The sequence below is a fragment of the Saccopteryx bilineata genome, chromosome 3, assembly GCF_036850765.1.
Source record: "Saccopteryx bilineata isolate mSacBil1 chromosome 3, mSacBil1_pri_phased_curated, whole genome shotgun sequence".
Lineage (NCBI taxonomy): Eukaryota > Metazoa > Chordata > Mammalia > Chiroptera > Emballonuridae > Saccopteryx > Saccopteryx bilineata.
In genome coordinates this window covers 103,796,132-103,921,925 of record NC_089492.1, presented here as the reverse complement: position 1 = coordinate 103,921,925, position 125,794 = coordinate 103,796,132, and the positions used below count along the sequence as shown (strand labels likewise).

The following is a 125,794-nucleotide window of genomic DNA, read 5'->3' as shown; positions in this document are numbered from 1 at the left end:
GGCGTTTCCCAGAGACTTGGAAATTGCAATGATAAGGGGCATAGCTGGCCTTTCTCAGCCTATAGTTCACTTAGCACAGCATACTGGGCAGCAACTTCTAATGAAGGGAACCGAGGGTGGCCTGCTGGGAGGGGAGCACTGGGCCGCAGGAGCCCTGCACTGCTTCAGCTGTCAGATCTGAGGCTCCGACACATCTCTGAATTCAACCATCCTTTCTTTCACCAGCCATCATCCACCAGAATGCTTCTCATCCTTAACCAGGAATGTCTGAGTCTTCTCAGACAAGATTTTACTTTGTTGGTGTGGATGTTTTTTGTTCTTAACTCCCATTGATCAGTTCAACGCTTTCCCCTTTTCCAGAGCCTGAGGGTGCAGAGCGCAGCCCCTAGCTCCCCTCCTTCTCTGAATCAGGGCTCTGCCAGTTGCACACTTGGGGCACCAGGGCCTGCAGCACCAGGAACCCGAAGCATCCATCCTACAAATGTCAGAGATTTGGCTACAGAGCCCATGTTTTGGGGACACATCCCATTATAAACCCTATTTGGCTCCCACTGATATGTGAATTTGTTTCCTCTAAACACAGTGTGCTTTGGAGGTAGAGAAAGGCAGGAGGGAGGGGGAGCTGGTGGAATGGATAGATGGAAGCAATTTTAGGAGTCAAGTTCTGCTCTGGGTGATCCTCATATTGAGGGACAGTTTCCCCCAGACTCACCCTCTGCCACGCAGGGTTCACTGACCTTGAGGATGGCTGGATGCCCATCCTTTGGGGGTCTTGGACTATAAAGGAACAACATTCTTTCAGCTCATTTTTCTCATCTGAAGAAATGACAGTCCCAAGAGAAATGCCAAGAGTCTAGTCAGACATGGTATGACCCATATATATATATATATATATATATATATATATATATACACACACACACACACACACACACACACACACACATACAGCTTCTGACAGGAAGTCTTAGAAAAGCACTGGACACCTCACACCACCGTCTGCCCAAGAAGCATCAAAAACCATGAAATCTCCCTTCCTGGCAGTGGGGGAAGCATATGTGCCTGGAATACATACACATACACACACACACACACACACACACACACTATTAAAAGCCACGCTTGAAATGTCAGTTTCCCCTTTCCCCTTCCAATTTGTGGCAGAAGGAAAAAATGAACTGGGATCTGAGTGACCCTCCAGTTACTTTGGATAATTTCTAATTTGGGCTGAAATAGATTTTGTTGTTGTTGTTTTAATTTTTCCATTCATTTGAGAGAGAGAGAGAGAGAGAGAGAGAGAGAGAGAGAGAGAAGCATCTACTCATTGTTCCACTTAGCTATTCCACTTAGTTGTGTACTTATTGGTTGTTGCTCATATGTTCCCTAACTAGGGATCAAACCTGTGACCTTGGCATGTGGGGATAATGTTCTATTCATTGAGCCACGAGGCCAGGACCTGAAATAGGTTTTGCACACAAGGCCTAAGCTGGGAGTGATGCCAGTGAAGTGGGGCAGCCAGGTGAGAGGTCAGTGTTGCTACATCCTGAGGGCAGGCTTCCAGAGAGCCATACTTTCCAGGATCCACTGTGACTGTGAGTCGGGTCAGCTCCTGAGCACCAGGCCTGTGTTTGAGTGATGGCTGTGGTCACACCAAAGGGACTGCACACTCAGGAACACGTTCTCTAGGGCCAGGCCCTCTCACAGGATCTAGAAATAATGTGTCAGACTCATCCTTTTAAAAGAAGGAAAGATGAAAATGCATTCAATTAGAGGAGTCACCTAGGCAACAAGAAATCACTTGGGGATCTGAGCCATCCAGAGAGGGAAGTAGAGATTCCCAGGATAGAGGCATCTAGACCATGAGGTCTTAACAGCAGGCAAAATAGCAGCCCACCTAGAGGGAGTAAGCCCCAGGGGCAGCACAGGAAGTTTAATACCCAGCCATGCCTGACCAGGCGGTGGCGCAGTGGATAGAGCATCGGACTGGGATGCGGAAGACCCAGGTTTGAGACCCTGAGGTCGCCAGCTTGAGCGTGGGCTCATCTGGTTTGAGCAAAAATTTACCAGCTTGACCTGAGGTCGCTGGCTCAAGCAAGGGGTTACTTGGTCTGCTGAAGGCCCGCGGTCAAGGCACATATGAGAAAGCAATCAATGAACAACTAAGGTGTCGTAATGCACAACGAAAAACTAATGATTGATGCTTCTCATCTCTCCGTTCCTGTCTATCCCTCTCTCTGACTCTCTCTCTGTCTCTGTAAAATAATAAAAAAATAAATAATTAAAAAAAAAAAAACCCAGACACCAAGGCTTTGGGTTAGGCCAAAGAGGAGTCCAGGTGATCTCAGTGACCAGCACACAGGACTGCACAGAACTCCATTGCTACAGGAGAGAACAGAACTCGTTACCGGAGAAGAAAAACTCAAAATCTTCTTTGGCAGTCTTCTTTGTCAGCAACGCTTTCTCAAGTCCATGCAAAATGCTTATGCTGCAGCCTTAGCTGTTTTCACTTCTTTTCCTATGCTTTGCTTCTAGAAGGAAGCGATTGTGGGCAGCTTGGGCGAGTTTCTGAAGGAACCATAGTTGTGGTTCAAGGAGGCAGGAAAGGGCCTCTTTCCTCTCCACCGCCTCCCTGAGGAGCACCGGCCCTCCAGTGTACAATGGTTCTCAGGGTCCAGAGGCATGTATGTGTTTCTGCCCATGTTCTCCTGGTTCCTCCCCCATCACTGTCAGGCAAAAGGGCTCACTCAGTGCCCTAGATGCCAGGGAATGCTTCCTGAAAAAAGCTGGGCTCCCAAGTTCAGGGGGATTAAAGGAGCTAGACCACACCTAAAGGGCTTGACACCCTGCTTGAGGGTGAGCATTGAAAACCAGAGCTCCTTGACAAGCAGAGCTGGGGTCTTCTCATCATTTTAGAAACAGGGACATTGGCCCTGGCCCGTTGGCTCAGTGGTAGAGCCTCGGCCTGGCGTGCAGGAGTCCCAGGTTCGGTTCCCGGCCAGGGCACATAGGAGAAGCGCCCATCTGCTTCTCCACCCCTCCCCTTCTCCTTCCTCTCTGTCTCTCTCTTCCCCTCCCACAGCAGAGGCTCCATTGGAGCAAAAAGATGGCCCGGGTGCTGGGGATGGCTCCTTGGCCTCTGCCCCAGGCGCTAGAGTGGCTCTGGTCGCGACAGAGCCATGCCCCGGATGGGCAGAGCATCGCCCCCTGGTGGGCGTGCCGGGTGGATCCCGGTCGGGCGCATGAGGGAGTCTGTCTGACTGTCTCCCCGTTTCCAGCTTCAGAAAAATACAAAAAAAAAGAAAGAAAAGAAAAGAAACAGGGACATTGATGGGGACGTCCTTCTTTGGTGCAGGTCCTTCGGAACCCCTCCCACCATACAATGTCTACAGATTGACCCCAGCTGTCAGCTCTCTGCAGTCTCCAGCTCCCCCAGGACCAGGCATCACTTTCTAACATTAGACTCACACTCACCCCTCTGACGCTAGGGCTGTAGGGCTAAGATGCAGGGCTCTTATGAAGTCCTTGCCACCCGCTGTGACTGCACAGAGGCCAGGGCTTGGTGAAGAGCTGGTCCTTCTCAGAGTTGAGCATGCAGGTAAGAAAGCCACATGTGGGGTCGTTGCTTGCTCATAAGGCCAGGAGGTCAGGCCCCTGTGTTGTCCAACTAAAGCCAGAGACTCCTGGCCTGGTAAAGGAGGCAGAAGTCTACAGCAGTCTCGGGCACTCAGCTTGTGGAAAATGCCTGCCAGTCCTGGGCATTTGCCCGGAAGTATTACACACTTAGCAACACACACACACACACACACACACACACACACACGTCACAGCAACACTCACATATCACAGCAACACACACAAGCGCATGTGCACACATCAGCCTTACAAAGAGCAACTAGTCCCATTCCCCGAGGGAAAATCCCAGTCTGGACCACTTTAAGAAGAAAGATTTCCCACTTTTATTTCCCCAGAGATCTGCTAAAGCCTGGAAAATTCTTCTTTGCCAATTTCTTAGAAATTGGGCCAAGGCCAGTTTCTAAGAGCCAGGGCCATTCATGTACACTTTGCATGAATTTGTGTTTTACACAGAAGCCAGCATCCAAACCCAAGTCAAGCCTTGGCAAATAGCTGCTAACAGTCCCCAGGCTCCTGCATCTCAGTCAGGCCTCCTAGCAGATGCCCTCTTCCTGCGTGCTTTGCGGTGAGGGGTGACTGAGCCCTCACAGCCAAAGGAGAAGCTTCTGGGGGACCGCGGCAGATGGCAGCCCACCGAGGCAGAGACCTCAGGAGCTGTGGGCCATGTGGTTTCATCTTACTGTAACTTTTTACATTCTTAACCAACAAAAAGCACAATTCCACATGCACATTGTCTGGAAAGCACATCCAGACAGGTTGCTTAGGGCACTTCTGCTTCCAGAAGGGGCGCTCCGCCTTCTTTGTTGCAGTGATTATAAAACAGTCTCACTCCATTCTTTGGGTGGGAAGGGATGGAGGGCTGCTGGAACCATCCTGACCCCAGGACGGCTCATCAGCATGGACTCGGGGCCTGGACTCTTGTCCCTGGAGCAGCTCTGGCACCTTCAGGCATGCACAGCCCCGCACCCAGCCGGTCTCATCATGCACTGAGAAGCGATGAAAATTTCTGCACTGACCTGATCCACGGCCCCCCTTCCCCATTCTTCTAGCCTCTTCTCTTTCCCCTCCTCCCTAGGGAAACTCCCCTGGGCTTTACAAAATATTTTCTTTGCTACATGTTCTCTGAGGAGGGGTGGGTAGAGCATGCGGGGCAAGCCTGCAGTGTTTCTTAAATAGTACATCTATTTTTCTGAGCAGCACTCCAAAAGAGGGCTTGAAGGGTATCTGAATTAACAACAAATAAAATGCAGCCTGCCACCCCTTGAGCTGTTTGCTTTCTGTCTGTCAGAGCCACCTGCCTCCCCATCTCTCTGCTCATACCTCCTCTCAGGGGACCCCGGGGTACTTCAGCTTGGAGGACTGGACTTGGGTGGCAGCTCCCAGAGGACTTACTCTGCAAAACAACAGTGACATCCATCTGAGCTGGGGGCACCAATGAAGCGTGCAGGCAGCTTGGCCAGATTGGGCCAAGGCCAGTTTCTAAGAGCCAGGGCCAGAAAGAAGGCAGGGGTGCTGGGGAAACTGGAGCTGTGGGAGCTGGGAGATAGGTCCCAAATGTGGGCCCGGTTTCCAGCTCTGGCTGTGCACTCGTCTTTCCAAAGGCAGCTTTAAAGATACCGATGCCCAGCCCACCAGCCACACCCCCTCCACGCTGCAGATTCTGATTTCAATGGTCTGAGGAGGGGCGGAAGTTTTTGCAGGCTGCTGGATGATTCTAAATGGGCAGCCAAGGTCCTGAATCTACAGTCTAAACAGAGAGCACTCACATTGTGGGGTGGACAGAATGCCCCTTTAGAAGCTAGGAGGACTGAATTCTAGCCTTCATCTGGCAGCCATTCTGCTTCCTCAGATCCTCAGTTTCCCCATCTCTAATATAGGATAATTAGAGGAGTCTTAGGAAAAGTAATGAGAGGCTGGGAACTCTGAAAAGTATGAAATGCTTCATAAACACAAAGTGCCACCATTATAAGAGGCATTTCATAATAATAAGGAACTAGGCAGCTCCTAACATGTCTACAGGGGACCCTCTCTACAGGGCCAGAGGGGGAAGAAGATTCCATCCAGGTGATTACTTCTGCCCACAAAGCCTTTGCAAACACCTCCCTTTTTGACACCACCTTAACCACCATCATAATAGTGCAAACTCCGCTGAGACCCTCTCTCCCCCTACAGCTCCCTCCCCAGGTCATCCTTTTCCTTCAGGTTGCCCTAGAGATGAGAGGTAACTGGCAGTTCACTCAGTCCTGACCCTGCCCACCTCAATCGCAGAATCACTCTCTAGCCTCCCCAACCCAAAAAGTTTTATTCAACTGCGGTGACATCCATTCTGGTTTTTTGAATCCAGGTCAAAGACACTAAATTGATTTCATGATCTGCCTATGAATCACCCCCAGCAGTTTGAAAAACACTGGCCTACAGCCCTTCTGGCACGGGAAAACTTCCTGTTTCCCTGCTTCCAGCTAAGACCCATTAGCTAGCTGCAGCAGCTGGCCTGGGGGTCTGGGCCTGGTCACCGCCAGCCCTCCTCTCCCTTTGAGTCTCCTGCCCCAGCTGTGTAACCAGCTCAGGCAGGTGGTTCCGCTGCATGAGGTGGTGCTTCCCTTCCTTCCACGTTCTAAGGCCTGTGACTCCGATGACATTTTACACCCCCTGGATGGACTGCCAACACTCTTCCTTCCATGGTCAGTTACCTTTCTGTGAAAATAACTGTTTTCCTAATGGAAAGATTAGAAAAAGGAACTTACTGTAAGATGGTCAGCAATGGGGGAAGGTCACATGAGAAACCCAGATCCGGGAACTTTGGCTAGAACCGCCCACACTCATGCGTGCCAAAAGAAACTTCCCAGGAGTCCCTTGGGAAAAGGGCGACTGTCTGCCAGCCAGTGAGATTTCACCACGTCATATTAGCTCCACCACCCTAGAGACCCTTTAAATATCTCCCACACGGGTCACCCCTTGCGACTTCTCTGGCCTCTGTTTCCTGGACCAGAGAACCTCATTGGGCGGGATGTGCTGTACTAAATAAAGCTTTTATTATTCCACACTTCATGGCTATGCCCTTCCTTCTTCCTCGGTGGGGCGGGGGGGGGGGGGGGGATACCTTACACTTACCAGTCAGGCTCTTGGACAAGAGATTTGCATATTTATCTCACTGTCCCCTATCAAAGGAATTTGGTACTTTTCTCCCATTTTCTCCTGGGTCAGAGAGGCTGATTAACTTGTCTAAGTTTGGGGCCAGGCAACCTGTGTTAGAGGCTGGAGAGACAAGGTGACAAAGACAGCACAGTCCTCAGTGTCCCTGAACTCCAGGCTCATGAGAGGCTGACAGGACACCGAGTGTGGCTGGACAAAGTCTCCATGTCACGGGGCCATCTGGGCTGCCAGGGGCGCCCAGGGACAGGCAGTCAGGCAGTCAGGGGGGCTCTCAGTGGCAGGCTGTCCACTCTGAGCCCGAGAGAGCAGCCCCAGCGAGCCTGCAGGAGGGCCAGGCAGTGTACTAGCAGATGGAGCAGGACTGGAGTCTGGGCAGAGAAAAATCACATTCCTGGCCCCTTCGTACTCCATGTTGAAGGGAAAAGTTCACAGGAGGGAAGTTGGTGGAATCTCTAAGAAAGGCTTAATCATAAGCAACGAACACTCAGAAACGAGAGTTTCTTGCACTCACTTTGGGACTAGGGGCAGATCTCTCCTCACAGAGGCTCCTTCCCACTGTCAGCAAAATGAAGGGCTGGCCTTTTGACTCTCATGCTGAGGCTAGGTGGGGAAGGGAGGGGAAATGTAAGCATTCCATGAGATTCCTATGAAGAATCACCCTTACTTAGCAAATACCTGCCAAGTGCCTGACCCAACGTGGACAATTTGTGCCAGTTCTTTCTCCACGGATGGAGCTGAGCAGGACCCACCATCTGGATGAAGGATGGAAGGACGTGTCCCCCCCCTGAGGACTGGCCAGCGTCCTGCTGAACCCTGCGGCTTCAAAACACACTCTGAACCCTGGGAGAACCTTCATGAGCTCCAGGTCTCTACTGCCATGGGCTCCGCTTCCTCCAGAGCAAATAAAGTCCGTTCTCCACAGCTGTGCTGTCCAATGCAGCAGCTATTTAATTTTAAATGAATTTAAATTGAAAAGTTAGCTCTTCAGTTGCACTAACCACACTTCAAATGCTCAGACAATTAACACCAGAATTTATAGACCTCTTTTTAACCCACACTCTATCCTCTCTGCTCCTCCACCTAAAATTGCTCCGGATCAGGTTTTTTTGTTTGTTTGTTTGTTTGCTTTACAGAGACGGGGGGGATAGATAGGAACAGACAGACAGAAATGGAGAGAGATGAGAAGCATCAATCATTGGTTTTTCGTTGCAACACTTTTCGTTGTTCATTGATTGCTTTCTTGTATGTGCCTTGACCGTGGGCCCCCAGCAGACCGAGTAACCCCTTGCTCGAGCCAGCAACCTTGGGTCCAAGCTGGTGAGCTTTGCTCAAACTAGATGAGCCCGCCCTTAAGCTGGCGACCTCAGGTCTCGAACCTGGGTCCTCTGCATCCCAGTCCGACGCTCTACCCACTGCGCCACCGCCTGGTCAGGCTCTGGATCAGGTTTGTAAAGTCCATCTTCCCATACCCAGGGCACAGGACTGCTCTGCCAGGTGGAGCATCTGCCTGCAGGAGCTGGGCCAGCCTGAGCCCAGCTGTGCCCACTAGGCCTGGCACCTGCAGCTCTTCCTCCAAAAGCCTCCTCAGCTTTCTTCCTAACACTGTGAGCCAGTAATTTCCACCTTTGCCAAAGAGCTGAGTTAGGTTACCTTGCAACTGAAAAAAAATTGGAGGCTAACACTGATTCTTTACCAAAAATAAACTTTCTTATTCCTTGAGGGCTGAAATGCCTTGTACTGCAATAGCAGCTTTCATGGGGAAGTTCAGTCCGGGAATGCAGACATCTCTGGGAGAGAGCACAGCAACATATTCACACTAACGTGTAAATGACTGACAGCAAAGCCCTGGCAGTTTGGATCAGTGGTAGAGCGTCAGCCTGGCATGTAGATGTCCTGGGTTCGATTTCCAGTCAGGGCACACAAGAGAAGTGCCCATCTGTTTCTTCACCCCTCCCCCTCTTGCCTCTCTCTCTCTTTCTTTCTCTCTCTCTCTTCCTCTCCTGCACCCATGGCTTGATTGGAGCGAGTTTGCCCTGTTCACTGAGGATGGATCATGGCCTTTGCCTCAGATGCTAAGAAAAGCTTGGTTGCTGAGCAATGGAGCAATGCCCCAGGTGGGCAGAGCATCGCCCCCTAGAGGGCTTGCTGGGTGGATCCCAGTCAGGGCACATGAGGGAGTCTGTCTCTCTGTCTCCCTTCCTCTCGCTGAATTTTTTTTAAAAATGACTGACAGTGGAGTTTCTCCCGAGACCAGTTTCTGATGGAGCAGAAGGGAAAAGCCTTGGCTTCTGGTTAAGGGAGACAGGAACCATACTAATGAGGTAAAGGCCACAAAGACCATTTGAGGCCGTGATAGATCAACCTTGCTGACTTCTGGCTTCAGAGAGCTGAAGCTGAATGTAAGCTCTAACATTCCTTTAAAAAGTAAATTTCTACCCTGACCAGGTGGTGGTGCAGTGGATAGAGCGTCAGACTGGGACCTTAAAACCCCTGAGGTCGTCGGCCTGAGTGCGGGCTAACTAGCTTGAGCGCAGGATTGTAGACATGACCCCATGGTCGCTGACTTGAGCAAGGGGTCACTTGCTCTGCTCTAGCCACCCTATCAAGGCACATATGAGAAAGCAATCAATGAACAACTAAGGTGTCGCAACAAAGAATTGATGCTTCTCATCTCTCACTTCCTGCCTGTCTGTCCCTATCTGTCCCTCTCTCTGTCTCTATCACCAAAAAAAAAAAAAAATAGATAGATAGATAGATAGATAGATAGATAGATAGATAGATAGATAGATAGATCTAGCCATTGCCTGATACAGTTCTAACAAATGCTTAATATTTGTTGATTTAATATTTATGTGACAGGGTCTCTCCTTGCCTCCCAGCTTCTAATACTATTAACCAAACCCCAACATTCGCAGGAGTCTCTCAGTCTGTCTGCCTCTTTCATGGTTCAACTTCCCTCGATTCTCTTGGGGCAATCCAGAGCCAGAGGGCGGGAGGTAGATTCCCACTGGCCAGAGAGCCAGCGAGCATCTCTGTTCCAGAACCTTGGAACGTTTGCCCCTCCCAGCCCGCCTATCCTCACCCACCCTCCCTAGTAAGGGATTTCCATTTCCACTGGTTAAAAATAAAAATAATAAAAATGAGGGAAATTATTATTCTGGCAATTTTTTTCATCCTAAAGTAGTCAACGAGAATGTTGCAAAAGCACTGAAGGCAGAATCAAGCTTTGGGGCCCCGAAGTGTCTTAAGGTGCAGCTTTCTCTGAATTTTGCAGCCTCCCCCTCAACTCTTTCCCTGAAGGCATTAATATCCCCTCTTTCTTGAAGCCTCATATGAGCCCCCCACCCCCAGTCCAGCTCCTTTCTGCATTGTGACTGTGGGGCCCACCTATGGGATCCAGGCTGGGCTCACGGCTGGCTACACCACCACCGATGCACTTTAGGGCTTCACTCCTGCTGCAGAAACTCAGAGAGATTTCCTGCCATGTCCCAGAGCCCACGTAGAGACAGTGGAAAAATAAGCCATTGGGCCCAGAAGGAGTCAGCCAAGCATCACCAGCCTTTCATTCCCTGTTTAGGCTCACCCTCTGGGGAAGCTGCTCAGAACCACACAGGACAAGACCTGTGGACAAGGCCAGATTCCAGACTGGATTGGCCACTCTCTCCTGGAAGGGTGATGCCTGCACAGGCCACGCTGAGCCATGGTTTACTCTGATCCCCCTGCGTTACAGATGAGGAGCCTGGGTAGAGAAGAGAAGCAACTTGCCCAGCCTCCTGGGTGAATGTGGGGAAAGCCCGGACTAGAAGCAGATCTGCTGGCCCCCTGGCAGAGAGACTCTGCTTCTTCTGCACCAGCCAGAGCCAGGAGATCGTGGCCTTGGCCCCCACCCGCAAGGGGATGCTACACTCCACTGTTAGTGGGCTACCTCTCTCCTAACATTTCTTCTCCATTACTCACTTCGAGGCCTTCAATGTCTAACCGCAGGTGGCCCCAGTCCACCTGGCTCGCAAACCCCTCTGTCCATTGGCTCTACACAGTGTCATATCCAAAAGTACCTTCCCCCACAGAATTCCAAGGTCCAATGCAAGTGCCTTAGGTCTTTGCAACCTCACAGGGAGTGTCCTCTCTACCTTGTCAATTCCCTGCTGGACAGGAGGGGGAGAGCTCTTTCTTCCATCTTGGGGATGAGTTCCAGGTACCCAGCACCCACTCCAGGGGCCACAGGGAACCCTGAGGGTCCCTGTACAAATATGCACCTGTACTGCCTGGGCCTGCCAGAGTCTCCAGGTAAGCAAATAAGCACCCCCCAGGGGTTCAAGTAAAACAGGGTAATAATAATCTATGCCCCAAAGATGATATACGTGTAATAATATTGTCGACTATTGACGGCCATGTGAAGAGAAACCAGGAGGACTACTATTCTTTTGCTGACAGAAACATTTTTTCTCCACAATATGAGCTGGAATGTTAATACCCAAGAAGAAAGGAGACATTGTGGTACCCACTTACACTACCATGCAAATAAATGACTGGTGACAGAACCCCGAGGAGGGCTGTTTCTGGCAGAGCTAAAGGCAGAGATGACAGGCCTCGCTGGTTCCTCAAGAGCTGGGTGAAGGGGACCAGGAGCGAGGGGTAGGGTGGGCGTGAAGGCTAAACAGTTCCATGGTTTGTCAGAGGCTCACAGGCCTGGCCTCAAACAGGACACAGCAGTCATGGCAACTCATTTCTTCAGGGGTGGCTCTGACGGAAGCCTCAACCCACATGTCACCCAGTCAGGGCTTCTGTGAGGGGACAGGCTTTGGAACCAGATGCTCCAGCAGGGCAGAGCACAGTCATACCGGCAGTCACACCAAGGACTCAGTCTCCAACACCAGACCCACAGCCTGGACTCCCAAACCTTCTGCCTGTTGCCTGCCAGCCCTGTCTCCTCTGATGGTGGCATCAGCTGGAGCCACCAGCTCCCACATGAGACATCCCCCCCTCCAGGCCTGCCTACTCAGGTGTCACCTCCTCTCAGCTCTTACACTCTGGAATAAGCATTTGGAAGCAGGGAGTTCTCTGCCTGTGGGGAAGGCATGACTGGAAGGCATGGAAGGGGAGATAGCCCAAGATAGGCAGGGCCGGATACCATGGCCTGGGCTCCAGCGTCCCAGCACACAGCATTCTAGGACAGGCCTTTTGAGAACGTGGCCGCAGCTGTCCTCAGATTCCTCTCACACCAAGGACAGGAACAGTCTTCTGAGGCTGACACTTGAGCGACCAGGTCTTGGGGAGGCCAGCTTTTCCCTCAGCCCTGCTGCAGACCTTCAGTCTCACCCAAGCCTGCTCCACTTTAAGTCACTTTAATCCAACATCCACAAGCTTTATGAGTAAACATCATCAAAATCAACTTTTGGTGTTGACTTGGTTCTGGGTTGACTTTTAGAGTGTGGTGGGTTTTTTCATTCAGCCTGACCTAGATGAGGGTCCCATTAAGCAAATTCTTTAAGCTCTCTGAGCATCATTTTCAATATCTTGAAATGGGAAAACAAACCTACCCTACTGTATTAGTGTGAGAATAAACTGAAATGACGGTTATAAAGTGCCAGACACTGTCTAGCATAGACGTTCAAATGAGTGTCTCTCCTCCCCTTATCGGTCCACAAATTCTATTTTTCTGGTGTCACTATGACTATCAGGGCCATCCACCCATCCTTGCATCCATCTACCCATCTATCCCTGCCTTTATATGATATCATTTATTGAGCACCTTCTATGTAAAAGCTGTTGTCCATAAAGATAATAAAACATACAATCTAGAAGCAAAAATTAAAAATTAAGATCAGGATAGCCTGACCTGTGGTGGCGCAGTGGATAAAGCAACGACCTGAGGTCGCTGGTTCGAAAACTTGGGCTTGCCTGGTCAAGGTGAGAAGCAACTACTATGAGTTGGTGCTTCCCACTCCACCCCTTCTCTCTCTCTCTCTCTCTTGCTCAAATCAATAAACAAAATCTTAAAAAAAAAAAAAAAAGACCAGGATATAAGTAACTTGGCAGAAAGTTAAAAGCATCATCTGGAAGGTACAGAGAAAGTGTTGTGAGATTAAATACTCCTAGGCCTCTCTTCAAGTTCAAACAGAAGAAAACTGCCAGAATTACATTTTCTTTGATAGAACATTCATCTTCCTCTAATAGAGACCACCAGGACAGCCCCCTGCCCCTTACACAGGGAAAAGCTTCAGATCCTCATCACTCTCGCCTGGGCAGTGGCTTTTGTCCTGCCTTTCACTTCACTGTGTTCAGAAATTAGCTACTCCACTGAGGACCATGCACAGAGCCCCAATTCCTTCCAAGATTTTAATTGGACCATCCATGAGGGATTTCAAAGCCAACAAAATGAACTAAATGAGGAGATGATGGATACATTAAAGACAGCTGCCTCCGGCCTGACGTTCCCCACTCAACAGTGTGCAGGTGAGTCAGGAAAGTGAGGGCTTGGCAGCATCAGCAGCTGCTCTCCCAACATTCCACCCCTTTAGGGTTGCTCATCTCACAATCTATGCGACAGGTGTCTTCTGCAGTGGTCTTATGTGAAGAGTGAGGTACATTACAGAAACAAACAGATTATAGCAATAGTACAAGTTATACAATAATTGCAATAATTACAAAGGTGCCCTTCACAAAGTCTCCTTGAGCATTCTGCCCAAGGAGTTAACTGGAGGCCCACTTCTAGCCCCTGGCCCCACAGTAGGTGGTAGTGCCTGTATAGTCCAGGGCCATGTCCACTGAAGAAAGTGTTCTTGGTGTATCCCTGCAACTGGATGGGAACAGCTTTCCAGTGCAGGAGGGCCTCCACAGGTGCTGCTCCCCGCCCAATCAAGGTCTCTTATAGTACTGTCCACAAGCAGCATGTCCATCCAGCAAGAGAGCCATGCTCCCCTCTGGTCACAGTCCAATAGTCTGTTACACCACTCAATGATCAGTTCATGATAGACAGCCCAGCTGTCTGTGCAAATCACCAAGGTAAAGGTCTATTACAGGCAGCTAGCCATAAAGCTCTTAATTAATGGACCTCAGCACCTTTCTATAGCACTCTGTTTGTTGCCACAAGCCTCATCCAAACCCCTTAGGTCCAAGCTCACAGGGCCTGGTGGAGTCAAAAACATTAAAGACCTGTGCTGCTTTGACACTTCTCTTAGCTGTTGCTGCTACTGCTGCTGCTGCAAAAAAAGCACTTATTATTTTCAAAGGCCAACATCTGCTGCATATTAGATCAATTCCATAGGGGGCCACTGCCCCCCATCAGTCCCTGTTAGACAGATTCTTTGACCTTTCTCCTATTCAAACTGGGACAATGGGTCTTGGGGGTCCTCCTCTCCCTCAGCTGTCTCCATCAAGTAATCCTGAAACCATGAAACCCAAATGCCAGCCTTTTTCTTGGCAGCTGCTAGGGTTGCCTGCTTCCTCAGCATTCTACCAGACTGTACAAATGGCAGCCATCACCCATTCTAATAGGGCATGGTTTCCTGGGTTGTCATGGCAGTTCTGAAGATGCTGCCTCAAGGAGGAGTGTGGGTTATGATGGCAAATTTCTCCATCTCTGTTCTGGAGAGCATAATGTCATCCATCCCCCTATATCCCACAACCACAACAACCAGGCGCCAAGGGCTCAGTGCATTTCTGTTTGAATTGCGCTCCCAACAGTATCAGCGCTAACTGGGTGTAGGGCCAGACCACAGAGTGCTCCACTACCTGTGGAGGGGGTTGTGCCTGCCCGAGTCACTCTTGGCTGCTGGGTTTTTACCTTATCAGTGACCACCGGCAGGGCTCTGAGTCTGCGGAGGGCAGTTTCAGCCCAAACCTCCTCCTTAGCAGAAGAGTTGGAAACATCTGCTCCCACTGACTCAGAGCCACTCTGTTGGCATGAATGCAGCTCCTTCTTCAGCACCCACTTCGGCTCCAATGGCTGCTGGCTCTCAGCCTGAAGCCGAGACTTGAGCTCTTGAACCTGAAGTTGTTTCTCCAACAGCTGTCACTGCCAATGTTCAACTTCTAGGGAAAGTTGCAATTTGTGAATCCATAATACCTTCTCCAGAGACTGTTCCAGTTCCAGGTGCTGTTAGTGCTCAACCTGCATCTCACACTGCAGCTCTTGAACCTGGTTAGCCTCCTTTTCCAGTGCTCTTTTCAGTTCATACCACCACTGGTTCTCAGCCTGTAGCCTGACCTACAGTTCTCTGATCTGCAACTCTTTCTCCAGTGACTGTTCCAGCTCATGCCTCTGTTGGCACTTGGGTCTGCAACTTATCCTGGAGCTTTTGACCTGGTGCAGCCTCTCACACAGAGCTCTTGTTTTTTTCTTACAGGGCTTCAAAAAACACTCAGCCCATGGTCCCCAAAAGGACAGCCATGGGGAGCCTGACCAGGCAGTGGTGCAGTGGATAGAGTGTCAGACTGGGATGCAGAGGACCCAGGTTCAAAACCCTGAGGTCGCCGGCTTGAGCGCAGGCTCATTTGGCTTGAGCGTGGGCTCACCAGCTTGAGTGCAGGGTCACTGGCTTGAGCAAGGGGTCACTCTGTCTGCCGTAGCCCACCGGTCAAGGCACATATAAGAAAGCAATCAATGAATAAGCAATCAACAAACAACTAAGATGCTGCAATGAAGAACTGATGCTTCTCATCTCTCTCCCTCTTGTCTGTCTGTCCCTATCTGTACCTCTCTCTGACTCTGTCTCTGTAAAAAAAAAAAAAAAAAAAAAAAGGACAGCCATGGGGAACCATATGCTGGAGAACAACGACCACTCCTCTACCTTCAAGGGTGTTGGTGGCTCCATACCAATCTGATCCAAATCTTTCCCACTACACCAAATGTAATGCTGGTGGCTGAAGCCAGGCTGGTCCATATTGAATTTGGGAAGACGGTAGAAAAACTGCGGAGCTGGAAAGCATTGGGCCATTCTGTTTAATAGATTCTTTTTTTTTTTTTTTTTTTTTAATTTATTTATTTATTTATTTATTTATTTATTTATTTATTTATTTTTACAAGGACAGAGAGAGGGATAGATAGGGACAGACAGGAACAGAGAGAGATGAGAAGCATCAATCATCAGTTTTTCATTGCAAGACCTTAGTTGTTCATTGATTGCTTTCTCATATGTGCCTTCAACAGACGGAGTAACTCCTTGCTCGAGCCAGTGACCCTGGGTCCAAGCTGATCAGCTTCTTTTTTTTTTTTTTGTTCAAGCCAGATGAGCCTGCGCTCAAGCTGGCAACCTCGGGGTATCGAACCTGGGTCCTTCCGCATCCCAGTCTGACGCTCTATCCACTGCGCCACTGCCTGGTCAGGCTGTTTAATAGATTCTTGCAATGGTGGATGAGCAATCAGGCAGGGGAAACCTCTTCTTATGGCAGCAAGTGAACAAACAGCAAAAACGACCTCTCATAGTTGTGGGCAGGCAATCCACAATCTACCATCCACCAACCAGAGAGCAAGCACCCATAGCCTTACATAAACTATCCACCTGTGGTGCTGCCCTGTGCTTACACACTAATTAAGCAAAGTGCTTGCAGTTGGTAAACCAGTGAGCAAGCCTAACACAGTTCTTTCCCCACACAAGAGAATGGTGCTGATGCTTCCAGTTGAGTTGTTCGGTGTTGTGGATTTAGAGACAGAAGACTGAGCTCTGCCACTTACCAGCCATGTGTGTGTTCGGGCAGGTCCTTCAGCTCTGAATCTCCACTCACTAGTTCACAGGTAAGTGGGAGAATCACCTGCCTCCCCCACATTAGCTGGCTTATTTGACTGTGACCATGCTCCCAGAAAGCACAGGAGGGAAGCCAGTCCTCCCATCTTTCATTAGCTCAGTGACCATGATCAAGTGACTTCCCTTTTCTGAGCCTTCATGTCTGTATAGATTATGGATTTGTGTGTGGATTAAATGAGACTGTGCACAGAAGGAATGGAGCAAACCAGGCTGCGCTTTGCTAGAGCTTTGCTGTCCACACTCAGCTGAGTTTCCCTGGGTCCAGGACAGGAGGTACAGAGTCTCCCTGGGTCCCCAAGCTAAGGCCACATCCCTGCTCCTGCTCCTTCTAATTCCTCCCCCTCCTCCCCTCCTCCCTCACCACCACCACCGCCACGACAGCAGCAGCTGACACTTGCTGAGGACTTGCTAGGAACCAGAAACCGCTCAGCTTCCCCATGCCATATCTGTTCTAATCCTCTCATCTCCTATAAAGGATGTGTAGACATGGCTGTTTTCCCCCTCCCAGAACCCCTTCTTCACATCTTTGGATCATGGTACTCCCCATTTCCCCCGGGGCATCTCTCCACCCCACTCCGCATGGTTCTTGCTTTCCTGGTAGCCTTTGCCTCAGGTCAGGGTGACTGGAATCCTTCTTGGGACTTTAAACATGGACCCTAGAGAGGCCCTCTTCCTCTAGATTGAGTTGGAAGGGTTTAACCCTGTTGCCATCTGTTGGTGGCCATGTCCCTGGCACAAGAAGGACCCCAAGGACAAGGCAGACTCTCACAGAGGCCAGGATGACAGAGGGAGAGAGGGAGGGCAAGGCCCCGCTGCCACTGCGCCAGAGTCTGGACACAGGTCGGCCTGAGAGCGGCAGCCCCCACCCCACATGGCTCTTTTTGTATAAGTTAATATGGGATGTTTCTCTCACCTGGAAGCAAAAAAGTTCTCATTATTAGTGGATAGACAAGTAAATTAGACAGCATCCATTATTATCCTCATTTTACAGATGTAGACCTAGTGTCTGAGGTCCAGAAGCAGAGCAGAGACTGTTACGTGACTGTATTTCATTCTCCTTGAGTGTCCAGTGTGGCCACAAGCTGGATGCTGTACAAAAGGAACAGTGTAGAAGTGGCTATTTTTCTTTTAGAAGTAACAATCTAGAAAAGAAGTCCAGTCACATGTTACTGACAAAACCCCATTTTGATCACACCCACGTATGTAACGCCATATTCATGTTTTGCACGATGCTGCAGAACAACTCACGTCACAGTTGTCTCACATTAGTGGATATCCTTGGTGCATTTGGAATCTGAATAATTCTCAGGAGTATGAGTCTCAGATTCTCTTTTGAGGTCCATTAGGAGTCGGTGGACATTAGTTTTCCTTCTGGCTCACTTAGTGGACCCTTTGGTCACAAGCAACGGAAGCCGAGAGGGAATTGGTTGGCTTGGTGACCCAGAAACCCCAGGAACTCCAGTTATCTTGGCCAGGTCACTTTTGCACCTTACCCCCACCGCTAATGCTCTCCCCTCTCTATGTACTAACTCAATTTGTTCTCCACTGCTGATGTGTCTCTGTGATGGCTGGGTGGGGTGGGGGAAAGTGAAGGAGGGTGAGGGGTACGACCACAGACAGCTCCAGGCAAGCAGCAACCCAAGTTAACAGTCTTGGAGGAAGGATCGCCTATGAACTCGTGGCACAGCTTGGTCACTGGCACATCTCTGTGGCCAGGACAATAAGACCCTGTGACAGGCAGCCCCTTCAGATCTGCATTGAGGGGCTTTACCAAGAGATGTGGGGAGGAGATAGTGAACAGACAAAATATCACTGTCAACACAGCTTAGAGTTTAAGGAATGCTTAATGGAGGTCATCTATCCCAAACTCCCCAGACACAGAAAGATGGGGGCACATAGGTGCTTACCATCTTCATTCTTGGCAGTCTCACCTCTTTCCGCCTGTGTGGCCTTGGGTCCTTGGCTTCCTCACACCTAGTCAAGTATTTGAATTTGATAGTGTTGTCTGAAGACCCTCCAACTCTGATCATCCAAGGACTGTAACAGTTACAAGAAATGAAGCCTGCTTGGGTTTGAGCCCCAACCTGTGCAAGCGCTAGTGCTAAAGTAACTCAAGTGGGGGATGGCCAAAGGCAGTCAGGGGAAAGGCCTGAAGCCAGGACGGGAGGAGACCAGCCCACACAGAGTGAAGATCGGGAAGGCGCTGGGCCTGGGCATAACTGGAAGATCAAATTGCTTGTGAATGAGAAAGAACTGACGTCAGACCTTTCAACATGGTCAGGGTATTCCAGGAACTTGGTCCTTAGGCTGTCTGGCCTGGGGGGAAGATTACAGGGCCAGCATGGCACAGATTTGGAACCAGAGGAGGTAAAAGCTACATATGGAGTGTAAGCAACTCAGCTTTAAGTGAAGGAGGTCGGGCCTTTCCTTCCTTGGCTGTTGGGCTGCCGTGGGCAACATTTACAAGAGACCATCTTAAAGCTAGAAGAGGCTGGGTCCCCAGGGCTCCCAGGGGATGCTGCCACTCTGGAGCTGTCACCTAGGACCCCTAATGACCATGGAATCTGGGCAGGAGTCACCATGGGACTAGCTCTGAGAGAAACCGTGATGCCTCCACAAGCTTACCAAGTGTCAGTAGCCATGTAGATGGAATTAATAACCTCCAAGAGACTTGAAGGAAGGGCTCCCTGTGAAACCCGTGAGGCCAGTTGAGGACAAACAGGAGTCTATCTTACATAAGGAGGAGCCAAGAAACAGCCATGGATTGATTCCAAGCGGTCTGAGAAATAATGTTATTAAGAGAGCCACAAATATCTACTGAGAAAACTCAAAAGAAAGCTGAAATGGTCTAAAAAAAAACAACCCTATGAGGTAACTCTGAGACTGTCAGCAGGATTCTGGGAATAAAGGAACTTGGCCAAAGACCATATAGTAAGTCCTGAACTTGCCCTCTTCCCCCAGGTCGCTCTCCAGTGAGGTGTCCTTGAAGCATGACTTCTTCACAAAGGAAGGACAGTACTTACGGTGCTACCCTTCAGAAATATGACACAACTTCTAGAAAAGATACACTTTTCTTACTTCCAGCTCCTTTATTTTCTGGCTTGTCAGTTCTCACACCAAGGGAAAAGTTGGTGGAAGAATGGATGAGAGAAGAGGACCATCTTAATAAGTATTATGGTCTTCTGAAAGTCTGTAAACAAGGTACTAGCTCAGTAATTATGTAGATCTGGTGCTCAAAACCTCAGTTCAGGTTCATTATTTCCAGCTAAATTAATCCCATGAGGAGAGGAGGAGAGAAACAATTTCCAAATACATAAAGATTTATTACCAATATCTTTTTAAATAATTTTTGTTGAATTTATTGGGTTGACATTAGTTAATAAAATTATATAGGTTTCACCTAACCAGGTGGTGGCACAGTGGATAGAGCATCAGACTGGGATGTGAAGGACCCAGGTTTGAGACCCCGAGGTCGCCAGCTTGAGCACGAGCTTATCTGGTTTGAGCAAGGCTTGCCAGCTTGAGCCCAAGGTCGCTGGCTCGAGCAAGGGGTCACTCGGTCTGCTGTAGCCCCCCCCCCCCCCCGTCAAGGCACATATGAGAAAGCAATCAATGAACTAAGGTGCCACAATGAAGAACTGATGTTTCTCATCTCTCTCCCTTCCTCCTGTCTGTCTGTCCCTAGCTGTCCCTCTCTCTGACTCTGTCTCTCCCACAAATAAATAAATACAAATTTAAAAAAATATATAGGTTTCAGAGGTACACTTCTATAATACACCATCTGTATTGTGTGTTCACCAAAGTAAAGTCTCCTTCCATCACCATTTCTCTCTCCTTTACCCTCTCTACCTCCCCCCACCAAAGGGGCCCTCTGGAAATCACCATACTGTTGTCTGTGTCTATGAGTTGTTAGGTTTTGTTTTGTTTTTAGCTTAATCCCTTCACCTTTTTCACCCAGTCCTACCCCCTGCCCCCCATCAGAGGGAAAGGTATATACCTTGGAGCATATCAGAGTCCATGCTCAAAGTGTCAATAATCCAGGTCCACAGGGAGCTGACTGTTTCCTGAGAAGGGACTCCATGTCTGCCGTGCTCAGAACTGTGGGCAAGACAGACAAGGTCTTGAGTTTTTAGATTAGTTGGACCCAGGGGAAACAGTGATCACAGAACAGAGTGGAGTCCAAAGAAGTTCATTACAAAAAAAAGGAAAGGAAAGAAGCCAAATGAGGCCTTGAAGGGAAAGAGATTAAGTGGGGATGCGAAGGAAACGTCATCCCAAAGCATTTACTGAGCGACATATTAAAAATCCCTTGTCATTCCCAAAGCATAGTCTTCAAAATGAGTTTTGGTCAATTGTCTCTACAGAGAAAAGCCTCATTTCCTGGGCTCTCTCCGTGTGGGCATGCAACTCAATTCTGGCCAAGAAGATGCAAGTGGAAGCAACGTGTACAACTTTCATGTTTTCTTAAAGATAGGAAAGAACATCCCTGTACCTCTCTCCTTTCTGCTGCCTAAAATGCGGATGCATTGGCTGGAACCCCAGCAGTTGTTTTGGGCTATGAGGAGTCCTTGGGAAGAGAAACTATGCACAGAGGATCTAGGATCCCCAGTGCTCATGGAGTCACCTTACCTATACCTCCTACCCCCAGACTTCTTTTACATGAAAGAAAAGTAACTACATCATGAATGATTTTAGGCAAGTAACTTTACTTCTTCTCTACCTCCTAATATCCTCATTTGTAAAATAGAATAATAGTATCTACCTATTAGGTTGTTGAGAATAAACTGAGTGCCAGACACATAGCATGATAAAAGTGTTGGCTATTGTTTCGTGTTATTTAAACTACTATTTTTAAGTTTTATTGAGATATAATTTATATACCATATAGTTTGCCCATTTAAAGGGTACAATTCAGTTGTTTCTAGCATATTTACAGAGTTTTCTAATTATTACCATAATTAATTTTAGAACATTTTTATCATTCTTCAAAGAAGCCTGTACCTATTAGCAGTTATTCCTCATTTCCCCCTCCTTCCTCTCCAGCCCTCGGTATGATTTTGTTTGTTTTTATATATAGTAAATTCTCTTTAACCAGTTTTAAGGACACTTGAAGATATATATATATATATATATATATATATATATATTTTTTTTTTTTTTTTTTTTTTTTTTTACAGAGGCAGAGAGAGACAGGGACAGACAGACAGGAATGGAGAGAGATGAGAAGCATCAATTATCAGTTTCTCGTTGCGCGTTGCAACTTCTTAGTTGTTCATTGATTGCTTTCTCACATGTGCCTTGACCGCGGGCCTTCAGCAGACCGAGTAACCCCTTGCTGGAGCCAGCGACCTTGGGTCTAAGCTGGTGAGCTCTTTGCTCAAGCCAGATGAGCCCGCGCTCAAGCTAGCGACCTCGGGGTCTCGAACCTGGGTCCTTCTGCATCCCAGTCCGACGCTCTATCCACTGCGCCACCACCTGGTCAGGCGAAGATATATTTTTTAAAATTTTATTTGTTGAGAGAGAGAAACATTGATTTGTTGTTCCACTTATGTTGATTCTTGTAAGTGCCCTGACCAGGATTCGAACCTACAACCTTGGCATAGTGGGACCACACTCTAACCAATTGAGCTACCCAGACAGGGTACTTGAACATATCTTTTAACATTAGATACTCTTGATTTAAGATATATTTTTCCTATCAATTTAGATCGTCTCCAAGAGAAGGACCTGAATTATGCACTAATGCAAACACGATTGACATGTGTTTGTTGGATTTTTCTTTAAACGTTAACATGCAAAGTAAGGTCACTATTTAAATACACCTTTAGACAGTTTTATTTCTGTGTTCATTTTCAGTTTAACTTTGGAATTTATGACAGTAATACACATAATTTTTAAAGATCTAATTGTAGCATTGTGAGGTTTATAATGAAAAAGTGTCTCCCTTTTCAATGCTGTTCCATTAATAGCCACTTTCAGCTCTCAGAATCCTCTAACATTATTTCCACATTTTAAAATAACATGCCTATACTGCCATTTCCTAATTTCTAATTTTAGACATAATCTTACACAGAGTGGCAGATTTATTCTTACACCATTCCCATCCCAATATATGTAGTTGTTTACTATTTTTCTTAAATCACTTGTTGGTGTTTAAATTAAAACTAAATGAGTAAGTCCACAGTTTACTATCATGATTTACTTTTTTAAAATAACGTTTTGATATTTCTGGAGTTAATCCCACGCACCCTCCTTTCTCACCCAGTTGCCGTTTCTTTGCAGCTGTTACTAACCCCCAGCTCCTCTCACCGCCCTCGAGCACAGCAGGTCCAGCTGTGACTTGTGCCCATCCTTCCAGGGACTCCTGTCCTCCAGCTGCCTGCTGCCTACATTTGTTTCAAGCTGCTTTTTCTCAATTTTAAAGATGATTTGTGTCATATCTGATTCTGAAGGATACAGCCCGCTTTATCTCCTCGCCCATATTAGGATGGGCTCACCCCAAAACTTACACCTAAGCTCCGTGGAGCTGAAGGAGGCTTAGAAGTGCTGCTTTGCCCTAACCAGCTTGCCTTGCCTCTCACAGGTCCTCCCTCCTTCTTTCTGCTTGGAACTCATTGGGCCTTTTTTCTCTATGGCTGATTCTAGTGAAGGGGGTCACCAAAAGGGTTTCAGGGAAAAGCATTATCAATGGATACTTCCAAGGCCTCAACATAAAGCAGCAAAGTGCTCTGCTGCTGATTAGAGAATTGGGAGTTAGAATCAACATGGCACTTAAAAGGGGAGGGATGGGGTTGGAGACTACCCTGGGGTGGGGTGGCTATTTGGACGCCGGCACAGACTAATTGCAAAAAAGGCTTAAACTTTCTTAAAATGTATGGTATAATCATGAAGTATTAACCAATCCAGAGAACACAAGCTGGTGGCACTTGCACAAAATCAGAACTGCAGACTATTTTCTTGGCCAGCAGTGTTTTTAAATTTTTGAATGCTTTCAGGTTAGGGTATTCACCTTAATCCCACCATCCTCTGTACCTTGCACCTGCCTCACCCTGGAAGTGTGGCAATTAAGAACTCTAATAATCCAACCCCTTTAAATTACAGAAGAGGGGGAAAAATCCAAGAGGTAATTTCAAGACACCAGCTAAGTGGCTAAGCAAAAGCTAACCTAACTCAAACAGCTTAGCTGATACACCAATTGCTGTTCACACTAACTCCGTGTGTCCAGGCCTGTGCAAGCTCACTAAGCATGCAGTCAGAGCAGGGTGATGGAGAACCCCCAGGGTTATTCCCATAGGCTGGATAAAACATCCCTGGCTCAAGACAGAACAGAGCATAACCTCCAAGTCAAGCAACCAGATTTGTGTTCCAACTTAATGTCATGCTCCAGAAACTGCTGACATTTCATTCTTTTCTTTTTAAAATTCAATTTATTGAGGTGACACTGGTTAATCTAATTATACAGGTTTCAAGTGCCCAATTCTAAAATGCATTTCTGAATAGTATATTGTGTTCACCCTCCCAAGTCACCAGGTGATGCCTTTTGCAGGGTCCATGACAGTCAAGAGACAAGCCTTCCACAGGAGTGCCGGCAGAATTGGAAATACACCTCCTTTATTTTCCTCAATAATTCCTGTTGCATGTCCCACACCATTCATTTCAACTTATTTATCACATCTGTACATCTCAGATTCCTAACTGTATTTTAAGGGGGGGGGAGCTCTTGGAGACATATTGCTGGGGTTCAAATCCCAGCTCTGCCCCTTGGTGGCTGTGTGACTTGGGCAAGTTAGTGAACCCGAGCCTAGGGGTTCTCCTCTATGGAGCCCCGACAATATAAGGATGTGGCTACCTCTTAGTATGAAGAGGAGGAGCCTTTCCAGGAGCCCAGCACACTACATTGCCCTTTTCAGAAGCAGCATTAAAGATTCAATGTATAAAGTCATTTTTGTAATTGATTTGGCTGAACCAATGTTTATCAATTAAACATCACATTGATAATATGAAGTTACTGATCATCATGTGAAGAAAAATGGATAAAAGACACCTTGATGGGTGGACAATGCATATTACATTTTCAGATCAGCCCTGGATGGGTAGCTCAGTTGGTTAGAAGGTCGTCTGGGTATGCCAGGGTTGCAGGTTTGATCCCTGGTCAGGGCACATACAAGAATCACCCAATCAGGCCCTGGCCGGTTGGTTCTGAGGAAGAGTGTCAACACAACGTGTGGAAGTCCCAGGTTTGATTCCCAGACAGGGCACATAGGAGAAGCACCCATCTGCTTCTCCACCCTTCCCTCTCTCCTTCTTCTCTCTCTTCCCCTCCCACAGCCAGGGCTCCATTGAAGCAAAGTTGACCCGGGCGCTGAGGATGGCTCCATGGCCTCCGCCTCAGGCGCTAGAATGGCTCTGGTTGCAGCAGGGCAACGCCCCTGGTGGGCATGCCGGGTGGATCATGGTCAAGGGCATGTGGGAGTCTGTCTCTCTGCTTCCCTGCTTCTCACTTCAGAAAAAAAATTAAAAAAAAATCAATCAATGCACAAATAAGTGGTACAAGTTAATGTTTCTCTCTCCCTCTCTAAAATCAATAAATAGTTTTTAAAAATTTCAGGCCCTGTGCCTGACCAGGCGGTAGCGCAGTGGATAGATAGAGCATCGAACTGGGATGTGGAGGACCCAGGTTTGAGACGCCGAGGTCGCCAGCTTGAGCGCGGGCTCATCTGGTTTAAGCAAAGCTCCCCAGCTTGGACCCAAGGTCGCTGGCTCGAGCAAGGGGTTACTCAGTCTGCTGTAGCCCCACAGTCAAGGCACATATGAGAAAGCAATCAATGAACAACTAAGGTGTCGCAATTAAAAATGATTGATGCTTCTCATCTCTCTCCATTCCTGTCTGTCTGTCCCTATCTATCCCTGTGTCTGTGTAAAAAAAAAAAAAAAAAATCAGGCCCTGGCCAGATAGTTCACTGGATAAATCACCCCAGCACATTGAGGTTGTGCGTTTGGTCCCCAGTCAGGGAACACATGAGAAGCAATCAATGAGTGCACAACCAAATAGAACTTAGGTGGAACAGCAAACTGATGTTGCACTCTTCCCCTCTTTCCTCTCTTGCAAATCAATGGAAAAATTAAAAAAAAAGTTTTGCAGTCGCAGAACTGACCATAGTTGTATTCAAATTAACTATACTTAATTTGGTTTTAAAGTATCTCCATTCAATATTATTCATATTAAACTGATAATTATAACTGATAAGTGTCAATAAAATTCTAGGGAATAAACACAATAGTAACAATGTAATAATACAGGTTAATAGCTATGGTTGTATTTACTGGTTGATAAAAACAAAGAATTCATTGCCATTGTTCTTTTGTTAGAGTAAGAAATTGTCCAGGCAGAATTTTCCTGCCTTCTAAATTTAACCATTTAAGGGAGTTTACAATTTCTCTTTACCTCTTTGAGATGACCCAAAGGCAGCAGCTATGTAGTTTAGTCACCAAGTCTAGAAATAAGAGGATGGTCCAGTGAAGGCCGCCAACATCCCATACTGTCCGTGTCACTGCAGAAATTCCCATACAGCTGGATGAAAGATGTGTGGGGGCACTTCTACTTGACAAACACATGCCAAAGCAAAAACATGTTCACTAAATCTGAACCATGTACTGTGTTGCCCAACACCATGGACACTAGGCTTCCAGGGACGTGGGGAAGCTGCCGTGGAAAGGCCGGGTGAGAGCTCCCATAAACTCCTTAGAGAATAGGAGGTATACCTATGGGCAATGAGATATTTTCTGCCTTAGCACTGTTACCAGGATGTTCAGACATCTGAAAACTGGCAAAACAAATTCTAAAGCAGCAAAACCAGAGAAAGCAGCAGCTCTATATAACAAGGAGAGTAGGGAGAGATCAGGCAGAAAACTATTATTTCAAGTTGGGCTCCACTTCCAGTTTTAGTCTAGAAGTGTGTATCATCCTGGGCATTTACATCATCTTCCCTGGCCACACCCATCTCAACCCAAACACACTAGGAAGACAGTAAGAAGTTTCTTTTGTACATGAAAGTTCTCTTTGTTTGGTCTTCCCTGTAAGCTGATTAACATTGTTTAATTTATTTCAGACCAGGGACTGGTTTTTCTTCTGACTGGTCTGCACATCATTTTCTCCTGCACAGCATTTAATCAACAGAATGGAACTAACAAGCTTCAAGAGCCACACAATACTGAATCAGCAGATCACACCATATGCTGTGGGTAAAAACATACTTCCCAAAAAAGCTAAATGCAGAAAGACCAAGGATAGAAGATGCATTTAATACTCAAGAAGTCTAACAGGATGTGCTTAGTATGTGGAACATTGAGATTTTAAGGAGAAAAAGTTATTTTTTAAATATATCTATCCTAAACATCTTTCTTCTGTTCTGTTACAAAAAGTATTTTAAGGAAAAAGAAATCAAATAAATTACAAAAACAACTGTATCTTGGATGTATTTGTAGTGTGAACTTTTAAAAATGCAGATTATGTATATTCTCAGAAGCATGGTTACATAGCCAAAAAATTTCATGATCAAATATGATTGAGTTTGATCTTAAATATTTAAATATTCAGCTTTATTCTGGTATTTTCAAAGTTTACATTGAATTGAAGAAAAAAGAAACCATGTTACAATTAAAACTTTAAAATCAACCTTTTGACAGATCAGAAATCAGTACATCTTTTGCTTTATTATAAATACATCACTCCAAAAAGGAGATTATAATTGAAGACTCAGTTGATTCATTAGCATATTCATATAATAAGCACAGTGTACATCAGAAACATCTTAAACAGGTTTATTGTGTATTCTCATTCACAAAAACATCTTAGAACTAAAAGTCTTTTAGAGAAATAAATGAAACCTGATTTATCAGAACCTGATAGAATAGACCACATTTCTCAGAATACCCTACACCTCCAATTCTTATAGCCCTCAATCAAGACCATGGACTGATTACCATTTTATACATGCTTCTGGCAGCAATCTAAAAACACTCCTTCACAGCTAACCAGGCGATGAAACTCCACTGAAATTCTGAAGTTGTTTTTAAAAATTATATTAAAAAGTCTTTCACTAATAAGTAACTAAACAATATTATAAACCAATCAAAATGTCTTACTTTTAAATTTTTCCTCTAAGTTCCCCCCCCCCAAGTTTTTGGTATCCAGAAAAGAAAAACTGATGTAACCTACTCTAAATGATGACTTAAAAGAAAAAAAAAAGCAGCACGATAAATTAAAATAAGCATTTTAAAGGGCCCACTGGTTTTAAATTTTCATTTGTTGTCATACCGAATTTTAAGTGCTTAAAACATCATTTACAATTTAACAATAATTATAAAGCAAGCACCTGCAAAACCATCACTTGGGTCAAAAAACAGAATGTCATAGTGCTCCTGAAGCCCTCTAGAATCTCCTCCCCATCAGCACCCAGTCCCCCTCAGCAGACAACCCACTCATAAGAATGGGACAAACTGTATTATAACTTATCTGTCATTTGCTTAGTTCTTAAAACTATCATCTGTTCTTTTACGTAGCTGTAGTTAGCCTTCATAGCTGGACTGCTTCCAGTTTGGGTCTATCACATTCTTGCATATATATCATAGCACAGTTGTGTACAGCACCTCTAGAGTATGACCTAAGAGCAGGCTTGCTGGATCATACACATATTCTCAACTTCACTAGATAACCATTCCCACCAGCAGAGCTGTCCCGCATCCTCACCAACAGTTGGTACTGTCATACTATTTAAATGACTGTCAATCTGGGGAGAATTTCCTGAGGGGGTAACCAGACACGGTTTTCACTCTGACTGGTGATTTATTAAAGACCTTTTCATGTGTATGGACCATTTATCAATAGATTTCCTCCTACGTGAATTACCTGACCTTATTGAAAAACAAGCTTTGAGATGTAATTCACATAACCATACAATAACCATATACCAAGTGAAAGATTCAATGGCTTTTAGTACATGTACAAACATGGTATGTGCAAACACCATCAATTTTAGAACATTTTCATCTCAAAAAGAAACCGCATTCCCTTTAGCTATCACCTCCCTGGCCACTCATTCCTTGCCTGCCAGCCCTGTGCAACTGCTTCTGTACACTCACATGAATGGAATACGTAGACCAGGGGTCCCCAAACTACAGCCCCTGGGCCACATGCGGCCCCCTGAGGCCATTTATCCGGCCCCCGCCGCACTTCCGGAAGGGGCACCTCTTTCATTGGTGGTGAGAGGAGCATAGTTCCCATTGAAATACTGGTCAGTTGATTGATTTAAATTTACTTGTTCTTTATTTTAAATATTGTATTTGTTCCCGTTTTTTCTTTTACTTTAAAATAAGATGTGCAGTGTGCATAGGGATTTGTTCATAGTTTTTTTTATAGTCTGGCCCTCCAATGGTCTGAGGGACAGTGAACTGGCCCTGTGTAAAAAGTTTGGGGACCCCTGACGTAGACTGTGACTGACTTATTCATTTTTTCGCAGGTTCATCCAAGTTGTAGCATGGATCAGTACTTCATGCCTATTATCCATGTATTGTATGGATAGCCCACATTTTGTATATCCAGACACCCATTGATACACATTTGGGTTAGTTCCACTTTTTTTATTATAATACTGTTAATAAACATTTGTGTACAAATTTTTGTGTACACAAGACATGATTTCTCTTGATATATACCTAGAAATGGAAATGTTGGGTCATATGGTAAACTGAGGAAATGCCAAACTTTTCCCAAAGCAACCGCACCATTGTATATTTACAGTGTATGAGAGTTCCAATCTCTCCACAAACTCCAATACTGGTTCTGCCTTTTGATTTTAGATACTGTAAAGGGTATGCAGTGATAGCTCACTCTAGTTTTAACTTCCAGTTCCTTGACTTTATGTGCTTATTAGCCATTTGTATATCTTCCTTGTAAAAGTATATTCAGATCCTTTGCCTTTTAACTGGGTTGACTTTTTGTTATTGAGTTGTATTGTGACTCAAAAATTTTTTGCCTGAACAGGCGGTAGTGCAATGGATAGAGCGTCAGCCTGGGACACAGAGGACTCAGGTTCAAAACCTCCGAGGACACCGGCTTGAGAGTGGGCTCATTGGCTTGAGCATGGGGTCATAGACATGACCCTATGGTTCTTGGTTGAGCAAGGGGTCACAGGCTCGGCTGGAGCCCCTCCATCAAGGCATATATGAGAAAGCAATCAATGAACAACTATGGTATCATAACAAAGAACTGATGCTTCTCAACTCTCTCCCTTCCTGTCTGTCTCTATCTGTCCCTCTCACTAAAGACTCAAAAAAATTTTAGGCCCTGGCTGGTTGGCTCAGTGGTAGAGCATCGGCCTGGCGTGCAGGAGTCCCGGGTTCGATTCCCGGCCAAGGCACACAGGAGCACCCATCTGCTTCTCCACTCCTCCCTTTCTTTCTTCCCCTCCCGCAGCCAAGGCTCCATTGGAGCAAAGATGGCCCCGGCACTGAGGATGGCTCTACAGCCTCTGCCTCAGGCACTAGAATGGCTCTGGTTGCAACAGAGCAACACCCCAGATGGGCAGAGCATCGCCCCCTGGTGGGCATGCCAGGTGGATCCCGGTCAGGTGCATGCGGGAGTCTGTCTGACTGCCTCCCCGTTTCCAACTGCAGAAAAATACAAAAATTAAAATTATAAAAAAATTTAAAGACTCTTAAATGTCCATTTTCTTAGTGATTTTATAGTTGTTTATATAGTCTGAATATAAATTCTTTGATATTTTATGTGGTACCAGTATGTTCTCCCATTATGGATCTAGGCTTTTCACTTTGAGATGCCTTTGACTGAAAAGGAGTTCTTAATTTCAATATAGTTAAGTGTGTCAAATTTTATGGATGGTGTTTTTGACTTTCCCAAGTTGAGGTCATAAACGGTTCCCTCTATTATTTTCTATAGAACTATAAAACTAAACAATAAAAGCTTGGTAGTTTTGCCTTGTATATCTAGGTAAAAAATTCACTGGAGTTAATTTTTATGCATGATACGGAGTAGGGATCCAATTTCATTTTATTTCGATATGAATAAGCCATCACCCCATCACCAGTCATTCAAAGACTGCCCTTTCCCCCATATTCAGCAAGGAAAGGCACTAACCTCTTTCCTGTAAAAGAAGAGAAGTAGACTAAGTCAGGGTTCCCAATATGAAAGGTTTTGTTAAAATCCAGAGTTTTAAGTCTCTCCAGGGAGTGGAATGGGAAAATGGCAAATAGGGTAGGTTCACACTAGGATTCTGGATTATATTAAGTTCCTTAGCTAATGTATATGCAGCCAACCTGGCTCCTGCCCACAGATGGACACTCTAGGATAATCAATGGTTTCTTCCAGCTTTAAGATCCTTTACTTTTAAAAGTCTCTGTGCTAGTTACTTCACCCATTTAGGAATAAATGTGTAGAAGTCCTGCTATAAAGAAATACAATGCATATCAAATTCCACAAACTATATGATTTTATTTATAAAATAAAACGTATTGCTCACTATTTATTGCCCATGTCTATTTAAGCATTCCTCAGTTACAGCTTTATTTTTCAAAATAAAGATCTTTGACAATGTACTATGGTAGAGCAAATTATTACTAAATATTAAGTTGATGTCCCATGGGTATCAATTGCCATCTCTATGAAAAAAGCATTAATATAAAACAATACAAAAGTATTAGATAGTAGCTTATCAATATTCTTCTTCATTCCATTAGTGAGGTTAATCTCACTTAGTAACCTTTATTCGTGAAATGACTTCATTTACAAACCCATTATTCTTCGCTATCACTTCAGCTTTCAGCTGTTTCAACTTGACTGTGATGTCTTCTTCTGACATTTCCGTAAAGGGCATCTGCTTCACTTTCAATAAAAATTCTTGAATAATTCTTTCACCTTGCTGAAAAACATGTGAACATTCCATTAGTCTTTAAAATGTCTTTTCAAAATAATAGTGAATTGTTTCCTTAAATTCCTATCTACAGCCTGACCAGGCGGTGGCGCAGTGGATAGAGCGTCGGACTGGGATGCGGAGGACCCAGGTTCGAGACTCCGAGGTCGCCAGCTTGAGTGCGGGCTCATCTGGTTTGAGGAAAAAGCCTACCAGCTTGAACCCAAGGTCGCTGGCTCCAGCAAGGGGTTACTCGGTCTGCTGAAGGCCCGCGGTCAAGGCACATATGAGAAAGCAATCAATGAACAACTAAGGTGTTGCAACGCGCAATGAAAAACTAATGATTGATGCTTCTCATCTCTCTCCGTTCCTGTCTGTCTGTCCCTGTCTGTCCCTCTCTCTGACTCACTCTGTCTCTGTAAAAAAAAACAAAACAAAACAAAAATTCCTATCTACACATGCCACTCAACATTTTTTTTATGTATTTATTTTATTTATTTATTTATTTTTTACAGAGACAGAGAGTGAGTCAGAGAGAGGGACAGACAGACAGGAACGGAGAGAGATGAGAAGCATCAATCATTAGTTTTTCATTGCGCGTTGCAACACCTTAGTTGTTCATTGATTGCTTCCTCATATGTGCCTTGACCGCGGGCCTTCAGCAGACTGAGTAACCCCTTGCTGGAGCCAGCGACCTTGGGTTCAAGCTGGTAGGCTTTTTCCTCAAACCAGGTGAGCCCGCACTCAAGCTGGCGACCTCAGGGTCTTGAACCCGGGTCCTCTGCATCCCAGTCTGACGCTCTATCCACTGCGCCACTGCCTGGTCAGGCGCCACTCAACATTTAAAGGATATACTAGAAATTTTAAGTGTGAACTGTCTAGAGCAGGGGTAGTCAACCTTTTTATACCTACCGCCCACTTTTTATCTCTGTTAGTAGTAAAATTTTCTAACCACCCACCGGTTCCACAGTAATGGTGATTTATAAAGTAGGGAAGTAACTTTACTTTATAACATTTATAAAGCAGAGTTACAGCAAATTAAAGCATATAATAATAATTACTTACCAAGTACTTTATGTGGGATTTTCACTAAGTTTGGCAGAATAAATCTTTATAAAAGAACTCACTATAGTTAAATCTTTTTATTTATACTTTGGTTGCTCCGCTACCGCCCACCATGAAAGCTGGAACGCCCACTAGTGGGCGGCAGGGATCAGGTTGACTACCACTGGAATTGACTCTTGAACAAAACCAAGGTCAGAGTCACTTACCTCCCTGGGCAGTTGCAAGTCTGTGAATAACGTTTTTTTGAGATTTTATGTATTGATTTTAGAGAGGGTGGGGGGAGTAAGAAGCATCAACTTGTAGTAGTTGCTTCTCCTATGTGCCTTGACCAGACAAACCCAGGGTTTCAAACCAGCGACCTAGGCATTCCAGATGGATGCTTCATCCACTGCGCCACCACAGGTCAGGCTGTGTATAACTTCTGACTCTCCAAAACTTTAACTAATAGCCTACTGGTTGACTGGAAGCCTTACCTTAACACTAACAGTCATTTAACATATTTTGTATGTTATACATATTATATGTTGTACTCGTAAAGTTAGCTAAAGAAAATATTACTAAGAAAATCCTGAAAAGATACATTTAAAGTATTTATTGAAAAAATCCACATATAGCCTGACCAAGTGGTGGGGCAGTGGATAGAGCAGGGGTCTCAAACTCGAACAATTTTGTGAGGCCCGCAGACTAATCCACGAAGTTCAAAATATTTTGGATAAAATTAAGTAAGCCTACGGGCCTACTTGTATTTTTCATTTCTCTAGCATCTTGCTCTGCGGCCCACATGCTGAGTTGAGTTTGAGACCCCTGGGATAGAGCGTCGAACTGGGATGTGGAGGACCCAGGTTTGAAACCCTGAGGTCACTGGCTTGAGGGCAGACTCATCCAGCCTGAGCATGGCTTACCAGTTTGAGCGCAGGGTTGCTTGCCTGAGCATGGGATCATAGACATAACCCAAAGGTCACTGGCTTTGCTGTAGGCCCCTGGTCAAGGCACATATAAGAAAGCAATCAATGGCCTGACCTGTGGTGGCGCAGTGGATAAAGCATCGACCTGGAAATGCTGAGGTCGCCAGTTCGAAACCCTGGGCTTGCCTGGTCAAGGCATATATGGGAGTTGATGCTTCCTGCTCCTCCCCCCTTCTCTCTCTCTCTCTCTCCTTTCTAAAATGAATAAAAAAAATTTAAAAAAAAAAAAAAAAAAAAGAAAGCAATCAATGAACAACTTAGGAGCCACAACGAAGAACTGATGCTTCTCATCTCTCTCCCTTCCTGTCTGTCTATCCCTATCTGTCCCTCTTTCTGATTCTCTGTCTCTGTCAAAAAAAAAAAAAAAAAGAAAGAAAAAATGCACATATAAGTGTGCTCACACATAATTCAAACCCCTGTTGTTCAACAGCAAAGCCCTTAGTTGACCATATTTCTTTATAACAAGATATTAAAAAAATATTGATAAATATATATTTAGCTACTAATGAAAAAGAAGTTGAATACTTTAGTAGTTCCTAAATTTGGTTTTATAATTGATAAATATAAACTTAGTCTTCTGGGAGAAAAAGAATTGAAGGTTTAAAAAAGTACCATAAGGCATAAACAGTAACTTAAAATGTAATACTCATACAGAGGATATTTCTTTTTAAATGTATTTTTGCTGCCCAGTTATTAACTGTTCTAAAGAATGCTTATTACTTGCCAGGTGACTCTTTCTTCCTTCGTCTCTTTCTTTCCTTTCTTTCTCTCTCTCTCTCTCTCTCTCTCTCTGAGAGAGAGAAAAGAGAGGCATCAACTTGTAGCTCGCAGCTGTGGCACTTTAGTCGTTCACTGCTTCTCATACATGCCTTGATGGGGGGTAGGAAGGCACTCCAGCCAAGCCGGCGACCTTTGAGCTCAAGCCAATGACCTAGCGCTCAAGCTGGTGAGCCCTCACTCAAGCCAGCAGTCTCAGGGTTTTGGACTTGGGACCTCAGTGTCCCAGGGTTGACATCTATCCACTGTGCCACCACCTGTTGGACAGTGTGGGCAAATTCTTTACCCACATTCCTCATCCATAAAACGAGGATAATACTACTACTACCAACCTCACAGGGCTGTTCTAAGAATTAAAGAGTTAATATGTGTGAAGTACAGTGCCTGGCAAAGGATAAGCACTATGTAAATACTTATTACTGTATGTGATGAAGCAGGTCTCCTTTTCACACAGGGAGCTAACTGGTAATAAGTACCTTAAAGGTGAAAGAAAGGTACATATTGAAATGATAAGATAAAGGAAAACATACTTCTTTATTAAAAAGTGCACTCTTATCTCCCTTAGCTTAAAAAATGTTCAAAATACACTGTAATTAACATTATCAAAAGTAGGCCCTGGCTAGTTGGCTTGGTGGTAGGTAAAGCATCAGCCCAGTATGTGGATGTCCCAGGTTTGATTCCATGTCAGGGCACACAGGAAGAGTGACCATCTGCTTCTCCCCCTATCCCTTCCCCATGGCTCTCTCCTCCCTCTCTCTTCCCCTCCTGCAGCCATTTCTCAATCAGTTTAGGCGTATCAGCCCCTGGCACCAAGGAGCGCTCAGCAAAGCCTCCCCTCAGGTGCTAAAAATAGCTTGTTTACGAGCATAGCCCCAGATGGGCAGAACATCAGCCCTAGATGGGTTGCTGGGTGGATCCCGGTCAGGGTGCATGCGGGAGTCTGTCTATCTCTCCTCCTCTCACTTGAAAAAAGAAGAAAAAAAATATATTATGAAAAGTTCATGACTTGTGTTCCAATTGGAAACACGTGATTACATAGAAGAGCCTACCTAATCCCATCATCGAGGGCTGTGGTGCTGTTACCAAGACCATTTCATATTCAGGATGACAATCTTCTATGCTCAAAGCTATTAACAAGTTATAACACATTTCTCCCTCTTACACAGGTACAACAGATAAAATCAAGACTTTTAAACTCAAAAACTATGTAAATCATCATGAATTATTATAACAATCAGCCAACAAAAAATTCACTGGGTCAAATCTAAAAACGTGACAGGTAAAAATTTGTCACAATGCATCCACAGTAAATGCTGCCAGGAACCAGCAGTGAATTATGGTTCTTTTTTTTTTTTTTTCTTTTTTTTTTCTTTTTTCATTTTTCTGAAGCTGGAAACAGGGAGAGACAGTCAGACAGACTCCCGCATGCGCCCAACCGGGATCCACCCGGCACGCCCACCAGGGGCGACGCTCTGCCCACCAGGGGGCGATGCTCTGCCCATCCTGGGCGTCGCCATGTTGCGACCAGAGCCACTCTAGCGCCTGGGGCAGAGGCCACAGAGCCATCCCCAGCGCCCGGGCCATCTTTGCTCCAATGGAGCCTTGGCTGCGGGAGGGGAAGAGAGAGACAGAGAGGAAAGCGCGGCGGAGGGGTGGAGAAGCAAATGGGCGCTTCTCCTGTGTGCCCTGGCCGGGAATCGAACCCGGGTCCTCCGCACGCTAGGAATTATAGTTCTTTTATTTTCATTATTACAGAGAAATAATAATCCTTTAATTTTCAAAAAGTACACTGGGTACAGACTTGTACCTTTCTATGTGAACCTGTAAATTTCACCTATTGTTTAGAGATGGCCCATTTCTCCCATGAGAACTGAAACATCCTGACGGCAAAGCGCTTTTCTGGGTAAACATTTGTCATATGCCACTTTATTCTCTACAACTATAACATATTCATTATTTTTATCTCTCCAACTATATTCTAAACAACTGGAGGACAGGAACCATTTTTATTTCTTTGGTATCATCTTAAGCAACTTAGTTGGACTTCATCATCTATTAATTCATGAAGTAATCAAAGGTCTGCTTAGACGCCTAGTACCTCCTTTGAATTACTTATTTTAAACTTAGACTAATTGTCCTATACTCCTACTTTTTAAATCTGGTACTTGAAATGTTATCTTTTGATCATGCAGATGTATATATAGCGCAGAAATCAAAATGACACAGATGAATTCTTTGCCATGCAAAGAAATGTTAAGAGAGATCAATAGATACATCACAAAGCCTATAGGAAAAAAACAACATCTTGGTGAGGTGATATATGCAACAATACAGAGGATAAATAACTACAGAATCAACCTGACAAACCTCTCTTTCCAGATAACACCTCTTTGCTGCTGGTTCCATTTCATCATTTTCTTGTGATCCTCCGATATTCTGAAACTCCTCTAGTTCCAGGGCTTTTTGTTTAGCACACTCTATGACATGCCTAGGAAAATTAGCAAGCTCTGCAACGTGAATCCCAAAACTTTGATCACAGACACCTATAAGAAACAAGGGGGGCAGAGTAAGAGGTGAAGGGCAGGGGAGGAAGAGAGCAGTTTATGTAAATGGAACTTATCCTTCTTACCTTGTCATTAGAAAACTCAATTTTGCATTACTTCAAATACATTAGCCAAATGTTCCAGAGTCACTGAGATAAAGGAATTTTAATTAAACCTCCAGTGAAAAGTGATTAGGACTTGGCACAGTGCTATATTTTATCCTTGACAAATGTAGTAGAAAAATAAAAATAAAGAAAGGCTTAACAAATAATCCTCAAAGGGCCTAGACAAATACCTGACTCTGAAGAAAAATTAATAAATGCTATCTCTCTGAGGTTTTCTTATTTCATAAGGGAGGAATTAAAGTACTAAAAATTAATAAATAAATGTAAAGGTGTCACTAATTAAGAGGAGCATTTAATTCAAAATATGCTAACACATTATTAGTGAATGGTCTCTGAATCTGCCTACACCGTTTTCTAGAAATGGTGACTGTGGAAAACTTGGCTGGATAAATAAGTTTAAATATTTACAATACTTTCCTTAGAAAAGTTACTTAATTCTCACTCAGAGCTTAAACTACTACAAAAAAAGACAGAACTTTTTGACTCAAATCACTAGTAAATTTATATACTAGGTAGATGATCATCTCCATTTGCAGAAAATAAACTAACTTAAGACATTCCTTCCAGCCTGACCTGTGGTGACACAGTGGATAAGGCCTCAACCTGGAATGCTAAGGTTGCCAGTTCAAAGCCCCAGGCTTGCTCAGTCAAGAAACATACGAGAAACAACTATGAGTTGATGCTTCCTGCTTCTCTCCCCACCCCTTTGCCTTTTACTCTTTCCCTCCTCTCTCTAAATCAATAAATAAAATCTCTTTTTTTTTTTTTTAAACAGAGACAGAGAGTCAGAAAGAGGGATAGCCAGACAAGAATGGAGAGAGATGAGAAGCATTAATCATCAGTTTTTTGTTGCGACACCTTAGTTGTTCACTGATTGCTTTCTCATATGTGCCTTGACTGTGGGTCTTCAGCAGACTGAGTAATCCCTTGCTCAAGCCAGCAACCTTGGGTCTAAGCTGGTGAGCTTTGCTCAAACCAGATGAGCCTGAGCTCAAGCTGGCGACCTCGGGGTCTCGAACCTGGGTCCTCTGCATCCCAGTCCGATGCTCTATCCACTGCGCCACCACCTGGTCAGGCTCAATAAATAAAATCTTAAGGAAAAAAAAAATCCCTTCCAGATGTTTAATACAAAGGATGCTCGTGGTTATTATAAAGCTTCCATTTTTGCCTCAATTATATTATCACCTGTAAATTATGGGAGGGCCTAGTTATATATTCCATGCATTCTTGACCTGGATATTTGCACAACTAAGAGAAACTAAAAACAATTAGGAGCATATATTTGATAAATATCCACAGTGAAGGACAAACATATTTCTATCTTCTCTGCACTTCATCTGATTTTTTTTGTTTCCTGAACCCATTTCTATATCAAATAAAACAGAGTAATTTAAAAGCAAAACCTCAATGTTATGCTAAATACCAGGTCCAGATAAATAAAAGTATCTATAGTTATGTCAAAAATAATGCAAACACAGTAACTCAAAAAAAATAAAAGAACCAAAAATAGTATCTCATTTATGTGCAACCAAATGATGCAGAAAAATGTGTTTATGGAAAATAAGCCGTTTGAACAAGTTATTCTAATTGGTAAAATGTTTATGTAATAAAAGCTTTACAGCATGTTAATCTCATCAACTCAGAAACCTGATCAGCTGCCAGCCCACAAATGAACACTTTTCTGAAAGGATGAAATGCCAACAAATATGTCATTTCTTATGGGATAACTACTAACAATTTCAGGATTTCTGGAAACCCTATTTTAAATGAACCTGTCTATATAATATACCCTTAACATAATCAGATTGTTATATTAGTTTATTAAGCAATAACAGCTAGAGCCTTGAACTTCAGAGTTTACTGTTACTATCTAATAACTAATTTGACATGAAAACATACTGTCATGGGAAGAAGCATAAAACTCCTCTGAGGTGCCTGACCAGGCAGTGGCACAGTGGACAGAGTCCAACTGGGATGCAGAGGACCCAGGTTCGAAACCCTGAGGTTGCAGGCTTGAGTGCGAGCTCATCTGGTTTGAGCAAGGGGTCACTCACTCTGCTGTAAACCCCCCCACCCCGCCCCGGGCAAGGCACATATGAAAAAGCAATCAATGAACTAAGGTGCTGCAATGAAGAATTGATGCTTCTCAACTCTCTCCCTTCCTGTCTGTCTGTCTCTATCTGTCCCTCTCTCTCTGTGACACACACACACACACACCTCTCCTCTGAGATGATGTTCAGGAGTATAAATTATTTTGTGATGATCTTAGAACAAGTGGTCCTACTATAAGACACAGAGAGACAATGTACCATGTCCCTGCTCCCAGACTGTGAATTAAGAGATGTATTCTATAAAAACATCAGTAAGTCATACTACAATAGAATTAAGCAGTGGCTGATGATTTCAAGGGTAGGATGTTTCCAACTGTTACACTCTGAATTCACAATATACCACTTGTATATACTCACCTTTCTTCACCTGATAAAGCATAGTTAAGGTTTCTTCAGTAGTTAGTGCTGTGACATGTAGATTATTAACAGTTGGTATCTGCTTGGCCAAGGCAGTAAGTTCATGAAAATGAGTTGCAAACATGCAAAAAGCACCAATTTTTGTTGCAATGTACTCTGATATAGCCCATGCTAACCCGAATCCATCATAGGTAGAAGTTCCTCTTCCCAATTCATCTATAATTATTAAAGAATCTTTGGTTGCAGACCTGAAACACAAAAAACATGAAAACTTCCCAAAAGATAATGATGCAAGAAATAAAATTAAGTCAATAAAAAAGATGTGCCACAAACATAATTTTAATATGTTAAAATTTTCAACAAAGTCAATAAAAACACTAAAACTTCAGGTGAAAAAATGGGCACACACACATGAACAATTGCTGGAAGAGAAGCCAAATGGTGAATAAATCTAATCAGCCAAGATTAAAAAAATAATACCACATGAAGATGGAACCACGGGTATAATGTTATGAACACCACACTACATGGCTGGTGGTCATAAAACTCTGTGTACCTGCCACAATATTTAACCAAATGTAGGGAGGAGAAATATTTTTTTAATTAGCAAATTTAAAGTTCATGTAATTATTGTCATTTCTTTTTCTGTGAATTGACATCTTCTGCTTATTTCTTTAACCTTTTAAGTTATGACATGTTGACTAATTACTATAGTGAACAAACAATAATCAACCCATAGTTTACGAAGGACACCAAAACCCAAAAGGTATATAGCCTTTGTGCTTTCAAAGAAGTTCCTAAACACTGAAGTAAGAGATTTCAGTAACCTCTAAAATAAAAAACCTAATGCATTTTAGACACAGCAGTGAGTTCAGCAAAGAAACACCCACAACCTTAGGTTCATGTGACAAAAATAAAAATCTCTGGAGAAGTAGAACCTCTGTCATTAGACCCGTAAAGATTGGAAAGGACTCAGGTGAAAGGCAAGAAAGGACCATTCCAGGTAGTGAGAACAGTGTAGGCAAGAGCGTGGTAGTGGGGGAACAGAGGGGAACAGAATGACCAGAAGCCTTAAGACAACTTTAAAAATCAATGTTTCGGCCCTGGCCAGTTGGCTCAGCGGTAGAGCGTCGGCCTGGCGTGCAGGGGACCCGGGTTCGATTCCTGGCCAGGGCACACAGGAGAAGCGCCCATTTGCTTCTCCACCCCTCCCCCCCTCCTTCCTCTCTGTCTCTCTCTTCCCCTCCCGCAGCCAAGGCTCCATTGGAGCAAAGATGGCCCGGGCGCTGGGGATGGCTCCTTGGCCTCTGCCCCAGGCGCTAGAGTGGCTCTGGTCGTGGCAGAGCGACCCGCCCCCCGGAGGGGCAGAGCGTCGCCCCCTGGTGGGCAGAGCATTGCCTCTGGTGGGTGTGCCGGGTGGATCCTGGTCGGGCGCATGTGGGAGTCTGTCTGACTGTCTCTCCCCGTTTCCAGCTTCAGAAAAATACAATAAATAAATAAATAAATAAATAAATAAATAAATAAATAAATAAAGGTTTAAAAAAAAAAATCAATGTTTCCACAACTATCACCAATCACTCAAAAGATAATATAAAGTATATAGGTTCACAGAAAAATTATTATACTAGGTAAAAGGTCTCAAGTGTTTTATAGGCAAATCTGCAAATGTACTTCTCACAGGAGAATTTCATTTCCATTTTCAGGGGACTGGGAAATGCACTCACTCACCTGAGAATAGAAGCAGTTTCTAACATTTCAGCCATGAAGGTGGAGACTCCTTTCAGCTGACTATCACCAGCGCCTACCCGAGCCAAGATACAGTCCACAATGGTCACTTCTGCCGACTCACATGGCACAAAGCACCCAATTTGGGCCATGAGAACTATCACCCCAGTTTGGCGAATATATGTTGATTTACCTCCCATATTGGGGCCTATAAGACAAATTTATCAAAAAGCAAAATTATTAATTTATTTCTGCTAATAAATTGTTAGTCCTAAATTACACATTGGTGACTAATCACCTAGATAATGACATAAAAGAAGCTGCCCAGCCTGACCAGCCAGTGGCGCAATGGATAGAATTGGACTGGGACACAGAGGGCCCGGGTTTGAAACCCTGAGGTCGCCGGCTTGAGCGTGGGATCAGAGACATGACCCCATAGTCGCTGGCTTGAGCAAGGGTTCACTTGGTCTGCTGTAGCCCCCCCCACCCCCAGTCAAGGCACATATGAGAAAGCCATCAGTGAACAACTAAGGTGCCGCAACAAAGAACTGATGCTTCTTATCTCTCTCCTTTCTTGCTTGTCTGTCCCTCTCTCTGTCTCTGAACACACACACACAAAAAGAAGCTACCCAAAGACATGCTGTTGATACTACTCCCTGAAGTAATGCAATTGTCTCTTCAGATAAACCTATAGTGCTCCCTTCGTGGAGAGGACCCATAAAAAATATACCTTACCTATAATTTGACTATGGCCTAGAAAGATCACACAGACATTTTCCCATAGCTCAGAGATGGCTGCAGAATAATTTTAACACATCCAAAAAAGAAGTACAGGCCTGATGAAATACAGTTTCTCATTAATAAATGGGCTATTAGTGAATGGATCAAGAGGTCAAATCCTTCAAACCACTTAAAATCCATCCTAATCCTCTAAGACATGACCCAACTTTTAGAAAATGTACAATTTACATGTCTGGGCTAGATTATATAAACAACTTGAAAATCCATTTGGGGAAATAGATTTGCCCAAAGACTCCAAACTTCTTCCCGTTTTTTGGAATCTGGTTAAGATCTCTCAAAAACACTTAGTTTTAGACATACTACATTAATCTAAAAGCATGTCTACTTTTTAAAGTTTCACATGAATAGAATATCATGTCTTTAAAAGAACAACTACCCTAAACTGAGGTCATTCCAGCAGCCAATTCTGCTTGATCCTAAATGACCTCAATATCGAAAGGTCTGGCTCAGATTTGTAAGCTTTGAAGAAGGAATGTTCATTTTTAAATGCCCTGAACTCCTGGAACCACAAGTTTCATATAAATATAGTATTCTCTCCTAAGCCTTCCCCACCCTCTTCCAAATCTTCCCTCTAATCCAAATGTGAATACATTACTCATTAGTATGAATCACATGTTCTTTTTCTACTGTCAAGAACTAGAATTTTTTTCATCAATTTTAAGTATATTTCCACTCCAACATTAAAAAAGGAAACATTACCAAAAATATCCCATACAGCAGGGTTTTTTTACCAGTAATGATGTGGAACATCTGTTTATCTTTTTCAAAGTGAACATCATTGGGAATAAATGCAACTTCATCTTGAACTTCAACACAAGCATGTCTGGATCCTTTCAAAATAATTCTTCCTTGTCCTTTCTCCAAAATGACCGGTCGTACATATGGAACAGGTGCTCCATTCGACACGTAAGCAAAGCTGACAACAGCATCTAGCTGAGCTAACACATCATTGAGTGTCTGCATTGGTTCTACATAGCCTATTTAAAAACAGAAAATGTGCATAGGAGTATTGAATAATAAAAAAATACATATAAGCAGCTGTAAGAATAAATTTAACTTCCTCATTTGGGAATTCAAATTCCATTTCCAAATTTACATAATTTCTAAAAAATTATAGAAGTTTGCCACAACTAAACGTGAAAGTAACACCTAACACTCAACATGTTAAAATGTGTTGCTACATCTTCCTCCACTATGAAGTTTTAAAAAATACAAGGAGTATGATACCCCTCCCTAACCAAAATCCCATTAAAATATAAAAGCATACAGATTCTTAAAGAAATAAGGTAAATTTAAAAAAAAAAACCTAATAAGGGAAAGCTGTCGTAATTTATTGATAAGAAAGCAGAGTACAGCTACCTGAGGCATACCTGCAATTTTATGACACGCCTTTTTACAAAATCTAAGAATCTGAAACCAGAATGGCATTGCACAATTATTATAAGAAACATGAAAACACCAGGTAAGGAGATGATGTGATCATCCAGGCCTGTGCGTGTAAGACCTGACCATCAGACTTTTACTTCGGCGTTCTCCCCCATCAGTATCACATGCAATTGATTTTAGCATAAATTTAGATCCACAATTGTCACTTAATACTTACAACAAGATTCTACTCTGCTAGAGTAGGTATCACCAGGTGAAAATGTAATCTTTACGAATCTCATTCATCTCAAAACTAATATATAAAGTGTACTAAAACCTTTAAGATTTATGTTTCTGATTTACTATGAAAATTCATAATAGTAAAAACAATTTACAGAATTATACATGCACATAGTTTTTAAATGTTTTACCCCTTAAATAATTAAGTGTGCATACCCTGAGAGTAAGAACATCCTCCTACTTAACCATAATACACATTCAAGAAATGTAACACTGACACTGCATTGTCTCATATTATACTTTGCCAATTTGTCAAAAACAGTGTACCTTATAGCTAGCTATCCCCCAAACTCTAACCCAAGGGTCCCCAAACTTTTTACACAGGGAGCCAGTTCACTGTCCCTCAGACAGTTGGAGGGCCGGACTATAAAAAAACTATGAACGAATCCCTATGCACACTGCACAGATCTTATTTTAAAGTAAAAAAACAAAATGGGAACAAATACAGTATTGAAAATAAAGAATAAGTAAATTTAAATCAACAATCTGACCAGTATTTCAACGGGAACTATGCTCCTCTCACTGACCACCAATGAAAGAGGTGCCTCTTCTGGAAATGCGACGGGGGCCGGATAAATGGCCTCAGGGGGCCGCAGTTTGGGGACCCCTGCTCTAACCCTTAATCCTTGATCCAGTCAAGGATTGTCCACTGTGTTAGACTATCCCGTCTCTTTAAGTCTCCTTTAATCTAGAACAGATCCTGCCCATTCTGTTGTTTCCATGACACTGACATTTTAAAATAGTTTGGGCCTTAAAAAAAAAAAGTCCCACGTCTAAATTTACCTGATGTTTTTCTTCTTATTTATCATCAGGTTAAATGCTTTTGTCAAGAATATTATAGCCCTGGCCAGTTGACTCAGTGGTAGAGCATCAGCCCAGCATGTGGACGTCCTGGGTTTGATTACTGGTCAGGGCACACAGGAGAAGTGACCATCTGCTTCTCCACCCCTTCCCCTGCCCCCCCTTCTTCTCCCTCAGCCATGGCTCCATTGGTTTGAGTCAGTTAGCCCCAGGTGCTGAGGATAGCTCAGGGGCCTCCACCTCAGGCACTATTTAAAAAAAAGGGCTCAGATGCTAAGCAACAGAGCAAGGGCCCCAGATGGACAGAGCATTGCCCCTAGCAGGCTTGCAGCATGGATCCTGATGGGGCAAGTACAGAAGTCTGTCTCTCTGCCTCTCCTCCTCTCACCTGAAAAAAGAATATTATATAGGCCCTAGCAGGATAGCTCAGTGGGTTAGAACATTGCCCCTATATGCAAAGGTTGCAGGTTCAACCCTCCAGGTAGGGCACATACAGGAACAGACTGATGTTTTTGTTTATCTGTCTATCTCTGTCTCTCCCTCCTCCCTCTCTCTATAAAATCAATAAATTATTTTTAGAAGGTTAAAAATAACACCTGGGCCCTGGCCGGTTGGCTCAGCGGTAGAGCGTCAGCCTGGCGTGCGGGGGACCCGGGTTTGATTCCCGGCCAGGGCACATAGGAGAAGCGCCCATTTGCTTCTCCACCCCCCTCCCCTCCTTCCTCTCTGTCTCTCTCTTCCTCTCCCGCAGCCAAGGCTCCATTGGAGCAAAGATGGCCCGGGCGCTGGGGATGGCTCCTTGGCCTCTGCCCCAGGCACTAGAGTGGCTCTGGTTGCCGCAGAGCGATGCCCCGGAGGGGCAGAGCATCGCCCCCTGGTGGGCAGAGCGTAGCCCCTGGTGGGCGTGCCAGGTGGATCCTGGTCGGGCGCATGCAGGAGTCTGTCTGACTGTCTCTCCCCGTTTCCAGCTTCAGAAAAATAAAACAAAAACAAACAAACAAAAAAACACCTGTTCTTAAAAAATAAAAAAGTAATATTACATAGGTGTTATTGTGTCCTTCCCTCTGCTTCATATCAGGAAGCATAATGACATCTGTCCCATTACTGGTGACGTCAACTTTCATCAGTTGGTTAAAGTATTTCTTTGGTATATTTTTGCAAGGTACAATAAAGGTTACAATCAATATACACAGGATGATAGGCAAAGCCTTCCAACTTAATACTTTCCCACCTATCCTATGCTAAACATAGATTCATTCCATGCGAAGGTCAATACCACAATACCAAGACATACAGTCCCTTTAATTATAAAACAATCACCTCAGACCAATACCTCTAGAATGGACTCAAAATCTACAAAAGGCATATAGAACTTAAAAGGGCTTGCTTGCCTCATATATAATTTCTATTTGCTTTTCACTAATATTTATTTCCCTAAACTAGAGCAGGAGCCCATAAGTAATAGTCCTTGTTTCTCTCCCTTCTAACAACTCCAGTAAGCTTTGTGCTTCTTTGTATATCTTTGTTTTTCAGGGTAATCCCATTCCTTAGCTCGCACTAGTTTATCTTCCTATGAACCAGGGTAATTTCCAGTTACGGTACTTTTCCTACCCAATACAGCATGCATTATTTGGTAGGTAGCTTAATTATAATTAACAGTATAACAGCTTTTTAAAAGATCACTCTTCAAACATACTGATGTTTTTCTATTATCAAAAAACAGGTCACATTCAGAATGTATTTGATCATTAAACTTACCTGAAGAAATATTGACAATTTCTTTAACAATGGCATCCTGGGCTTCTTCATACTCAGTTTTATTTTTGGTATACTCTCCATTAAGAGAAGTCAAAGAACTGCAAATCAAGATAATATTTTAAAAATGAAAACATCTGCTAAAGGTAAGGTACACTACATAAAATATATCCAGAGTAGCTATCCTATAAAGCAGGGGTCTCAAACTCAACTCAGCATGTGGGCCGCAGAGCAAGATCACAGCGGCGGGCCGCACTAGGTCTACAAAAGGCAACTGTTACGCAACACTTTTCGCACTGTAGTTGAAAACAAAAAAAAATCAGTACAACAAGCACAATCGTACATGCAGTTTACTCAGTGTCACAAAACGACCAGAAACTGTAGTTCGCATCTCACAACTGCTGTTAACTAAGCTAATATCTAGCTAGGATGCTAGAGAAATGAAAAATACAAGTAGGCCCCTAGGCTTACTTAATTTTATCAAAAATATTTTGAACTTTGTGGATTAGTCTGCGGGCCGCATGCGGCCCGCGAGTTTGAGACCCCTGCTATAAAGCATCAAAACAGAAATATCAGTAGAAAATAAGCAACTCAGGGAAAGATATGGTTGGAATTCAATGTATTTAACCTTTTAACTGTTTACAATAGCCTACTAACATAATTCTTCCTATCCCAATTATTCCATTGGGTAAAATTCTGACCTGTGACCTTTTCTAAAACATCTGAATGAAATAAATCTTCATCCTTAATTAGGATACAGGCTATTCCGCCTCTTAAAATACATACACACAAAAGGAGTTTCTCTCAATACTGTAGTAAAACTATATTTTGAAACTAAGAGTTGTCAAAGGAAAGTGTTTTTTTTTTTTAGACTTTATACAAGGGGAGCAAGGGAGATGTTGAGGGGAATACGAGGGAGGGGCAACACTAGAATCTATGTAAACACAATAAATTAAAATCAATAAAAAAAGAAATTTTATTTATACATTTTTAGAGAGGAGAGAGAGAAGAGGAGGAGCAGGAAGCATCAATTCCCACATGTGCCTTGACCAGGTAAGCCCAGGGTCTCAAACCGGCAACCTCAGCATTCTAGGTCAACACTTTATCCACTGCGCCACCACAGTTCAGGTAAAGCAAAGTGTTTTAAAAACTAAATCTTATTGAGGAATTTAGAAAGAAAGTAAAATTAAAGGTTGAAATAACGCAGAAGACGAGGATCAAGTGAAGAAAAAATATCTGTTCACTGGTATCAAAGGAAAGGACTGAAATTAAAAACAAAAAGACAAGTTGAGGTGGCACAGAAAAGAAGTGGGGAAGGACTTATCAGAAGAAAGGCATGACTAAACCGAGACAGCAATTGTGAACTTAATGAATTAGCCAATGGCATAACACACACAGAGCTCATGAACAGTACAGGAAAGCAGCAGCACAAAAAAACTGCTATGAAACACACAAATGAAAAGAATTACAGAAAGAAAAGCAAGAGGCAAAGCTATTATAAAAGTGAGAGCTGTAAGAGATAAAAGCAGAAAGCGGAGGGCAGGGACCAGATTATATAGGTCACATAATAAACATTTCAGAGTTTTCGGAAAGACAGACACTGGAAAATTTTAAGAAAGAAAAGTATACGATCAGAGTCAGATGCAAAGCAAGCATTCAATCTGTTGGAAGAAAAACAAACAAAAGTGGAGCACTCTTCCTCTGGAAGCACACCTGCCCCTTTCCCCTCTCCTCCCCTCCCCTCCCCTCCCTCCAGGCATGTTTCCCTCTTTTTCCTAAACCACCCTTTCTTTGGCCTCTGTAACTAGTTTCCTAAAGCCCATTTCTTCGACCATTGTGACTTTCTAAATAAACTTTCTCTTATATTTGCGGGGGAGAAATCAATGAATTAATTTTTCACAACTTTTGGAATCACTGTGGTCACAAATGGGTGATATGAAGATCATTTATTTATTTATTTATTTATTTATATATATATATTTTTTTCCCTGAAGCTGGAAACGGGGAGAGACAGTCAGACAGACTCCCACATGCGCCCGACTGGGATCCACCTGGCACGCCCACCAGGGGCGATGCTCTGCCCACCAGGGGGTGATGCTCTGCTCCTCCAGGGCATCGCTCCGCTGGGACCAGAGCCACCCTAGCGCCTGGAGCAGAGGCCAAGGAGCCATCCCCAGCGCCCGGGCCATCTTTGCTCCAATGGAGCCTTGGCTGCGGGAGGGGAAGAGAGAGACAGAGAGGAAGGAGGGGCGAGGGGTGGAGAAGCAGATGGGCACTTCTCCTGTGTACCCTGGCCAGAATCGAACCCGGGACTTCTGCATGCCAGGCCGACGCTCTACCACTGAGCCAACCGGCCAGGGCTGAAGATCATTTATAATACCCCAAAAGTTCTATCTTATCTAAGCCAAAATATATGTATTTCTTAAATCAGGTATATAGCATGGAAGAAAAACAATAACTACTAAATTTGGCAACAGAAGATCTAGGTTAGAGTATCTAGCATTACTAGCTGTCCATCCTGGGGAACTGGGAATTTCAGCTTCATCTAAAATGAGCGAAATAATATACCCAATCTCATTATTTCAGAGAACTGGTATGAGGAACAAACTAAACAGACTATTTTCATCACCAGGCTGTCTGAACACCTAAAATAATACCTGCATATTACAGACACTCAAAATACTTGTTAAATAAATGAATAAAGTAGGATCATATATCCCAAAGTAAAAAGGAATATTCAGGATTGGTGGAAGTGAGGCCAGTGATGAATTCTAGTACAAAGGAAAAAGGCTAAATGCTGTACCCCAGCACAGCAGATTAATTTTAAAATGTTTTTCTTCACCTATGGATAATTTGCCTCAGGAACTCCCTAACATCAATCAGCAAGGAAGAAAGCAGAACAAAACAAAACAGGTAATATATTTTTCAACACAGAACATGACATTTTTAAAAGCTATAGTGGGCCTCATTAAAGCGGGTAGGCATCTCCCTAAAAACCTTTTATGCCTGACCAGGTGGTGGCACAGTGGATAGCACATCAGACTGGGATGCAGAGGACCCAGGTTCAAAAACTCGAGGTCGCTGGCTTGAGCATGGGCTCCTCTGGTTTGAGCACAGCTCACCAGCTTGAAACCATGGTCACTAGCTTGAGCAAGGAAGGGTCACTTGGTCTGCTGTAGTGCCCCCCAACCCCCATCAAGGCACAAATGAGAAAGCAATCAGTGAACAACTAAGGTGCTGCAACAAAAAGTTGATGCTTCTCATCTCTCTCCCTTCCTGTCTATCCCTATCTGTCCCTCTCTCACACACACACAAAAAAGCAGACACAAAGTGCCACTTCAGTTAATGAGGAAAAGGGGGATTATTTAATAAGTGGTGTTGGGACACCTGACTAGCCTCTTGTAAGAAAATAAAGCTTCAATCTTACCTTATGCCTGATCTCAATTAAAGCTTCCTTATCACAGAACATTCACATTTCATCAGGCAATAATTTAGTTTTATGAAACTACTGAAGGCTAAACAATATAATACAGGCTTACAAACCTATTGGTAAATTTAACACCATTCTTCTGGATATCTACCGTACTGAAGTTCTTATTGTTACGAAGGACTTTCTCTTCCTTACATGTTACACGAAAATAATATCCAAACTGTGAATTGGAATCCAGTTTAATCTGTTTGCTAGGATCCAAACCTTAATGATCAAGAAAAAAAGAAAAAGTCTGTCATAGACATAACCAGCCATTTTTCCATGTACTGTAAATGTTTAAAATAATTATATCTAAAGAGTAAAAAACATACTTTTATTAAAAGATAGCATACTGAATATTATTAATATCATCTGCTCACAAAAATTAGGGGATATTTTGTTGCTTCATATTTATTTTGAAAAATCCCCTAATTTTTGTGAGCAGTATATCTAGCTAGGAAAGATACAAATCCTGCTTTATTTCACTCAAAAACTACATGAATTAAGGATGTCTATAAAACCCTTAAATTCCTTATTAACATTAGTTTCTGCTGTGGAAGCACTTTCTGTGCAAACCCGAGGCCGCAGAGCACCAGCAGCGCGCAGTACACAGTTCTAGATGCTGGGGACATGAGGATGAGTAGGATACAGCCCCTGCTCTTCAGGAGTTCTGCAAGAGGGTTCTTTAGTTAACCAAACCATTTCTTTCCAAACAAAAACTTGAAACTGTGACAATGAAACTCTACCCAAACTAGGACAAATATTTTTTGTTAAGTGTACTTCACAAAACAAGCAATAATAGATCAGCTAGCCTTGATGCAACAGATTTTTTGTTTTCCTAAGTCTGTCCTTTCCTCATAACCTCATTCATCAATGTGATCTTTATACCACAAACCAGAAGACAGAGATAGTATCTATAAATTTATTTGCTGAAGCATGGCTAGCAAATGTTAGCAGCAAAAAACTAAACTGAGACCTCACCTGATTGGGAGACAAAGGGACAGTAGACGGCTGACACAAGGAGGGTCAATTTCAGTATCCAAAGGCAGATTCTACAATCTGGGATCCAGTCCATACATGGACTCTCCAGGAAAAGTATGTGCACATTTTTTAATATGAAGATTTGGGCATAGTTCTGAAAGGATGATCCGTAACTTTCCTCAGATTCCCCAAAAGTATAAAAACTACTGCTCTGAGGTCTCCTAGTTTGAATGCTAAGATTCATTTATTTGTTCAGCAAAAATGCTGAGAGGTGCTCAGAACAGAATTTACAAATTTCGAACAAAACAATGTGAATAGTGAGACATTAATTAGTGACTTAATCTAGCATAACAGACAGATATTTTTAAAATTGGTATTCATGAAGTGCTCAGGAACCCCAAAGCCAAATAAATGAATTATTTGTAGTAGAATTAGGCTTACAGAGGAGGTAACTTTTTTTTTTTCTTTTGAGAATATGATATTTAAAACAGATCTTATTTAAGAGACATGATGCAAGGGCCTGTTGGGTGATTAGTTTGGCAGGAATGTGGAGTCACCCTGGGGCTTAGGGGGATAGTAAGAAATGAGTCTGGAAGAGCAGGCAAGGCTTTGAATGTAAAGTTCTCTGTGTGTCAACTGGAAGTATCTGTCATTTAATTCTATACAAAAAAGGGCTGGCATTTTAACAAAGAAGTTGGCACAATCAACCTTATCTCTAGGAAAGTAACTGAACCAGTTTGAATACTACATAGATAAAAGAATTATTCAAATTTCCAACAGACCATTCTTACCTAGATCTCTAGCTGCACTTATTAATGTTGATTGCATTTTCTTTTCTAAGTCATCCATTATTTCTCTTAATTCACTAAGATTAGGATCAAATGAAGGTTTTACAAGGAATTCATGATTTTCCACCTATAGACAGAACAGACTAGTTATATTTTATAAACAATGGGTAAATATGGAAAATATGGAAGTATTTTCTTTTTTTTTTTTGTGGCAGAGACAGAGAGAGGGACAGATAGGGACAGACAGACAGGGAGAGAGATGAGAAACATCAATTCTTCATTGCGGCTCCTTAGTTGTTCATTGATTGATTTCTCATATGTGCCTTGACCATGAGCCTTCAGCAGACCGAGTGACCCCTTGCTCAAGAAAGTGACCCTGGGTTCAAGCTGGTGAGCTTTGTTCAAACCAGATGAGCCCGTGCTCAAGCTGGCGGGTGACCTCGGGTCTCGAACCTGGGTCCTCTGCATCCCAGTTTGCAGCTTTATCCACTGCACCACCGCCTGGTCAGGCTGGAAGTATTTTCTTTTACTTACTTTAATTTTCCTAATGTTTTGAGTTAAATGATTCACTACCCATTAAGTTGCTCGGTCACAACTATAAGCTTCTGTTTATTAACAGATGTAAAGCTGTTTCTCAGTTTAGAGCTCTAGATAATTACTGATACTTAACAGACATACTACTATTGATGCATATGTCACCAGCAGTATTTTTTTATTTACATTTCTCCTAAACAATGTTCAAAACATTCTCCTTACATGTTACTAAACAATGTTCAATGTTCAAAACCTGTAACAGAATGTTTAGTTTTTGCTCAAACCAAGGTTCCACCTTAGGAATCTCAAAGATCAGCTCTTAAGAAAAAAATTACAAAATTTTATTTCTTCTAACTGAAAGTCCATCAAAATCTCATGATTTAAAAACATACTCTTGCCTGACCAGATGCTGACAGAGTGGATAGAGCACTGACCTGGGACGCCAAGGACCCAAGTTCAAAACCCTGAGGTTGCTGGCTTGAGCACGGGCTCACCAGCTTGAGTGTGGGATCATAAACATGACCCCATGGTAGCTGGCTTGAAGCTCAAGGTTGCTGGCTCAACTGCCCCATTCTCATCAAGGCACATATGAAAAAGCAATCAATAAATTAAAGTGTCACAAGGACAAGTTGATGATGCATCTCATCTCTCTCCCTTTCTGTCTGTCTCTCTCACACACACAAAAAAGTATACTGCATACCTGATCCATATCTAAAGTTGTTTCTATCATTTCTTGAAACTTGGAGAAATCAGAACGAAGATCAATAAGAGGAGTCACAAAAACTGCCAACAACAACATTTGATGTTTTCCTGAAAATAAATGAAGTTCTATTTTTAAAAATACAAGACACTAGATCACAAAAATTTGACTGAGATAATGAGCATCATGTAATACAACAGAAGCACAAATAGCACTGCAGGTCTCCAGTGTACTGTCCACTCATGTATTCAAATGTGCTCAGTACTTATTTATAGAAAGGGCAATGATCTGGCACCCACAGCTTCCTACTAATAAAACCCTGCCTCTCCCATCTGTCTTCCTCATGAGCAGTACTAGAGATGCAGAGATATGACATTAATTATAACTAAATAAACCATGTTTCTTTTTAGATTTAATAACTCAAAAGTCATTAAAGTAAAATACCTCCAACATACCTTGTATCTCCGATTTCCATTCCAATATCCATTGGAATACTAAAGAGCTCCAATTAACAGAGATTAAAGCAAGCCAAATATTTACACTGGAACTTTGCTTTCTGCTATTTAAAAGTACATGCTGGGAAATTACGTGAGGTGTAAGTGAAGTAACAAAATCTACAGTGTGAAAAGCATGAGTCTCCTAGGTGCCAATCCCAGCTCTGCTACCTACTGGCTTTATGATCTGAAGCATGTTACTGAGCCTCCTTTTCCTTTATCTATTACAGTGGGAGTAATAACAATAGCTACCTAGAAGATGAATAAATGAAATAACTATATACAATAGTTAGAAGCCCAACAGTTACTGTGTCATACTATCATTATACCACAACGATTTTTTTCCTGATCTCCAATAAAGTCCCTTAGAAGAATTCTGCAAGTGACCTCTAGCACACTATATTTCACTCCTAAGCAGTTGTTTTCAATCTCTTCCAGAAATATCAGTAACTTTTGACTGAGAAAATGAAAAACTACTATGAAGTCAACAAAATTATTTTAAGAATTCATTTTATTAGTAATCACAACAGTACACATATTTAGAAAACAGTACATATGTGTGAAACATTTCTATAAATGACACTTTGCCCACATGTCTGTGCTACAGTGCCTGGTTCTTTATTCTGAAATAACTCATATGTTCTTGGTAAATAGTGAAGTGAGGCAGCATTTGTTCTTGAATTATTTTTCCCCAACCCACTGTTTTGCAGCGATCATGAGCCATCTTTCACACAATTAGAGTAAGCTTAGCAATATATGAAGACCTCAGAGTAGTTGGTTTAATGACCATTATATAGTATACTTCCCAATATGTTGAAACACAGTGTTAAGATAAAGGATGCAAAAAAATTTGTAATTTTTTTTCCACTGAATTCCATACTGTGGTTCAGATTTTTAACTTTTATGAAACTCTTATTAGAAGCAAATGCCGTAAAGGGCATCTCAAAGGAGGAAACAAGAGCCCCAGACTTAAAGGTTGCATGGAATCATCTGACACTGGTACTGCATGCAAATGAATGGAGATTAGTCCAGGCTGTCATTTATCTTAGTTTGTTAATGCTTTTGTTAGTGATTGTTTTTGAAATGTCATATATTTTGGGCCCTGGCTGGTTGGCTCAGTGGTAGAGCGTCGGCCTGGCATGTGGGGGACCCGGGTTCGATTCCTGGCCAGGGCACATAGGAGAAGCGCCCATCTGCTTCTCCACCCCCCCCTCCTTCCTCTCTGTCTCTCTCTTCCCCTCCCGCAGCCAAGGCTCCATTGGAGCAAAGATGGCCCGGGCGCTGGGGATGGCTCCTTGGCCTCTGCCCCAGGCGCTAGAGTGGCTCTGGTGGTGGCAGAGTGATGCCCCGGAGGGGCAGAGCATCGCCCCTGGTGGGCGTGCCGGATGGATCCCAGTCGGGCGCATGCAGGAGTCTGTCTGACTGTCTCTCCCCGTTTTCAGCTTCAGAAAAAAATACAAAAAAAAAAAAAAGTCATATATTTTGGCCTGACCAGGCAGTGGCACAGTGGATAGAGCGTCGGACTGGGATGCGAAGGACCAAGGTTCAAAACCCTGCGGTCTCCAGATGAAGTGTGGGTTCATCTGGCTTGAGCAAAGCGCACCAGCTTGAGCCCAAAGTCACTGGCTTGAGCAAGGGATTGCTCGGTCTCCTGGACACTCTGGGTCAGGGTATATATGAGAAAGCAATCAATGAATAACTAAAATGCCACAATGAAGAATTGATGCTTCTCATCTCTCTCTCTTCCTGTCTGTCCCTATCTGAATCTCCTCTCTCTGTCTCTGTCAAATAAAAAAGATTAAAAAAAAAAAGTCTCATATATTTTGAGATCTATCTTACCCTATTTTTTATAAGTTCTGCTATGTTTCTAGCATGCCTTTTTTTTTTTTTTTTTTTTTTTTCTTTTTTCTGAAGCTGGAAACAGGGAGAGACAGTCAGACAGACTCCCGCATGCGCCCGACCGGGATCCACCCGGCACGCCCACCAGGGGCGGCGCTCTGCCCCCCAGGGGGCGATGCTCTGCCCATCCTGGGCGTCGCCATATTGCGACCAGAGCCACTCCAGCGCCTGAGGCAGAGGCCACAGAGCCATGCCCAGCGCCCGGGCCATCCCTGCTCCAATGGAGCCTTGGCTGCGGGAGGGGAAGAGAGAGACAGAGAGGAAAGCGCGGCGGAGGGGTGGAGAAGCAAACGGGCGCTTCTCCTATGTGCCCTGGCCGGGAATCGAACCCGGGTCCTCCGCACGCTAGGCCGACGCTCTACCGCTGAGCCAACCGGCCAGGGCCTCTAGCATGCCTTTAAAGGTAAGGTTTTCCAAGAATACACACAGGATATTATTATAAACCACTTGTATACACTTCGGAACTTGTCATCCTCAATGTGTCCTCTGGCCCCTCAAACATAATGGCCCATCTTACAACAGAACAGCTCTTCTCAGATTCAGTAACGCCCCCTCCCTTCTGCACTACTCTGCTCCTTATCCTGCAAGCTTTCACTAGCACCTTAAATTCTTTCCCTATTTGTAATATATAATGAGCCCCAGCTGCCAATTACCAACTTGGGTTTTTTCAACTGATTATGGTTTTTCAATTAAAAACAACACATTTACAGCCCTGGCCAGATGGCTCAGTTGGTTAGTGGAGATTGCTGGTTTGTTCCCGGGTCAGGGCACATATAGGAAGAGATCAATGTTCCTGTCTCCCTCTCTCTCCCTACCTTTCTCTAAAATCAATTTTTAAAAAAGTTTAACTTTTTGTCAGACATCTTAGTGAGGCTGCAGTGGTAGGAGCTGCTTTCCAACCTTTGCTATGCCATCTGTAGGGCCAGTAGTCGCAGCCGTCGTGGCCATGCACGTGGTTCTCACTGAATTCGGGCAGACTGGAAAGAAACAGTGGAGCCAAAAAATGGTGGGCCATTCCTTTATTAAAGTCTCGCACCGGCCAATGAGCAAACACACAGGGAAAACATTTCCCTTTCACTCCTTCAGAGCTCCCAAACCGCTGACACATTCTCTGGTTCCAAAACCAGGAGAATCTTCTCCAGTTCCTCCTACAATCAAAGGCCCCACCAGTCTCAGGGGAGCTCGCAAAGTCCCTCGCCTCTGGTTCCCCATCTGCACACCTTCTCTTCCTCAGCACTCTGCATTCTCTCTGCTCTCACTGTCTTTTCTCCTTCTCTCTCTTTTCAAAACTTTCTGCCAGGAAAACCTCTCCTCTAGCAAACATTAGCAAAACAATGGCCCTTCCAAGCAGGAAGGTAATTTGCAATTTCACAGACCACATATACTTGGTGCTGCCCAAGCCCCAATACAAACTATATGTGAACAAACATAAAAATCGTATTTTACAAACTTAGTTGACCAACACCATCCAAGGACAACAAAAAGATGCCAAAAAATAGGTCAAGAAAGACAAAGTCCCAGGAAACAAATCTGGGGGCATGGCCAAAAAGAAGTGGTCTGAAGGCAAAGTTTGAAACAAGGTCAATAATCTAGTCTGGTCTGACAAAGCAACATAAGTAAGTTCACAACTATAAACTTATAACCCCCATGGTTGTCTCTGAGAGACAGAAGATCTGCAGTTCCTTGACCAGGGCAGTCCTTTAGTAGTTCCTTAGAAAAAGAACATACCAAACTAGTTTAAAAGCACAGAACACAAGATGAATAAACAAGTCCCACTAGCTGTACATTTAAAAAAATAAAATATGAAGTTTTTAAAAAGGCTTTATGGGCTATAATTCACATATCAAAAAATTCTCCACTTTAAAGTGTACAATTCAATGGTTTGAAATATAGTCACAGATTTATGCAACCATTGCAACAATCTATTTTATTAGATCACTGTAATCGTTCCTAAAACAAACAAGAGACCCTGTACCTATGAGCAGTACAGTTTCACCTAAGAGAAAAAATCCTTGACTACCAGACCCAGTGTCTTCCTGGCCTCTACCCAGTCACTATATCACATCAATATATTCCACTTTCTTTACTGTACTTATTACTATTTGAGATTCTTGTTCATTCTTTTTTGTCTGCATCTCCCTACCCTTCCACTATTACAAAACCTGCATAAGAACAGGGATCTTGTACATCATATCTACCACTGTCCCTCCTAGAACAATGCCTAGCGCAACGCAGGAAATTGATAACTATTTGTTGAGTAAGGGACTGATGAAACAATCAATCACTCACTGGTCATTAATTAACTCTGATACACACAACACTCATCCAGCAAGAATACCGAAGATAACACAAGGAAATAACTTAGCTTCTTAAAGGCATTAAAATGTGAAAGGCCAAGTAAGTACTCTAGTCATGACTCCAGATTCCTGTCAGCCACTTGAATGTTTCATTTTAGGAAGGCTGCTGTGTGCCTCACCCAATAGCTGCAATGTTGAGGTCAATAAGCCTAAGTACTCACATTTCCATAATAACCTAAAGCATAATTAATCACTGTTAAACATTTCATCATCATTTACTATGATACAAATTATAACAGGTTTCAAGATCACTGAAAGCCCAGAAGTCTACTGAGAGTAAATGGTTCATTAAAATATACTCCTGGAATGCTGCCCAGACCAGCTTCTAAATCTAAACAAACCTTAAGTGTATCAACACTAATTCTGGGATTTCTTTTTTCCATCTACCTATGTTCATGTCTTATATAGACTGAGAAATCTTAACAAAACCACCTTTAGAAAATTCAGAAAGGTTAATTTGCAAGTGGCAAACCACCAATGAAAACTGCTTTGGCCAGAAAAAAACAAGAACTACATGATTCCATACATTGGTGGAACATAAAATTGAGACTAAGAGACATGGACAAGAGTGTGGTGGTTACCAAGGGTGGGGGGGGAGGGAGGACATGGGAGGGAGGGAGGGAGAGTTAGGGGGAGGGGGAGGGGCACAGAGAACTAGATAGAGGGTGGCGGAGGACAATCTGACTTTGGGCGAGGGGTTTGCAACATAATTTGATGACAAAATAACCTAGACATGTTTTCTTTGAATATATGTACCCTGATTTATTAATGTCATCCCATTACCATTAATAAAAATTTATTAAAAAAAAAAAAAAAAAAAAAAAAAAGAAAACTGCTTTGGCATATGCATTACCAAGAAATAAAATGTTACTCTTTCTTGATATACCACTTCAGAATTTTATTTTTATAACATATCAAAATTAGATTTTTTGGAAGATGCAATGAAAGTTGCTGACAGTAAATCTTAAATGTTCTCATGACAAGAAAAATAAATTGAAACTCAGTATGGTGATAGATGTTAACAAGACTATTGTAATTACTTCACAATATGTACAAATATCATGTCATTATGTTGTATACCTGAAACTAATGTTATGTCAACTATAACTCAATTTTTAAATTCTATTTTTGTGTAATTACTTATTTAATTTCTGTTTCCCTTGCTGTTGACAGGCAAACATAAAACTGTTTTTATACCCTATTACAGTCTCAGCAACTAGCAGTGTCAGCAACATGGTATGTCAGTGTTTGCTGACCTTCTTGATGTGTCTGATTCTATATTCTTATCTTCTGTAATAGTCTCTGGATACTATTCCTTGGCTATGATGTAAACATGGAATTGATGTTTGCTTTTATCAGTACAGAGAAAATAAAACTTAGCGTGTCTTTAGGAACAAAAATTAATATAAGATACTGTCTTGCTTAACCAGGCAGTGGCGCAGTGGATAGAGCGTCAGACTGGGATGTGGAGGAACCAGATTCGAAACTCCGAGGTCACCGGCTTGAGTGCAGGCTCATCTGGTTTGAGCAAGGCTCACTCGGTCTGCTGTAGCCCCCAGTCAAGGTACATTATGAGAAATCAATCAATGAACAACAAAGGAACCGCAATGAAGAACTGATGTTTCTCATCTCTCTCCCTTCCTGTCTTGTCTGTCTGTCCCTATCTGTCCCTCTCTCTGACTCTCTCTGTCTCTGCCACACAAAAGAAAAAAGAAAAATAGATACTGTCTTATTTTGGGGGAAACAGGGAATAAATAAATATATATATGGGGGCTTTTTTTTTTTTTTTTTACAGAGACAGAGTCAGAGAGAGGGATAAATAGGTACAGACAGACAGGAACAGAGAGATGAGAAGCATCAATCATTAGTTTTCTGTTGCGACACCTTAGTTGTTCATTTATTACTTTCTCATATGTGCCTTGACTGTGGGGCTACAGCAGACCGAGTAACCCCTTGCTTGAGCCAGCGACCTTGGGTCCAAGCTGGTGAGCTTTGCTCAAACCAGATGAGTCCACACTTAAGCTGGCAACCTCGGGGTCTCAAACCTGGGTCCTCTGCATCCCAGTCTGACGCTTTATCCACTGAGCCACCGCCTAGTCAGGCTGTATTTTTTTTTTTTGAGAATTAAAAGTTTACTATATTATCAACACAGCTATTGGAAAATGCATCTAGTATGAGTAGGCAGTGGTGCAGTGGATAGAGCATCAGCCTGGAACACTGAGGACCTGGGTTTGAAACCCTGAGATCGCCAGCTTGAGCGTGGGATCATAAACATGACCCCATGGTCGCTGGCTTGAGCAAAGTGATTGGCTCGGCTGGAGCTCCCCCCACCCCAAAGGCACATATGTATGGGAAAGCAACCAATGAACAACTACGGTGCTGCAACAAAGAACTGATGCTTTCTCATCTCTCCCTTCCAGTCAGTCTGTCCCTGTCACACACACACACACACAAAAAAAGGAAATGCATCTACATTGGGGAACAAAAACCTGGATTTTTTAAAAGGCAGATTACTTATTAACACAACATTCTGTGAATGAAGATTTCTTTTTGTTTCCGGCTTGGAACTACCTGTCAATCAATGGTAGCTGGCACCAATTCAACACCAAAAGAAATCTCCAATTTGGGGTGCGATGAAGGAAACTTTTTTCAGTGCATACAGCTCAAGTGATACTGCACAGCTGTGGAACAGCTCAATGGTGTTACAGTTCAACTGTGAAGCAGCATGGCTGTGGAACAGCACTTTTCAAGGTATCTCTGGGGCCAAACGACCCAGGGGCAAGGGTGTTTAAAGCCAGGCCTCTCTGGATAAACTGATCTGCTCCACCCTGCTCTGGCAAGACATCTTCAGTGTCTTGAGACATTTTTGAGTTTCATTTTTGGTGTTTCAGCTCCAGCCAGGGAATCTTAATCTTCAAGTGGAAATGGAAAGTGCTCTCTCCCATCCAGAGGGGAGCTGGCTTGTATATACAGACCCAATCCTCATGCTGGTCCCTGACTGGTCTGTCCTCATGCAAATAAGGACTCCAAATCCTCAGTTCGGTCCAAAACCACTGTCCTGACTGGTTAGAATGAAGCCTCTCTGATTGGTCCGTGAAAATGCTGGGGCTATAGCTGCACAGCTAATTGGTCAGGGAAAGCCTCAGTCCTATTGGTTGAAACGCTGCTATTTCGAGAACTACTTTATAAAGGCTGTTTTAGGTGGCAGAAACAAAGTACAGGCAGGCAGCTGAGTGCAGGCTTCTCCCTGAAGTGTGGTTTGCGTGAGAGGCCCTTGTTCAAAAAGGCTGCTAGGCTCTGTTATTTCTTTTATCTTTTTTTTAAAAGATTTTATTTATTGATTTTAGAGAGAGGAGAGAGAGAGAGAAAGGCAGGGGGAAGAATGGGAAGCATCAACTTGTAATTGCCTCTCACATGTGCCTTGCCTGGGATTTGAACCAGTGACTTCAGCATTCCAGGCCAATGCTTTATCCACTGTGCTACCACAGGTTAGGCTGCTAAGCTCTGCCTTTAAATTTGCGGCCAGTTGGCCACCATGAGTCCTTCTTGGTAGGTACTGTATTTCCCCATGTATAAGATGCTTCCAGTATAAGACATTCCCATGTATAAGATGCACCTTAATTTTGGAGCCCAAAATTTGAAGAAAAAAAATGTATTACATAAAGTTATTGAACTCAAGTTTTATTCATCATAAAATTCATACAACTCTTCATCACTGTCAAAACTCTCATCCATTAGCTTTTACTCATCATGTGTCTGATGACAAATCACAGTCTTCAGCAATGAGTGCAAAAACACAAGCGCAAAAAAGCGGGAAATGCAAGTAAAAAAAATCTACAACCACTGTATAAGACGCACCCAGTTTTTAGACCCCAAATTTTTCGGAAAAATGTGTTTTACACTTGGGAAAATACAGTATCTTCTTTCTCAATGTCCACATACTCTAGAGGCACTATCTATAGCAAATCACTTTAATCCATTCGTAATAATTTGAAGACAAATTTCAATCACCATGTTTGTTGGTTTGTTTTTATTTGTCCCTTACTTACATGGTTTAGTCCTTAGGATACCAAACCAAAAGGCTATTTAATAAGGTATGTTCATTTCAATGGGTTCTAATGAAAATTTACTTCTTTTTCTTTTTAAAAAGATTTTATTGCCTGACCAGGCAGTGGCGCAGTAGATAGAGCATCAGACTGGGATGCAGAGGACCCAGGTTCGAGACCCCGAGGTCTCAAGCTTGAGCGCGGGCTGATCTGCTTTGAGCAAAAGCCCACCAGCTTGAACCCAAGGTCGCTGGCTCCAGCAAGGGGTTACTCGGTCTGCTGAAGGCCCGCGGTCAAGGCACATACGAGAAAGCAATCAATGAACTAAGGTGTTGCAACGCGCAATGAAAAACAAATGATTGATGCTTCTCATCTCTCTCCGTCCCTGTCTATCCCTCTCTCTGACTCACTCTCTGTCTCTGTAAAAAATAAATAAATTTTTTTAAAAATTAAAAAAAAAATACTTCCTAAATAATGTTTAAAAAAAAAAGATTTTATTTATTCATTTCAGAGAGGAGAGGAGAGAGAGAGAGAGAGAGAAGGGGAAAGAGCAGGAAGAATCAACTCCCACATGTGCCTTCACCAGGTAAGCCTGGGATTTCAAACCAGTGACCTCAGCATTCCAGGTTGACACTCTATCCACTGTGCCACCACAGGTCAGGCTGAAAATTTATTTCTTATAGTGAGCTGTAGTTTTAAAAAAAAAATCAAAGACCAGCAATGAGTACTAGAAGGGAAAGGATTGAGAAGTAACAATTTATGAGGGGCCTTTTAAACTAGTTTAGACTTTAATTCTAAAGTCAGTTAAAAAAAAAACAAACTTCTAGAGAGTTTTAAGCAAATTAATGATGTTTATATTTATATTTGAGAAAGACAGTTGGAGCAAAGACAATGAGTTAGAGAGAGCCAAGACAATGGACTGCAACAGCAATAAGAGGCTGACAGAAATTCAAATAAGAAATGATTACAGCCTGCACTGAGAGTTGGCAGTGGGGATGGAAAGTGTCCACATAAGGAATATTTATGATGTGGTATCAAAATAACTTGGTAATTGAGTGAATGCAACAAGGGAGAGAAAAGGAGTCAAAGCTGATTCATAAGGCTTAGGAAACTGGGTAGATGACAGGGCCATTTACTAGATAAAGAACTCTAAAAAGAGTTTAGAGATGAATTCAGATTAGACACTGAAACATGGAACCATCCGGGAAATCCTTGGTCAGAATTCCCATACAAGAATAATTAGATGGCCTGACCTGTGGTGGTGTAGTGGATGGGGCGTCATCAACTTGGAACACTGAGGTCACCAGTTCAAAACCCTGGGCTTGCCCAGTCATGGCACACATGAGAAGCAACTACTATGAATTAATGCTTCCCACTCTTCCCTCCCCCTTCTATCCTCTATCTAAAATCAATAAGTAAAATCTTAACAACCCTCCCCCCAAAAAACAGTAATTACATGGTCTAACCAGCAGCAATCCATTTTAATCAGACCAGGAGTCCCTAGTTCATTTCAATAGTACCCCGCCGTTCTGTTTTGTTTATGTGTAACCTGATGGGCTCCTTTAGGCATCTGTGCTTGCATGCCTGGTCTTATTCAATAGGCAGCCACCAACTATACCACAGGCCCCCAACGTTACACCTCAGAGAAGCCTTTCCTAGACCTGTGTCTGGCAAAGTTGAGGCTGCTACATAAACTGGATGTAACTGCACTTAAATTATTGGTAAATGTCCTTTCTCTCAAATAATTTACATTTAATGTAAAATCACTGAGAAGTAATAGGAAATGACTGGTAAAATAACTAAGAAAAAGACAAGACTTTCTAATCAAGTTAAATGAGCAAGTTAACACTAAAAATAAACTACAGAATAGTTCTGGATAGCAAATATGAGGCACCTCTTATTGATCTGTTAAATCTGACTTTCCAAATAGTCTATATATGACTGAGAAAATCAAGCTAACATCTAACTTAGCTATACAATTAATATCAACATTTTTTATTCTATTGATTGGTAATAAAAGGACATGAGTTTCAATTACCAAAGACTTAAACCAGTGTTAGTCAACCTGGTCCCTACCGCCCACTAGTGGGCGTTCCAGTTTTCATGGTGGGCGGTAGCGAAGCAACCAAAGTATAAATAAAAAGATAGATTAAACTATAGTAAGTTGTTTTATAAACATTTATTCTGCCAAACAGCGAAAATCCCACATAAAGTCCTTGGTAAGTAATTATTATTATATGCTTTAACTTGCTGTAACTCTGCTTTATAAATGTTATAAAGTAAAGTTACTTCCCTACTTTATAAATCACCATTACTGTGGAACCGGTGGACGGTTAGAAAATTTTACTAACAGAGATACAAAAGTGGGCAGTAGGTATAAAAAGTTGACTACCCCTGACTTAAACAATTTATTCTATGCCCACATTCCCATAATTTTATATAAATTCTTTGTAATATGAATTCTAACCTACATGTTCTATTAAATATGATTTAACTTTATCTGACCCTTTTAATATATTTATAAAATGGATTTTAAAATCCATGTAAGCGGGAAGAAGGATGGTAAGATACCGCTAATTAAAAGTTTACATATTCACATAAATATGAAGCTGGATCCAATAATAGATGTGCAGGTGAATCATAATTAAAAGATCAAAATAATTCAATAACTCTCCTTAATGACCTTCAGCACAAGACCATCAGTGTTCTCCCTTTGCTACCACTCGGAATTAGTCTGCTATCCTTCCTTATCGCCCCTGCTCTCTCTCTGCCTTTATTCTTCTCTTTTCAGATTCTCTGGTCACATCATCCCTTTTATTATTAAGCACAGCCACCCAACCTAGTTTCCCCCATTTGCAAGTAATACTTTGTGTAATACTTTTTTCCTTTTTTTGCTATTGTCATTCTGACAAAATAGTCCCTTTCTTTTCCACACACTTTACTTCTGATTCCAGTAACTATTTCTGAGTATCATTTTACACTTCTGTTAGTCCTAACTTCGTAAGATCATTTTTCCTCTCTCTCACCCATCCCTTCTTATGCAATGTTCTCATCTCACTTTTTTTTTTTTTCTGAAGTTGGAAACAGGGAGGCAGTCAGACAAACTCCCCGCATGCACCCGACCAGGATCCACCCGGCATGCCCATCAGGTGGCGATGCTCTGCCCATCTGGGGCGTTGATCTGTTGAAACCAGAGCCATTCTAGCACCTGAGGAAGAAGCCAAGGAGCCATCCTCAGTGCCCGAGCCAAATTTGCTCCAATGGAGCCTTGGCTGTGGGAGGGGAAGAGAGAGACAGAGAGGAAGGATAGGGGAGGGGTGGAGAAGCAGATGGGCGCTTCTCCTGTGTGCCCTGTCCGGAAATCGAACCCGGGACAACTGCACGCCAGGCCGATGCTCTACCACTGAGCCAACCAACCAGGGCTCATCTCACTTTTTGATAGAGCATAATTTGAATGTCTTTCCTTTCCTCCCATTAGGACTTAGAACATGACCTACACTATCATCAATCTTCATCTTCAATGATAAAAGCTTTCACATTACAATTATATACTTGGGCTAATAGTCATGTTATTTCTGTGCCTCTGTCACTTCATTCAAATAACCTTGAACCCAGATCCCACTAAACATTTCCAACAAAAGGTCTTACTAACTAATCACCATAACAAAAGCAAAACAGTCAATTTTGGTGAGGATGTAAGAAAATTTTCCTGTAAACTATATAGACTAGAACTACAAATTAATACAACCTTCCTGAAAAAGTAGTTTGTCAAGATACAATTATTTGCCACTAAAATGCAAACCAGAAGGAAACAGTCCAAAAGGATAAAAAAAATTCAACAGTGGTTACTCTTTCTAGAGTTAAACTGGGCATTGACATTTGTATATTATTACTTTTATTATTAAAAGAAAATCTATATAGCATAGCCAAGAAATTCTAGTTTTAAAAATGTATCAACAGGGCCCTGGCCGGTTGGCTCAGCGGTAGAGCGTCGGCCTAGCGTGCGGAGGACCCAGGTTCGATTCCCGGCCAGGGCACATAGGAGAAGCGCCCATTTGCTTCTCCACCCCTCCGCCGCGCCTTCCTCTCTGTCTCTCTCTTCCCCTCCCGCAGCCAAGGCTCCATTGGAGCAAAGATGGCCCGGGCGCTGGGGATGGCTCTGTGGCCTCTGCCCCAGGCGCTACAGTGGCTCTGGTCGCAACATGGCGACACCCAGGAGGGTCGCAACATGGCGACGCCCAGGATGGGCAGAGCATCGCCCCCTGGTGGGCAGAGCGTCGCCCCCTGGTGGGCGTGCCGGGTGGATCCCGGTCGGGCGCATGCGGGAGTCTGACTGTCTCTCCCTGTTTCCAGCTTCAGAAAAATGCAAAAAAAAAAAAAAAAAAAAAAAAAAAAAAAAATGTATCAACAGGAAAAAAAAATTAAAATGCTAGATAAATACACAAATGCTTTAAAGAAGTTTCTGGAAAAAAAAAAGACGTTTCTGCATAGTATCTTCCCATAACTTTAAAATAAAAATGTTAGTTAAATATGAATTATAAAGAACAAATAATTTGTAGTATCTAAAATATCAAACAGAAGTTTGTAAAGCCAGTAGCCACAGCCATCATCACAGCCACCTGTCCCATGCAGGTTCGCATTGGATTCGGACAGTCGGTAAAGAAACAACAGAGCCAAAAACTGGTGGGCCATCATCTTTAATCCTGGCTTGTACCTGGCGGGCAAGTAAAAACACACACTGGGCTCCAAAACCCGCTCACAAAGCTACTGACTTAACCGAGATTCCTAGAATCAAAAGTTTCTAGCTCACCAGATTTATTCACCTCTGTTCCCCATCTCCTTCCTTCTCCCTGCACAAACTCTGCACTAACTGGCTTCTCACTCAACACTCCACCACCTTGGCTGCTTCTCCTGGCCTCTTCCACGTGGCCTTTCTCTGCTCTCTCCTCTCTGCTCTCCTCTCTAATGCTAATAATCCCAGGAACCCAGAGAGAGAGCAAGGTCCTAGTCTGCTCCACTTTCTAGTGTAGATTCAAAACCTTTAATCCAATATACAAAATAGAAAAGTCTTTAATACAAAGTCACTTATCTGAGGCATGGTGGGATTGTACCACCCCACATCAAAAAGGGTGGGAAAAGCTTAATCCTAAAACCAAGCCCCAGGCTACAAGGATCCTGCCTGCCCACAGCCCGCCCCCAACACACATTAATATCACCTGGGCGACAGGCTTCCATGTGGGCAGTGCCATCTTTAACAAAGTGAGCATAATATATTTTATCTGTCCAATAAATTTAAATTATGGCAACTGACAATACTATATACATGTATATTCTATTACACTTCTGTATACAGCCAGTTGTTGTAATGCAACATTTGCATCCTTAAAAACCACAGCATTATGCAAAATTATGCAATAAAAGCCAGTTTATGAGAAAATGAGGATAGGGCACAATACTCAAAAACCTCATCAGTGCCTGACAAGGCTATGGTGCAGTGGATCTAGCATCAACCTGGGACGCTGAGGACCCAGGTTCGAACCCTGAGGTTGCTGGCTTGAGCACGGGCTCACCACCTTGAGCACAGGGTTGTGGGCTTGACTGTGGGACCATAGACATGACCCCATAAGCAAGGGGTCACTGGCTCAGCTGGAACCCCCAGGCAAGGCACATATGAGAAAGCAATTAATGAACAACTAAAGTGCCGCAACTGTAAGTTGATGCTTCTCATCTATCTTTCTGTCTGGCCCTGTCTGTACCTCACTCTCTTTCACTAAAAGAAAAAAAAACTTTATCAGTGACACGTAAAAAAGAAAAAAAAAAGGAACGCAATAGAAACAATCACAGTTTTACATATGTTAAACAAAATGGTTAACAAATACATAAATACTGTACTTTACCTTCTGAAAAACCTGAGATTTGCTTGTGGAGGTGGACTCCTGAAGGACTGCAGGTTGTGAGCTATTGTGAAATGGTGAATTGTCTAATATAAGGTGCAGGCCCTGGCAGGTTGGCTCAGTGGTAGAGCGTCGGCCTGGTGTGCAGGAGTCCCGGGTTCGATTCCCAGCCAGGGCACACAGGAGAAGCGCCCATCTGCTTCTCCACCCCTCCCTTTCTCTCTGTCTCTCTCTTCCCCTCCAGCAGCCAAGGCTCCATTGGAGCAAAGTTGGCCTGGGTGCTGAGGATGGCTCTGTGGCCTCTGCCTCAGGCACTAGAATGGCTCTGGTTGCGGCAGAGCAACAACCCAGATGGGCAGAGCATTGCCCCCTGGTGGGCATGCCGGGTGGATCCTGGTCGGGCGCATGCGGGAGTCTGTCTGACTGCCTCCCCATTTCCAGCTTCGGAGAAATGCAAAGAAAAAAACAATAAAAAAATAAAATAAAATAGGGTGCAAAGTTATGACACCAGAAATGAATGAAGGCAGCTCAAAACACACTGTGTATGTACAAAGGCCACTAGATGTTTGAGGTGCATGTGCTTGTGTGTCTCTATGTTGTCTAGTCCTGCACTGCTCAGCTCAGCTAGGTCCAATTTTCTGCTTTCACCTCTATTTAACCTCTACTGTCGTCTGTTTCCTACAGACAAAATTGTGCATAAGTAATGCAAAATTCATATTATGCTCAAATTGATTCGTAATATAATCAACGACACTGGGACAAATCTGCCTTTTTTTTTTTTTTTTTTACAGGGACAGAGTGTGTCAGAGAGAGAGGGATAGATTGGAACAGACAGGAACGAAGAGAGATGAGAAGCATCAATCATCAGTTTTTCATTTGTGACACCTTAGTTGTTCATTGATTGCTTTCTCATATGTGCCTTGACCGCGGGCCTTCAGCAGACCGAGTAACCCCTTGCTCGAGCCAGCGACCTTGGGTCCAAGCTGGTGAGCTTTTGCTCAAACCAGATGAGCCCGCACTCAAGCTGGCGACCTCGGGGTCTCGAACCTGGGTCCTCTGCATCCCAGTCTGACGCTCTATCCACTACACCACCGCCTGGTCAGGCCAAATCTATGCTTTTAAAACAAGAATTATAGCAGAATTGACTATATATAATTTTGTTTAAAAACATATACCAAAACATATATATTAATGATGATTATCTCTGGATAGTATGACAATGACCCACAAAGATTTTATGTTACTTCTATAAACTGATATATATGAAATTTAAAGAAAATATCTCCAAAATACAAAATCCAACCAAGTCTTAAATAGTGGTTTCATAGGCTCAAGTATAAAAATCACTAAACTAGTAAAGCAGAATCCTTTCCGAAAATGCCAAAATAAATTGCTTTTATATTTTTATCTTCCATTTAGAAGGAAACTCAACAATCAAGAAAAAATTGGGGCCTGACCAGGCGGTGGCGCAGTGGATAGAGCGTCGGACTGGGATGCGGAAGTACCCAGGTTCGAGACCCCAGAGGTCGCACGCGGGCTCATCTGACTTGAGCAAAGAGCTCGCCAGCTTGGACCCAAGGTCGCTGGCTCCAGCAGGGGGTTACTCGGTCTGCTGAAGGCCCGCGGTCAAGGCACGTGTGAGAAAGCAATCAATGAACAACTAAGAAGTCGCAACGCGCAACGAGAAACTGATGATTGATGCTTCTCATCTCTCTCTGTTCCTGTCTGTCTGTCCCTGTCTATCTCTGCCTCTGTAAAAAAAAAAAAAAAGAAAAAGAAAAAATTGGGTTATTTATTAGATTAACTTACTATGTTATACAGGGTTTAAAAAGCAATAAAATGTCAACCTGGAATACTGAGGTCAGGCTTGCCTGGTCAAGGTACATGTGAAGCAACTACTACAAGTAGATGCTTCCTGATCCTTCCGCCTCCCCTTTCTCTCTCATCAATCGATAAATAAAATCTTTAAAAAAAAAGTAATGGAGATAAGTACACAAGGTGCTATGGAAACCACAGAAAGAAGCTTCCAGCTCTGTATGAAAAGGTCAGAGAAGGCTTTATAGACAAGATGACATATGAGCTCAATCTTGAAAATATTAGTAGGGATTCATCATGTGCACAAGGCAGTAAAGGACATTTAGGAGGAGAAAAACATGCACAGAAGCATAAAAGGGCATGCACAGCACGTGTGGAGACTGAAACTACTGCACTGAGGCAGAGAGTGCAAGTGAGGAAGTGCAGAGGAGGCTACCAGGAAGCAGCGGCCAGGCTGTGTGAATGAACAGAAAGTTTTTCCTATGGGATATGGAAAACAAAGTGCTCTGAACTGAAGGGGGAAATAACACGATCAGATGTGCTAATAAGTAAGACAGCTATGAGTTCATGGGGTAGGATGCAGAAACCAGGGAAAAGAAAGTAGCAAACGTGAGGTATTTAAGAAGCATATTAAACAGTAAAGATGATTTAGAGGGCCCTGGCCAGTTGGCTCAGCGGTGGAGCGTCGGTCTGGCTTGCAAGGACCCGGGTTCGATTCCCAGCCAGGGCACACAGCAGAAGCGCCCATCTGCTTCCCCCCCCCCTTCCTCTCTGTCTCTCTCTTCCCCTCCCGCAGCCAAGGCTCCATTGGAGCAAGGATGGCCCGGGCGCTGGGGATGGCTCCTTTATCACTCAATGCAAATGGACTTTCTTTTTTTTTCTTTCTGTATTTTTCTGAAGCTGGAAACAGGGATAGACAGTCGAACAGACTCCCGCATGTGCCCGACCGGGATCCACCCGGCACGCCCACCAGGGCACCAGGGGCAGCTCTGCCCACCAGAGGGCGATGCTCTACCCCTCCGGGGCGTCGCTCTGCCGCGACCAGAGCCACTCCAGCGCCTGGGGCAGAGGCCAAGGAGCCATTCCCAGCGCCTGGCCATCCTTGCTCCAATGGAGCCTCGCTGGGGGAGGGAAAGAGAGAAATAGAGAGGATGGAGAGGGAGAGGGGTGGAGAAGCATATGGGCACTTCTCCTGTGTGCACTGGCTGGGAATCGAACCCGGGACTTCTGCACGCCAGGCCAACACTCTACCACTGAGCCAACCGGCCAGGGCCTGCAAATGAACTTTCTACACTGTTGCTGCCCTCTGCTATCTCTGAATTTATCTTTTTTTCCAGGAATAACATTAAGATATCACTAAATCTAGAGTTAACCAACAACCAAAAACATCACAAGCTATCAGGAAGACATACTCAATTTCTAGCAATATACTAACATATTTTTAAAAAATTTTAAGTCATGACTCTGCTTTTAAAGATAGTGCATTTGTTTTCATAAATTAGCCCTACTTTTTTTTTTTAGAGGGGGGGGTTAGAGAGAGAGGGAGAGAGAGGAGACAGAGAGAGAGAAGGGGGGGAGGAGCTGGAAGCATCAACTCCCATATGTGCCTTGACCAGGCAAGCCCAGGGTTTCGAACCGGCAACCTCAGCATTTCCAGGTCGATGCTTTATCCACTGCGCCAACACAGGTCAGGCAAATTAGCCCTACTTTTGGTTTTCTCCATGGAATCAGTAGGTGAAGGAATTATGTTGGATTCTGCAAAATGCCATTCTGTTGTTTTTTAAAAAACTCAAGATTCCCAATGACTAGGGTACACCTAGTATCTCTAATGTTCCATATAGAAAGAAAAGAACAGAGCTCTCAGCACAACACCTACAAGTCTTTCTCCTCTAATATTTTCTAGGCTGAGTGACTTCAAATACCTTAACTAGACATCACAGCTGCCCAACTAGCAATGCAAAACCATTTGATTTAGATAATGTTATGAGCTCTCATAGATCTATACTGCTCACAAAATTTAGATATTTCAAAATGAGTATGAAGCAATAAAATATCCCCTAATTTCTGTGAGCAGTATATATGACATAATTATTACACCAAAAATGTAGGAAAGAACTGCTGTGTTGCAAAACTCTCATCAAACACATATAGAGGAGCTCAGGAAGAGAGCCAAGCTACCCTCAACCCAATTAGGAACTTTCATGTTTCTTCAAGGAAATGATAAAATTACCCAAGAAATACATAGAGCAGAATTTCTTATCCCCCCTTTTTTAAGGGGTGGAGAGACTCACCTAAGAAGGCAAAAATAGAAAAATATGATCCACTTCTAGAAGAACACAAAAACAGCCAAGAAATGTAAACAATCTAAGTGTCCATTGATAAATGAATGGATAAAGAACATGTGGGCCTGACTAGGCAGTGGTGCAGTGGATAGAGCATCGGACTGGGATGCAGAGGACCCAAGTTCAAGACCCCAAGGTCGCCAGCTTGAGAGCGGGTTCATCTGGTTTGAGCAAAGCTCACCAGCTTGGATCCAAGGTTGCTGGCCTGAGCAAGGGGTTACTCGGTCTGCTGAAGGCCCCAGTCAAGGCACATATGAGAAACCAATCAATGAACAACTAAAGTGTCACAACAAAAAACTGATGATTGATGCTTCTCATCTCTCGCCATTCCTATCTGTCTGTCCCTATCTATCCCCCTCTCTCTCTGTCTCTGTAAAAAACAAACAAACACGTGATGTTTGTCTATATGCAATGGACTATTACTCAGCCATAAAAAAGGAAAATCCTATCATTTCTGACAACATAGTTATGGACCTTGAGAACCCTTTTTTTTTTTTTTTTTTGAGAACCTTTTTTTCTAATTTATTGATTTCGCCTGACCAGGCGGTGGCGCAGTGGATAGAGCGTCGAACTGGGATGTGGAGGACCCAGGTTTGAGACCCAGAGGTCGTCAGCTTGAGTGCGGGTTCATCCGGTTTCAGCAAAGCTCACCAGCTTGGACCCAAGGTCACTGGCTTAAACAAGGGGTCACTCGGTCTGCTGTAGCCCCACGGTCAAGACACATATCAGAGGGCAATCAATTAACATCTAAGGTGTCGCAATGAAAAACTAATGATTGATGCTTCTCATCTCTCTCCGTTCCTGTCTGTCTGTCCCTATCTATCCCTCTTTCTGACTCTCACTCTGTCTCCGTAAAAAAAAAAAAAAAAATTATTTCAAAGAGAGAGGAGGGGGGCGGGGGGGAGAGAGAGAGAGAGAGAGAGAGAGAGAGAGAACATCGATCTGTTTCTATATGTGCACTGACTAGGATAGAACCAGCAACCTCTTAACTTTGGAGCAATGCTCTAAATCTGGCCAGGCTGGACTTTGAGGACTTTATGCTAAGTGAAATAAGTCAGACAAAAAGACAAATACTGCATGATCTCACTTGTTTGTGTTATCTAATGAAACCAAACTCATAGAAACAGAACAGACTGGTGGTTGCCAGATGCAGGGGGTGGGAGAATTGGGTGGAGGTGATCAAAAGGCATGAACTTCTAGTTACAAGATAAATAACTTCTGGGAATATAATATACATCATGGTGACTAGTTTTGAAACACTGTACTGAAATACAGTACTGAAATATTTGAAAGCTGCTAAGAGAGTAAATCTCATCACGAGATTAACAAAAATTATAATTATGTGTTGTGGTCATCATTATGTGCCTAAGCCACACTACAGTGTGGAAACAGAAAAAAGACACATTTTTAAACTTCCACTTTCGTGGAACTAAATGCAAAGGCATTTAAGTCTAATAAGGAGCCTTGACTAGAATGGAAATAGTAGTTATACACTGGTAGTTTGAGAAGGTAAGAACTTAAGTTATCTTTTTTACCTATTTATCTATCTATCTTTTAGTTATCTTTTTATACTTTGCTAAATAGGAGAAAGGTTATCATAAACCTTTTTTTAATTTTGAGAGGAGGGGAGATAGAGACAGACTCCCGCATGCACCTCAGCTGGGATCCACACAGCAACCCCCGTCTGGGGACAATGCTCAAATCAACTGAACTGTCCTCAGCACCTGAGGCTGACACTCAGACTTAAAAGAGCTATCTATCCTTAGTGCCCGGGCCGACGCTGTAACCAATTGAGCCACTGGCTGAGAGAGGGAAAGAGAGAAAGAAGGGGGAGAAGGAGAGAGAGAAGGGGGAGAGGGAGGGAAAGAGAAGTAGATGGTTACTTCTCATGTGTGCCCTGACTGTAGATTGAACCTGGGACATCTACATAGCAGGTTGACTTTTTATCCACTGAACCAAGCAGCCAGGGCCTTAATTTTTATTTATTGATTTTAGCAAGAAAGGAAGAAAGAAAGAGAAAGAGACAGGAACATAGCTCTATTCTTGTATATGCCCTGACCAGGATCAAACCGGCAACCTCTGTGCTTTGGGATGACGCTCTAACCAACCGAGCTATCTGGCCAGGGCATTAATTTATTGATTCTAGAGAGATAAAGAGAGAAACATTGATTTGTTGTTCCACTTATTTATGCATTTACTAGTTGATTCTTGAATGTGCCCTGACCAGGGATTGAACCTGTAACCTTGGGGTATCAGAATGATGCTCCAACCAACTGACCTACCCAGCCACAGCTACCATAAAGTTTAAACTAAATCTATGCTTATATTGCATCGTGTTATCATAAAACTGTTACTTTAATTAAATCTGCAAAAGAAGAATAAAGGTTCCTCATAATATTAAAAGGTTTGTTTTAATAGTTCTAAGGCAGGGGTCTCAAACTCAACTCAGCATGTGGGCCGCAGAGCAAGATCACAGCTGTTCGGCAGGCCGCACTAGGTCTACAAAAGGCAACTGTTACGCAACACTTTTCTCACTGCAGTTGAAAACAAAAAAAAATCAGTACAACAAGCACAATCGTACATGCAGTTTACTCAGTGTCACAAAACGACCAGAAACTGTAGTTCGCATCACAACTGCTGTTAACTAAGCTAAATCTAGCTAGGATGCTAGAGAAATGAAAAATACAAGTAGGCCCCTAGGCTTACTTAATTTTATCCAAAATATTTTGAACTTCGTGGATTAGTCTGCGGGCCACACAAAATTGTTCGGCGGGCCGCGAGTTTGAGACCCCTGTTCTAAGGGATGTTGATTTTTTAACTCTGAAACTTAAAATGCTTTATGTATTAGACATAAGACTATAATTACTAAAATATTTGCCATAGAAACTTATAATCACTTAAAATCTACACTGGGCAGAGCAAGTTGATTTTACCCAATACTATCATTATTTTAAAATATGTGACTGCTCACTTTATTCTGGTAACTCCACTTTGCCTTCACCTGGTTAGAAAGCAAAAGACCCTTCGTTAATTTTCTTACATAGTTGTGCTGGAAAGGATGCTTCCAAGCAGTCTGTAATTCACCTGTACTGCTTGCTTAAAGTTCATGGCTAATAAACCCCTGGTCAAGGCATGAAACATACTAATTGGGTTGTTTTGTAATCATTAGTCAAAGGACATTCAGGGTGGCTCATTCAGCTTGACAGCATTGTTTACTGTGACTGATGACTTGCATGCATCTAGTGCCCCTGAGAACCCCAGAGGGCTCTGCTGAGGAAGCTAGCTATAGGACAGGAATGTGACCATGAGACCAATAAAATAAATATTAAAAATTCCAGCCTAGCCTAACCAAGCAGTGGCACAGTGGATGGAGTGTTGGACTGGGAAGCGGAGGACCCAGGTTCGAAACCCCAAGGTCGCCAGCTTGAGCACAGGCTCATCTGGTTTGAGCAAGGCTCACCAACTTGAGCCCAAAGTCGTTAAGCAAGGGGTGACTCAGTCTGCTGTGGTCCCCCAGTCAAGGCACATATGAGAAAGCATTCAAAGAACTAAGGTGCCACAACGAAGAACTGATGCTTCTCATCTCTTTCCCTTCCTGTGTATCTGTCCCTCTCGTTTAAAAAAAAGAAAAAAATCCAGCCTACACTCCATTTTAGGCTCTCTGGTTTCAAGGTGCCCTGCACACACTGGTGGTCTCTGATCTGAGGAAGAAAATGTACCTTACACCACAGACCTTTCAAGGAAGGACATAAGGAGCCTGCATGTGACCTCTCTGGCCTCCTTGCTGTGAAGGCCTTAGGCTTTAATGCATACCTTTACTTTAGTGTTGCTGTTAGATTGTATCATTTTCCGATAGCAAATTGTAGATTTGTAAGCACTTTCATTTTGGGTCTTAGGAGTCTTCTTTAGCAATTGAACCCTATTTGACTGCCTGTTAGCACAATAAGGTCTATTAATAAACCCGGTAACCCTAACATTCATTTCTGAAAAGCAAAAATTCTAAGTTGTCCCATAAATCCTGTGACAACCTACAGGTCAATACAAACCTGTTATTAGAAAAACAGTGTGAGTCTCCAAGCCACATTTGCTATATAAATAAGGATAGCACATTTGCTAAGTGTATCAACAGTAAAGAGAAACAAAAAAATAATTTTGTTACCTTCGTATTTTTCCAGAGCCTGTATAACATTAGGGAGTTGGTTTATACCCTGATAGAGTCGGTAACAATCTTGTAAATTTGCTGCTTGTCTTTGAAATTTCTTGGCAAGCCGGTTAAGATCTGGGAATCTACGAAGTAAATCTTCTTGTAAACTCTGTCTCAATTCTGCATCTTCTACAAAAGCTTCCACTAAATTTAACCTGAAATAATTACACTAGAATTAATCTTAAATATTTTAGTATAGATTTAAAATCTGTAAACTAGGCACCTAAGTCTCAACTAAATGAACTAAAAAATTCCATGTAAACCAAATTAATATTTAGTTGAATAGCATAAGATAAAAAAATATACCTAGTTCTGTTTAACTTTCATCAAACTGGTATTTCTTATATAGAAGAATTTCATTATTGGGACATTATTGTTACTGACACATACTGTACATGTAAACAATCTTTAATTAAAGATAATTACAATTCACAAAGGTTGCCAAATCAAATATTTACATAGTTAGATCTTATACATTTTCAAAATGCATTCTAAAATTACTTGACAATACAAAGCCAAAAATTTCTAATTAAGAAATTGAAGTAAGTTTGTTGCTTCTCAAAGTCAATAAATAAAATCTTAGCTTGTTTCAAGAACTATATATAAAGCATGCAGTTCATATTGCTTTCCTGAGTTTATTGGAATCACTGGCTTTCCATTTGGTTCACTATAATCCACAGGAAGGACAGTTTCTACATCATGACCCAGCACATTTTGTAGAGATCAGAATATGCCATCTCAAATATGCCACTTTGGCATAAGAACTATTTTGAACTGAAAACTTAGAAGCAGAAAAAAAGAAAAGCTGCCTTCTATTTGCAAAAAAGCAGGACAGACATTTATAAAGGTTTCGCCGCCCTTCTTAACCAGGAGACAAAAGTTAATCACCCTAGACAACTTTAGACCCTTAGCCTAGAGGTGGTACCAGAAGAACCCATGTAACAGACTTTACTAACCAGTTTCCCAAATATTTGCCTTCTCACAATCTCACAATCTGTAGTCCTGGAAACTCAGTCTTGTCACTTCTTTAAAAATTTGCTCTTGGCCCTGGCCAGGTAGCTCAATGGATAAAAAGCATTGACCTGGCATGTCTGACTCCTGGTCAAGGCACATATGAGAAGTAATCAACGAGTACACAACTAAATGAAACTAAGTGAGACGACAAGTTGATTTTCTCTCTCTTCTCCCCCCCCCATCTCTCTAAAATCAATAAATTAAAAAAAAAAGTTGTAGATGTTATTGAAGTTAATAACTGAAAAGGAAATGTTAACAATCAAAGGTAGAAAAAATGGCCATGGGCACAGCAAAGGATCCAAGGTCAGAAGGCTATCAGATGAGCAACCTTTTCCTTGTATTTGTAGACCATATGAGCAGTAAATTAACCCACAGAGGGTTATACAGGGACAGTGTATGGAAACAAATTAACTTTTAAATCTCTTAACTATTTACTAGTCTCCCATTAGCATTTACAATTCCTACATTATCAAAATGTTCATCTAATACATTATGAGATAAAAATATGCTGTTCCTACATAGTAATCACATAATGACTGTATATATTTAAAGCAGGATTTCTCAACCTTGCAATATAGACATTCTTTGTTAGAGGCTGTTCTGCAATGTTCAATAGTATCCCTGGCTTCTGAAACACTACTCTACAGTGTGACAACCAAAAATGTCTCTAGAAACTGCCAAATGTCCCCTGAAGGAAAAAATTACCCTAGGACCACTGGTTTTAAAGGAACTTAAATAAAAATTCACTTCTTAAAAAAAATGTTTAGCCTGACCTGTGGTGGCGCAGTGGATAAAGCGTCGACCTGGAAATGCTGAGGTTGTCGGTTCAAAACCCTGGGCTTGCCTGGTCAAGGCACATATGGGAGTTGATGCTTCCTGCTCCTCCCCCTTTCTCTCTCTCTCTCTCTTCCTCTCTCTCTCTCTCCCCTCTCTCTCTAATAAAAGTAAATAAATAAAATCTAAAAAAAGTAAATAAGTAAAAAAAATTAAAAAAAAAAAAATGTTCATTTCATTGATATTACAGAGTAAGGGTGAAACAGAAGACAGGAACATCAATTCATTCTCGCATGTGCCTTGACCAGGAATCAAACCAGCAATCTCTGTGATTTGGGACAATGCCCTAACCAACTGAGCTATCTGGCCAGGGTAAAAAATTCACTTTTTAAAAGATGAAAATAAAGAGAAAAATAACTAAAACTATATATAATGTCAAGATAGTATCTAGGCAATGGCAGCAGATATATCCATTGCGGCAAATACAAAATGAGAATGAAAATAATCTGCTACCAAACTTGTATTATATGCCAGTCACTGGGGCTATAAATAAACGGTGGAGAGAATTCAGGCATTTACTGCACCAAAAAAAATTTCTGCAGCATGTACTCTAGATTAAAAAAAGAACAACAGAAGATGCAGCCAGGTCACAAAATCCAATAAAACAAACGTGGACCTTCCTGGCTAAGCCTATAGCTCTACTTGGGCTTTTTCAAGTTTGGTCCAAGATCATGAGCATCAAAGACAGATCTGAGCTGTGGTGGCACAGTGGATAAAGCACTGACCTACAGTGCTGAAGGTGTCGGTTCAAGGCGCCTGGCTTCCCTGCTCAAAGCCCATACAGCACATAGGAGATGCAACTAACTACAAGTTGATGCTTCCCACCCCACCCCCACCTTCCTCTCTCTCAAATCAATAAATAATATCTTTTTAAAAAATCACTTGGAGTTGGATAAAACTACAGAATCCCTGGGGAAGGGTGGGGAGAGATGAGGTGCAGTTATGAAATTTCAATGAGCTTCTCCAGACATTCCTATGTACACAACCCTGTGAAAAAGTCTGAGTTGTAGCAATCATGAGAAGTTCCTGAGTTCTCATGATAGAGGGAAGAGGTATAAGGGGTAAAGAAAGGATGAAACCTGATGCTGTCTGAACTACCCCTTCATCTTTCTTTTTTCTCTTCTTCCCTAAAATCCCAAATTCTTAGGCCACTCTCAGGTCAATGGTAAGAACACAAAGAGAAGATACCTCTGATCAGACTCTTCCTATGCTTTTTCCCTATTCCAAGTACTTATCACTGTTTCCTCTAAGCTGATTAGAGTATGAATCATAAGTAATCAACATTGTTCAATAACATCGAGTTCCAGCATGACCAGGCAGTAGCGCAGTGGATAGAGCATCTAACTGGGATGCTGAGGACCCAAGTTTGAAACCAGAAGGTCACTAGCTTGAGCGCGGGCTCACCTGGCTTGAGCACCCCATGGTCTCTGGCTTGAGCCCATAGGTTGCTGGTTTGAACAAGGGGTCACTGGCTCAGCCACAGCCCCCAGGTCAAGGCATATATGAAAAAGCAATCAATGAACAACTAAAGTGTCACAACTACCAATATAAATGCTTCTCATCTCTCTTCCTGTCTGTCTCTCTCACAGAAAAACAAAAACATAAAGTTCCAATAAAAGTATTAAGAAGTAGAGCCTGGCCTGACCAGGCAGTGGCGCAATGGTTAGAGCATCGGACTGGGATGCAGAGGACCCAGGTTCGAGACCCTGAGATCGCCAGCTTGAGCGCAGACTCATCTGGTTTGAGCAAAGCTCACCAGCTTGGACCCAAAGTCGCTGGCTCGAGCAAGGGGTTACTTGGTCTGCTGAAGGCCCGCAGTCAAGGCACATATGAGAAAGCAATCAATGAACAATTACAGTGTCACAACAAAAAACTGATGATTGATGCTTCTCATCTCTCTCCGTTCCTGTCCGTCTGTCCCTGTCTATCCATCTCTCTGACTCTGTCCCTGTAAAAAAAAAAAAAAAAATTAAAAAAAAATTTTTTAAATAGTAGAGCCTGACCAGGCGGTGGCGCAGTGGATAGAGCGTTGGACTGAAATGCAGAGGACCCAGGTTTGAGACTTCAAGGTCGCCAGCTTGAGCACGGGCTCATCTGGTTTGAGCAAAGCTCACCAGCTTGAGCCCAAGGTCGCTGGCTCATGTAAGGGGTCAGTCTACTGTCAAGGCACTTATGAGAAAACAATTAATGAACAACTAAGGTGCTGCAACGAAGAATTGATGCTTCCTATCTCTCTCCCTTCCTGTCTGTCTGTCCCTATCTGTCCTCTTTCTGACTCTAATAAAAAATAAAATAAGGCCTGACCTGTGGTGGCGCAGTGGATAAAGTGTCGACCTGGAAATGCTGAGGTCGCCGATTTGAAACCCTGGGCTTGCCTGGTCAAGGCACATATAGGAGTTGATGCTTCCAGCTCCCCCCCTTCTCTCTGTCTCTCCCTCTCCTCTCTAAAATGAATAAATAAATAAATAAGTTTAAAAAATTGTTTCTTAAAAATAAAATAAAAATAAGAAAAAAAAAGCAGAACATCAAGGGAAAAAAAGTGTATTTAGAACACTTCTAAAATACAGTGTAAGGTCCCTCATCTTTAATATCATTAAAAGCCTAATAGATCACTTATTTCAGAAGTCTATTCAGTATGCCATTTCAAAATTAACTACTGTGTCAGTTTATATTCTGGCTAATAGACATGTTAAAAAAATGACTGCTCTGCTAAATGCTTCTATGACAATGCAATTTTTACATCACAACTTTAGAAATACCAAAGTTACTGTCGGCCCAATATAAGTATAACTATACCTGTCAACCCTGCTCAATAAAATTATTCATCTGTATATAACTGGATACATTAATTTTCTGAAATTAATTGACCAGAATACAAGATAATGTTTTAGAGTCAGTTAATCTCTGAAATTCCAATATATTAAAAAATAAAATTTCTGTTATTTTAAAAATCAACATTCTGCCTGACCAGGTGGTGGCGCAGTGGATAGAGCGTCAGACTAGGATGCGGAAGGACCCAGGTTCGAGACCCCGGGATTGCCAGCTTGAGCGCGGGCTCATCTGGCTTGAGAAAAAAGAAAAAGCTCACTAGCATGGACCCAAGGTCACTGGCTCGAGCAAGGGGTTACTCAGTCTGCTGAAGGCCTGCGGTCATGGCACATATGAGAAAGCAATGAACAACTACGGTGTCGCAACAAAAAACTGATGATTGATGCTTCTCATCTCTCTCCGTTCCAGTCTATCTGTCCCTATCTATCCCTCTGACTCTCTTTCTGTCCCTGTAAAAAAAAAAAACAAAACAACAACATTGTGTCCTTTCTTTATAATTAGCATTTCTGATCTCTTGTAATAACAGATTGGAATTTCATAACTGCATTATTTACCTGGCTAAGAACAAATCTGGTACCTAAAACACAGCAATTGTAAGTTTTGAATCTCTTCTTTTACGGGTTCTTCACATAGTTTAATGCAAGCAGAAACACTTATTTGATACAATAAGTAGCAGCTATTCTGCTAGGCCTAAAATGGAGAAAAAAAGAATATGGCAAAATAAAACATGAACATGCTTTCAAGGAATATTCAATCCAGTGGAGGATAAGGAAATACTCATATTATAGTTAGTGCTCAGGTGCTGAGTAATGATGAAATACAAAACATAATAAAATATTATATGAATAAGAAAGTAAGGAATTCCCACAAGACTGGTAAACTTCATTTTGGGGTATTTCATTTGCCTATATTCTGAACAATTGGGATTTACAGAGCTAGGATTCTAGGGAAAATACTTGAGAGGAAGGGAAAAAGAGGCAACAGCAGAGACTTAAAAGGAGAAAAGGTGGCTTGACCTGTGGTGGCACAGTGCCTAAAACATTGACCTACAAAGCTAAGGCCACCAGTTCAAAACCCTGGACTTGCCTGGTCAAGGCACATACGGGAGTTGATGCTTCCTGTGCCTCCCCCTTCTCTCTCTCTCTCTCTCATAAAATAAAATAAAATAAAAAATTAAAGGAGAAAGGCAAAGGATACACTGAAAGAAAACTAAAGCAGAGAAGGGACAAAAAAATGTAATAACTAGAGTAAAAAGGAAGGCCCTTGGCTTTGGAAAGCAAAAGCATTATGTCTTCTTCTGAGAAAGAGCCAGGGAGTGAAAGACTGAAAATACAGATCCATTTTCTGACTGTGAGGATTAAAGACGACAACATCAACTTAGAAGCAGGAGGCAGCTGAAGGCTTTCAGGGAAAGTAAAAAATTTGGGGTTAGTCACTGTAATAAGTCATATAATAAAATACCAGGTGACAATGAAAGCTACTACACAGCTTGAAAGTACAATGGGTCCAATCAGTATTGTGTGACCTTCTCTAGAACCTTTTTTTTTTTTAATTTTTTTTTCTTTTTTTTATTTATTCATTTTTAGAGAGGAGAGAGAGAGAAGAGAGAGAGAGAGAGAGAGAAAGAGAGAGAGAGAGAGAAGGGGGGAGGAGCTGGAAGCATCAACTCCCATATGTGCCTTGACCAGGCAAGCCCAGGGTTTCGAACCGGCGACCTCAGTATTTCCAGGTCGACGCTTTATCCACTGCGCTACCACAGGTTAGGCTCTAGAACCTTTTAAAAAAGTTTTCAATCGATTTTAGAGAGATAGAGAAAGGAAAGTGGAGAGAGAGAGAAGGAGAAAAAGAGAGAGAAAGAAGCATTCACTTGTTTCACTTAATTGTGCATTCATTCATTGGTTGCTTCTCATATGTGCTTTGACTGGGGATCAAACCTGCAACATTGGGGTTTTGGGATGGCACTCTAAATCAGTGGTCCCCAACCCCTGGGCCGCGGACCAGTACCAGTCCATGGGCCATTTGGTACCGGTCCACAGAGAAAGAATAAATAACTTACATTATTTCCGTTTTATTTATATTTAAGTCTGAACAATGTTTTATTTTTAAAAAAATGACCAGATTCCCTCTATTACATTCATCTAAGACTCATTCTTGACAATTGTTTCGGTCACGTGATAGATTTATCCGTCCCACCCTAAAGGCCGGTCCACGAAAATATTTTGACATTAAACTGGTCCGTGGCCCCAAAAAAGTTGGGGACCACTGCTCTAAATGACTGACTGGGCTCACAAGCCAGGGCTCCAGGAACTTTTAATTAAAAAAGAAAGCTAGCCTGACCTGTGGTGGCACAGTGGATAAGCGTTGACCTTAAATGTGGTCACCGTTTCGAAACCCTGGGCTTGCCAGATCAAGGCACATATGGGAGTAGATGCTTCCTGCCCCTCCCCTCCTACTCTCTCTCTCTCTCTCTCTCTCAAATGAATAAATAAAAGGTTAAAAAAAAAAGTCTCCAGCCCTGGCCGGTTGGCCCAGCGGTAGTGCGTCGGCCTGGCGTGCGGGGGACCGGGGTTCGATTCCCGGCCAGGGCACATAGGAGAAGCGCCCATTTGCTTCTCCACCCCCACCCCCTCCTTCCTCTCTCTTCCCCTCCTGCAGCCAAGGCTCCATTGGAGCAAGGATGGCCCGGGCAACGGGGATGGCTCCTTGGCCTCTGCCCCAGGCACTAGCGTGGCTCTGGTCCTGGCAGAGCGACACCCTGGAGGGGCAGAGCATCGCCCCCTGGTGGGCAGAGCTTCGCCCCTGGTGGGCGTGCCGGGTGGATCCCGGGCGCATGCGGGAGTCTGTCTGACTGTCTCTCCCCGTTTCCAGCTTCAGAAAAAAAAAACAAAAAAAAAAAGTCTCCAATAAACTTGATTTAGAAGTGGAGACAACACTGGTTATAAAGCAATAAATTGGAAGCCTTCCTGTTCTTCAGAGGCCAGAGCAATGCTGTACTATTTCAAAGAAACTGCAGACCTGTTTCCACAGAATATGCACTACTAAGTAAAGATATCCTTGCACAAAAGGATACTATATCCTGGAAGGAAATCTAGGGAGTCTAGGAGTACTGCCTCAAAAAGCATGATATATACTGCTCACAAAAATTAGGGAATATTTCAAAATAAATATGAAGTGATTAAAAAAAGAAGCATTTGATTTTTTTTTAATTAAACGAACATCAGAAAAGTAAACCACAAGTCAAAGAAGTTCAATTATGCAAATGAGATGGAGAATCAACTTTTATTTCATTGGTGAAAATGTACTATACAAAAGGTTAAAAGTACTGGAGTATCTGCACATTCTCTGATCCCCTCATTTTTGTGACTTGTGTACTATCACATAAGCACTACCACCATCTCTAAATTTACAGCAGTCCTACATTTAATTGGAGCTAATGTTGCTAATAAGATTGTTACATCACATTTAATTTTATATATAAAGAAGTGTTCATATAAATATTTTAAAAATAAATATATAATCCTATAATAGTTTAAAAGTCTAAGACAGGCCCTGGCCGGTTGGCTCAGCGGTAGAGCGTCGGCCTGGCGTGCGGGGGACCCGGGTTCGGTTCCGGCCAGGGCACATAGGAGAAGCGCCCATTTGCTTCTCCACTCCCACCCCCTCCTTCCTCTCTGTCTCTCTCTTCCCCCTCCCGCAGCCAAGGCTCTATTGGAGCAAGGATGGCCCGGGCGCTGGGGATGGCTCCTTGGCCTCTGTCCCAGGCGCTAGAGTGGCTCTGGTCGCGGCAGAGTGACACCCTGGAGGGGCAGAGCATCGCCCCCTGGTGGGCAGAGCTTCACCCCTGGTGGGCGTGCCGGGTGGATCCCGGTCGGGCGCATGCGGGAGTCTGTCTGACTGTCTCTCCCCGTTTCCAGCTTCAGAAAGAAAAAATAAATAAATAAATAAATAAATAAAAAATAAAAGTCTAAGACAGTTTGAAATCTCTCCTCGAAAAGAAGACCAAGCTGCCCTGGCTGAATAGGTCAGTTGGTTAAAGCATCTCCCGATATGCCAAGGTTGTGGGTTCAATACCTGGTCAGGACACATACAATAATCAACCAATGAATGCATAGATAAGTGGAACAGTAAATCAATGTCTTTGTCTGTGTCCCTCTTCCTCTCTAAAAATCAATCAACCAACCCTGGCCAGACAGCTCAATATACTTTAATTGCTAATCATATTAGGGTATCAGAATTATATAACTTTTTCTTTTATTTTCTCAATTTTAAAACTTATCTGAAATATGTTTAGACTATTTTAGTTCATTCTAAAATAATCAAGCATTTCCTATGTACCAGACCTTGTTCAAAGTACTTTATACATATTAAAATCACCTAATTCTCGCAAGAACCTATGAATTTGGTATGTTACTAGTCATTTTAAAAATGAAGGAACTGGGACCTGTGGTGGCGCAGTGGATAAAGAGTCGACCTGGAAATGCTGAGGTTGCCAGTTTGAAAACCTGGGCTTGCCTGGTCAAGGCACATATGGGAGTTGATGCTTCCAGCTCCTCCCCCCCCTCAGTCTCTTCTCTCTTTCTCTCTCTCTCTCTCTCTCTCTCTCCTCTCTAAAATTAATAGATAAATAAAAAAAAATGCCTGACCTGTGGTGGCGCAGTGGATAAAGCATCGACCTGGAAATGCTGAGGTCGCCGGTTCGAAACCCTGGGCTTGCCTGGTCAAGGCACATATGGGAGTTGATGCTTCCAGTTCCTCCCCCCTCCTATATCTCTTCTCTCTCTGTCTCTCCCTCTCCTCTCTAAAATGAATAAAAAAAATAAAAAAAAAGGAACTGGGCCCGACCTGGCGGTGGCACAGTGGATAGAGCGTCGGACTGGGATGTGAAGGAACCAACTTCGAGACCCCAAGGTCGCCAGCTTGAGCCTAAGGTTGCTGGCTCAAGCAAGGGGTCACTCGGTCTGCTGTGGCCCCCCAGTCAAGGCACATATGAGAAAGCAATCAATGAACAAACTAAGGAACCGCAACAAAGGATTGATGTTTCTCATCTCTCTCCTGTCTGTCTGTCCCTCTCTGACTCTGTCTCTGCCACACACAAAAAAAAGTGAGAAACTGGGTACACAACATAATCAACATTTCAAATGCTACAGAAATGTTTACCTGGCCTGACCTGTGGTGGCACAGTGGATAAAGTCGACCTGGGAACACTGAGGTTACCGGTTCAAAACCCTGCACTTGTCTGGTCAAGGCTTATATGGGAGTTGATGTTTCCTGCTTCTCCCCCCCCCCTCTATCCCTTCCTATGTACCTTTTTTCCCCCCCTGAAGTTGGAAACGGGGAGGCAGTCAGACAGACTCCCGCACGCGCCTGACCAGGATCCACACGGCACGCCCACCAGGGGGCGATGTTCTGCCCATCTGGGGCGTCGCTCCACTGCAACCAGAGCCATTCTAGCGTCTGAGGAAAAGGCCACAGAGCCATCCTCAGCGCCCGGGCCAACTTTGCTCCAATGGAGCCTTGGCTGCAGGAGGGGAAGAAACAGACAGGGAGGAAGTAGAGGGGGAGGGGTGGAGAAGCAGGTGGGCACTTCTGTGTGCCCTGGCCGGGAATCGAACCCAGGACTCCCGCACACCAGGCCGACGCTCCACCACTGAGCCAACCGGCCAGGGCCTGAAACCTATGTACTTTTACTGATCAATGTCACCCCATTAAATTTAATTTTCTAAATAATCTTTTTTGTAACAGAGACAGAGAGAGACACTGACAGGAACAGACAGACAGAAAGGGAGAGAGATGAGAAGCATTAATTCTTCATTGTGGCTCCTTAGTTATTCATTGACTGCTTTCTCATATGTGCCTTGATTGGGGGGGGGGGTGCACACAACAGAGTGAGTGACACCTTGCTCAAGCCAGCAACCTTGGGCTCAAACCAGCAACCCTGGGCTCAAGTCAGCGACCATGGGGTCATGTCTATGATTCTACACTCAAGTCAGCAACCCAGCACTCAAGCCAGTAACTCCATGCTCAAGCCGGTGAGCCCATGCTCAAGCTGGCAACTTCGGGGTTTTGAACCTAGGTCCTCTGTGTCCCAGTCTCCTGCGCCACCACCTGGTCAGGCTTAATAAAATTTTTTTAAAAAGTGAAGAAACTGTGACACAGAGGTTGAGTAACTTGCCCAAGATAACAGCTAATTAAGTGGCAAAGCCATAATCTGAACCAAGGTACTATGGCTCCCAAGTTCATGCCATGAAATACTGTTCATACTATCTCGTCAATAAAATTTTACTTTATAGTGCTTGCCGACCCACTTTCACTAGCAGCAGCACGCCTTTCTGCAGAAGTTATTAAAGTTGCCTTGCCGAGGAAAAAAAACAAAAAATTTATAGTGAAAAAAACATAATTAAGAAAATAGGCCTGACCAGGCGGTGGCACAGTGGATAGAGCGTCAGACTGGGATGAGGAGGACCCAGGTTCGAGACCCCGAGGTCGCCAGCTTGAGCGCGGGCTCATCTGGTTTGAGCAAAGCTCACCAGCTTGGACCCAAGGACGCTGGCTCGAGCAAGGGGTTACTCAGTCTGCTGAAGGCCCGCGGTCAAGACACATATGAGAAAGCAATCAATGAACAACTAAGGTGTCGCAACGAAAAACTAATGATTGATGCTTCTCATCTCTCTCCATTCCTGTCTGTCCCTATCTATCCCTCTCTCTGACTCTCTCTGTCTCTGTAAGGAAAAAAAAATAGAAAAGAAAATAGGCCCTGGCTGGTTAGCTGAGTTGGTGAAAGTGTTGTCCCAAAACACCAAAGGTTGCATATTTAATCCTGGTCAGTGCATATATGGTAAGTGACCAATGAATGCACAGTTAAGTAGAACAACAAATAAATGCTTCTCTCTTTTTCTCTCTCTCCCCACCTTCCTCTGTCTCTCTAAAATCAATTTTAAAAAAAGGAATTGTATATATATAAAAGAAAATTATTTAATCAATTGAAACTATTATCACTCTATTTTTACTATTTAGCTCTCTGTGCAGTTAGATGCAAAACTACATATTAGAATAAGTAGTATGCCTGCCCTGAAGTGGCACAGCAGATAAAACGTCAACCTGGAATGCTGAGGTCACCAGTTTAAAACCCTGAGCTTGCCCAACCTGTGGTGGTGCAGTGGATCAAGTGTGGACCTGGAACACTGAGGTCATCGGTTCAAAACCCTGGGCTTGCCCAGTCAGGGCATGTGTGGGAGTTGACGCTTCCTGCTCCTACCCTCTTCTCTCTTTCTCTCTCTCTTCTCTAAAATGAATAAATAAATAATAAAAATAAAATAATAAAACCCTGAGCTTGCCCGGTCAAGGCACATACAACAAGCAACCAATGAACAGACAGTGGAGCAACTACTCCTTGCCCCCCTACCCCTATGTAGTCAATAAATTAAATCTTAAAAAATAAAAGATTGAGTGGTATAATCAAATGAAGTATTTGCACATTACTCAAAGCTTACAAAAGCACACATTAGTAATATACCTCTCTTCTATTCTGTTCTTATCCATGAGAGGCTGCTTAATCCACTGGTTAACCAGTCTTTGTCCTTGAGGGGTTTTGCATTTATTTAGCAATGCAGCCAGAGATTGAGAGCCAGTGGTATCTTCAACAGAACCCTAGTAAACAAAATATAAAAAAGAATGGCACACTTATTAGTGAAAATCTTACTATGCCATGAAAATTAATTTTGAAAACAAGAACATTTATTATTCTTCAAATATTAAATAAGAAATTTGCACAAGAGTTTTTCTCAAGTCAAATTTTGAACCTGTTAATTTGTATTTTCTGCTACATATTCTCCCAAACCAAAATCACTTTATAATTACTGCAGTTTTAGACATTACATTATTAGAGTGTAATTTTTAAAAAACTGCTGTTAATATAAAAAAATCATTCATAAATCCAGGACAAGTACTATTTATATAGCTAATAATTAGAAAAATACAGAAATTCAAAACTATGTCTCTAAGTATACTAATATCTCAAAATAGGTAAGCTTCTTAGTAAGATTCTTCAGGATATATCAGAGGAAACATTTTTTAAGCATTCAATGTTTTATTTTTTTTGAGACTTCTTTTTAAATAGTCATCTGTACACTGTATTGTGTGTTCACCACCCCAAGTCAAGTCTCTTTGCATCACCATTTATCCCCTTTACCCTCTATCACCCCCCACCCCCCTCCCTCTGGTAATCACCATACTGTTGTCTGTGTCTAGGAGTTTCACCTTTCAATGTTTTTAATCCACGTGTTATTTTTTTACCTGGAAAAGGTTAAGGGCTCTGACTGCGGCCATATCCAATTTCATGTATTGGCTGAAGTCAAAAGTAGTCAGTTCAAACTGTCCAAAGTTTGAATCATCCGATAAGAGATCTAAAAATTTGATAACTGCAGACAATGATGAAGCTGCAACCTAAGATTAAAAATTTAAAATAAAAAATTACTATTACTAAAATGCTAGATTTTTAACTGACAAACGGCAAAATAAAAAATTCCAAACTTATCACTTCCTTTGGTATTTCTTCCCAAGCCAAACCAAGAAAATAAGTTTAAATAAATCTCTTAACATTAGAAAATGATTTTTAGAAAGTAAAAGCTACTATAATAGCAGGACTGTTCATAACAGCCAAAAGTAGAAAATACTCAAATGCCATTGAGATCTAAATGCATCAAGTTTGGCGTGTTCAATGTTCACCCTAAGGAATATCACATAATATAAGCACAAACAACCCACAACTACATGTAACAATATAAATTAATCTCACAAACAAAATACTGAACAAAAGAAACCAGACACAAAGAGTATATTTACATAAACTACAAAAATAGGCCAAACTAATCTACACTGTCACAGGTAAGAACCAGGGTTACCCTGGTTGGAGGTAATGACTGAAGTTCATAAAAAGGGTCTTTAAGGTGGCCAGTACTATTTTGTTTCATTGATACCAATTATGTCAGTATGTGCATTTTATAAAAATTCAGTTACAGCCTGACCAGGCAGTGGCGCAATGGATAGAGGGTCAGACTGGGATGCAGAGGACCCAGGTTCGAAATCCCAAGGTCACAGGCTTGAGCGTGGGCTCACAGACATGACCCCATGATTGCTGTCTTGAGCCCAAAGGTAGCTGGCAGGATGCCCAAGGTCGCTGGCTTGAATGCAAGGTCACTGGCTTGAACAAGGGGTCACTTGCTCTGCTGTAGCCCCCCAGTCAAGGCACATGAGAAAGCAATCAGTGAACAACTAAGGAACTGCAACGAAAAACTGATGCTTCTCATTGTGGGGTGGTCAGCTATGGGGGACAGTCACGTGAGATACCAGACCCGGGAACTTTGGCCAGCACCGCCCGCCTACATCCAAACACGCCAAAAGAAACTTCCCAGGAGCCCTTTGGGAAAAAAAGCGACCGTCTGCCAGCCAATGAGATTTCACCACGTCATATTAGCTCGACCACCCTAGACGGGACCCTTTAAATATCTCCCACGCGGATCACCCCATGCGACTTCCCTAGCCTCTGTCCCCAGGACTAGGGAACCTCATTGGGCGGGATGCACTGGACTCAATAAAGCCTTTTATTATTCCACACTTCGTGGCTCTGGCCCCTTCCTTCTTCCTCGGCGGGGAAAAATACCTTACACTCCTTGCTGTCCCTTCCTGTATGTCTGTCCCTATCTCTCCCTCTCTCTATCTTGGTCACAAAAAAAAAAAAAAAAAAATTCAGTTACACACTTAAAATATATACACTTTCTAGGTGCATATTTAAATAAAAAGTTCAAATAAATTATCATGTGTGTTCTGACTGTTCCACCAACTAGTTGTTACCCTGGTCTCTCTCCTCCTCAGGCCTCCCTCTTTCCCGAGACACAACAAAATTAAAATTAAGTCAATTAATAATCCTACAATGACTGTGGCCACATGGCTCAGTGGATAAAGCATTGTCCAGGCACACAAAGGTCACAGGTTGAATCCCTGGTCAGAGCACGTATGAGCAACAATCAATGAGTATACAGCTAAATGGAACAAAGAATTGATGCTTCCTTCTCTCCTTCCTCCAACCTCTTCCTTCCTCTCTCCCCTCCTCCTCTCTCTCCCTATCAATGGACAAATTTTTTTAAATAAAAAAAATTCCTACAATGGCCTCTATATGTTCAAAAGAAAGGAATTATACTATACCACATCTCATTTTAAATTAAAAGCTAGAAATGATTAAGTTCAGTGATGAAGGCATGTCAAAAGCCAGAAGAAGCTGAAAGTTAGGCTTCTGGCATCAAACAGGCAAGCCAAGTTCTGAATGCAATGAAAAATTTCTTGAAGAAAATTAAAAATGCTACTCCAGTACACACACAAATGATAAAAAAGTGAATACTTTTTGCTGATAAAAAGTTTTAGTGGGGCCCTGGCCGGTTGGCTCAGCGGTAGAGCCTCGGCCTGGCGTGCAGGGGATCCGGGTTCGATTCCCGGCCAGAGCACATAGGAGAAGCACCCATTTGCTTCTCCACCCCCGCCCCCTCCTTCCTCTCTGTCTCTCTCTTCCCCTCCCGCAGCCAAGGCTCCATTGGAGCAAAGATGGCTGGGTGCTGGGGATGGCTCCTTGGCCTCTGCCCCAGGCGCTAGAGTGGCTCTGGTCGCGGCAGAGCGACGCCCCAGAGGGGCAGAGCATCGCCCCCTAGTGGGCACAGCATCGCCCCTGGTGGGCGTGCCAGGTGGATCCCGGTCGGGCGCATGCCGGAGTCTGTCTGACTGTCTCTCCCCGTTTCCAGCTTCAGGAAAAAAATAAAAAAGTTTTAGTGGTCTAGACAGAAGATCAAACCAGCCACATTACCTTAAACCAAAGCCTCATCCATAGCAAGGTCCTAATTCTCCTGAATTCTCTTAAGACTCAGAGAGGTGAGGAAGCTGCAGAAGAAAAGCCTAAAGCCAATGAAGATTGGTTCATGAGATTTAAAGAAAGAAGCTATCCCTGTAACATAAAAGTGAAAAATGAAGCAGCAAGTGCTGATGTAGAGGCTGCAGCAAGTTTTTCAGACTATCTAGATAATTAATGAAGATGGTTATCATAAACAATAGACACAGGAAGGGAGAGAGATAAGAAGCATCAACTCGTAGTTGCAGCATTTTAATTGTTCACTGACTGCTTCTCATACGTGCCTTGAAGGGGTAGTGGGGGCCTCTAGCTGAGCCAGTGAACCCCTGCTCAAGCCAGTGATCTCAGGATTTCGAACCTGGGACCTCAGAGTCCCAGGTCAACACTCTATCCACTGCGACACCACCAGTCAGACTAAACAACAGATTTTCAATGTAGATGTAAAAAATTCTATCTAAGAGTTTCATGCTAGAGAGAAGTCAACGTCTGGCTTTAAAGCTTCAAAGGACAAACTGACTCTCGTTAGGGACTTTCTCAGCTGGTGGTGACTAAGTTGCAAACAATACTCATTCACCATTCTGAAAATCCTAGGGCCATTAGAACAAAGCCTAGATGACAGCACATCTGTGAATACACTGCTCACAAAAACTAGATCAGGGAATATAGATACTCCAGCAATTTCAGCCTTTTGTCTAGTGCATTTTCACCAATGAAATAAAAGTTGATTTTGCATCTCATTTGCATAATTGAACTTTCTTTGTCGTTTGCTTAATGTTCTTGTTTAATTTTAAAAAAATCAGCCTGACCAGGCGGTGGCGCAGTGGATAAAGTGTCAAATTGGGATGCAGAAGACCCAGGTTCGAGACCCCGAAGTCGCCAGCTTGAGCGCGGGCTCATCTGGTTTGAGCAAGAGCCCACCAGCTTGAACCCAAGGTCGCTGGCTACAGCAAGGGGTTGCTCAGTCTGCTGGAGGCCCACGATCAAGGCACATCCATTCCTGTCTGTCCCTGTCTATCCCTCTTTCTGACTCTCTCTCTCTCTGTCTCTGTAAAAAATAAATAAATATAAATAAAATAAAATATAGTTAATACTACATTCTTTAGAAATATACATATTTGCCTGGCCTGTGGTGGCGCAATGGATAAAGCGTTAACCTGGAACACTGAGGTTGCGGTTCAAAACCCTGGGATTAGTCAAGGCACATATGGAAGTTGATACTTCCTGCTTCTCCCCCCCTTCTCTCTCTCTCTCTCTCTCTCTCCTCTCTAAAATGAATAAAAATAAAATCATTTTAAAAAGTTCATATTTGCCTGACCTGTGGTGGCGCAGTGGATAAAGCATCGACCTGGAAATGCTGAGGTTGCTGGTTCGAAACCCTGGGCTTGCCTGGTCAAGGCACATATGGGAGTTGATGCTTCCAGCTCCTCCCCCCTTCCCTCTCTTTGTCTCTCTCTCCTCTCTCTCTCCTCTCTAAAAATGAATAAATAAAATAAAAAAAAAAAAAAAAAAATAAATAAAAAGTTCATATTTTTCCTAATTGATAACATAATAAACTATCTGCTCTTGCCAAACTCTAGCAAATGCATAAGGCTGTCACAAGAACCTCCTGCTATGTCACCAGTACACACAAATAAAATTTCCAGTAGCCCTAAAAGCTTCTTCATCTTTTCAGAGATGAGCTTCCCTAATGCTGGAACTACTGCTCATCCATATTGGCTTTTGAGTATATCACCAAAAAAAAAGTAAAAAAAAAAGGATAAATTTAGTTTAGCCTGACCAGGCGGTGGCCCAGTGGGTAAAGCATCAGACTGGGACACAGAGGACCCAGGTTCGAAACCCCAAGGTCACAGGCTTGAGCGCGGGCTCATCTGGTTTGAGCACAGCTCACCAGTTTGAGCCCAAGGTCTCTGGATTGAGCAAGGGTCACCTGGTCTACTCTAGCCCCTCCCCCCGTCAAAGGGTCATTTGGTCTGCTGTAGCTCCACGGTCAAGGCACATATGAGAAAGCAATCAATGAACAAGTAAGGAGCCACAATGAAGAACTGATACTTCTCATCTCTCTCCCTTCCTGTCTGTCTGTCCTTGTCTGCCCCTCTCTCTGTTTCTATCACAAAACAAAACAAAAAAGGATAAACTTAGTTTAATAAGGACCAAACTATTATGTGATTAAATAATAACGGCAGGCCCTGGCCGGTTGGCTCAGCGGTAGAGTGTCGGCCTGGCATGCAGAAGTCCTAGGTTCGATTCCCGGCCAGGGCACACAGGAGAGGCGCCCATTTGCTTCTCCACCCCTCCCCCTCTCCTTCTTCTCTCTCTCTTCCCCTCCCGCAGCGAGGCTCCATTGGAGCAAAGATGGCCCGGGCGCTGGGGATGGCTCTGTGGCCTCTGCCTCAGGCTCTAGAGTGGCTCTCGATGCAACAGAGCGATGCCCCAGAGAGGCAGAGCATCGCCCCCTGGTGGGCATGCCTGGGGTGGATCCCAGTCGGGCACATGCGGGAGTCTGTCTGACTACCTCCCCGTTTCCAGCTTCGGAAAAATGAAAAAAAAAAAATAAAAATAACTGCAAAATCATGTCTCAATTCATTCTAGTTTGAAATCTACTTTGAAAATTAGTTTTATTTAAATATACAATAGAATTTTCCATTTACTTAAGTGATCCACAAATATCTTGTCAAGAGCTACCAGTATTTTACCATAAAAAATACCAAACTCGGCCCTGGCCGGTTGGCTCAGCGGTAGAGCGTCGGCCTGGCGTGCGGGGGACCCGGGTTCGATTTCTGGCCAGGGCACATAGGAGAAGCGCCCATTTGCTTCTCCACCCCCGCCCTTCCCCTCCTTCCTCTCTCTCTCTTCCCCTCCCACAGCCAAGGCTCCATTGGAGCAAAGATGGCCCGGGCGCTGGGGATGGCTCCTTGGCCTCTGCCCCAGGCGCTAGAGTGGCTCTGGTCGCAGCAGAGCGATGCCCCCTGGTGGGCAGAGCATCGCCCCTGGTGGGCGTGCCGGGTGGATCCCGGTTGGGTGCTTGCGGGAGTCTGTCTGACTGTCTCTCCCGGTTTCCAGCTTACAGAAAATCCCACTTACATTATTTGCATATTCACTTCTACCACTGAAGACATAACCAGTGGCAATTTTAAAGCCAAAATGTTTAAATGTAATATTTATTATGCAATTATTATGTACTATATCAGTGGTAGTCAATCTGGTCCCTACCGCCCACTAGTGGGCATTCCAGCTTTCACGGTGGGCAGTAGTGGAGCAACCAAAGTATAAATAAAAAGATAGATTTAACTATAGTAAGTTGTTTTATAAACATTTATTCTGCCAAACTGCAAAAATCCCAGATAAAGTACTTGGTAAGGAATTATTATTATATGCTTTAACTTGCTGTAACTCTGCTTTATAAATTTTATAAAGTAAAGTTACTTCCCTACTTTATAAATCACCATTACTGTGGAACGGGTGGGCAGTTAGAAAATTTTACTAACAGAGATACAAAAGTGGGCAGTAGGTATAAAAAGGTTGACTAGCCCTGTACTATATATACTTTCACCCTTATTACTTCCTAGTCTCTATAACAATTTTTAAGACACATATTTTTACCCTTTTAAACATATAATGAGCCTGATCAGGCGGTGGCACAATGGATAGAGCGTTGGACTGGGATATGGAGGACCCAGGATCCAGACACTGAAGTCTCCAGCTTGAACGCGGGCTCATCTGGTTTGAGCAAGGCTCACCAGCTTGGACCCAAGGTCGCTGGCTTGAGCAAGGGGTCATTTGGTCTGCTGTAGCCCCACGGTGGTCAAGGCACATATGAGAAAGCAATCAATGAACGAGTAAGGAGCCGCAACAAAGAATTGATGTTTCTCATCTCTGTCCCTTCCTGTCTGTCTCTATCTATCCCTCTCTCTGTCTCTGCCACAAAAAAAAAACCCCAAAAAACATAATGAAACTGCTTCTCAGAAAGGTGAAGCAATTTATAAAAGATGCCACAGTTTGGGTATTTTAAGCTTTGACAGGTCTCCCCCACCCCACCCTCCAGTAACTATGCTTTCTCCCATACTAACTGACAATAATCAGCTCTTTCACATGAAGCTAATAAAACTCTTCTTTGTCCCACGAATATATACTGTGTAATTATGATGAAATTATACCTGTTTACATTTAAATTTTTCTAGTTACTTGAGTTTTTAACAAGCTTAATCATAGATTAAGTAAGCTTAGTATCAGTGATCCAGTTCAGATTTAAAATATATATGACTAAAGCAGCCTTAAAAAGTCACTAATTATAATTTAAGACAAATTCACATTTGTAATCCACATACCTGATTCTCCATTTCTGGCAAGACAGCACTATTCACCTGTTCACCCTTTTTGCCTTTCAACAGCCGGTTAAGGTCCTGATAAATATCTTTTGTGGAAAAGTCAGCTCTTTTTCTTTCTGTGATGAGAATTCCTCCTCTCTGAATAACCTATTTTACAAGAAATATTTTAAATTATTATGAGAAGAAAACTATAACACTTACAAATATAAAGTGACAACAGCTAACAAATTATTAATCTACCTTAAATTTCATACAATATGCAAGATACTGGCAAAATATATAACACATATTTTAAAAATCTATTAACTAAATTTTCATGGCTATTTAAAATTATGTTCACATAAAGCTTTCAAAAAATAGTTCCAAGCCTGGCCAGTTGGCTCAATGGTAGAGCAACAGCCCAGTGTGTAGATTTCCCAGGTTTGATTCCCAGACTAATCATACAGGAGAAGCAACCATCTGCTTCTCCACCCTTCCTCTTTCTTTCTCTCTTTGCCTCTCTCTCTCTTCCCCTCCTGCAGCCATGGCTCAATTAGTTCCAGTGAGTTGGCCTCAGGCAATGAGGATGGCTCAGTAGCCTCTGCCTCACAACACTAAAAAAATGGCTCTGTTGCTGAGCAATTTGCCCAGATAGGCAGAGCACTGCCCCCTAGTGGGCTTGCCGGGTGAATCACGGTTGGAGCACATCTCAGTCAGGGCCCATGCAGGAGTCTCTCTGCTTCCCCTCCTCCACTAAAAATAAATACATAGTCCCAAAGGTAAAAACTCTTAGCAGAACAATACTCCTGGAAAGTTGTTTAGATATTATCTATGCTATAAACACCAATCACAGACTTGCTCGCTCTCAAATAGTTCTTATGGTATTTGAGACCTACAAAAACAAAAGAACCGGCCCTGGCCGGTTGGCTCAGTGGTAGAGCACTGGCCTGGCATGCAGGAGTCCCGGGTTCGATTCCTGGGCAGGGCACACAGGAGAAGCGCCCATCTGCTTCTCCGCCACTCCCCCTCTCCTTCCTCTCTGTCTCTGTCTTCCCTCCCGCAGCCAAGGCTCCATTGGAGCAAAGGTGGCCCAGGTGTTGGGGGTGGCTCTATGGCCTCTGCCTCAGGCACTAGAATGGCTCTGGTTGCAACAGAGCAATGCCCCAGATGGGCAGAGCATCGCCCCCTGGTGGACATGCCGGGTGGATCCCGGTTGGGCGCATGTGGGAGTCTATCTGACTGCCTCCCCATTTCCAACTTCAGAAAAATACAAACCACACACTTATATAAATGGCATAATCAGAATTTTGTTAAGAATCAGCTAGCCAGTGGTAGTCAACTTGGTCCCTACCGCCCACTAGTAGGCGTTCCAGCTTTCACAGTGGGCGGTAGCTAAGCAACCAAAGTATAAATAAAAAGATAGATTTAACTATAGCAAGTTGTTTTATAAACATTTATTCTGCCAAACTTAGCGAAAATCCAATATAAAGTACTTGATAACATTATTATTATATGCTTTAAAACTTGCTGTAACTCTGCTTTATAAATTTTATAAAGTAAAGTTACTTCCCTACTTTATTAATCACCATTACTGTGGAACTGGTGGGCGGTTAGAAAATTTTACTACTAAGAGATACAAAAGCGGGCAGAAGGTATAAAAAGGTTGACTATCCCTGAGCTAGCCTGACGGTGACGCAGTGGATACAGCGTCAGATTGGGACGCAGAGGACCCAGGTTTGAAACCTTGAGGTCGCCATCTTGAGCACAGCTCATTTAGTTTGAGCAAGGCTCACCAACTTGAGCCCAAGGTTGCTGGCTTAAGCAAGGGGTCACTCGCTCTGCTGTAGCCCTCCCCACCACCATCAAGGCACATATGAGAAACCAATCAATGAACAACTAAGGTGGCACAACACAGAATTAATGCTTCTCATCTCTCTCCCTTCCTGTATGTCTGTCCCTAACTGTCCCTCTCTCTCTGTCTGTCTCTGTAACAAAAAAAAAAGAATCAGCTAACGTCTCATTTGAACTATCAAAAAATAATCCTAAAGAACTGCATCCTGCCCTGGCCGGTTGGCTCAGTTGTAGAGCGTCGGCCTGGCGTGCAGAAGTCCCGGGTTCGATTCCTGGCCAGGGCACACAGGAGAAGCGCCCATCTGCTTCTCCACCCCTCCCCCTCTCCTTCCTCTCTGTATCTCTCTTCCCCTCCCGCAGCTGAGGTTCCACTGGAGCAAAAAATGGCCCGGGCGCTGGGGATGGCTCCTTGGCCTCTGCCCCAGGCACTAGAGTGGCTCTGGTCGCGACAGAGCGACGCCTCGGATGGGCAGAGCATCGCCCCCCGGTGGGCGTGCCGGGTGGATCCCAGTCAGGCGCATGCAGGAGTCTGTCTGACTTGCCTCCCCATTTCCAGCTTCAGAAAAATACAAAAAAAACAAGAACTGCATCCTATTTATTTGATAAATCCATGTTGAATACAGTAATAAATTTTATTACTTAAATTACCTTGTTTTTGCCCTGAATTGTGAAAGCATTCCTCTTACCAATTATGATTTGGTTTGAACTCTTTAAGGCTCACATCCTGTTACTCTTTAGGGAGCAAAGGAGGGAAATGATCTAAAGCAGGGGTAGTCAATCTTTATATACCTACTGCCCATTTCTATGTCTCTGTTAGTAGTAAAATTTTCTAACCACCCACTGGTTCCACAGTAATGGTGATTTTTAAAGTAGGGAAGTAACTTTATAAAATTTATAAAGCAGAGTTACAGCAAGTTAAAGCATATAATAATAATTACCGCAACTTCCCTGGCCTCCATCTTTTATCGGGGACAGGGAACCTTGCTGGGCAGGATGCACGCTCTGTACTCAATAAAGCCTTTTGTTATTCCACAGTTCGTGACTCCAGCCCCTTCCTTCCTTCCTTCCTTCCTTCCTTCCTTCCTTCCCCGCGGGAAAAAATACCTTATATTTTGGTGCCGAAAACCCGGGAAGAGTTTGAAGTCCGCAAAGGACCACTCCTCTTCCAGTCCCCTCAGAGAAAGAACCAGGATCTCTGACCTTCCACCCACTTTAGCGCATGGTGCGGTAAGTCCCCTGCCTCCAGCCTTTCCCTCAGTTCTTTCCACAGATTCTCTGTCCAAAACCATAGCTATGTCAGGGAAATCTTTTCCGTTCCGAATGACTGTGTGCTTGTGGAGACGTCCAGAATACATCCACTTTACCTTTTCCGTCCATGGCCAGACCTTGAGTTTTAGGACATTGATACTCAAATCTGACCACTCCAAGGACTGAGGGCGGCTGGTGGGGGCACAGGAATCTCCCTCCCTAAAGAAGAAGAAACTGTTCTTCTTCTCCGCTGTGGCCAGGCCACAGAACCCACTGAATTAGCCTCCTGAAGGGACTTTCGGTGTTAACACCCTCACCAATTTAACTATCGTCAAAAAAGCTGGGAACTGATTGGAGATTTCTTTTTTTTTTTTTTTTAATTTTATTTATTCATTTTTGGAGAGGAGAGAGAGAGGGAGAGAGAGAAACAGAGAGAGAGAAGGGGGGAGGAGCTGGAAGCATCAACTCCCATATGTGCCTTGACCAGGCAAGCCCAGGGTTTTGAACCGGTGACCTCAGCATTTCCAGGTTGATGCTTTATCCACTGCGCCACCACAGGTCAGGCTGGAGATTTCTTACATACACGGCTTCTAATTATTCGCGCACCTGTCCTTAATCTCTGTGCCGCCTGTTCCACTGCACAGGCCTTTTTCTGGGCAGAGAATCCTCACCTAAAACCTCCACTCCTGATCTTTCCTTCTCCGCGGACTCCTAACTCTCTCTCCCTCCTGTCTGACCCCCGGGGGTGCCCCTGTCTCGGGACTTTTCTCTGGTCCCTCTATGGACCTCTTTTGTGCTCGGGTCTCTTCCCTCTGAGAGCCCCCTCCCCTCCATTTGCAAAATCCTGTTTCTTATTCATCACTACCATCTCTCTTCCTCCTCCCCTGCTGGTCAGGGGCTATTAAAAAAAGGGGGGGGGGATAATAATAATGGTTACTTACCAAGTACTTTATGTTGGATGTTCACTAAGTTTGGCAGAATAAATGTTTATAAAACAACTTACTATAGTTAAATGTATCTTTTTATTTATACTTTGGTTGCTCCGCTAATGCCCACCATGAAAGCTGGAACGCCCACTAGTGGGCGGTAGGGACCAGGCTGACTACCACTGATATAAAGCAAAACTAGTCTTAAATAAGAAACAGCTTATTCTAAAATTCTATTACAGACACAGTTTTTTCAAAGATAAAAATCGAAACATTCCTGAAAATAAAATATTATTGTAATTACAAACAAAAAATTTTGACGTTTAAATTACTCTTTTCCTTAAATAAAACAGTATCATTTTACTCAGAGCCTTTCCTAGGCTTTGTTTCTTCTCTATCACTAGACTAATTCCCTTACCTGCCTCAGTTTTCCCATGTCTCCAGCAGTGTCTCCTCCTGATAGAACACATTCCTTTGGTCCAATCTGAATTAGGAGAGCCTCCAGATTGGAGAACTGATCATTATCAGGGAACTCACACAGTCCTAGCTTCCTTTGTATGGTGTCAACATACCCAATTCCAACCTGTCTTTGGCCATCAACTGTAGACATTTTAACACCCACAGCACCAATGGAAGCTGACATATCATTGTTACTGAAGAGAATGTCTTCAAACTGAGAAAGATTACCAGGAGAAGCCTAAGGAAAAAATTTTTTAAAGTTTAGGAATCTGTTGAATATACTTTAAAATTTCATTAGCAAACAAGAATTACCCAACCTAGATGAATTTCACTAAATAATTTTACCTCCCAAAAATTACTTATAACCATATATTTCAAAATTATCACCAATTATACAGTATCCTACTGCTTTATTATTGTAACACTTGGGGACAGCTAAAAATAATTGTATCAAAGGTGATTTTCAGTATGAAATTTGGCAGCTGGATTTATACACAATCAATCATTAAGGAATCCTAAGTGATTATCCTGTCAATACTAGCCTTAAATTTATACATTTTGCCAAACTACCCACTAGTTGCACATATCAGTATTTTTACTATGTAGCTATACCATACACAAGAGCAGTATTAGTTTAAATATTGAGCTTGAAAAATATCTCTATATCAACATGCTTATATGTAAAATGCAGATGGTTCTAAATCAGTGATTTTCCAAATAAAGGGTCCTGGATCTATTTATTTTCAATATGTCAAAAAGGTTAGAAATACTCTTTAAGATTGCATAAAATAACTAAAGGGTCGAGTTTCTTTGCTTTTGGATGAACAAGTCTGTGGGTAAAACTAAAAACTTCAACCTGAACAACTGATGGGTTGCTATTAACATAAGGCATTTCAGGGCAAATGACAACTACAGCAATGAAATATAAGATAGTCACAAATAATCGAAATGAGCACAGTGACAGCCAAATTTAAGCAAGTTGTAGCCACCAAAAGTTCTTAAATTTGGTTAGCATCATAATTATTTATCTTCTCACAACATCATTCTGAATTTCTATAACTACGGACTGATTAAAATCTGGATCAAAAATCAAAAATTACCCAATATTCAAATTTTAGCCTGACCAGGCAGTGGCGCAGTGGACAGAGCGTCGGACTGGGATGTGGAAGACCCAGGTTCAAGACCCCGAGGTTGCCAGCTTGGGAGCCGGCTCATCTGGTTTGAGCAAAAAGCTCACCACCTTGAGCCCAAGGTCGCTGGCTCGAGCAAGGGGTTACTCAGTCTGCTGAAGGCCCGCAGTCAAGGCACATATGAGAAAGCAATCAATGAACAACTAAGGTGTTGCAACACGCAACGAAAAATTAATGATTGATGCTTCTCATCTCTCCGTTCCTGTCTGTCTGTCCCTGTCTATCCCTCTCTCTGACTCTCTCTCTCTTAAAAAAAAAAATTTTTAAAGCACTGATTCAATCATACATGTAAACATTTTTATACACATGCTTTAGATTCACATGCACAAGTTATGAAGTACACATTAAAAACTCTCAAAGTGACAAGTAGCTAATAAAATTAAGTTCTTGAGAATCCTTGAAAATGATATGACTGATAATCTCTGAACTGGATGGTATTTAAGGTCCTTTCCTATTTCTAACATACAAACTACTGAGAACATGGAAAAGAAATCAATCACAGAGATCAGCTATTTCAAATACCAATATTACTTTACAGTAAAATCAATAAGTAAAAAAAAAATGTAAAAATTAGTTTTAGTAGTGTTCGATCTGAACTTCTTAAAATTTCTGGATGAAGATAACCACCTTTTTAACCTGATCGATACATATTTTAACATTTTCCTCCCACCTAAAAAGAAGAATTAATCTTGATGGATTCTGATATGACATAAAGAATAAGGTGTGACAGACTGCTAACCATGGTAAACACTAGAACTTATGATTCTTTTTGTTGTTGTTACTGAGTTCTGTGAGGAATGAGATAGAAAACATCACTCTGTGGTATCTTCAATTTTCTATTAAAATCTTTCAAGACATTGGCTAAAACTCTAATTAAGAGACTCCCTTTTTGGCCCTGGCCGGTTGGCTCAGTGGTGGAGCGTCGGCCTGGCGTGCAGAGGTCCCGGGTTCGATTCCCGGCCAGGGCACACAGGAGAAGCGCCCATCTGCTTCTCCACCCCTCCCCTCTCCTTCCTCTCTCTCTCTCTCTTCCCCTCCCACAGCCGAGGCTCCATTGGAGCAAAGATGGCCTGGGCGCTGGGGATGGCTCTGTGGCCTCTGCCTCAGGCGCTGGAGTGGCTCTGGTCCAAACAGAGCGACGCCCGGGAGGGGCAGAGCATCGCCCCCTGGTGGGCGTGCCGGGTGGATCCGGTCAGGCTCATGCGGGAGTCTGTCTGTCTCTCTCCGTTGCCAGCTTCAGAAAAATACAAAAATACAAAAAAAAAAAAAAAAAAAAAAAAGAGAGACTCCCTTTTCATAGTATAATAGCAATGAAAATTTCCAGAAAGCTCCATAATGCAGAATGCTAAATTCTCCCTGATACATTTTTCAGTAAATGTCTAATTCTTAAAAATGGGGGGAAGGTATGGAATGAAGATTGAAAAATAATATATTTGGGGGGAAAAAAGAAATATATTATACTTTAAAGCAACACCAACATCAAATGTTGTGCATCATTAAACTCCAAAAGAAAAAACTCGGGCAGCGTTGGTGGTATACTAGTGAGCATAGCTGCCTTCCAGAAGAAAAAACTCACAGGACTTTCAAATCAGAAAGCATCTTAAAAACTTTTTAATTTTACTGTTTATGAAGAAACAGATATAGGAGAAGGTTGAGATATTTGCTAAGGTCTCCCAGAGAGACAGAAAAGAAAAGAAATGAAAACTGCTGTAATAACTGCTCTATATATTGTGCCAGGTGAGTCCTTAAATACTAGAGAGAGGGAATACTTTGTAAATTATGATTGTCTAATCACTACACCGTACACCTAAAAATATTAAAAAATAATATTGAATAAAACAAATACCATTCTCCTTGAAAGCATTAAAAGCATGCACGTCAATGAGCCTCTCTAAGCACATCACAGAATATAAGCACCTTTAAACTTCCAGACTTATAAAAAATTACAATCTAATGAAAGAAAAAGGCACATACAAAAGTACAAACACATTACAAATATGTGTTAAGTGAGAAAGTTGTAATACTGTAAATCTATGTAAAATTACTTCAAACAATAAAATCAAATCCTTATTTAATGCTATATTCAACTTTACATATAGCTATTTATTATTTGTTTCAGAGACAGCAACAAAGATCAGAGTGTGCATACTTATAATAAGGACCTACTGAATCTCTGAATTGCTATTAAACTATAATTTTTAAAAAGCCACATGCTAAAGATTAAAATTTCTCAAAGCATTTTACTATGACACCTGGTTAAAATATTAAAACGAAAATTTCCCTTACATTTTAATTTTTTTCTATGCTGAAAAATAAATCAGAAAGAAAGATAATTACCTTAAATGCCAAATACCAATCATTCTCCTTGGATGCCTTATTTCCAGCTTTATTCTTATAAACTTCAACTCTATACTGACGAACTAGGAGAAGATCTTTTACAAAAGACTCAAAATTCATTTTACTAAGCACAACACTCTCCAGAGTCTTTGCTCCTAAAGAAAAATATTAAAAATGTTACAGCTTTGAAGTAATGTGTTCCAAGTACCTAGTACAATGTTTCCCCCCCAATTCATTCATTCAATAAACTTTATAAAGCGCCTATTTTATATGTCCTAGGGACTTTGGTACATAAGAATAAAATGGTGAATAGATATAGCCCTTTGCTCCTGTAGAGCCTATGAATCAAAATAAAAAATTGAGAAGATACAAAGATAAAAGAATGAGTAAAAATATATAGCTAACCGTATTCATTCTTTCTTTTTAAAGATTTTATTAATTGATCTTAGAGAGAAAAGAGAGAGAAAGGGGAGTTATGTGCCTTAACTGGGCAAGTCCAAAACTGGTGACCTTAGCACACCAGGTCAATGCTCTTACCCACTGTGCCACCGCAAGTCAGGCTGTTCTTTTTTATAATTTTTCACATTTTTATTTTATTTTATTTTTTCTTCTTTTCCAAGTGACAAGAGGAAAGATAAGGAGACCAGACTCCTACGTGTGCTCTGACTGGGATCCAACCAGCAACCCCCATCTGGGGCTGGGGCTCTACCCATCTGCGACTATGCTTGCAACCAAGCTATTTATTTAGTGCCTGTGGCAGAAGCTCCATGCAGCCATCCTCAGCACCCAGGCCAATGCACTCGAACTAATCAAGCCATGGCTGCTGGAGGGAAATAAATCCAAGTTGGGACATCCACACACCAGGCTGACGCTCTACCACTGAGCCAACTGGACAGGGTACAATTTTGAATACAATTCATATAATATCTATATAGTATTTGTATAGAATTAACTTTTTCAAAAGGCCAATAAAAATGAATTGGTCATTGTTCATTGCAAAAATGTTCTAGGTAATATATTTACATTGCTAAAACCTCAAACATTCAAAAAGGGATGGCAAAGTTTCCCATTCACCATTGTCCCTTGCACAGCCAGTTCACCATCATAGTGTTAACAGTTTATAAAATATTATATATTCCCAAACATAGTCTATGCACACACAGCAAATATAAATAAAGCATCACTTTTTTCCTTCTACTTAAATAGTTGCTTACTATACATACTGTTCTGTATCTTTTTTTTTTAGTGTTCTGTATCTTGATGCTGTTTTTAACATTAATATATTTTCAAAATTGTTCTATCAGTACTTAATCAGTATCTTTCAGTTTAGAGCTGCAAACAACTCTAGGAATGTTCTATAATTCAGTCTCTCACTGACTGACAGACACATAGGTTTTTAGTCTTTGTTATTTTAACGAAGCTGTATGAACTGCCTGAACAGCCTGTCTGCGCTTCACTTTCCAAACATCTGAGTACATATATCTGTGAGTTAAAGTCTTAAAACTAGATTTTATCGCCTGGCCTTTGGTGGTGCAGTGGATAGAGCGTTGGCCCGGAATGCTAGGGTCGCAGTTCGAAGCCCTGGGCTTGCCTGGTCAAGGCACATATGAAAAGCAACTACTATGAGCTGATGCTTCCTGCTTCTCCTCTCTCTCCTGTCTCTCCCTCTTTCTTCTCTCTAAAAATCAATAAATTTAAAAAACAATAACTAGATTTTATCAAAAGATACGTGATTTTGATAAATATTACCAGACTATCCCCCTGGTTGGCTGTGTCAATTACGACCACCATCCATAAAGTATAAATACATACATATATTTCCCCCCCTATCTAGTCAACATAGTTCTAAAACTTTCTGGTCTTTGGCCCTAGCCAGTTAGCTTAGTGGTAGAGCATCGGCCTGGCGTGTGAATATCCTGGGTTCGATTTCTGGTCAGGTCACACAGGAGAAGCGACTATCTGCTTCTCCACCTCTCCCCCTTCTCTTTCTCTTTCTCTCTCTCTCTCTCTCTCTCTTCATCTCCCACAGCCATGGCTCAATTGGTTCAAGCACATTGGCCAGGCCACTGAGGACGGCTCCTCGGAGCTTCTGCCTTGAGTGCTAAAAATAGCTCAGTTGTAAGCATGGCCTCAGATGGGCAGAGAATCAGCCCCAAAAGGGGGTTGCTGGGTAGATCCTGGTTAGGGCACATGCAGGAGTCTGTCTCTCTATCTTCCCTCCTCTCAATTGAAAAAGAAGAAAAGAAAATAATAAATAAAAAATTTTGGTCTTCATCTTAGATCACTGATCCTCAACAGAGGGTGGTGATCCCCTAACCTACATTTGGAAATGTGTGGGGACAAATGGGTTGTCACACTTGGGGGGAAGGGGGAGATACTAATGGAATCTAATGGGTAAAAGCAGAAATGCTACTAAGCATGCACAGGACAGCCATTCACAACATATTAATTATTCCATCCAAAATTATCAATACGGCTGAGGTTGAAAACCGATCTTAAACGGAAAGTGTCTCAGCTTAGTTGTGATTTGCAAGTACCAATTTCTTTACAAAAATAAAATCATCTATATTACTAAATGAAATCAAAACTCAATTTTCAATAAAAAAAAAACTCCTCAATTTTCAGCCCTGGCCAAGTAGCTCAACTGGATAGTACATCAACCTAATATGCCATGGTTGTGGATTCAGTCCCCAATTAGGGTATATATAAGAATCAACCAACAAAAATAAATAACCAACCAACAAATGCATAAATGGGTGCAACAACAAATTGATGTTTCTCTATCTCCTTTCTCTTCCCTTTTCTTTTTTTTTTTTTTATTTCTGAAGCTGGAAACAGGGAGAGACAGTCAGACAGACTCCCGCATGCGCCCGACCGGGATCCACCCGGCACGCCCACCATGGGGCGGCGCTCTGCCCACCAGGGGGCGATGCTCTGCCCATCCTGGGCGTCGCCATGTTGCGACCAGAGCCACTCTAGCGCCTGGGGCGGAGGCCACAGAGCCATCCCCAGCGCCCGGGCCATCTTTGCTCCAATGGAGCCTTGGCTGCGGGAGGGGAAGAGAGACAGAGAGGAAGGCGCGGCGGAGGGGTGGAGAAGCAAATGGGCGCTTCTCCTGTGTGCCCTGGCCGGGAATCGAACCCGGGTCCTCCGCACGCTAGGCCGACGCTCTACCGCTGAGCCAACCGGCCAGGGCCTCCCTTTTCTAATATCAATAAAAATAAAAAATTTTAAACCTCAATTTTCATATAAGTAATGTCAATTATTCATTCACAGATAACTCAAAATATACTCATAGATTATTCTAACAATTCTGGATCTCAGAATTAATTTAACCTAAATTTAACAGTAGATCATGCCAATTACACGTATCAAACACAAATAAGCATAAAAATTAATTATAAAATAAGATTTGTTTTGTATAGCATTTCATACACAGCAGACACTTCCAATATCATTTGTAAGTATTAGGAATACCCACTATCACAGACACTTTTGAAACTGGCTCAAATCTTACCTAAGGTTCTTTCTTACGATCTAACACAGGACTAGAAAACAAATATCTACAGGGATCAAGTAGGTATAAATAAACAAAGGAAGCCAAAGGAAAAATTACAACAGAGCTAACAGATGATAAATGGTTTCATAAGAGACCACATGGGCCTGACCAGGCGGTGGTGCAGTGGATAGAGCATCAGACTGGGATGCGGAAGGACCCCGGTTCAAGACCCCAAGCTCGCCAGCTTGAGCACAGAATCATCTGGTTTGAGCAAAAGCTCACCAGCTTGGACCCAAGGTCGCTGGCTCGAGCAAGGGGTTACTCGGGTCTGCTGAAGGCCCGCAGTCAAGGCACATATGAGAAAGCAATCAATGAACAACTAAGGTGTCGCAAAGCACAACAAAAAACTAATGATTGATGCTTCTCATCTCTCCGTCCCTGTCTATCCCACTCTCCTGTCTCTGTTAAAATAAATAAATAAATAACCTGACCTGTGGTGGCACAGTGGATAAAGTGTTGACCTGGAACGCTGAGATCACCGGTTCAAAACCCTGGGCTTTTCTGGTCAAGGCACATATGGGAGTTGATGCTTCCTGTTCCTCCCTCCCCCTTCCCCCCCTCCTCTCTAAAAATTAATAAAAGAAAAAAAAAGATTAAAATACAAGTTTTAAAAAAATAATAAAAATGAATAAATAAGAGAGACCACCTGGAATGATGAGAACTGACCAAATGAAACAAGAACATCAAGTAAAGGAGGAATCTAGACTCACTAGGTCAGAGGAATAGCTATTCAGTTCCAAACTACTGCTGAAGTGCAAGGATATTTTTGCCCAGAGTTTCCAACTAAGATTTTTCAAAAAGAAGCTTGAAATTCAATATTTTTCATGAAATCTCCCAATCTTTAAGCTATAAGCAATGTATTCTATCTTTATTAAAATTTCACTTAGCCTGACCAGGCGGTGGTGCAGTGGATAAAGCGCTGGACTGGGATGCGAAGACCTAGGTTCGAGATCCCGAGGCCACCAGTTTGAGCGGGGGCTCATCTGGTTTGAGCAAAAGCTCACCAGAGTGGACCCAAGATCGCTAGCTCGAGCAAGGGGTTACTTGGTCTGCTGAAGGCCCACAGTCAAGGCACATATGAGAAAGCAATCAATGAACAACTAAGGTCTCGCAACAAAAAAACTGATGATTGATGCTTCTCATCTCTCTCCGTTCCTGTCTATCCCTCTCTCTGACTCTCTCTCTGTTCCTGTAAAAAAAAAAAGTTGATAAAAGCAAAAAGAAATTTAAAAAATTTAAAAAGCAAGTTGAATGAAAATTATGTTTATCATAGAATCCCATTCAGCAAGGCATGTACGCACACTCCCAGTTCTATGGAGGAACTAAGGCCTATACAAGCTGCAGCAGACTCACATTTCCCAACTAACACTCAGGATCAGAACCTCAACGTGAAATGACAGGCTCCATTTAAGTTCTTTCCTGTTTTTGTCTAGCACACATGGTGACCATGCTGGTTTATCCAAGACTTTCCCAGTCAACATGGCAGCATCCCAGCCAAACCAGAATGATTGGAAAATCCTATTACTCCATCTAGTTGAATTCCAGGTAAGTAACATTATTGGTATAATAAAATATTATTGTCGGGCAGATAAAATATATTTTGCTCACTTTGTTAAAGATGGTGATGCGCACCGGGATGGGTATTGCCTAGGTCAGGGGTCCCCAAACTACGGCCCGCGGGCCACATGCGGCCCCCTGAGGCCATTTATCCGGCCCCCGCCTCACTTCTGGAAGGGGCATCTCTTTCATTGGTGGTCAGTGAGAGGAGCATAGTTCCCATTGAAATATTGGTCAGTTTGTTGATTTAAATTTACTTGTTCTTTATTTTAAATATTGTATTTGTTCCCGTTTTGTTTTTTTACTTTAAAATAAGATATGTGCAGTATGCACAGGAATTTGTTCATAGTTTTTTTTATAGTCCAGCCCTCCAACGGTCTGAGGGACAGTGAACTGGCCCCCTGTGTAAAGTTTGGGGACCCCTGGCCTAGGTGATAATATTAATTGCCTTCTTGCTTTGGGAAGGGGCGTGGTTATGCTAATGTGTTGGGGGAGGGTTTTTGCACCAAAAGGGTTTTTTTTTGCTGGGGGGGGTGTTTGTTTATTTATTTATTTTGTGACAGAGACAGAGAGAGGGACAGATAGGAAGGGAGAGAGATGAGAAGCATCAATTCTTTGTTGCAGCACCTTAGTTGTTCATTGATTGCTTTCTCATAAGTGCCTTGATTGGGGGGGGGGGGTTACAGGGCTACAGCAGACCGAGTGACCCCTTGCTCCAGCCAGCGACCTTGGGCTCAAGCTGGTGAGCCTTGCTCAAACCAGATGAGCTCGCACTCAAGCTGGCGACCTCGGAGTCTCAAACCTGGGTCCTCTGCATCCCAGTCTCTCACTCTATCCACTGCACCACCACCCAATCAGGCACTTCAAAAGGTTTCAAAAGGAGGAGCTAGGAGGCCATTTGGGGAGAGTGATCACATTCTCGTAAAAGGAAGAGCCGGTGCTGGAGCAGGGCAGGGAAGCCATGTGGAGGAGACAGCCAAAATGGAGGCATGGGGAAGGAGAAGCCGGTTCATGGAGGAGAAGGAGATGGGGAACAGTGGTGAGTAAGACTGGTGAGGTACTAGTCTTTGATTCTAGGAAACTTGGATGAGTCAGTAATATTGTGAGCACTGAATATGAGCAGGTTTTGGAGCCCAGTGTGTATTTTTACTCGCTTGCCCAGTGCCAGTCTAGAATAAAGGAAAATGGACTACCAATTTTCGGCTCTGTTGATTCCTTACCGTCTGTCCAAATCAAACCTGAACCTGCATTGGCCAGGCGGCTTTGATGGTGGCTGCAGTTACTGGCTATACAATCATGAAAAATAAACAAACTTGCTCAAGGAAAGCACTGAACCAGTTAATACAAAATAAGAAGAATTTCTCCCAGAAACACTTATAAATGCCATTGTGAATATAGTCAGCAATTTCCAGTAAATATAGCAGTGAGTTTCAAAACACCACTTTTCATATCATCCTTCAATGTGGAAGGCAAAATATAAAACACAACCCAGCAAAAACAATTCTGGGGAGTGGAAAAAAACACACTGATCTGGCATATTCCTGAACAGCTCTTCAATCATCATTCCAGCAGGATATGCCTGCAAAATTGTAGCCAACAGAGTTAAGGCATTTGAATTCAAATGCTTATCACAGAATAATCTCTCAGATCTATGAGCCCCCCCCCTCAGTTCTTACACCTTACTACTTTGCATATCAATGTTATCTGCTGGCTCTGGGAGGCAGTATCCAGAGCAATAGTTTAGTCTTTTTATTGACATTTAACAGACACAGGTTCACAACTGTGATGTCTTAAAAGTGGGTGGGGATGGGCTTGCCTGGTCAAGGCACATATGGGAGTTGATGCTTCCAGCTCCTCCCCCCTGTCTCTCTCTCTCCTCTCTAAAATGAATAAATAAAAATTTAAAAAATTAAAAATAATAAAAATAATAATAATAAAAAAGTGGGTGGGGAGAAGAGGCAGTGAATGAGGTAAGTCCTCTCCCTCCCAAGGACTCCACTATCTCCATAACTAGCCTACAGATAACCTGCCTAACCTCCAAAGTTATCGTTCCAAGATACTCACACAAGGGAGTTTTTGTGACACATAGGGTGGGAATGCATTTTAAGTCATATTTATCAAGGAGCATCTGAAGTGCAGCCACTTCTTGATGAAGAGCTAAGACCATATGCTTTAAGTAAGAATAGCTAGGAAGTAGGACAGACCTCCTAGTGTGAAAAAAGAGGAGTAGCTCCACCTGGGTATAGCAGAAGGAATATCTGGGTTAGTACAACATTCTTCTCTTCAAGTGTGATAAGGTGCCAATGAACCTTAAAACTTAGCATTAGCAACGCCATTTTAAAGAGGAAAAATCAGGCCTCTTACCCCCTCCTTTCTGTGGAGAAAGGAAAGAGAAGAATGCAGGAGCTTCTTGGTTTATAAGGGCCACTGGGTCATCTGGTCATAGTTTAGCTAATTCCTAAAATTCTCTGAAAGGGTGCCTGGGGCCACTTGCCATACAGAGCAAATAAGATAGAACTTATCTGAAAATCTTAGAAAACAATGTTTATGTACCTTAATCAAGAATTCCTGGCCCTGGCCGGTTGGCTCAGTGGTAGAGTGTCGGCCTGGCGTGAGTGGGACCCGGGTTCGATTCCCGGCCAGGGCACACAGGAGAAGCGCCCATTTGCTTCTCCACCCCTCCCCCTCTCCTTCCTCTCTGTCTCTCTCTTCCCCTCCCGCAGCCAAGGCTCCATTGGAGCAAAAATGACCCTGGCGCTGGGAATGGCTCCTTGGCCTCTGCCCCAGGCGCTAGAGTGGCTCTGGTCACGGCAGAGCGACGCCCCGGAGGGACAGAGCATCGCCCCCTGGTGGGCAGAGCGTCGCCCCCTGGTGGGCATGCCAGGTGGTTCCCAGTCGGGCGCATGCGGGAGTCTGTCTGACTGTCTCTCCCTGTTTCCAGCTTCAGAAAAATACAAAAAAAATAAAAATAAAAAAAAATAATTCCTATACTCAGGGCCCTGGCCGGTTGGCTCAGCGGTAGAGCGTCGGCCTGGCATGCAGGTGTCCTGGGTTCGATTCCCGGCCAGGGAGAAGCGCCCATCTGCCTCTCCACCCCTCCCCCTCTCCTTCCTCTCTCTCTCTCTCTATTCCCCTCCCGCAGCCGAGGCTCCACTGGAGCAAAGATGGCCCGGGCGCTGGGGATGGCTCTGTGGCCTCTGCCTCAGGCGCTAGAATGGCTCTGGATGCAATAGAGCGACGCCCCAGAGGGGCAGAACATCGCCCCCTGGTGGGCAGGCCGGGTGGATCCTGGTTGGGCGCATGCGGGAGTCTGTCTGACTGCCTCCCCGTTTCCAGCTTCGGAAAAATGAAAAAAAAAAAAAAAAAAAAAAAGAATTCCTATACTCGGACTCACCCTAAAGTCATGAGAGTAAGTATACCTATAGACAAAGGAATCACGAGCCCCTCCTTACCCACCCCAACTGGTCTGTGATTTTGTCTATAAAAATCAGCCTCAGAATTGTATGGGCTACATGATTTGGCATTGTTCCCTATGTAGCTAGCTGGCTAATTAATAAACTCAAAAATTCATCTGGACTTGGTGTCTTTGGGGAACTCGCTGGTTATATTACAACACAAGAATAATATGGAGTCCCCATCTTCATTCAGCTCACAATTACTCTGTGTCTGCTGCACGTGGGCACTGTAGCCAGGGTTCAGAGACGGGAGACTGGTTAAGATGCAATTCCTGACGTCCAGGAGCTTTCAAGGTATTGGAAGAGATAGGAAATAGAGTAGAATAAGTGCAATGTCTAGGTTAGGAAGAAGGTCCTGAGGGCCAGGATCATGTAAGAGGGGCAGCCTTAACATGGAAGTTAAGAAAGGCTTCCAAGACCTGACCAGGCAGTGGCACAGTGGATAGAGCGTCGGACTGGGACATGGAGGACCCAGGTTCAAAACCCTGAGAGATCGCCAGCTTGAGCGCGGACTCATCTGGTTTGAGCAAAGCTCACCAGCTTGGACCCAAGGTCGCTGGCTTGAGCAAGGGGTCACTCGCTCCACTGTAGCCCCCCATACCCCGTCAAGGCACATATGAGAAAGTAATCAATAAACAACTAAGGTGCCACGACGAAGAACTGATGCTTCTCATCTCTCTCCCTTCCTGTCTGTCCCAATCTGTCCCTCTGTCACACACACAAAAAAAGAAAGGCTTCCAAGAGGAGACAGATGCCTTCAAAGCTGAGTTCTGATACCAAGAGGCAAGATAAATAACATTCTTTTTCAGTGGTTCAGATTCCTCTATAAATTGGAAGTAGGTACTAACCTATTTCACAGGGCTTTATTCTAATAATGTATCACTAGATTTGAAGATTAAAAGTAGTCAAAAGGATGTGAATTAAGTATAAATGCCAACAGAATGAACCAGACAGAGGAGAGAAAAAATAATCAACAGAAAGTCATTTCTGAGAGGAGGGTATGGGATCCACAGAACAGCAAAAGGCTCATCTTTTCAGTGGCACACCACAGAAGAAGGAAAGAAGAGGTATAGATGAAATTAAAAGTACAGGTTCAAGAAATAACCCAACTATCGATCAACTGATGGATAAACAAAATATGATATAGTCACACCTCTTTTCAGGCCTTCTCCCTAGCAAACTGCTTGTCCTTCAAGACTCAAGTAGAATTCTGCCTCTAATACAATGCCTCCTGTGATGTCTCCAGTCTTTGCTTCAATAACTTGTTATGGAGAATGTTAACTCCCCAGTTCTTCATCATGAAGTGGAATTATTAATGCCTTGCTCTTCACTAGTGAGCTCTGTGAAGGCAGAGATACTGCCTTTTCATCCATGTGCTCCCGGTGTCCCTATCCCTGGCTGACAGGGCACACTTAGTAAATTCCTACCTAATGAATGAAATGTCTTTGTCAGGAACATCCAATTTGCAAAGGCAGGTGGAAACCTAAATGTCTTACTTCCTGTAGAACGGAAAGCTCTTTCCACTATCACAGGGAGCCAGGGAGGAATGAGAGCAACATAAAACATACAGAACACCTAGTCCACATATGGTGAGAAGTTTGTAGCTTTCCGGGAACAGAGAATGCTGGAGAGATGAGGCCGAGTGACAGAGGGCACTGAAGACTGAGCCAAGCACACATTACTAGCGTAAGGTCACACAGCCAATGAGTGGAGGGGCAGCAACTTGAACCCAGGCAATCTGGATCCACACAGAGTACGAGGTTCTGACTACTTGGGAACTCTGCTTCTCAAAGGTCCCTTACAAGGCCCTGGCCGGTTGACTCAGTGGTAGAGCGTCGGCCTGGAGTGTGGAAGTCCCGGGTTCGATTCCCAGCCAGGGCACACAGCAGAAGCGCCCATCTGCTTCTCCACCCCTCCCCCTCTCCTTTCTCTGTCTCTCTCTTCCCCTCCCGCAGCCAAGGCTCCATTGGAGCAAAGTTGGCCCAGGCGCTGAGGATGGCTCCATGGCCTCTGCCTCAGGCGCTAGAGTGGCTCTGGTAGCAACAGAGCAACACCCTAGATGGGCAGAGCATCGCCCCCTGGTGGACGTGCCGAGTGGATCCTGGTCGGGTGCATGTGGGAGTCTGTCTGACTGCCTCACCGTTTCCAGCTTCAGAAAAATACAAAAAAAAAAAAAAAAAAAAAAAGTCCCTTATAGGTGCCTGCGCTGGCACCCAGAGATAGAAATCGAGTATGGGGCCTGACCTGTGGTGGCGCAGTGGATAAAGCGTCAACCTGGAAATGCTGAGGTCCCTGGTTCGAAACCCTGGGCTTGCCTGGTCAAGGCACATATGGGAGTTGATGCTTCCAGCTCCTCCCCCTTCTCTCTCTCTATCTCTCTCCTCTCTCTCTCTCTCTCCCTCTCCTCTCTAAAATGAATAAATAAAAAATTAAAAAAAAAAAAAGAAATCGAGTATGGGCAAAATGATGTTGCTGACATAAAATAAGTCTCCCAAACGCCTTCTTTTCTAAACCTCACTTCTGAACTGACGTTTGTAATAAAGAGCAAGCATTCCTTGTGAGATTCACAGGACCGTAGAGCAGAGACCCACGAGACTGCAGCTAACTGGAACAATGCATTCTAGTGCCTCGCACATCTGGCACGCAGTGAACGGCCCCTACGTGTTCGTTATTAGCTCGGCTGCGGGGCGGCTGCAGAGGGACACTCAAGGCGGAGGCAGGCGCCCCACCTGACCAGGCAGGGACAGGAGAAAGCTCAACTTCGCACAGGCCACCCACGTCCCCACCCCCGGCTCCCTAGCCGGAACCCGCTCAGCCGCCCACTTCCTGAGAGGAGCCCACTCCGTCCCACTCCTCACCTGCCGGCCCGATGTACTTGACCACCCCCTGGGTCTTGAACACTTCCCGGGCAGCCAGCAGCGCATCCTCCCGGTGCGCCGTGTAGAAGTCGCCCCGGTCGAAGAGACGCACCGTGGTGGTCGGCTTCTCCGGCATGCTCTGAAAGAAGCGCACGAAGCCATATTCGGCCGCGCTCTCCAGCTGCAGCGTCTCCTTCGGCGGCACCGCCATTTCGGGAACTCTTCAGTCTGGCTAAGAGAGCTTTGCGGCCCTTCACTCACCAAGCCGCTTCCCGCCTCCCCTCCCTCGTCTCCGTACGGCGTCTGGCCTCCGCAGACCGCCCAATCAACAGCCAGCACTGCGTTTCGGTGGGTGGGAGTCCGCCGCTGCAACCAATCATAAATGGACGCGGCCCAGCTTCCCGCGCAGGCTGGTGGTTGTCTACTGCGCATGCTTGAGTCTAGGCGGCTGCCCATCCTGAATAGCGTTTAGTTCTCCGGGTTTTCTCGACTGCACGGGTTGGGATCTCGGTGGATAGACAGCTGCAAGGGGAGGGGATCAAGTGGGACCTTCAGGGTAGTTTTGCGTTTTTTACGTTCCCTGGAAGCGTAGGAGTGGAATCAGAAAGAAACTTGAAAACGAGGAAAAACTAGCCTTCTTCCCAGTTTTTTAAACCTGCGGTACTGCTCCTCAACTGCCTCTTTTTTCCTTTTTAAGCAAACTGCCAACATCAAGATTACAGGTTTATTTTAAACACTTAAAATTCAAATACCAAAAATTAAAATAATAAAATAAAATTCAAATACCTTCTGAGACAAGCAGACAAAATTGGAATCATTTGACTGTTAGATCCTTCATCCAGCCCTGCCCCCACCTCTCACCCAAACTCTAAGATCTAGGGCAATAAACTTCCCCTTCCCTCTCAACATTTGTGACTCCCAACACAAATTTGTCCCACTGTTCTGGAATGGCCCCTCCTTGCCCTCACAGGCACTTTATGCAGCAAACTCCTAATCGTCCTCAGTCCTCACCTGAAACTTCTCAGAGAAACCTGCCCAGTCTCCCCTCCACTTCCCCCGTGTAATTAGTTGCATTATATTTGGGTCTGTATGGCCAGTAGTCGCAGCTGTCGAGGCCACTCACATGCAAGTTTCCATCGAATTCGGGCAGATGGTAAAGAAACAGTGGAGCCAAAAAATGGTGGGCCATTCCTTTTATTAAAGTCTTGCACCGGCCAAGGAGCAAACACACAGGGCTCCCAAAGCCACTGACACATTCTCCGATTCCACAACCAGGAGAATCTTCTCTAATTCCTCCTAGAATCAAAGGCCCCACCAGTCTCAGCAGAGCTCACAAAAGCCCATCACCTCTGGTTTCCTATCTGCACACCTTCCTTCTCTGACAACATGGCTTCTTTCTCAGCACCCTGCATTCTCTGCTCTCACTCTGCAAGCATGGCTTTTCTCTCTCTTCCTTCTCTCTTTCTCTTTTCAAAACTTTCTGGCACGAAAACCTCTCATCCAGTAAACATTAGCAAACAATGGCCCTTCCCAAGCAGGAAGGTAATTTGCAATTTCACTGATCACAGTTACCTGGCCCTGCCCAGCCTCCAATGCAAACTATAAGCGAGCAAACATAAAAATCACATTTTACAAACTTGTTTGACCAACTGGGTCACACCTTATTTATATCTCTTGCAGCATTATTTTAGAAACATCTGTTCACCTGTCTCTCTTGAAAAGGCCAAGGATGGGTATTTATGTTTACTTATAGTTAGTAATAATGGCTAATATTTGTCAACAATATTTATCCTGGATGTTTACTTTCACGTGTATACTATGTTAATCTTTGCCACTCTAAGTGTTAGGAACTCTTGGTTAAATAAGTTTTTAATTTTATTTATTTATTTATTTTACAGAGACAGAGAGAGAGTCAGAGAGAGGGATAGACAGAGACAGACAGACAGGAACGGAGAGAGATGAGAAGCATCAATCATCAGTTTTTTGTTGCGTGTTGCGGCACCTTAGTTGTTCATTGATTCCCTCTCATATGTGCCTTGACCGTGGGCCTTCAGCAGACCAAGTAACCCCTTGCTGGAGCCAGCGACCTTGGGTCCAAGCTGGTGAGGTTTTTTTTTGCTCAAACCAGATGAGCCCGCGCTCAAGCTGGTGACCTCGGAGTCTCGAAACTGGGTCCTTCCACATCCCAGTCCGACACTCTATCCACTGCGCCACCGTCTGGTCAGGCTAAATAAGTTTTTAAATATGATATATATGTTTGCTCGCTTATAGTTTGTATTGGGTATGAGGGACATGCTGTAAGCAGGCCAGGTCGTTATAGCCTAAGGTTTATTTATTTATTTTTATTTATTCATTTTTAGAGAGGAGAGAGAGAACGGGGAAGGAGCAGGAAGCATCAACTCCCATATGTGCCTTGACCAGACAAGCCTGGGGTTTTGAACCTACGACCTCAGCGTTCCAGGTCGACACTTTATCCACTGCGCCACCACAGGTCAGGCCTAAGGTATAGTTTTAAGACTAAGCTTTTCCTCACGCCCTTGACTGATTGCATGATGTGGGGTGGTGCACTCATGAGGAATCCCATTATGCCTCAGATAAGTGACTTTGTATCAGAGACTTCCTTATTTGTATATTGGATTAAAGGTTTCTATTTCTACCTTTAATGAGATTAGCATTAGAGGAGAGAGCAGAGGAAGACCATGTGGAGGAGGCCAGGAGAAGCAGCCAAGATGGTGGAGTGCTGAGGGAGAAGCCAGTGTGTGCAGAGAGAAGGAGATAGGGAACAGAGGTGAATGGGGCTGTTGAGCTAGAAACTTTGATTCTAGGAAACTTGGTTAAGTCAGTGGCTTTGGGAGCCCTGAATGGAAAGGGAACTGTTTTCCCACTGTGTATTTCTTGGCTGCCAGGTGCAAGCTAGGATCAAAGGTAATGGCCCACCAGTTCTTGGCTCCGTTGTTTCATTACCGACTGTTCGAATCCAATGAGAACCTGCATGGGCCAGGCGGCTCTGATAATGGCCGTGGCTACTGGCTTTACAGAAACTTTCCTTATTTTACAATGAGACTAAAAATTCAAGATGCTTAACATCACAGAGCTAGTCAGTGATAGAGTTAGATAGAGTTCAGTCTTGCTCCAGATTCTGTATCCTTAATCTTCTGTGTGCCATAGGGTTTGGCACATATTAAGTGTGCAAGAAAGGTATGTAAATGAATGAGCTGTGCATCACAATAACTGCTTCTACATGATAACCTAACCTTGAGTGTCATTCCATCTCTCCCCTTTTCAAAATAGTGAGTTCAGAGGGAGGCGGCATGGTAATGAGAGTATCTACCTCATCCTGGCTGGGTGATTCAGTTGGTTGGGGCATCATTCCAACATGACAAGGTTGCCAGTGATTCAGGGTATATGCAGGAATCAACCAGTGACTGCATGAATGGGTGGAACAACAAATAGGTCTCTCTCTCTCTCTCTCTCTCTCTCTCTAAAAAATCAATAAATTAAAAAAAAATTTTTTAGCCTGATCAGGTGGTGGCACAGTGGATAAGCATCGGACTGGGATGCAGAGGACCCAGGTTCAAGACCCCAAGGTCGCCAGCTTGAGCGTGGGCTCATCTGGTTTGAGCAAAACTCACCAGCTTGGACCCAAGGTCGCTGGCTTGAGCGAGGGGTTACTTGGTCTGCTGTAGCCCCCCCCCCCCCCCCCCCCCCGTCAAGGCACATATGAGATCGCAATCAATGAACAACTAAGGTGTCGCAATGAAAAACTAATGATTGATGCTTCTCATCTCTCTCTGTTCCTGTCTGGAGCTATTTCTGACTCTCTCTGTCTCTGTAAAAAAAAAAATTTTAAAAAGCAAAAAAAATTATTTTTAAATATACCTTCAGGGTTTACATGGGGATCAACTGCAATAATAGCTTTGAAAGTATATTTTAATCTTTTTGTAAACAGCTTTATCTGCTTATTATTACATTATCCCCCCAACTATATCTATTTCATATTTATTTATCAGTTGAGTCTATTAATTCTAAAAATAGAATGCCCACACTTTTCCTAATCTTAGAGGACAGTTCAAAGTAATATGAAGGGCCATAGGGAATGTAAAAACATAGGCTTCTCAAGGCAATTTAAAGAAGAGTTTACAGGGTAGGAGGTGAAAGCCTTATGGAAAGGCATTTATGTTAAGCTAGGTGAAAGCAGTGGATTTCATTCTGGTCTTTAAAGATAAACAAGGTTGAAAAAATCTACTTCAGCCTGACCTGTGGTGGCGCAGTGGATAAAGCGTCGACCTGGAAATGCCGAGGTCGCCGGTTCGAAACCCTGGGCTTGCCTGGTCAAGGCACATATGGGAGTTGATGCTTCCAGCTCCTCCCCCGTCTGTCTCTCTCTCCTCTCTCTCTCTCCCTCTCTCTCTCATCTCTAAAATGAATAAATAAAATAAAAAAAAAAATTAAAAAAAAAAAAAATCTACTTCAGGTCCTGAGCTACACAACCCCCTTCAGAAAATTGATAGTTTAGGGGCAAAGCCCACTATGCTGATGGAACTGTATCTCCAGTTATGAGCCTATTGCAAGAAACGGGTAACTGTGGTTGTCCTAGGCAGCAGTACTAGGGCCACCAGCAGGAATGGGCGCTCTTTATATATCCTTTTGTACTGGGTAGGAAATCACCCATCTAACCTTAAACTCTCTATGACTTGGATTGGGGAACTTTAGTTAAAAGCCCTGAGTGAATTTCTCTTGGATGCAAACACCAAGAAACTGAGCCTGACCTGTGGTGGCGCAGTGGATAAAGCGTTGACCTGGAAATGCTGAGGTCGCCAGTTCGAAACCCTGGGCTTGCCTGGTCAAGGCACATATGGGAGTTGATGCTTCCAGCTCCTCCCCGCTTCTCTCTCTCTGTCTCTCCCTCTCCTCTGTAAGATGAATAAATAAATAAATAATTAAATAAAAAATAAAAATAAAAAAGAAACTGAGTGAGTGACCTTTGTGCAGACACAAAGGAATGCATGTGAACGGGCTTTAGAAAAATCAGCCTGCTTGGTACTATGCAGGGGAACTCAAGCTTGACACCAAAACTGTTTTGAATTCCCCAAATTTGATTTTCCCAAATCAAATAAAGAGATCTCATTTCTATTTGAAGAACCGTGAAAGGATAAAAAAAAATGTGATAACACTGATTATTCTATTTTGCAAAATAAAGCCATAGTATTAGCACAAAAGTTTTATTTTTTGGGGTCAAGGATTGGCCACCTGGTTTTTTTGTTTTTGGCCACCTGATTTTTAAGGAAATTGAGAGATAGATCAAATTAGATTTTACTGAAAAGTGTTGATAACCATTCAGAATAGAATTGATAATAGGTTTGTGATGTTCATAAAATTTACCAACATTTTTCAACCTAAAAAAAAAAATCAGCCTAGGGGTTTTAGATTGCCCCTTCCTTCATGTTTGTTAATTAGCAAAAGAGAAAGAAGTACTGACCCAAATTAGCCCTTTCTCCATATCAGCAAAATGGCCATTAGTCATTCTTTCCCCTTATCACCTGGTCTCCCTCTCTTGTAATCCTATATTACCTCTGCTCTGCTTCTGATCAATGAAAGCTAAGGGAGAAGGAAATTCTGGTCTTCTCTGCTTCCCTTGGTGAGCCTCCCCCCCTCCCTCTTTTTTTTTTTTTTTTAACAGAGACAGAGAGAGAGTCAGAGAGAGGGATAGACAGGGACAGACAGGCAGTAACGGAGAGAAGAGAAGCATCAATCATTAGTTTTTCGTTGCGCATTGCAACACCTTAGTTGTTCATTGATTGCTTTCTCATATGTGCCTTGACCGTGGGCCTTCAGCAGACTGAGTAACCCCTTGCTCGAGCCAGCGACCATGGGTCCAAGCTGGTGAGCTTTTGCTCAAACCAGATGAGCCCACGTTCAAGCTGGCAACCTCGGGGTCTCAAACCTGGGTCCTCGGCATCCCAGTCCAACGCTCTATCCACTGCGCCACAGCCTGGTCAGGCCCCCTCTCCCTCTTGACATAAGTTTGTGTCTTGAGTAGGTTTCTTCCATGTGACACTAGTAGTTCCCAGCAGGCTGGAGTACTACAGTACTGAGAAAGAAAATGTGTTTCAAACCCGAGCTTTGTAGTCTGATGTCATTAGGTCTTCGTTTGGAGAAGTTATTACCATTTATGATAGACTTTAATGAGCATGAAATTCAGAGAATTCATCTAAAAGACTATCAGTCTTGGCTTGACCTGTGGTGGCACAGTGGATAAAGCGTCAACCTGGAACACTGAGGTTGCCAGTTCGAAACCCTGGGCTTGCCTGGTCAGGGCACATATGGGAGTTGATGCTTCCTGCTCCTCCCCCCTTCTCTCTCTCTCATTTCTCTCTCTCTCTCCTCTCTAAAATGAATAAATAAAATATTTTTTAAATAAAAAAATTATATATATAAAAAAGATTATCAGTCTTGGCAAATGACCATTAACCAGACTTAATATAATTATTCCAGACATTCTTTACTTTGTATCCAAACTAATAACAATAATCCTAACATGCTTTTTTCCCATGTCTTGGAGAATGGGGACCTTTAATTTGTTTTTATTGAATTTATTGGGATGACACTGGTTAACAAAATTATACAGGTTTCAGATGCACAATTCTAGTGAGAAGGGGGATCTTTAAGTCAGCCTGCTAGAAACAAATTTGAAATAAAACTTTGACATGCTTGTAATCAATTTGTTTGAGAGTTGTTTTAACTGTATCTTTTTCTTTTAATCCATGTGCATGGATTAAATAAAGTGTTTACGATGTTAACAAAATTCAATAGAGTCAATTTGAAGATCTAATTGGCTTTGAGAAATTCATGAATCCAAAAAGCATCTCATCTAGCAAGTGAGGTGCTCTGAGAAGCAGCACAATATGGAAGCCTTTGATAGGCAGAAACTGGGTTGGATAAGAAAGTTATCAGCAAAAGAAAATAAAGGATTGTTTCACACAAGGTTACCTACCCTTAGAGAAAAGTCTATTTATCAGGCAGATTACCTCAGCTTCCTTTGGGTGAAATAGAGCTGGTTCAAGTGACAGATTAGCTCATTGGTACTGACCCCAATATTCCAGACTGATTGATAAGATTACATTCCTGGAAAAGGTTGAAACTAGTTAAAACATAAGTCTAGGTTTGGTGTCATGGGTTTAGTACAAGTGACTCCTTTTGGGGCCTGTGGGTTTTTGTTGTTCTTAAATTCCTAAAGTCATGTCAAATAGTTATATCTTACAGAGATTTTATGTATTTTCCAGTCCTACATAGGAAATTAAATTTCTAAAAACAACTAGCAAGAGGAATTTTGCAAAAATATAACTTGAAGATATGGCATGATTGATAGGGGGCAATAGAATAATTATCTCAACATGGTTGTTTTGCATTTTCTTATTCATTTTCCAAATTAACCAAAATGACTATTACTTTTTCCCCCCTCCCCTCAAAGCAAGAAGCGCCCTACTGGGATCCAGCTGGCATGCCCAACAGGGGGTGATGCTCCCTCCCTCCGAGCCATTCTAGCGCCTGAGGCGGAGGTCCTGGAGCCATTTTCAGCGCCCAGGCCAACTTTGCTCCAATGGAGCCTTAGCTGTGGGAGGGGAAGAGAGAGACAGAGAGAAGGGAGAAGGGGAAGGATGGAGAAGCAGATGGGCACTTCTCCTGTGTGCCCTGACAGGGAATTGACCCCAGGACTTCCACACGCCAGGCAGACGTTCTACCGCTGAGCCAACCGGCCAGGGCCATATTACTTTTTTTTTTTATTTTAATTATTTATTTATTTATTTATTTATTCATTTTTTTAGAGAGAGGAAAGGGAGAGACAAAGGGAGAGAGAGAGGAGAGATAGAGAGAAGGGGGGGGGGGGGAGCTGGAAGCATCAACTCCTATATGTGCCTTGACCAGGCAAGCCCAGGGTTTCGAACCAGCGACCTCAGCATTTCCAGGTCGACGCTTTTATCCACTGCGCCAACACAGGTCAGGCCCCATATTACTTTTTTATAATCAAAATAAGTATTGGGCCTGACCTGTGGTGGCACAGTGGATAAAGCATCAACCTCAGTTAGGTCACTAGTTCAAAACCCTGTCCTTGCTGGGCCAAGGCACAAATGAGAAGAAACCAGAGTTGATACTTTCTGCTCCTCCCCCCAAACCCCATCTTATCCTTTTCTCTAAAATCAATAAATAAATTTTTTTAATAAATAAAATCTTTAAAAAAAGAGTATTGGGCAAGGCCCTGGCCGGTTGGCTCAGCGGTAGAGCGTCGGCCCGGCATGCGGGGGACCCGGGTTCGATTCCTGGCCAGGGCGTGTAGAGGAGGTGCCCGTTTGCTTCTCCAACCCCCCCCCCCCCCCTCCTCTCTGTCTCTCTCTACTCCTCCCGCGGCCGGGGCCCCATTGGAGCGGGGATGGCCCGGGCGCTGGGAGTGGCTCCTTGGCCTCTGCCCCAGGCGCTGGAGTGGCTCTGGTCGCGGCAGGGCGACCCCCCGGAGGGGCGGAGCGTCGCCCCCTGGTGGGTAGAGCGTGGCCCCTGGTGGGCGTGTCGGGTGGATCCCGGTCGGGCGCATGCGGGAGTCTGTCTGGCTGTCTCTCCCCGTTTCCAGCTTCGGAAGGATGCAAAAAAAAAAAAAAAAAAAAAAGAGTATTGGGCAAAAAAACCCATGTAACTAACAAAGAGGCTCTTGAAAGAATTCAGATTTTAAACCAACTAAGTATTTAGTTCAAAGTTTTTTATTAATTTTACAGAAGGGAGAGTAGTATCAATTTGCAGTTCCACTCATCTGTGCAATTATTGACTCTTATATATGCCCTGACCAGAGATTGAACCTGCCACCTCGGTGCATTGGGACAATGCTAACCAACTGAGCTACCTGGCCAGGGTTTTAGTAAACTTTGAAGTGCTTTAACTTAATCTAAAATTATAAGTGTTGGGGACAGAAAGAGACATTGCTAGGGGCAGAGAGCACATGATGCCATGGACCCGTTGGTGGTTTGCTGAGTTGTGCACTTGCAACCTGTATGGTTTTGCAAACCAATGTCATCCTAATAAATTCAATAAGAAATTTTTTAAAAATTCAATTTTCTACGATAGTATATCCATGAGAAAGTCACATTCAGCACTGATAATGCCATTACTCTAGTTTCCCAAAACTCTGTAATATGGTTGTATTATTCCATTACTCAAAAATGACAAGTGCTGTCAACCATGTCAGAAGCTTCAGTTTCAGAGGACTAAAAAGGGCTCTTGGAGTTGGGTATTTATATATATATATTAAAGGTTTTATTTATTCATTTTAGAGAAAGGGGGAGGGAGGGAGGAGCAGGAAGCATCAACTCCCATATGTGCCTTGACTGGGCAAGCCCAGGGTTTCGAACTGGTGACCTCAGCATTCCAGGTAGACGCTTTATCCACTGTGCCACCACAGGTCAGGCAAGATATATATTTTTAAACAGCCCTGGGAAAAAATTCACATACCACATAATTCACCTATTTAAAGTAGTATAAAATTCAATGCTTTTTTTTTTTTTTTTACAGAGGCAGAGATAGACAGGGACAGACAGGAAGGAAGAGAGATGAGAAGCATCAATCATCAGTTTCTCGTTGCGTGTTGCGACTTCTTAGTTGTTCATTGATTGCTTTCTCACATGCGCCTTGACCGTGGGCCTTCAGCAGACCAAGTAACCCCCTGCTGGGGCCAGCGACCTTGGGTCCAAGCTGGTGAGCTCTTTGCTCAAGCCAGATGAGCCCGCGCTCAAGCTGGTGACCTCAGGGTCTCGAACCTGGGTCCTTCCGCATCCCAGTCCGACGCTCTATCCACTGCGCCACCACCTGGTCAGGCAATGCTTTTTAGTATATTAACAGGATTGTATAAGTACTGCTACAATTTTGATCAACTTTGTCAATCCTAAAAAAAGCCTCATACTCATTAGCAGTTATAGTTGTAAGTATGCAAAAGTTGATTTTTTAAAAATTCATTTTAGAGAGGAAAGAGAGAGAGGAACAGGAAGCATCAACCACCATATGTGCCCTGACCAGGCAGGCCCAGGGCTTCGAACTGGCAACCTCAGCATTTCCAGGTCGACGCTTTATCCACTGCGCCACCACAGGTTAGGCAAAAAGTTGATTCTTGTATATTATTTGCCATATCAACTGTAAACCTACTTTTGCCCCATTCTGTATGGTTTATACCATTATTTTTTTATTATTATTATTATTTTGTATTTTTCTGAAGCCGGAAACTGGGAAAGACAGTCAGACTCGCGCATGCGCCCGACCGGGACCAGGCATGCCCACCAGGGGGCGTCACTCTATTGTGACCAGAGCCACTCTAGCGCCTGGGGCAGAGCAAGGAGCCATCCCCAGCGCCCGGGCCATCTTTGCTCCAATGGAGCCTCGGCTGCGGGAGGGGAAGAGAGAGACAGAGGTAGGAGAGGGGGAGGGGTGGAGAAGCAGATGGGTGCTTCTCCTGTGTGCCCTGGCCGGGAATCAAACCCGGGACTTCTGCATGCCAGGCCGACACTCTACCACTGAGCCAACCGGCCAGGGCCTATACCATAATTATTTTATGTTGAAAATCTGGTACTTCTGCCTGACCAGGTGGTGGCGCAGTGGATAGAGCGTCAGACTGGGATGCGGAAGGACCCAGGTTCTAGACCCCGAGGTCGCCCCAGCTTGAGCGCGGGCTCATCTGGTTTGAGCAAAGAGCTCACCAGCTTGGACCCAAGGTCGCTGGCTCCAGCAGGGGGTTACTCGGTCTGCTGAAGGCCCACGGTCAAGGCACATGTGAGAA

General features: G+C 43.3%; 1 protein-coding gene across 3 annotated transcripts; it reads right to left on the bottom strand.

Moving 5' to 3' along the window:
• Positions 1–31,016: 31,016 nt before the first annotated feature.
• MSH2 (mutS homolog 2) lies at positions 31,017–115,267 on the bottom strand. Of its 3 annotated transcripts, none has more exons than XM_066267072.1 (16): positions 114,985–115,267; positions 103,556–103,710; positions 99,988–100,266; positions 95,566–95,712; positions 88,642–88,791; positions 87,863–87,996; positions 75,628–75,827; positions 52,622–52,731; positions 51,391–51,514; positions 49,693–49,843; positions 46,153–46,250; positions 42,660–42,905; positions 41,131–41,335; positions 39,403–39,650; positions 36,625–36,809; positions 31,017–31,468 (listed from the first exon to the last, which is right to left on the bottom strand). In XM_066267072.1, the coding sequence occupies exons 1-16, from the start codon at positions 115,193–115,195 to the stop codon at positions 31,298–31,300; spliced, it is 2,814 nt and encodes a 937-aa protein (XP_066123169.1). In that variant the 5' UTR covers positions 115,196–115,267; the 3' UTR covers positions 31,017–31,297. The 3 variants fall into 3 exon arrangements, with proteins under 3 accessions (XP_066123169.1, XP_066123170.1, XP_066123171.1); XM_066267073.1 differs by having other exon boundaries at positions 36,634–36,809; XM_066267074.1 differs by lacking the exons at positions 99,988–100,266; positions 103,556–103,710.
• Between the last annotated feature and the right edge of the window lie 10,527 nt (positions 115,268–125,794).

Bases quoted from the DNA above. Each gene is read 5' to 3' on its own strand.
- MSH2 (XM_066267072.1), bottom strand. From the start codon at position 115,195: ATGGCGGTGCCGCCGAAGGAGACGCTGCAGCTGGAGAGCGCGGCCGAA. The intron at 95,713-99,987 runs GTAAGGGAATTA...CTTGTAAAATAG, and splicing joins ACATGGGAAAACTGAGGCAG to GTTATTCAGAGAGGAGGAAT. The intron at 31,469-36,624 runs GTTGATTCTGTA...CATGTTTTTCAG, and splicing joins TGGAAAGAGAGGTTTGTCAG to CAAGGTGAAAGAATTATTCA.